The following is a 144,179-nucleotide window of genomic DNA, read 5'->3' on the forward strand; positions in this document are numbered from 1 at the left end:
GTTTGTGTGAGTGTGCACGTGCACTTGAAAGAGCTCAAGATCTCTTCTCCCCTCCTGCATCTTTTCATGGTATCAGAGCCTGGTTCATGCTAAGGGCTGAGTGGCAAGAGAAGCATAGGAAGCGGTACGAGGGTAAGAGATTCATCTACTCTTCCCCCTTTGTGTTGGCTACTACACCCTTGTCGTCGGGAGCTCTTCGGGGGAGGCATCGGCAAACGAACTCCAATTGAGGAGCTTTCTTCATGGGAGGAGAGCTACATGGCAACTATGCTGTTTGTTGGACTACATTTTTTGGGCTAAAAAATGCATTTTGGGCATGTCTAAACCTTCATTTTTCAGTTCGCAGGCGTTTATCGGCATTGCGGGTGTAGAACTCTGTTTTTGGAACTGTAGGAAGGACGATTTGTTATGCACACACTATGTGTACTGCAAAGAGGTCTCAAAGTTGCCATTAGGTATATGTATGCAAATTGAGGTCACTGGTTGTGACAATTTGGGTGCAATATAGTACCGCTGCTGTGCAGAAAATATAGCAATTTGTGCAGGTTAAGAGCAAGAGTGCTGTTGTTGGTAAATTTGTGTTGTAGAAAAGATATTAAACGATGGAATAAACCACATTATTGCAGAGAAGCTTGATAAGAACTTCCATGCTTGGAGGTATATATTGACAAATTTCTTGATGGGAAAAAGTTATTGGGACTACATTGAAGGTGAACATGAGGAGGCACCGAAGATACTGGAGATTAATCCAACTGCTGCAGATATAAAAGAGTTCAAGGATTGGAATCCAACTGCTGCAGATATAAAAGAGCTCAAGGATTGGAATCAAGGAGCAAGGAAAGTCATGCATTGGCTTTCTATCAACATACAAGACACTATGATTGGGCATATACAGGATGCCAAGTCACCTAAGGAGGCATGGGACACCTTGGTGAAGCTATATGACACCAACACTAAGGCACAAAAAATTCAGTTGAAGAATGAGCTTCATACCGTGGAAAAGAAGAATATGTCTGTGAATGACTATGCTTTGAAGATCAAGGGCATTGTGGAATCCCTTGCATCAATTGGTGTTTCTATTAATGATGATGGAAAGGTGGAAGTGTGTCTATGCGGTCTCGGGCCACAATACAAGGCGTTAAAAGACGTCTATTTAGACTCAGGAGAACATTTCCAGTTCAGAGGAGCAGGCCTTCTACAAAAGTGTAGGTAGAGAATGAGGTAGAGGTTGTGGACGTGGCCAAGGTGGTGGCCGAACAGGTAATCAGAATTATGGTCAGCCAAGCAGCAACAGTCCTAGGATTCACAACAACAATATACAGGTGGAAGAGGCCAGTTTAGAGGCAGGAGGAGTCAAAGAGGTCATGGTAATTGGTAAAGGCAGCATAATGATACAAGCGGGTGTTTTTATTGTGGTGGTAAGCCTGGACATGTGTAGGCAGATTGCTACTATAAGAAACAGAGTGACATGCGAAATGGAAAAGTGCAGCAAAACAACTATGCATCCTCTAGTAGAAATAATGAGGATAATGAGAGGTTGTTTGTTATACAACATGTTGTTTGTTATACAACATGTGGTTAATGATGTGTCTGTTAAATGATGTAGCAGCATGTAAGGATGACGTATGGTATGTTAATTCATGTGCTTCGAACCACATGACAAGTCATGGTGTGATTGGTTCAAGGTAATGAAGAGTCTTGAAAGACCAGGTTTTGTTGAAACAGGGGATGACACTGCTCATCCGATTGCCCATGTTGGAGATGTGTCATTGTCTACGTATGATGGTAAAGTGAAGTACCTTGCAGATGCACTTCATATTCCAAACATTACAAAGAGCCTTGATGAGGAGCTTGGGATTCCAGCAATGAGGACACTTGGTGTGAAGAAGGCTATAGAAGCTATGAATGCAAAGTTACGAAGATCTGAAAGAGTCAAAAATCCTGTGGAGAGGTTGACTTATGATGGTTATGTGGCACATCACTATGCATATATGGCAAAAGTTGTGCAGGTTGTAGAACCCACATGTTTTGATGAGGCTATTGGAAATGTATATTGGGAGAAAGCTATGGATGAGGAGATGGATGCATTGTATGGAAACGAGACTTGGGATTTGGTGCCATTGCCTAAAGGCAAGAAAGCTATTGGCTGTAAGTGGGTGTATAGGTGAAACATAATAGTGATGGTAGCATAAGCAGGTACAAGGCTAGATTGGTAGCCGAAGGATATGCACAGACACATGGGATTGATTATGAGGAGACATTTACCCCAGTTGCAAAGATGGCAACTGTGAGAGTTGGATTGCGGTGGCTGTACTTTCTCTTTGCCTTTATGTGATATACCAACTACATTTTCAGGACTAGTATTATGATGCAGCTTACCACTCAATGGTCTATCAACAGAACCGCTGGATGAGGACTCTCTTGGTCCACTCAATGACTGTGATTGCTGACTTGTATTCTGTGAACCACATTTCCACTTACATCAGCCCCAACAACATTCTTTTCAGTAGCATACCAGCTTGTGGTACTACACGGGTAAGAGCAGCATCATCTCTTTCCCCTTCTTGGTTTAGGTACAACACCCACTCAGTAGCTCTGGGCTATACATCTCTGATTGAGGAGCTATCTTCGCGCGGGAGCGAAGCTACAAGGCAAGTATATTATGTTTTTGGAGGCTGGTTTTTACATTAGATGGATGTCAAAAATGCATTCTTGCATGGTGACTTGCAAGAAGAGGTGTATATAGATTAGCCACCAGGTTTTGAGGATATAGGTCATCGAGAGTATGTGTGTAAGCTTTGTAAGGCCTTGTATGGGCTGAAGCAAGCTCCACGAGCATGGCATGACAAGATTGCTGAGTATCTTGTTACTATTGGTTTTCATACGGCAGATGCAGATCACTCTTTATATGTGCGCAAGAGTGATAAGGGTATTGTGATCATCACTATTTATGTAGACGATCTTATTGTTGGGGGTGACAACTTGGAAGAGATTGAGCATGTGAAAAGTCTTCTCAAAAGGAAGTTTGAGATGAAGGATTTGGGAGATCTACGCTACTTTTGGGAATTGAGGTCATTCGTACACGTGAGGGTATTTGGTTATCACAGAGACACTATGCATTGGACATGTTGTCTAAGTATGGGATGGCTGATTGTAAGCCAATCTCGGTGCCATTAGATCAAAATGGCAAGATTAACGGATGCAGGTTATGTGTTGGGAGGATCCCACTATGTATAGGAAGATTGTGGGGAGTTTGATCTATGTCACGATCAGTAGGCCATATTTGAGCTACACTATTGGCTTAGAGAGCTAGTTAATACAGGTTCCACGTGCAAAACACATCTTGACAGTGTGCGATGCACACTTTAGTATTTGAGGGCCACTGTTGACTATGCATTGTTTTATGCAGCAGGTGTACCATTGAAGCTATATAGGTACACAGATGTAGATTGGGCAGGTGTACCATTGGAGCTATATAGGTACACAGATGTAGATTGGGCATGTAGCATCTTAGACAGGAGATCTACCAGTGGATTTATGTTTTCATTGGGGAGTGCTGCTATGACATGGAGTAGAAAGAAGCAGCCACAATTGCCTTGTCGAGTACAGAGGCAGAGTACATAGGAGCTACGGTGGCAGCATGTGAGGTAGCTTGGTTACGTAAGCTACTTTGCTGATTTGGGGTTGCATGTGGAGAGAAAGGTTGTCATATATTTCGACAACCTTAGTAGTATACAATTGGCTAGGAACCCAATTTTCCATGCGTGGACGAAACACATTGAGGTACATTACCATTTCATCAGCAAGGGATTGAGTCTTGGCAGGTGACATCGACTTGGCCTACATCAGCACATAGGATTAGGTTGCTGACATCTTCACAAAGGCCTTGGGAGTTGAGAAGCTCTACAGATTTCAAGATATGCTTGGAGTTCATGAGCTGGAGTTGAGCTTGAGGGGGAGTGTTGATATGTCAAGCTCAACATGAGCTCACACTCACGAGGCGTCTGCATGAATGTTCGACATTTATATCACTGGCGGGTTTGGTAGAGCTGACACCAACATATCTTTGCCAGAGATTCGATAGCTGGACTACACTGACTAGTCCACATCTACACACTCCTCTTAGCGTGTTCACATTATGGACTGCTTGTATCTACTCTATTATCTGAGTCACTTTATCTTCTTTGTAGACCTCTTTTGTTGTGTGAAGAAGAAGAAGAATTTTCATCCTCTCACCTTGTGTGCTCTCTTCTAGGGTTTGTGTGAGTGTGTGTGTGCTTGCAAGAACTAAAGCTCTCTTCTCCCCTGCATCTTTTCATAGCCCTCCTGCTTGATAATGGAACCACCCTGGAGGACGACAATGGAGTCCACATTTTGTATCGTGGAGAGGTGGTGAGCAACAAACAGGGTGGTGTGTTGCTGCCTCAGCCTATCGAGTGCCTCTTGCACCAGCTTCTCGGATTCCACACCTAACATACTTCTGGCCTAAAATGATCGAGTTTTTCAACACAGCCCTTTTGTTGCGATGGCCACTCTCTGCTTTTGTCCGCTCGATAGCAGCGCATCCCTTGCTCGCCCACCTTCGTCTTGTAACCATCAGGCAGCCCACTAATGAAATTGTGTGCATTCGCAGCTTTGGTAGCCTCCACTATCTCTAACTCAGTCTCACCTTCTTTGCCAAACCGATGTTCTCATAAATTCTTGTATTACTGAAGAGATCAGGTTCCTGCTGCATTAGCCCCATAACGACTTGAGCTGTAGTTGCTTGATATTTTTGCCATCTATCATCACTTTCCCATTTTACGGATAATAAAACCTCACAATGAGGGCAATCACTTAGCTCTTTCTTGACCCACTAGCTCTTACTAGTACTAAGCTATGGCCACTCCTAAACCTTCACATTGAAGTCCTTGACTTGAAGAGGTACAAATGAAGAGGCACATCCCTGATGAAAGGGTGTAGCGCCCACGTGAATGAATAGTTAATGTCCCTTTGGGTGTAGAGATGTGTCCTTTGGTGTGACCCATGTGACAGGGTGATGATCCATGTGTCCTTTGGTGATGACCCATGTGACTGGGTGTGACCCTTCACTGGTGTCCCTTTAATGGTTAAGAGTAATTAAGGATAATTAAGAGTAATTAAGAGAGATTAAGTCACAATCGTGACATTCCCTCCCACTTAAAATAAGATCTAGGGTTATATAAGTGACTTCTAAAGATCTTTGTCATTTGGCCATTTATGCTTGTAGTAGTGAAGCTCACAATGAGAAATATTGAAAAAGTTTCCTCAAGTGTCTTGTTGTCGTGCCTTAAATGATGCTAAATCCCAATTGTAGCACCATTAATATCTTCTTCTTTGTCTGCTTCCAAATGTTGGGCTTGAAGTTAACTTGGCTATCTTGTGATGTAGAAGAATCTGAAGGTTCAACCATGAAGTCTCTCGATGATACTTGAATAGTATCTATTGAAGTGTTTCACTTCATAGTAGTAAAGTACTCATTCAAGTTATTAGAAGAATGCTTGTATAGTGTTGAAAACGTTTTTCTCTTGCTTGATGTCAACTATGTCATCCCATGTGGGTAAGGTTGAAACAACTATTATATCTGCTTTTGTAATCTCTGTGTCTTCAAAGAACTCTATCGTTGGTGACTCATCATCTTGAGATAAAGAATCCAAGAACTTTTCAATGTCATCTTGTTATTCTTTTGAAGTCATGCTGGAAGAATCCTTGATGTTGTCATCAACTGACTCAATAAAGTTTGCCATATATGTGTCAAGGTTAGGAGGACTAACATGAAGTGCATGAGCTACTACATGTTTTCTTTTGAATTATCAGAATAGTCTTCTGAAGTTGAAGATTCCACATTACATTTTTAAAGAGCATTGCGTCGTTTAGGGCATTCAAACCATCTATGGTTGCCATTACAAATTGTGCACAATCCTATCTTTTGTTGTTCATCATGAGAAGACGAAGCTATTGCAGATGATTGGTCATGTCCAGAGTCCTGTCCACGATTAGATACACATGGTTGATACACGTGGTTGAAGGAACTGCTCATCACGCTGAGAATGATTAAAAGATGATCCTTCTTGTCAGAAGCAGTGAGGTTACTGTGAATGTTGCCAAGGGGAGTTGGGTCAGAATTTAAAGCTGTCCAATGAGGATTGTTGATAACCTTCACGAGCCATACATGAACCATTGCTATAAAATCTTGAGAGGCTGGTGTTTGAGAATTCGGATTTAGATCCACTACATGCTCGGCATAATGAATGGCAGTAAGCAAGGTTGACAGGTTTGTACTTTTGCACATCGGTATGAAGTGTGGGGTTTAAGTCTTCAATGAAGGCATGTAGCTCATCCACTAGGGACAAATAATCAATCTATAGGTTTAGATTAGTGAATTGCAAGATATAAGAAGCCAAAGAACCAGTTTGTTCTAAGTGGCGTAAACGAGTTCGGGCTTGAAAATCTGCATTGGCATTAGGAATGAACTGCTTATGAATGACCCGCTCAATTTTTTTCCCACGTCATAACCATTTTTTTAACATGCTGTCGCCGTTTCCACCAAAGTAAGGCAGTATCCTTAAGTAAGGATACTGATGTGGCAAATGTAATCTTCTTGGCATCAGTATAAGGACTGTCAAGTCAATATAAGCGAAGTTTGTAAAGCCATTGTTTAAGTGTATGCTTATTGCATTGTCCTCCATAGGACTCAAGGGGTTTAACTTCTAATTCTGTTTTGCTAGCTTACAAAAAACTATGACATCCCTGAATAACGTAGGCCACCAGAGTCCAGCTTGGAGCACCTTCCAAGCTGTAATCTCTCCAGCAAAATGCCCACCTGCTATCCTAGAATTGTTGAAAGAACGATAGAGGGGGAGGAGACACACACACAGGAGCAAACCCTAATGTATATTGCAAACCCTAACCATAGAGGGAAGCCATCTCCACTCTCACACAAAGCATAATGCCATCATCCATAATCCACACAACACACTATGAGTTGTGTCCACACTCAACTAACCCTAGCTAATGTCCACACACTATGACCAGCTGGACACGCGGTCATTTATGTCTCACACATGTTCCTACCTAATCTGCCAGCACATAGCATAGCTGGCTCACACTGACATCGAGCTTGAATCTCAACAGCCCCTCTCAAGCTCATGATGTACTGCCCGATGAAGATGTAGATGAGCTTGGGATATCAAGACTCTCAACACTCCCCCTCAAGCTCATCCCATGTACTCCCAACATAGTACGGAAGTACTCAAACTTCTCCCTGCTAAGTGGCTTCGGGCGGATGTCTGCCACCTGCTCATCAGTCTTCACATAGTGAAGATCAACTGTACCATCCAGCACCTTTTCTCTGACAAAGTGATAATGGACCTCTATGTGTTTGGTCCTCGCATGAAACACTGGATTCTTTGCCAACTGTATACTGCTCATGTTGTCACAATGAATGACAACTTTGCTATCAATAGGCTCATACAAATCTGTCAAGAGACTCTTTAACCATATAGCCTCACAAGTAGCAATGGCTGTACCCCTGTACTCAGCCTCTGTACTGGATAAAGCAACTGTAGGTTGCTTCTTGCTACTCTAACTCACCACATCACTTCCAAGTGTAAAAGCATATCCACTAGTAGACCTCCTGTCGTAGGAGCTACATGCCCAATCAGTATCTGTGTAACCATGTATATCCAAGCTTTTACCACTCTCATAAAGTAGGCCATAATGTGTAGTAGTCTTCACATATCGCATGATGCGTCTCACTGCATCCAAATGTGGTTTCCTAGGGCTCTGCATAAACTGGCTTACTAGCCCCACAACATAACTCAAATCTGGGCGTGTGATAGTCATGTATATAAGACTACCAACCATCTTCCTGTACATAGAAGGATCATCCAATTCCTCGCCATAATCAGTCCGCAACTTCACATTTTGCTCCAAAGATGTACTCATAGGCTTACACCCTGTCATGCCATATTTTGCCAACATATCCAATGCATATTGGCGCTATACTAACCATGTACCTGCATGATCTTTGATCACTTCAATTCCAAGAAAGTATCTCAACTCACCAAGGTCTTTCATGTCAAATTGCCCACTCAAAGCTTTCTTGACATGCATCACATCTGCACTATGATCACCTGTGATAATCAAATCATCCACATAGATGACAAGTAAAACAATCCCATGCTCTGTCTTCTTCACATAGAGTGAAGAATCTGTTGTAGGAGTCTGAAAACCAAGTGAGATAAGATATCTGCTCATCTTATCACTCCAAGCACGAGGTGCTTGCTTCAAACCATATAATGCCTTTTTCAATTTGCATACATAAGTGGGATATCTTGGGTGTACATACACTTCTGGCTGTGCCATATACACTTCCTCTTGTAGATCTCCATTTAGAAATGCATTTTTGACATCCATCTTGGGTGTACATACCCTTCTGGCTGTGCCATTTTTGACATCCATCTTGGTGGGTGTACATACCCTTCTGGCTGTGCCATATACACTTCCTCTTGTAGATCTCCATTTAGAAATGCATTTTGACATCCATCTGATGCATTTCCCAGCCATAGCAATGACTGCTCTCACTGTGCCCATCTTAGCCACTGGACTAAACGTTTCATCATAGTCCAAACCTTGGGTTTGTACATAACCCTTTGCTACCAATCTTGCTTTATGTCTTTCAATAGAACCATCAGATTTGCACTTCACTTTGTAAACCCATTTACATCCAATAACATTCTTGTCCTTTGGTAATGCAACCAAATCCCATGTGTCATTATGGACCAATGTGTCCATCTCTACATCCATTGCTTTCTCCCATACATGCTCTCCAATAGCCTCTGTATAGCATGTAGGTTCCACATGCTTCACCATAGATGTCATATATGCATAGTGCATAGCAAAATCTCGATATGTCAATCTGTCACAACTGGATATCTGACTCTCTGGGATCTCCGCAATGCATGCGGGTCACTCTGTACACCTGTAACTCTAGCATGTGGTGGCACATATCTGTCCTGCCTAGCACCAGCAGGTGTGCGTAAAACAGGTATGCCAAGCTCCTCATCCAAACTCTCCGAACTAGATGACTCATAACCTGTGATTCCAATTCCTTCGACCTTCTTTTTGCCTTTATCCATAGCACTACTCCCAGTGCTCACACTCTCATGCCTCAAACGTCCTGACCATGGACGTACACTGCTACTCTCAGCTTCTGCTATCTGCTGGCCCAGACATAGTAGTAGAACTAGAACTTGCTTGTGGTGGCAAGTTCACATGCACATCAGCCTCAAGTGACTCAATGACACCCTCATCTTTTGCTTTGTACCAACTAGCAAGCTCATCAAACACCACATCTCGTGAGATGACCACTTGTCTAGTTTGTGGATTATAACATTTGTATGCCTTTCGATCCTGTGCATATCCAACAAATACACATTTCTCTGCCTTAGGATCCAACTTCCTTCTTCTTTCATCAGGCACATGTACATAAGCTATGCATCCAAAAACTTTGAGGTGTCCAATGTCTGGCTTGTAACCTGTAAGCCGCATCTCTGGCATGCTTCCATGAATGGCTATTGTAGGTGTTTTGTTCAGTATATACACTGTAGTAGCACATGCTTCTGCCCAATAGTAATCTGGCATGCTCTTTTCATTAAGCATTGCTCTTGCCACTTCACATATGACTCTATTCTTTCTCTCAGCCACACCATTCTGCTGAGGTGTATACCTGCAAGTCAACTGTCTTCTTATTCCATGCTTCCTCATCAAGAAATGCTCAAAAGCCTTTGAGGTGTATTCACCACCTCCATCTGTTCTCAAACATTTAATCCAACAGCCATATTGCTTTTCTGCAAAAGCTTTAAAATCCATAAACTTTTCCAATACTTCACTCTTCTCTCTGAGAAAGTATATCCATGTCATCCTGCTGAAATCATCTATGAATGTCACATAGTATAAACTGCCTTTGATAGATGGGTTTTGTGCAGGACCCCATACATCACTGTGTACTATTTCAAGTGGCCTGCAACTCATATTTCCTTCTCTAGGAAACCTCAACCTTGCCTGCTTCCCAAACTGACAGGCTTCACAAACATGCATATGTCCATCATATTTGAACCTAGGCAATCCACTGACAATGCCTCTTGTTTGCATGTTCTTTAATCTCTGTATATTGACATGTCCAATCCTCTTATGTCACATATTAATGTCCTGTACCACATTTTTACTTTTGGAGAACATGGCTCATTTTAGCTCAGGAATTCCAGCATCCAGCTTAAACAATCTGCCTTCTTTCTTGCCTTTAGCAATGACTCTACATCCATGTTTGAAGTCCTCAACGAAGCAACCATGCTCGTTGAAATGAACCTGTAATCCCTGTTCCACCATTTGACCAACTGAGGCCAAGCTCTTTGTGATAGAAGGCACGTACAATACATCAGACATAGACTTTGTTTGACCATCGTGCATGACCAATGGTACACTTCCAACATGTGTAATGACATGCTGGGTATCATCACCTGTTTCCACATAGCCTTTTACTTCCATAGGCTTCATATGCTCAAACCATTCACCATGACATGTCATATGGTTTGATGCTCCTGAGTCCATATACCAAGTATCATCATTCTCAGCATTTGTCATCATCGATCCAACAACATGCTTCATAGTGGCGAACAAATGATTTGCAGTGCCACTATTTGATGCATAATTTCCACCACCATGTTATGCATACTTTCCACCATAGTGACCACCACATTGTGCTCTACCCCCTCTCAAATCATTCTGTTTGCGGAAACAATCTCTCGCCATATGTCCAAATTTGCCACAATAATGGCATTCCACATCTTGCATAGAATTTTGTTGGCCTTGCCAACGTCCTCTACCACGGGGGTTACCTCTGCCCCTCGCTGAGGTGCATATCCATGACCACCTCTAGCACCATATGAAGGCTGAAAATTCTGTTGTGGTGACCTGTCCTGCCATCCACGACCATTACCACCACAACCACGTGATGAGAATCTCCCCCTGCCTCTAAAACCTCTCTGCGAGTAGAAAGCCTGATTTCTGCCATCATCATGGCTAGTAGATGCATCCAGAAATGAATCACTGAGTTTAATTTCCTCAACAAGCAAGAGGGAAACCAACTCATCAAAGTCCGGTAAACCTGTACTCCTCACTAAGATAGATGTATCAAAAGATTTATATTCCTTGCCAAGACCACACAAGGTAATATCCACCAAATCATCATCAGGCATGGGGGCATTTATTGTGACCAATGCATCTGCAAACTTCTTGATTTCTTGCACATAATCATGTATGCTCCTTTTATTCCTTTTCACATTGTGTATCTGCTGTAGCAACTGAGACTTGCGAGCACGCGTATCTGTATCAAACATCTTGACCAAAGTATCCCATGCATATTTGGGATTCTCAACATCCTGTATGTGTATGAGCATAGCATCAGAAATACATATGGACAGATAATGCAGCACTTTGAATGCTCTCTTTGACCATTGCTTATTATGAGCAATAAGTTGCTGCTGTGTAGGTCGTCGAGGTAGCTCAGGCTTTGGCTCAGCACCTGTAATGAGATTCCAAAATCCTTTTCCTTTCAAGAAACTTTTTATCCTGTACTTCCATGCCTGGAAGTTCTTCCTATCCAGCTTTTCACCAATAATCTGTACTGGATTATCCGACATGTTTACTCAATGCATACACCTTCCGCACACTTCCAAATCTGTAAATGAGCCTTCCTCAGCTCAACCACACTCCAATGAATGTTCCAGATACTCCAAGGTAGCCACAAATCTTCAAATTTGATGTAGAAAATCAACCTGTATGCATCCAAAATGAACTTGCGCTTTGATGCGCTTTCCAAGGCTCCAAATCACAATGTAGTGGTGCAATTAAGTATGGGAAACTTGAATTGACACCTAAACAACCTCAATGTAGAGTATCAACACCATCTGACATGTGTACATATCAATTTTTGAAAACCCCTTTCTCTGTTTTGGGAAAAACCAGAAAAACAGTAGTAATTTGGCTCTAATTTCTTCAATATTTGTCCAAATTGAGCAACCAGGCATTCATTAGCTTAGCAATAGTGTCCATCAACTCCATGTAAGAGGAATTTGTCCAATTGTATAAGACCAAAGATTAATTGCTCAATTAAAATTGCTCTGTTTCTCTGCAACCAGTGGACAGCCTGTTTAATCAGCTCATTCCTAGCTCAATTAAGCATCATTGATTAATCCAATCACATAGCCCTCTTCTCCAAAGTGTATAGCAACCAATTGCTAAGTCAACTGTGGAAATCATCAAGCAACCAAGTGAAATTTGGTCCTCCACTCAGTAAAAATATCAAAAACTTCTCTGTTTCTGCTGTCCAGCTAGCGCCGCCTGCTGTAGAGGGTTTCGGGAGTGGTTGTAATGCTAAATGATGAGGTAATCAAGTCCCCAACACTCCTAGGTATATGTGCAATCCATCAATGCTTGGATTTTTGCCAAAAATATGCTCCAAATGCATCAAATCTTCACCTCCTTTTCTTTGTTTTGTGAGAGCTCAAAAAACTAGTAATTTCACTCATTCAAATGCATTCAAATTGCTCCAAAATTTGTGTAAGGCTTGCATAGGAGTTGCCAATACATCTCTCATTGTCAAATACGTATGTCTTTTGCCAGATTTACATGTATTTCCACCATACATCAATGTTCCCAAGCTTTAATGGAAAGCTTCCAAAAACCAGAATTTTGCTTTGCTTTGAGTTGCTCTAAATTTCTTTGCTTTGAGTTGCTCTAAATTGCTTTGTTTTTACCTGTATCACCTGCAATTCACTCAAGGATGTTTAGAAGACCTTACCCGGTAGGCCAAGCTCTCAGATCTGATAAGAATCGATGTGCTCCAAGCTTCACAGCTTCAATGGCAAGCTTCACAGCTTCTCTTCACAGCTTCTTCTCCCTCTTCACTCACTCACTCATAAACCCTAATAAACAGTACAAGGCTCTGATACCATGTTGAAAGAACGGTAGAGGGGGAGGAGACACACACACAGGAGCAAACCCTAATGTATATTGCAAATCCTAACCATAGAGGGAAGCCATCTCCACTCTCACACAAAGCATAATGCCATCATCCATAATCCACACAACACACTATGAGTTGTGTCCACACTCAACTAACCCTAGCTAATGTCCACACACTATGACCAGTTGGACACGCGGTCATTTATGTCTCACACATGTTCCTACCTAATCTGCCAGCACATAGCATAGCTGGCTCACAGTGACATCGAGCTTGAATCTCAACAAGAATGAGACTCTTCTAGTATGGTCACGAATTCATCCTCTCTTACGCACCACCTAAGTACATACCTAAGTACATTGTCTTTGCCCAGTTTATACAATTCTCTGATAAATCAATTAATATGGTACTGCAAGCTTGATAAGCCTCTGCATCTTATCTTTGTTTAAGGGTACATCCTGCGGGAAGCCATAAGCCAAAGACTCTGAGATCTCATCACTCCACTTAGGTACCATATCCAATTTGAATATAGACAAGCATCAGGAAGGTCATCATCGATGCCAATTGTTTTGCTGGTTCTCCATTTGGAACTCTGGACAGGTGGTCGGCCAACACATGCTGTGTTCCCTTCATTACCATGATAGTAAAGTCAAATTCCAACAACAAGAGTAGCCAACGTGTGATTCTTCCTATGGTGCAAGGTTTATTCACTAGATATAGCAAAGCTTGATGGTCTACAAAAAATATGAACTTGTTAGCCAAGAGATAATGTTGATATTTCTTGACTGCGTAGACCATGGCCAATCCTTCTCTTTCGATAGTGGTGTAGCTCACCTCTCTATCATTGACGACTAGCAAAGCAAACTAGATAGTCCAATTTGAACTCACCAGGCTGGGCTAGCACGTAACCAATTGCAAAATTTGATGCATCGATGTGTACGTGGAATATGAGATCCCAATTGGGGGGTCGTAAAATGGGTGCGCTTACCAAGGCTTGCTTCAGACGATCGTAAGCCTCTTGACATTCTTTGGTCCACTCAAAGACAATGAGTAGTTTATACAAGGGTATGGCTATCTGTGCATAAAATACGATGAAGCGTTGATAAAACCCACATGACCCATAAACCTTTACACACCTTTGTAGTTGGTATAGGTGGTGGTAGTTCCAAGATCAACTTGACCTTGCTATCATCACTTGATATGCTATTTTTTGAGACTATATGTCCCAGTATCACACCATGCTTGACCCAGAACTGGCACTTTAGAGGGTTTAGTGATATTCGATATAATCGACAACGTTCAAACACCTTCCTTAAACAGTTCAAATGATCTTCTCATCAAGAATGTGCACATAGATCATCAATAAACACTTCCAACCACTTCTGCAAGTAGTCCTTAAAAGCTGTGCACATTAACCTTTGAAAGGTTGCCGGGGCATTTGTGAGACCAAATGGCATAACCTTGGAAGCGAATGTTCCCCACATGGTATTGAACGCAGTCTTATGTTGCTTTTGTGAGACCAAATGGCATAACCTTGTAAGCGAATGTTCCCCACATGGTATTGAACGCAGTCTTATGTTGGGCTTTTGGTGCTATGGACACCTGATTGTATCTTGAAAACCCAATGTTCCCCACATGGTATTGAACGCAGTCTTATGTTGGGCTTTTGGTGCTATGGACACCTGATTGTATCTTGAAAACCCATCCAAGAAGCTATACGCTTCCCTTCTAGCCACTCTGTCCAAGACATGTTCGGTATACGGTAATGGGTAATGGTCCTTTTTACAAGTGGCTGCATTCACTTTCTTAAGATCGACGCATACTCTCAGTTTCCCATTCTTTTTAGGTACTGTCACAATAGGTGACAACCAATCTGTATGTTCGATTTCATAGATAAAGTCAGCACAATGAGCTAATTTCCTCCTTTACAATCACTGTATACTTTGGATTCATCTGGTATGGTTTCTGCCTATAGCAAGTCGTGATCCTTCCATAATTGGAATCGTATATTGTACCACCTCGGGTGGTACCCCTTTCATTTCCTTATAGTTCCAGGCAAAACAATCCTTGTATTCCTTGAGGAGAGCAATGAGCTCTTCTTCCTCTGCAAAGATCAAATCTTTGGCAATATATATAGGCCTTGCTTCTTCCCCTGATCCTGCAATATCGACCTCCTTGACTTCTGTCGGCGCATGATGCCGACAGCCCTTCTTTTTTTTACCCTAGTGGCTATTAATAGGACCACTCTCCAATCATCAATTGTATAGTTCTTGAAATGGTTAGGCAGGGAGCAGCACTGAAAGTACATCCTCATTATCCTTTTTGGTTTTTTCCATGATTTTCTTGGCCTCACGTTCTGCCTCTGCCAAGGCTTTGTTGCATTCTCTGCATCGTGATTTTGTAATTTTGGGTGTATCGGTTTTCTTAAGAATGATTTTCTCTAGATCCCTTCCTTCCAACGATAATTTACTCAACTCTTCGCCCCAATCATTGGAGAATTCATCATGTACCCTTGTAGCCTCAAGGTATCTCAACCATTGGGCATCTGTAGGTCTGCTTCATAGCAGTAATGCGTTTCATCGGGCTAGGTACCATTTTTGTCTCCGCCACCATCGCCTGATGCATTGATTACTGGTACGGAATCACGCCACGATACCTTCTGTACTTGATGTCTCCTCCATTGACTTCCCATCCATGGTTTGCCAATCAACCATGCAGATAGACATCGTATCGGGATGTTTCCAGATTCCAAATACTGGGTTCCCTTAGGCTGCATCACATCAATTGTGGGGCCAACACATGCATCCAATTCTCAATGCATACATCTCAATATCCTCCTCATACTATCCTCCTCATACTTGGTCTCCCCCTCTCTATGGGCTGGCATATCTGTAGGGATGTGGTTTGCTCCGTTGTTGTGACCGAGTTGTTACCAAACAATTGCCCTTCCATGGGGGTGTGCCTTCCATGCTCTTAGATCAATCTTCAATATTTGTGAGTCCTTGCATACATATACATGATCCAAGGCCCAATCACCAACTTGGATTCCCTCATGAGTGATGAAGGGTCGTCCCAATATTATGTTATATGTATCAGGTTGGCGTAGGAAGTCCATGACCACAAATGTATGACGATAGTGGAACGTGAAGTCTGAACTTCACATTTTCCAAGAGCCCAATGGGTCTCCATCAGCCATATTGAGACGATTAGATCTGCTCTTTTTAGATTTAGCTTCCCCCAATTTTCCCAGCAATGTTTGGTACTAATGCTGACACCTGCCCCACCATCCAAGATTGCCAATGCCTTGTATCCATTATGATGAATCGAGATGGTACATTTCCTTTGTATGCCTCATGGGTCTTTCTGCCAAGGGTGGCAGAGCATCATCAATATTATCAGTTGGCCTTAGACCTCCTTCGGCCCATTCTTTTATATCTGTCCATAAGGTGGGTGAATTACATAACAATTGAACCAAGGGCATCTGAATAGGCATGGATAATATAGCAACTAGGCTTCCTATATCCCTAGGTTCCTTGGATATAGAGTGTTTTTCCCATCAAGGTGTCTTGTATTCTTCCATGGGAAAGGAGTGAATGGAACTCCCCAACTCATTCTCCTCAAACATTCTAGTCATTATGTTTGTTTGGGAGTCTTCTTCAGTTCCCTCCAGAATCGGGGTGGGTAGGTTCAAAGTCCTATTATACAGGGTGGTTCATCTTGTGGATAGATGGTATCCCTTACTCGGCTGGCTCTTGGCTTAGTTTCATGAATTCGTTGGGTACTTTACAACTAAAGCTTTGGCATCCTCTAATGTCCTTATTTCTTCGTCGGCATTCATTAGGGTATTCACCAAACCCCTTTGGAATTGCTGGTTGTTCTCCTTGCTTATCCAGATCTAATCCTTCTAGATTGATCCCTTGACCCCCCCTCTTCGTTTGATTGTGTGGATCCGGTGTGTCAATTGTATCTTCTTCAGATCCGTCTTGGATTGTAACCCGTGTGTCCCCCTTTCCTAATTTCTTCGCTCTTCTCCTACGACCCGATGTGGAAATAGTAGCATCCGCCCGGTTCCTTCCTTTGTCACCTAATTGAGCTCGTGTTAGGACATTGAGCGGTGTGATCTTCCCGAATCATACACTAATGGTACAAATGGTGGCCTGATTAGCAGTTGAAGCGAAACCACTTGCTCGGTAGGGACAATATTTGATCAGATGATCGATTCCACACTTAGTGCAAGTGAGCACTGGCATGTCATTGGGCATGGTCACCACTTTTTGTGGCCGGTGCGTATGAGTCAAATTCTTATTTAGGCATTCGACGACTCGATGTGGCCCATCGCAGCCATAGCATTGTAAAGGTTCTCTTCTCATATTTGAGTTGATTTCCTTTCCCTTCCACTTTATCATGGTTTGAAACATAGGTACTCGCATGTTATTTTGTAGGACATAATACTCTGGCGTGACCTCACCCATATCCTCATAGTATTCCCCACTAACTTCTAGTTCCCGCACACCAGTTCTACATCTTTTGATGGTTTTTCAATCACTACTTGATTGATCTTGGCCTGTGGTGGTTGTGGCGATAGAACTGGTGGTGGCAAGGGTGAAGCATCTTGGACCTTAAACATCCCCCTATAGGTAAGTAAGAAGCATTGGGTTGTATAGCAGTGGGGTAGTGATTTGCACAGGTGGTGCCGGCAAGGCCAATGGGGCTCTATTTGTTTGTAGTTATGCTATATTTTGAATTGGAAATCTACACGATGATGTGTCATGATTGCCCAATTTTACACAATGCACACAATACAGTAATGGTCTTGCCCTTAACTATGGACATTCATCTCAGTGGTGGTATGATTTAGTCTGCACATGGAACACCACACCAGTTCCCTGCGGGGGTAAAGGTGACCATGCCTATGGTCCAACATCTCTTCCTTCCCTTACCTTTAATTTCTCCAATATGGCATCGCTGAGCTCATCCATAGCCATATGTCCAATATGGCATCGCTGAGCTCATCCATAGCCATATGTCCAACTTGCTTGCTTCGAGGTCCAATTTCTTGATGACTCAAGACACGCAAAGTCATGGTTGATGCCGATGTTCTAACATCCTCAGGTTGTGGCAATTCTAACATGTTATCTTTGTATTAGATTGCCAATTTGCAGCATGCATCAAGGGTGCCTGGCCAGGCTAGTACCAAAGTAATCATGCATTTTATGGTTTCTAACCCCTCTCCTGAAACAAGGTAACAATTGATCATCTGTCAATCTTTCCCAAAGTTTACATCTTGAATTCAAGTGCTTAAGGCGAGAAACATAGTCTCTCACAGACTCATCTTCCTTCTATTTGATGTTATGTAGTTGGGCCACAAGGCTTCATCTGTCACCACACTACGTGCAAAACTGGGCACAAAAACATGTTTTAACTTGGTGAAGTTAACCTTGTCCTCAGGCTTAAGGGTTCTGAACAACTGATGAGCTTTTCCTTCTAAGGTCAGCAAAAAAATCATGTATCATGGTCACATCACTGACCAGCCTGCAGGTTTCACATGTAGATTCAAAAATCTCTACATATGCTGGATAGGATCTCCATCCCCATAGAATTTTTGGACAAGTTTTGAGATGATATGGGGTTTCATCTAGGAAGGTCGGGGTTCTAGAGTAGAACCTAACTCCCTAACCATCTCCCTACCCATCTCAGCTGCAATATTTAACAAGTCTGCCCTTGTGGCTCCATTAAGGTCCATGGCTGGATCGTTTCTAGGTCTCTGGGGAATCGCTCCCCCCCTTCCTAGGCCTTCTCCCCTTCCCATATTGGCTCTTCTTGGTATCTCAGGTTCGTGGACTTGTTCGGTTGTGGTACCCTGGTGGGATTCCCCAATAGTAGCCTCTGTGCATGTTTGTGTAAGTAAGAGCCCCATATCTTGTAAGAATGTAGGGTGATTGATCATTAGCTCTATGTCCTTCTTGGTATAGAGCCGGTCCTCAACTTCTACAGCCAAGTTAGCTATGTTACCCTCTTCTTCTCAGGTCGTAAACCCTTCCTCCATTCGGGATTCCTCATCACTGTGATAGGTTCCAGGTTCGAAATATCCCCATCGCCTCTACCGGTACAATTTTAGATTTGTTTCCTCGTGATTGGAGATGGTTAACATTATCTGTTGTCTCCTTTCTCTCAGCTCTAGTCCTATTTACGAGTATTAAGCTCTTGTTTCCTTAAGCTCAATTCTTGGAGTTGTCATTCCACCTCACTTCGTTGGAGGTCCAATTCCATTTCCTCGGTGGTGGGAAAGAATATTTGACCCGTCCTAACTGCACTTTTCATCACTGATGACAAGCAGACAAAAAGAGGCAAAATTACAAAGGTAAATGGCACCACGAAAGAACTGCTAATTACAAAAGACCTCATCAGAGAAGCTCTACAGCTCCCTGCGCAGCAGTGAAGGCCCACAGACACACAATAGATACAATGCCCATCAAGGAGATGTTAAAGAGAGAGACTTATAACTCTAATGGGGTAGAGTACGAGAACATCAAGGATGAAGCCACGGAGAAAGCTTGCAGAGCAATGTCATTAATGATGCAGATCAAACCAGTTGATTGGTATAATAGGGCCAACCTTAACAGGATAGCAAAAGCTCATGAAGAGAAGGAGGACAATTGGGCCTTTTTTATGAATAAAGAAATGGGAAATTGCCTCAAGGCACATCAGTCCAAGGTCAGCAACCCATACCAGTTAACACAAATATTTAACCATGTGGCACAAAGGCTAGTAAAAGATGAACCAGAGGAAAGCCTGCAACTAGCCCTAATCCCTAGTCAACCTAAAGAATCTACTAGAAGGGTGGAAGAAGGACAAGAAGTGTTAATGGAGACACAACAGTTCATAAAGTCAATCAAGAAGGATTGAAAAAAGAAGACTGAAAAAAGGATGAGAGGGATACTAGTGGATGTCACCACAGTCTTTGCAATTGGAAGCAACTGTGGCATCGGAGATCAAGACATACTAAGAGGCTCTCCAAGAAAAATTACAAAGCCCTACTATGTAGGAACAACACCAACAGCTCTCCCCTCCAATGAGCCCTGCACAACTAATATTCAAAGACCTCTCCCCGCTCAAGGATTCACACCTCGAGGGTGTACCAACAGAAAGAGTTGAAGAACAACTACAAAAGGGCCATACCTTGGAAGGACCAGAACACGAGGAAGCATTAGTTGCACCACTAGAATTGGAGAAGCCAGCAGAATCTAGTAAGAGGCCGCATTCACCAAATACATCCAATCCAAGCAAACGAAGCAGGTTGGATGATGATGTGCCACTACCGCATCTTGGCTTTGTCAAAGATGCGGATTCTCAAAACAATTCCTCTAGGATGCATTAGAGGGGCTCGACACACTACTCCATGATCCCCTCATAGAAATAGGTGCTGCCACTAGTACCAACTGGGAACAAGAACAGAAGTTATGGCATTACCATTTATTGACAACACACATGCTGCACGACTGGAATGCTAGCCTATGGAAGCAGCTGAAAAAAGCCAATGCGCAAGTACAAAGTGTAAAAGATAATTTGGTGGCAGCAGAAGAAACACATAGAGAAGTAATCATGAAAAGTTCAGAAGAACAAGACATAAGATACAACCATTGGAAAGCAATAACTTAGTTTTGAGTCAAACCATTGTACAAAAAATCAATGAGAATGCTAAACTGAATGCAAGGCTGGAGCAAGCAAAGGAATAACTACAAAAGGAGATAAATCACACATAGAACCTAACAACTAGGCATGCTAAGGAAATGTAAGAGTACCAGGAGGGCACAAAGCGTAATGAGGATATGCTTCGACAACAAATACAGCTCCTCACAACCAACCTCAAAGCAGAACAAGAAAGAGTACAAGGACTGCAACAACAGGAGAATGAGAGTAGGCTAACAAAGTGCATGATGTGGAGAAAATCAAGGCTCTTAATGAGATAATCATCACCAACCAAACAGAGGCGCAAAGAAGCTAAGAGACAATATCATAGCTACAAACACAATTATAGGAGACATTATCACAGCTACAAACATAATTATAGGATACACAAAGATTGGCAGCATAACAAGTAACTCAAATTACTAAGGCCCATCAAAGAGAAGTTACTCCCAGAAGAGCAGAGGAAGTGGCAACAAGAAGATTCAAAGAAATGCTTACCTGCGTTTCTGCTTGCTGTGTGTGATGGTGGGGAGAGAGAGAGAGAGAGACAGTTCTTCCCTTCAATTCTTCTTGGCTGCCTCCCTCCACCCACTCCATTGTGGAGATAAGGGTGAGAAGATGAATGGTTGAAAACCATCGAGTGGGCTCCGGTCCCCCGGTCACGCGCGGACTCTGACGATCCCATCAAACCACGCTCTGATACCAGTGTTAGATATCCGTAACGCCACTATGGGTGTTACCACGAGAGGGGACGGCCTTTGGCTCACCACCCAACCATAGAGGAAGAATGAGGATTGCCCCTCATCCCCCAGGCTATATAGTGTGTGGCCTGCCGTCCACACTAGCCTGGCCGCCCATGACTCCGCATGGACGTCCTCTCCCACTGAACCCCGGACATGGCCATCCGGTCTGCCATCGGTCACAGGCATTACAGCCTACGTGACACCGTCCTTAAAGCTAGAGTTTGATATGCCACAACAAGTAACAAAGGGCGCTCCTAGCCAACAAGCACTGATGGAGCAAAGTTGGAAGGGATGGTTACAAAAAACCTACAATACCTTCTGCCGCACAAAGGGCGCTCCTAGCCAACAAGCACTGATGGAGCAAAGTTGGAAGGGATGGTTACAAAAAACCTACAATACCTTCTGCCGCACAAAGTAAAGGTATGATAGGAAGCAGGAAGGGGAGACATGCTAATATCATCACTTTTACCCCACGTTCCATTCCCCGCGAGTGACGAATTTCATGTCCATATCAAGAGGGAACCTATTAGAAAAAGCAAACCCATGACAATACAGCTTGCACCAATATGTATAGCAATATAGTACCTATAAACATATTAAAAATCCAACTAACAATAATTTTTATAAAAAGATGATGAGAAAGAGCACATATCAAAATAAGAGAATGAAAGTGTGACTCTGTTGTTACTATAAGCCGTGAGCATGGACTTTTCGTGGATTGATATGAGTGACCCTATCCTGGACCCAGAATGTTTGGATTGGTAATAACAAGGGTAGCTAAGTGTTCCTTCTTTCCAAACCCACTCACGATATTTTTATGCACCACTAGGGGAGCGATGTTGTGGAGCCACCTTTGTTGATTTGTTCTACCTACAGTTTCATCCCCTTGCACCATGTCTTAGCTATGAGCATCACATGTTGTCCACCACTCTTACTTATGCTGGCATTATAGAAGTTATTTTAGGCACTATGGGACAAGACTCTTGCATTCTATGGTAGGAGAGACCCCACAGCGACATGATGACGTGGCTGTACTTTACCTAGTGAAAGGACCCTATCAAGTAAGGAATACACATGAAGAGCTTGTAGAGCAAGGGAGGAGGGCAAGAGCTTATGCACTTAGACCGTCATTTTATGAAATAATGTTACCAACTCCTATCCCTTATGGAGCACGGTGGATCATTTAACAACTTAACTAGCGGTAGCTACTTAGCTCACAGCCTCCTGTAGTACCCATGCCATATCACAGTAAGGATGCACTCAGCTTGTTGCCTCGTACACCATCGAAGGCATATATATTAGAATCAAACCATGAGGATGATGACCTTAGTGACACTGAATTTAACCCATCGTATAAGTTATGGCTATTTGTTGATGACCTATTGTTGCGATGATTTTTGATCATTTTTAAAGGTTCACAAGAAGCACAAGGGAAGTTCTCAACATTACAAGTATAATTCAACAAAATCGACTTCCCAACCATACAACCAACCAGGTGTATTCTAAACCCATTCTCAAATAATGCTATTTTTTTAAATTTCAATCTTTCTTATAATTCTCCATTCAATGTTTGTTTGAGTGCTTGCTTGCATTGTTCTGTGTGTCTGGTCTATCTTTATTCTAGTTATTACTTGGATAACCATTCAGGATTTGGTCCTAGTTCATCTTTACTAAGACCGACCTTAAACTATGTCAAAGGAGTATGCTAGGTACTCCACCTTCCTTAGTGTGCCCTCTTTAGTTAGAGTAGAGCCTTCTAGGTGAATTGTCAAGGGAAAGTAGTTTTTTTAAAATCTAAAAATAAATAACAAAAAAAGAAACAAAAAGAAGAGTCCAAGAAGACAACCATCGCCATGTGCGAGCTTGGTAGGACTGGTGGCTCTTAGTGAGAGAGCCTTGGGACCATAGCCTTGATCTTCATAGGATGGGACCTTGTGGCTACAAACAAAAATAAAGGGCTAAAAAAACCATCGTTGTCGATGTACTTAGCTGTTCTTAAATACTCTTGCATGGGGTCTCTAGGCCATTGCTTGGGTCTCTGCAAGGTGTTTCCCTACTCAAATATTTTTATCTTAGAATTTAAAGTTATAATTTCATACTTTAAAAAACCCAAAAAAAAAACAAGCGATAACTAATAAATCACTTAGTAATTTCATTTATGATGTTAGATAATAGCTAGAGATGGTTTCACAAGTGATAGTGTGTAGAGACTAGGATCATAACCGCATGTTCTTTGCTCCATCTTAGTTTCGATTAAATTTGGACCAACCTTAATATTACCCTTGTCTTAACTCATTCTTTTATGCATAAGCTAATAGAGTGCTCTTCTTCTCTACTCTCCTATACTATTACTTACTTGCCTTTTGCTTATTGGAGCTCGTATGTGTGCTTGCTTGCATGTGTTAGAGAATAAGTGTGTAAGATAGAGTGGTGAGAAGGGTCAAGCTTCCGTTGTTTGGAGTGTGGTAGCAGTGGCGGCGTGAGTGGAGCTTTCGGGTAGTTGTATGACAACTTCGTCTCCTACGACAATCCTAGGTAACCAGCTTTCAGGAGGTGAGTGACACAACCCGATTGTGTATTTGTGTGCTAGGCCACAGTAAACTGGTTTCTCGATTGAGCTGTTTATGCTCTTGAGTGTGGTTGGGCAAAGCCACATGACACTGGGTTGTTCCTTGTGTTCCTTGTTGGGAAGATGATTTCCTCCCAACATTCATCTCCTTAGTGATAAAGAAGGGTTATAAGGTTTCCTCCAAGTTTGGGAAGTTTTCACGAGTTCAAATAGATGTCTAAAACTAATCATACTCTTTGCAAAACCCATTTAATGTGATTGGCACCATGTCATCGCGTCATGAGCAGGAGCTCCAATAGAGGCGCGAGCATCTGTAATTTTAACGAGTTATCATTGATACTCATCATATTCCTCTGCATATTATGTAGCTATTATGTAACTGCTACATCTTTCTTGCCTCGGTACTTGTGAGATAGCTTAACCAAGGTATCCCGTGCATCCTTAGGTGTTGCTGCATCCTGTGTATGACCAATCATAGTATCCAACACACGCTAAACAGATAATCAATACATCACTTTGCTAGCTCTCTCATGCTATGACTTAAAGGTCTACACTTGTTGTGGAGTGACATTTTCTCCGGAAGCTTTGGCTCCTTCTCGTCACCTAAAACAATCTCCCAATATCCTTTTTCCGTGAAGAAGCTTCTCATCCTAAACTTGCATGCTTGTAAGTTGTTCTTTTCCACCTTCTCGCTCACATCTAGGATAGATTGTCATAAATGATTACCTACATTAACTCACTGAGCAATACTTGTAGAAACTTCTACACACAAACCTGTAATCTCTAGCACACTCTGCAGACATGATATATTGCAAACTATTTGTGAAGTAGCCATAGAAACATACATCCACCAACAACCTGCAAATGTTAGATTCTCTTCAAAGAGAGCACATTTTTGCCCACAACTATGCACCGAATCAGAAATTGGGCATACACAATCAAAATGACACTTCCATAGAGTACATTCTAGAAAACTTATAGAGCTAGACGCGAAAATGACCTCCAATCCAAAGTTTGAAATCATAAAGGACCTAAGGATCTTTCCCACATAATATAGTACCTCTCTATTTCATCTCGTGTGAGGGCGGCTCAAGATGTGATGGTGCACCTTACTGTCATGCCTACCTCTGCTGCTCTTGACTAGCAGCTACCTTTTCTAAATCAAAGAGAAAGCGATGGGAGTCACCCTTACCCGTGTATAGCTTCCTTTGCTTACCTCTTGAGCTCTGTACATGAACTACACTTTGATACCATAAAAAGAATGGGGGGGAGAGGGTGAACTTAAGCTCCTTGTAAGAAAACGCATATGCATGGATGACTGAATTTTCTTCTATTCGATTCTCTTCTCTTCTCTACAAGGGGAGAGGGTGAGCTTCCTCGTAAGCAAACACACACACACACATGGTTAAATTTTCTTCTATTCTATTCTATTCTCTTCTCTTCTCTAAATGGATGGCTGAATTTTCTTCTATTCTCTTCTCTACAGCCATAACATAAAGATAAGAGTACATAGTATAAGGGAAAGTACTCTCCTCTACTAAAACATATAAGGTTGGTCCTCCCATAGTGGTGTGAACCTGACTATATGAGTTGGCACTTTAACTATTCCATAACTCTAGTGAACCAAAGTGGCTGCCACATAGCCTATAAACCACTAGTGGCTTATTACCCATAATCTCACCATTGCCAATGGCATAAGTATGGAGATGCCATCTTGGAATGTCATCCATATCGGCACTAGTTGAGCTCGATATCTCAATAACACACATACATAAAGAGGAGAAGAGTTTTGTTATAGTGATTTGTAGCAAGCAACAACCCTCTATAATCTCTTTAGATGATAGAAGACGGAGTCATTTGACAAAAATCATGCCTACCAACAAGGCTATCTTTTATGGGCTCCTATAAGTAATTGAATCCATACAATTTGTTTTTTCATGAGATCTTATTCCATTCCTAGTCGCACACGTGAATTTCACCCGATTACACACACACACACACACACACACACACACACACTATACTACTTACTACACACACACCCGAGTACCACAAGGGGATACCAACCACTTTGTAGGCAGTGGTGTGGACAAGTTGCGGGATGAACCCCACAAGTTAGTCACTTAGTCGATTGGAATGAATATCCTACATAACTTTGGTAGAACTAGGTGTCGCAAGTTGAGTTGCGATGTTTGATATCCATGACAACCATCGTCCTTGATCCAGAGTGTGAGCTTGAAGGGAAGTGTGTCCCCACCTAAAGGATCTGAATCTAGGACCTCCCATAAGAAGTCCAAAGACTTATCCTCTAGGCTACTGCAAATTTCATAAGTAGTTTCACATTTTTAGGTGAAACTTGGCTAGGTTTCCTAACTGGGCCAAGAAGGACCTAGTTGGAAAACCCGTGCACATAGCTTTCGAAGCCGGAGCTCTACCGCTCAACTGAACTCCCCCCGCCCGATGGAAGGGAGCTTTGGGGTTGCAACTTGCTTGTTGGATGGTGACTAGTGTATTCAGGCTAGTGTTTGCATCATAAGAAGAGAGAGGCCGTGAAACTCAAGATCTCACCACCTCCCTCTTCCACACGTCAAAACCCAAAAAAAAAAACTTTTTAAAGTTTTAAGCTTACGCCTTCCCTCTTACCCTCCGAGTAATTAATTAATAACAAAGAAATATTTTGGTCCCGTGAGACAGCAAATGTTGGAGTCTTATTTTTCTCACCTGCCCCAAATTCAAACTGTTTGCATTTCATCGTCGCGTTCACAGCACGCTTATAGCTTCTGTTAACAACACGCTCAGCTAGCTAGCTTCACAACATATATATGGCTTCCAAGAGGATCTTGAAGGAGTTGAAGGATCTGCAGAAGGACCCTCCTACATCTTGCAGCGCAGGTAATAACAGTAACACCTCCTCTTGCTGCTTTTGCTTTCTTGTGCAAGCTCCGTGTTCACAACGCCATTGGGGATCCTCAAGTCGGGGATCGCTCATCCAGAGACTGTAGGACTTTCGCCTTAGTTTTCCTCTGTGCCAGCCAAATAAGTTGTAGTGTCATCCACAAACTCTGAGTCCAGGAGCTCCCTGAGCATCCACTAGGCAAGCATGGATTCCACCACTAAGGAGTAAGGGGGCAGCCCCCAGCACAAGCGCTTCCCTATCGCATCCTGAACGAGGACATGGCGGAGTAAGGGGGTAACCCTGGCGGCAGAAGCGCTTCCCTCACATCCTGAATGAGGACATGGCTGCGTACTGCTGAGTAGAGGGCACAATCTCCTTGAACCTAAGCGTCCGAGGAGCCATCACACAACATGGTGCCCTTGAGAAAAGCCCAATCCGCTTTTTAAATGCTTTTTCGAAGTCAAACAAGTGAACTGCTGAATCTTGACCAGAAGCCGCTGTGGCCTCCTTAAAAGATTGAGGATTCTTTTATCCCTAATCAAGCCTGTCTGGGTGCCAGGGATGATATCTCGGAGGAAACGTGTGTGTCAAAGACTTGATGGCTTTGGCCAAGATCTTGTAAGCAAAGCTTAGAAGGGTGATAGGCCACCAATGTCCAATCTCTTAATGGTCACTGCTGGTTTTCAATATCAAGTTGATGAAGACTCTCCAGCATGGTAGCCATCTGCATGATCTCATTGAAGGCAAACCAAAGATCATCCCCATGAGCTCCCAACAAGGTTGGAGAAAAGTCACAGACAGTCTATTCTTGTTGGGAGCACTTCCCCCTCTGAGTGCATGTGAGCTCCTTGATTGATATGCGGCCTCCAAAGAGTCATGGAATGCCTTGGGACAAGTGCTGGGTGTGCTGCCAAACCTGCTGCTGAGCACGTTCCTGTGCCTCCAAATTTGGATCAGTAATAAGAAGTGTCCTGTAGAAGTTGGTGGTATCCCGAACTCGGGGGGACTTGTTTCATTAAAGTCAGAGGCTCAGAGCACCCAGCATGTGCTAGGCTCTTAGTGAGGTGAAGAAATTCTGGGTGCCTCAATCTAGACAATTTTGATGAGGTATCAGTCAAGTCTCAATCGCCTTGAGGGTGGATGGGCAGTGTGCATCTGAGAGCTGATTCTAGGACTGTTGCTTGTCTCTACCTGCAGGTGCTAGGTTCCTGCGGAGGCTGTGTCCTTGGTCTCTGAAGGTTAGCTCTAGCAGCCTCGTGAATAAAGAGGATCTCTTCTGAGAGGGCTAGGTCCAGTCCTTGGATGGCCGGGCCTTTCTCAAAGGAGATCGACTGCCAGATCTCCTCAATTTATCTCTATATGTCAGGCTCCTATTGGAGGCTGTCATGTGCATGAATATGCCATGGACATTCTCAGAGATTATCCAGAAGAGGCAACCAGAAAAAAGAACATTAGAGCTAGGGATTGGAGTACAAGATACAGAAGTGGACAGTGTGGACTTGGAGCAAGGCCTGGAGGGCATGAAGAGGATATCCTGTCAGTGCGTTAGAAGACAAGGAAGGCTGTTGGCTGCTCACAGAGATGGTCGGCTGAACCAGAGGACAGGGCGGGCTGCAAGCGCATCATAGCAAGGGAAGAGGTCCAGTCGGGCAGCATTGAAGAGCATTTAATGCATTTTTGATTGGCCGACCAGCAGTCGGCCAGTATTCCAAGTGTCCAAGAACCATATAAATAGCAAAGTGTGCTCATTGTTTTATCCATTCAACTCTTTAGGAGTTAGGTCCTTAGGGTCCATATTAGGACTAGACTTTTGGGTGTCTATCACCTTTTGTATGAAGGCAGCCTAGGGCTGCAGATTTAGGTACCTTTTTGTACCATTAGAATATACTGAATTTCCAGCATATCTCTCTCTCTCTCTCTCTACTCTCTCTTCATGTCTGCGTTTTGCATCAGATTGTTTCCAGTGGTGTTTCGGGCTGAAAGAAGACCCCCAAAGCTTCTGCGTGCAGCGGCTATCAAGGATTCTGTGGGTCTACTGGTGAGGATACTCCCAGGGATCAACCAAAGTAAGGATGGGTTACCAAGCCAAGACCAAGGGCAGCAACAACTAAGGTGTCTGGATTAACAGTTATGCATCAGCAATACTCAGCAGCCCTCAAGTGGGTTAGAGCATGCTGAAGTGGGCCAGTAGTTGTAGCCATAGTTATCTATTCAATGAGTTGATTGTTTCATAGCTTCCATGCTTTGTGCAGCTTTCTGGCATAAAATAGACAGTATAACTATGCTTTTTTTGAAGTGGTATCCCCTCCCATGGCATTTCTAGGAAACTATTCAATGTTTTTTGTCTTGAAGCTGATTGTTTCATAGCTTCCATGCTTTGTAACATTGGTAGCATCCATATGCTTTTTTGACTTGGTACTCCCCTCTCATGTAGGAAACGTTTAGGAAACTTGTGGCATTTGTAGGAAACTATTCAATGTTTATTGTCTTGAAGCTGATTGTTTCGTAGCTTCCATGCTTTGTACATCATCTTTTTTGCATAAAATTGGTACCCTTGACCTACCTTTATATAGGGAAGTGATGGCAAGTCCGGTTTAGGTTGGCTTGTTTCACAAAATTCCTCACAGCTTCTATCTTTTACTATTCATGTGTGGCATATGGAACCTGACATGACATACATGTATGGCTGGTGGAGCTTGACATGGTGTGTCCATATGGCATATGGAGTTTGACATGACAGTACATGTGTGGCTCATGGAGCCTGACATGATAGTACACGTGGCTTGTGGGGCCTGACATGGTGTACATGTATGGCCCATGAGTGTAGGACGTCTCTTCAAGAAGTCCTTCTTCGCTTCCATGGAGGGGAAACGAATGATAAGTGCTCTCTCCTTAGAAGATTCGCCACTACCTTCTCTCTTCTTTCCCACTCTCCATGCCTTTGTGTGCGTGGCTTCAATGCCCATCATAGAGAATAGCTCCTTGGTTTCCCCTTCCGCATCATCACGGTCTTTTAGACCGGACACTCGTACATGTAAGGCCCGGGTCTTCCTCCTTTGCTCCTCTTCAAGGGTCATGTTGATGATGGTGGGAGTGGGGATGGGTGGCGGTTCTTTACCTTTCCCTTTCTTGACGACCTCGATCCATTTCTTCGCCTCGTCCATCTTCTTTTGTGTCTATGTGATCACCTCCACCCATGAAGATGTTGTCATGTGCATGGTCAATGCCATGGACAATCTTCAGACGCTGATCCAGAAAAGGCAGCCAGATAAAGACTTTGAAGAACCAGAAGTGGAGCAAGGAGTGTTGTTTGGTGGTATTGGAGCATGGCAAGGATGAGGCAGTCGGTTGTTGCAGGAGGTTGTCAGCTGAATCTGATCCAGAGGCGGCAGCTGTTGCTCAGGAGAGTAGTCGGCTATACAGGCACTCCAGAGGACAAGGCGGCGATTGACACCTAATAATCAAAGGAAAGGTCCTCCAGTTGGGCAGCGCTGAAAAGGGGCATTTAAAGCACTTAAAAGCACATACGACTGGCCGACCAGCAGTCAGCCAATAGACCAAAATGTCCAAGACTACTATAAAAGGAATAAGAAGCTCCTCTTTCAAGAAGCGATTCAACCCTCTAGGGGTTTGGGTCAGTAGGAGTCCCATAGGGGGACAGTTTTGGGTGTTATTCACCTTTTAGATGAAGGCAGCCTAGGGCTGTGTAAGAGAACCTTTTTGTACTATATGAATATACCTGAATTTCTAGCATTTCTCTCTCTCTCTCTCTCTCTCTCTCTCTCTCTCTCTCTCTCTATCTGCGTTTTGCATCAGCATGTTGCCAATAGTGTTTAGGGCTAAAAGAAGACTCCTAGAGCTTCCGCGTGTTACATTGGTATCAGAGCATCAGGCTCACCAAAGCTAAACACTGATTCAGTCCCAGATGATGGTGTACAGGTCCAAGGTACAGGAAAGTACACGGATACGAAGTCCAAGGCAAGGAACACAGAATCGGGAAGAGCTTCTAGGAGGTTTGTTGGTGGTGTTCCACAAAGCTAGAGGGGATGGCAGTCCTGTGAGCCAGATAGGTTCTCGGGCAACGGTCCCAAGGGAGGATTATCCTCCAAGGGGTGGTGTGAGTGCCAAACTCATTTCTCAGGAATGAAGACCAAGACAGTGTTCAGAGTCAGGGCAAGAATGGATTGTGGACTAGATGGAAACAGATGCATAGATCTTTGTCTGAAACAGAGTGGTTTGGAGAACAGGCCGGGCTTTCAGAGAAAAGGGTTGTCAGGGATGGATGGATGATACAGGGAATTCGGGAAAAGATTTGGGATGATGACAGTCGTCCAAGAGCAGGTTGGAATCCCGTCATCAAGTTTAGCAGAGGGGGATGTCATGTGCATGATAAATGCCATGTACCTTCTCTGATAAATGCCATGTACCTTCTCAAGGCTAATCTAGAGGAAGGCAACCAGAAAAAGAGCATGAGAACCAGAGTTGGGGCACAAGGAGCAGAAGGTTGGACATGAAGCAAAGCTTGAAGAAGACCCAGAAGGAGTTGTCGGCTGCAGGGAGGGCATCGTGGGTGTACCAAATCAGGTCGGCTGCAATAGGCACCTCAATCCATGGAGAAGCGCAGCCCGACCAACAATATGTGTGCTTCAGGCCCAGTCGGCCAGCTTCTACATTGCTCAAGAATACTATAAAAGGCAAAGTGTGCCCATAGTTGTTTTCATTCAATCCTCTAGGGATTGGGTCAGTATAGGAGTCCCATAGGGGGACAGAATTTTGGGTGTGTTCACCTTTTAGATGAAGGCAGCCTAGGGCTGTGTAAGAGTACCTTTTTGTACTATATGAACATACCTGAATTTCCAGCATTTCTCTCTCTCTACTCTCTCTCTATATTTGCGTTTTGCATCAGCATGTTGCCAGTAGTGTTTAGGGCTGAAAGAAGACTCCCAGAGCTTTCGCATGTTACAGATGTCTTCTCTTTATGTTGCTTCTCCTCCTCTCAAATGATCCTCATTTGTTCCTTGATGGTATTCAACTTTTCTCTTTATGTTGCTTCTCCTCCTCTCGAATGATCCTCATTTGTTCCTTGATGGTATTCAACTCTTCAATAAAGGAGGGCTGAAATTTTCCATCCTCAAGCTTGCCTTGTGAAGTGGCTTCCAACTCCTTTTTGAGGGCTGAGATTTCAGCCGCTTGACTCTTAGCAATGTAGAGACGGGCAGATATCTCTACATTGCTATATGCTATTTTGTTCCTAGTACATCGGTGTATGCATCACCTAGCGGGCAGTCTCCCTTTTCTATTTTGGATGATGACATTTGGGAGTTCTCCAGGGATGGTGACATCATTCTGCTGGGGACTTCAATGCCAGGACCGCCCATAAGCAGACAGTATTTTATGATACCTCAGAGGAGATGTTGAGGGAGCTTGATGTTAGGGATATGGGCCTATCTAGACTCTCACAGGATGAGGAACACATTGAGTATGGGTGGTTTTTGATAGACATGGGGACTGCACATGGATTGGCCATACTGAATGGCCTACAGAGATTCTCGACAGTGGGCGGTTTCACTAGCTTTCGACATCGGCATGGTGCTAGTACAGTGGACTATGTTATGGCTCAGCCCAGTCTCATTCCCTCTTTTCAGGATTTTGTGGTAGGCACTAGGCCGGTTGGAGTAGCAGTGGATCATGCTATCTTGTCCTTCACTCTCACATTTCAGTTCAGCACAGCTCCATTGGGACAGGTCTCCACACACACTCGTTATACCTTTACGAGGGAGACTGACATCGTGTACACGGATGAGATATACAGACGCTTATGTGCCGAGGAGCCGGGACGGCCATTAGATGAGCTCACTCAGATATTGATAGAGACGCTTCATGCTGCAGCATCAGAGGCATATCCCCGTAGTCAGCCTACACGGAGACGATCTGGGAACATGCCCCAGAACAGCTGGTATGATGAGGAGTGCAGAGAGATGAGGATCAGATTACAGAGAGAGGTGCTCATGGGTGTTACCACTCACAGACAGTCACGGATTACCTTCCGGCGCCTAGTGCAACGGAAGAAGAGGGCCTATCTTGCTCAATTAGAGAGGGGTTTGTATCAGTTATTTATGAGTCAGGACTCAGGCGAGGCATGGAGACTATTCCATGAGCATTCACCATCACCAGCTATTACCTCCACAAAGATTTGGGGTGAGTATGCAGCATCCCTGTACACAGCACCAAGACAGCCGCCCCTGCTAGACCCATCGGAGCCATGCCTAGAGACATGTGCTTTCTTTACTGTTGAGATGGTAAGGAAAGCTATTGACAGGATGAGGATTGGGAGAGCATATGATCATGATGGTTTGGTAGCAGAGCACTTTATTCATGCCAGAGATATGCTTGCAGAGCTTATTGCTATGATGTTTAACCGAGCCATGTGTGGGGGTTTTCTTGAGACTTGCAATATGTCCACGATTGTGCCTATCTTCAAGTCAGGGGATCCCATGCTTCCTGGGAATTATCGTACCATCATGATTGGTCACACATTGGCTAGATTATATGCATCTATTCTTGAGTAGGAGTTGAGTAGATGGGCAGAGAGAGAGGGCATACGTGCATCAGGGCAGGTAGGGTTTCTCCACTCTTGACCATATCTTGACACTCAGAGGTTCAGGAGAGGTTTCTCCACTCTTGACCATATCTTGACACTCAGAGCTATCATTGAGGAGGGCATATCATATGGCAAGAGGATTTATTGTTGCTTTGTGGATTTCCGCAAAGCTTTTGACACAGTACCGAGAGACAGACTGATGCGCAGACTACAAGAGATGGGAGTGTCCACAGAGCTGATTTGGGGAATCATGGCTTTATACAGGACAGTTGTGGGGCAGGTACGTACTACTCAGGGTATATCTGAGATGGTTCACTCCACTATTGGGGTGAAATGGGGCTGCCCCCTTTCTCCCACCTTATTTGGGATGTATGTGGATGAGGTTTCGGACTATGTAGAGCGGGAGGGTGACAGAGGAGCACTGCTAGCAGGGACATGGATTCCGCTGTTATTGTATGCTGATGATATTGTGTTGATCTCAGATTCTCCAGAGGGGATGCAGCTTCATTTGGATGCATTGCACACATTTGCACAAGATAGTGGATTGTCTGTTAACCTTCGTAAAACCAAGGTGATGGTGTTTAACACCACAGCACAGTGAGTTAGAGGGCACCCACCTTTACATATGGTCAGGAGACAGTGGAGTATACAGATGCATATACTTACCTTGGTGTGGTTTTTAGTGGCCACTATTTTCCTTGAGGAGAGCAGCGAGACCAGATTGACCAGAGCTTATGCAGCATTGGGAAGACTAGAGAGGATGTGTTCGCAGGTTCAGTTTCAGGAACCTCCGAACAAAGCTCTGGCTCTTTGACACATTGGTCACTTCAGCCATGCTGTATGGAGTGGAGATATGGGGAATCTCAGTGGATCACCACAGCCGAGCTGGTAGCACTGATGGATGGAGATGTATGGAGAGGCCCTTGGTTTCTATGATTTCCCGGATGATTAGGGCCAAGGCCTCCGTACCACATGATATTATCCGTGTAGAGATGGCTACCCCCGCATTGGTAGTAGAGGCACTCACTCGATCAGTCTCCTTTATACATAGCACTTGGGCTCTCCCTAGAGACAGATATGCTCGCTTAGCCCTGGAGTCTTCACGACAGTTGGCATCACAGGGAGACGGATCATGTTGGTATGCACAGATGACAGCTTGGTTCCAACTGCATGGCTTTAGTATGGACAAGCTACCTCCATTTCAGTACTCCCTGGATGCACCCTCCCTCTCTCTCACACGGGCAGAGATTACCAGACTTATGAGGCAGGACTTTGACTCAGCTGGACACTAGGAGGACATGGATACAGCCGACACACGAGCTTGGTACGAAGATGGCTTTCTATAGAGATCATCTTCTCCAGCTCACGGAGGATGGGTTTGTGATTAGACCCAGCTACATGGATACTCATCTTTCTCATGGGGTACGGTGTGCTATTGGTCAGATGTGCACATCCTCACACCAGCTAGAGATTGAGATTGGCAGATTCAGAGGAGTACCAGCTGAGGCCAGGATTTGTCAGTTGTGCCAGATGGAGCCAGAGACAGAGTTACATTACATATGTCACTGTCCAGTATATTATGAGATACGAGGCCGTTTTCACTGCCTATTCAGAGAGGGTTTCGGACCACTTTTCAGAGTCATGAGATACTAGGATCAGAGATGCCTCGGATTATACTTGCTGGAGCTACGTAGACATAGAGAGGGTCTCTTGAGAGGAAGGGGATCAGAGAGGGAGAGACACCTACAGAGGCAGATTACAGACTTCTTTCGACCAGAGATTGAGCAGTCAGGCCAACAGGCATTGCAGCTAGCCCCAGAGTATAGCTGCACCAGAGGTACACTGATTGATCGGGCTATAGAGCTGGGGCGGTCCAGGCGCCCCAAGATGAGAGGCCCATCTCGACACCGGCGGAGACTACAACAGAGGATCAGGACCATACTACCACGGCATGGGAGACGTCCAGTCAGAGTACTCACCATGGAGGACATTGAGGATATCCGTCATCGACCGATGAGAGACATCCTTGGATAGTGATGTATATGATGCTTACCTTTGTTGCTGGAGTTTTCCTTCCCAGATGCTATCCATTAGGAGCTCCTAGTACCTTACTTTTCCTCATAGTTGTTGTTTTAGTTTCAGTTAGTTGTTTAGTTGTTTTAGCTTTTCTTACACAGACATTGTATCAGATCCACCAATTGTTGTAACCTTTTTGGTCTCATAGGTCATTTTGGCCTTTTGAGGACATTAATATATCATTTCATTTCATCTCTCTCTCTCTCTCTCTCTCTCTCTCTCTCTCTCTCTCTCTCTACATCTCTTTAAAGTTTGAAGTCATTAAAGTGGATTGCTGAACTTGCAAAACTCAGGATATAGAAGACGGTGTGAGCATTTGTGTGACAGGATCCTCCAATAATACGAATACTCCCACTGCATGTTACATTGGTATCAGATTCAGCTTGTCCACACACACCATATCCTAGCGTGAGGGCATCCTTGGATGGTCAGATTATTGCGTTCTGGCACAACCACTGATTTCAACATCATGTCTACAGAGGAGAGTACCCATCAGCCGGAAGACGTCATTCCCGAAGGAGACCTTCCTCTTCGCAGACACCATAGCTCTTCTTAGAGCTCAGAACCAGTTGCCCATGGAGTGTCTCCAACTCTTGGAGGCAACAACAGCACGTCCTCCTCCGCCTCCAGAAGTTCTCGACTACATCTCCCTCTCCTTTCAGATGGAACAACAAAGAACAGAAGACGAGGCCAGACGGAGAGAAGAAAAAGCAGAAGCAGGAGCAAGAAAACAACAAGAAAAAGCAGAAAGACGGGACTATGAGGAAGCCCAACGTAGGATCGACGAAGATTGGCGTCAGGCTGAACTCGCCGCTCGGGAGCACCAACGAGAGCTCGATCAAGAACGTATGTTACTCGAGCACCAAAGAGAAAAGGAGGCCATTTATCTTAGATACCAGCACCTCTCTTTATCTTCCCCCGCCTCAGGTGCCACCAGCCAGCAGTGCGTAGCATCAACTACCGTCATTCGTAGTCAACCAAATTTCAGTAAGTATGATGGTAAGTGTGATCATTTAGCAGTTAATCAGTTCATTCATCAATTTACTGCTCATTTTCCATTAGTTAGGATCATAGATCCTTAGGATAGAGTCCATGTAGCGGCTTCCTCCATGTATTCTGCCTCCTTAAGGCTTAGTCCTGACTCTTGAGTCATGACTCATTTTGTATCTACTTAATTATTAATACAATCAACCGTGAACGCCTTCACTCTTTGATTGGTGTATTTTGTTAATATGACTCAAAAGCTTACCATTTTAGTGTAAATTCGTGCCGTTCCCTCCCCCGTCCCCGTGCCCTACTTATGGCCGTCCCCCGTCACCGTCCCCTGTCCCTTGTGATTATGATTCTGACACAGATAGCCCTAATTGCTGTGCTAAAGTAATAACCTTACCGGAAAACTAAAGCACTGGGCATCCGTTCTGTCTGAGTCCATAGAACTCATTTGCCAGACCGGTCATGTACTGGGACGGGAGGGAATCTGGTCTTCAGGTCATGGACAAATGTATCCCAGCTAAAAGCTGTGACACCTGTGGTCTGGTCTGTATAAAGATTAGACCAATGCTGCCACCAAGTGACTGCCTCACCTGTGAGATGTGGACTCAAATGAGTCAATGACAAAAAAGTGCTAAAGACTAGAGGCTAGAGGCTAGAGCTAAGTAGTAAATTGTAAGGCCCATGAATCATGATCCATGAATGATCATTCATGTGAAGTGCTCACCTCATGGTCATGGGTAGGTTGTGCCAAAGAAGCGTCAAGCTCATCCTCAGTCTCATCCTCAATGGCATGCTGCTCCTGCACCTCATCCTCTTGTTGCTCTTCTTGTTGATTCATCTCCGACTCAGTGAAGGAATCTGCCTTCTTGGTCATTCTTTTGCAAAGCATTCGCAAGTTCGTGCAGAAGACAAGGTCATTGGCACGCTCCACCCCGAGTCGGTTCCTCTTCCTAGAGGCAATGTGGCTGTAGGTACTCTAAAGTTGCTCCAAGAAGAGGAGTTGACGGCCTGGCTAAGTATGCGGATGGCAAGTTGCTGCAGCTCCGGTCCATCCGAACCAAAGTCCTCCCACCATAGAGCAGCACCAACTTTGGAGCGGTCAACCTGTGCATCATGACAGCCATAGGAGCCATGAAATGACCTGTACATCGAAAGCTGGTCCCTGATCTTGCGCCTAACCGATGCATCAGGCATAAGACGATCCAAGATTATCCTCCATCCAGCGTTGTCAAATCCCCATGGATCCCCTCGTGATCGATCTTGGTTCGAAACTCGAATCCTGCAAACAAACGAACAAACAAACAAGGAAGGGGGTGTAGGCCTGACTCACCTCCCAACCATGACAGCCGTGGGCAAGCCCACAGTCTTGGCTGTCCCCACCGAGCCACGAGCTGAGCTAACTAGGTTGACGTACCGACCCTCCTCGTGACGTCCCATACCGCCACGAAGCTGCCCTCGCGGGCCTCGAGATTGCTGTCGGCCTCGGCTGCATAAAGCAGGTGCACGTCTGCACTAGATCCAGGCTCCAAGACCATAGAGCTCTCACAAACTCGCGAGACTCTCTATAATACAATAACTAACCTTGGCCACCCTTTTATAGGCTCTTGGCCGGTCATCGGGCGTCCACACTTGGCCGCCCGCCCGTCCATACTTGGGTGCCCGCCCGTTAGTATATCCCTAACTCAGCTCATCAATCAGCCTGCCTAGTTCCAAGCTTCCCCAAGCCTCGAAACTAGTCTTGCATGTGTATAGCACACGGTAGATACACACTGTGCACATGACATACTCCCCTTTCTCTAAGAGCTCACTCCTGAGCTCACTAAAAAGCTAGGGTAATCTCTCTGAAGAGTAGTCAATGTCTCCCATGTAGCGTCCTCCTCAACACGATCCTTCCACTTGATCTTGTATTCCGTGATAAGCGTATTACGCAATCTTCTTTCACGAAATCCAAGAATCTTTTCAGGTTCGTGCAGAACAAATGTCATGTCCTAGGACATCTATGATTTGTTGAGGAGTAACTAACTGATCTGCTCCACCCAGTACTTCCTTAAGTCTACTGACATGAAATACAGGATGAACTTTCACATGAGAAGGGAAATCCAATTCATATGCAACTGAACCAATCCGTCATGTAACACGAAATGGTCCACAGTATCTAGGGGATAATTTCGGAGATCTACCTGTCCGTAAAGTCTCGGAATCTTTCGGAACTCGCAAATACACCATCGTTTCTTCAGAGAACTCTCTCGGTGAACGATGTCTATTAGAATAAAACCTGTCTCGGTCTTGAGCACTTCTAATAGATTCCTTTGCAACTTGTAACATTTCCTGCATATCTTTAGTACTGTTATATTCAAATTCTAACATAGAAAGATAATCCTCCCATGAACTCTGTCTTGGATACATATGCTCGAAGCATATCCTCCAAAATCTGATTCACTCTTTCAGTCTGGCCATCAGATTGAGGATGATCAGAGGAACTCAAATTCAAAGTTGTTTCCAACTTCTCAAAAACAAGTTTCCAAAAATCACTCGTAAACTTAGAGTCCCTATCATTGACTATGTCCTGCGGTAACCCGTACAGTCTAAACAATTGCTCGATAAACTGTCGATCTAATTGTGTAGCTGTAATAGTCTTCCGGGTCGGTAAAAATCTAGCCATTTTAGTCAAGCGATCTACCACAACCCAAATAGAATCGTGGCCTTTTTGTGTGTGTGGCCATGGAAATACTTTCCCATTTATTACCTGGGATTTGCAAAGGATGCAACAACCCAGCCTGTCTAAAGCGTTCAGCTTTATTTGCCTGACAAATTTGATACTTGAGAACATAATCTTCTACATACCCTTTCATCTTCGGCCAATAAAAAGTGTGTTTCACTAACGATACTAGATAGTGTCCTGTGTACCCCAGGGTGTCCAACAGAAGGGGCGTCGTGACACTCCTTAAGAATCTTGGACCTAATGTCCGGGATCTGTGGTATACAAATTTTGTCATTACGGAATAGCAAACCATTCCGAATCATCCACTGACCTCCTGTAGCCTGAATAGTAGACTGCTCAGTCATCGAGTCTTGGTCAATCAATGAGCTCCCGTCCTGGATCTTCTGCCAAAATGGACCAAAATAACTATCAGTCCTGCAAAGTCCTCTCAATGACTGAAATAAGTCGGTAGAAATCTCGGTGAACGACAAAGTATTCACCTCTCTAATCCGACTAAGCGCATCTGCAATAATATTCATGGACTCTTTTCGATAACGGATCTCAAAATCAAAATCTTGCATTAACTCTGCCCAACGAGCTTTCCTTCCTCTCAAATCATCCGCATCACACACATACTTGATTGACTGATGATCAGTCAATACCACAAACTTGGAGCCATATAAATAATGTCTCCAAACCTTGAGAGCATGAATCACAGCATAAAGCTCCTTCTCAAGGGTTGGTCAACGAGATTGAGTGTCGTCTAGCTTTTTACTTTCAAAAGCAACCGGTCTACCATCTTGAAATAAAGCAGCCCCGATAGCATAGTCACTGGCATCAGTTTCAAGAACATAAGGCCGACTAGGATCAGGCAATGCTAAGATAGGTGCTTCCTTGACTTTATCTTTCAAAAGTCTGAAGGCCATATCCAAATCGTTATTCCAAGTGATAGGCTGATTTGACTTACGTCCACGACCTTTCAATAAGTCGGTCCATCGGTAGTGTGAGCTGAGAGTACTCCTGTACAGATTTCCGAAGAAAAACTACAAAACCGAGAAAAGAACGAAGTTGTTTCACTGTTCGCGGTATAGGCCAGTCCAGAACCTTCTGAACTCGGTCATAGTCAATGCTCAACCCATCTCTAGTGATCTTGTGTTCCAAGTAAATGATTTCGGTCATAAAGAACTCACATTTACTTAACTTAGCATATAGTCGATTCTGTCTCAAAATAGATAAGACAATCGTGAGGTGTCTGACATGATCCTCAAGAGTACGACTACCACAAATTTTCCCAAATGTTCACGAAAAAGATCGTTCATCATTTGCTGGAAAGTGGCTGGAGCATTGGTTAACCCAAAAGGTAATACGAGAAACTCGTAATGGCCATACCTAGTCCGAAAGGCGGTTCTTTCGACATGCCTTTCATGAATACGTATCTGGTGATAGCCAGTACGTAAATCTATCTTCGTGAAATATTTCGCTCCTGCTAACCGGTCAATCAGGTCATCTGATCTAGGGAGAGTATAACGGTTCTTAATGGTCAGCTTGTTCAATCTCTTGTAATCTATACACATTCTCCAAGTATTGTCCTTCTTTCTCCTAAGTAACACAGGTGCATCCCATGGTGATTTACTTGGACGGATCTGGCCCATCCTCAAATAATCTTCGAGTTGTTTAGCCAACTCATCTTCCTCGACTTGGCTCATCCTGTAAGGTGGAATACTGACAGGATGAGCACCAGGGATCAAGTCAATACGATGATCTACTGCCCGTTCAGGTGGTTAACCCGATGGCAGTTCCTTAGGAAATACATCTTGAAATGAATCAAGTATCTTCTGTAATTCTTTGCTTTCAAACACACTTAATTCATTCACGTCCATGGAAGGGATGAGAAAAGAAGAAAGTGGAATCAATACACAATGGAAAGCGGTATACAAAGAAGAATTCATTATATTTCCAAAATCAATTGTATTTACAAGAGGTCCCTGAGAGGGATGGTTACAATCATCTGAAATACTATACTTGGTGTCCCTATGCTGAAAAGAAAAAATATGACTAGACCAATCTATCTGGACGTCAAGAGTCTTAAACCGCTCAATCCCTAATAAGAAGTCTACATTTTCTAGATGCATAACATAGCATTCCATAGTATCTTTGTAGTCCTGAATCTGGATTGGAAGCATCTCCACCTTGCGATCCCAAACTTGTCTTCCCGCATGTAGGCTTACCTCATAGGTATGGTCGCTGAGTGTCGTATCAAGACTCAATTTCTGCACAAGTTTGTAGTTAACAAAGTTATGCGAACTGCCAGGGTCTAAAAGAATGTGAATTTTATGGCCATTCACTTCCCCATAAACTTGGAGAAGATCATGCAAGCCAAATACTTTAGAGTGAACAGACAATCAGAACAAGTACTAGGGCGAGAAAGTACAGTAATTGACGTACGTGTCAAAGACAACTGTTTAGCTGCCTTTGGCTTGGGTCCTACGTTTGACTTGGTACCCTTTTGCTTCGGGCACTCATTACGCATGTGTCCTTTTTCTTCGCAGATAAAACAACGTCCTTCCTTCTTGAGCTTTAAAGCCCTAAGGAGTCGTTTCTTCTTCGCTGGTGTCGAACTTGAATTCTTCGAAGGTTGGTCCGAAGACTTGCCTTTAGTTGTGTTAGCCATAGGTGCGGAGAACTTTCTTTTATGCTTGTTCCCCTGCACGGTAAACGGGTTTTGACTTGGAAGAGACCATCGTATCATCATAGATACGAGCTGAATGAATGGCCTCGTCCAATGTTTTACATTTGTTATTTTTAACCTGGTAAACCAGCTACGAAAAACCCCAAAAGAGTAGTGGGATCCATCTTTGTAGCTTTCATCTGCAAGTCATGAAACTTCTGGAGGTAGACCTCATAAGTGAGGTGCTGCGAGGTCATTGTCAAAGCTGAAAACCGGGCAACAACATCGTAATCATCCTCTTTCTTGAGGAATTCTTTCTTGAAAACGTCTTCAAATTGTGCCCAAGTCGTTGGCTTAGGGTTGAGTTTCTTCCACCAAAGCAAAGCTTTGCCGGACAGGAAACCTGTTGCTAACTGAATCCTCTTTCCATCATCATATGGATGAAACTGAAAGTGAACTTGCCACTTATGTAGCCACGTGTCCACGATCTCCTTGGTTCGTTGCTTTTGCTCGCCCCCGAACGGTTCCGGAGTAATATTGGGACCTAAAGCTGAAGCCAAGGTATCCATACCTGAGAAAGTAGAGAGGGTAGTGGTCAATAGAGCAATGGAGTTCTGCAAAGCTTGCATCTGGGCTGCGATTTGTGCCTGACGTTCCGACAAAGAAGCTTCAAGAGCTACTTTGAACTCTTGGAAATTTGATTTTGACACAAAATCGTCAAAAAGATCGGCATCGGTACCTTCCGTAGCCGGCAAGTCTTCGCGTTCCACAAGGGGCTCCAACTCTGATTCTTGGGTCGACATCGTGAAGAGGGTACGTGGAGAGAAAATTCGATCTTTGCACAACAAAAGTGCGAGCGAACTTGAGAGCTTGAGAGCTTGAAAACTTGAGAACTTGAGAGATGTGTGGCAAGAAGCCCACTTGAGGGGTTTATAAAGGTTTCCCAAAAGCCAAAAAATCTCCAAAAGCTAGGCTTAGCTTTTGCTTAGCTTTTGTGTTTTTTTTTCTCTTGAATATATATATATATATATATATATATATATATATATATATATATATATATATATATATATATTGTTGGAAGAGAATGACTCAAACACAAGAGCTTGCAGCCAAGGAAGTGCAGAGGAGATAGAGAAGAGTGAGAGAGAGAGAGAACTCACACAATGCTCAAGAATATCTTGATGTCTTGATGAGGCTCAAGGGAGACCTCGTATTTATAGTGATACAAGGGTAAAGTTAGGGTTAGGTCTAATATGGGCGGGCGCCCAACTTATGGGGCGCTCGGCGGACCAAATACAAAGAATGCCGTTACAAGGCCCAAATGGGGGCCAAATGTACAAGTAAATATATGGCCACGAAGCTCTCGAGAAGAGCTACGTGATGATCAAGGTCCGGAGGCGAAACTGGGACTTTATACCCAACAACCTCCCACTTAAAGGGCCAGTGAAGCTCCTCTAAGTGAAGCTATGTAACTCCCACCCGCTGTAGACACATATCAAGCTGTGCTTTTGGCAAACTTTTGGTGAGAGCATCTGCAGGGTTCTCATGAGTGCCAATCTTGACCAAACTGACCAAACCATCATCTAGCACCTGTCTGATGAAGTGGTACCGTACATCAATGTGTTTGGTACGAGCATGAAACATGGCATTCTTAGCCAGGTATATGGCACTCCGGCTATCACAACCAAGGACCGGAGCCCTCTCTGGCAATCCAAACTCTGTGACAAGGCGTGCTAACCAAATGGCCTCCTTAGAAGCCTCTGTGACGGAGATGTACTGGCCTCAGTAGTAGAAAGTGCTACTATCCTCTGGAGTCTAGAGCACCAAGAAACAGCACCACCTGCAAGAGTATAGATGTACCCACTAGTAGACTTGCGGGTATCAGAATCACCTGCCATGTCTGAATCACAATAACCCTGCACCTCAAGTGGACCTTTACCATACATAAGGCATTTCTTCTGTGTCCCCTTCAAGTACCTCAAAATAGACTTTATAGCATCCCAATGTGCTTTGCCCGGGTTGGACATAAAACGACTGACTACTCCCACTGAATGAGCAATGTCTGGCCGTGTAGCAACCATAGCATACATAAGAGATCCACAAGCAGAAGCATAAGGGATCCCACGCATAGTACTGGCTGCATCATCATCTTTTGGGCAATCATCCTTGGATAGTTTAACATAGGGCTGCAATGGAGCACCCAAAGGCTTAGAATCAGCCATGTTAAATCTATCAAGGACTTTCTGGATATACTTCTCCTGCGAGAGGAAAAGCAACTTCTGTGCTCTGTCCCGTCTAATCCGAAGACCCAAAATATGTTCAGCTGAACCCAAGTCCTTCATAGCAAAAGCTGACTTCAGCTGGTCCTTAAGAGCTTCCAAAACGCTCTTATTCTTCCCGGCAAGAAGCATGTCATCAACATACAGCACAAGTATCACTGGGCTGCCATCTGCATCAGTTTTAGTATACAAGCAATGATCTGCATGGCTACGATTAAACTTCTGGTTAAGCATGAAAGCATCAAACTTTTTGTACCACTGCCTCGGGGCTTGTTTCAGCCCATAGAGACTACGCTTCAGCTTACAAACCAGATGTTCTTTGCCAGGAATGACAAAGCCTTCAGGCTGCTTCATATACAGCTCTTCATCTAAATCACCATGTAAGAAAGCTGTCTTTACATCCATCTGATACAGTTCTAAATCCAAAACAGCAGTGAGAGCAAACAAAACACGAAGGGTGGTCATTTTGACCACAGGAGAGAAGACCTCCTGAAAATCAATCCCTTCCTTCTGAGCATAGCCCTTAGCAACAAGGCGGGCTTTATACTTAGGCTGGCCGTCAACTGTCTTGACTTTGTACACCCACTTGTTAGGAATAGCCTTCCTTCCTTTGGGCAACTCAACCAAGTCCCAAGTGTCATTTGCATGTAGAGACTTAATCTCCTCCTGCATAGCATGCTCCCACTTGTTTCGGAGTTCACAAGACTTAGCCTCTTTGAAAGTAAGAGGCTCACCCTCATCTGTAAGCAAAACATGTTGCAAAGAGGGATCAAAACGCTGAGGTTCCCTCCGAAAGCGAGTAGACCTCCGTACCCAATGATCATTGGCTGGTTGGGGGTCAATATCGGGAGGAGTCATAATTTCAGCATCAAAAGGCTGCGGGTTTTCACGAACAGCCTGATTTTCAGCATATAGGGGTTGCTGCCCTACACCTCCAGGAGCATGAAGCGGCTGTCCAACCTCTTCTGGCTCAAATATCACGGACTCATTATGTTCAGCCCTTTGTGAAGCATCCTGGGGCTCATTTTCAGCATCAATGGGTGGCTGCCCTTGCTGAAATTTGACCTTTTTCTGATCACCATGAGAGGCACAAACATTACGGAGCAGCTTTGCCTCATAAAATACAACATCCCGGCTGCGAACCACTTTGTTGGTTGATGGCAACCACACACGGTAGCCCATCTCACCTTCATCACCGTAGCCAACGAAGGTGCCCTTCTCGGACTTAGCATCAAGCTTGTTCCGGTCTTCCTTGCGGATATGCACATATGCATCACAACCAAAGATGCGTAAGTGGTCATATGAGGACGGTTTGCCAGACCAAACCTCCTCAGGGATTCCACCTTTCAAAGCTGTGTGTGGAGATCGATTGCAAACATGAACTGCAGTTTTCAAGGCTTCTCCCCAAAAATCCTGAGAGAGATTAGCTGTGGACAGCATGCATCGAATTCTTTCACACAGTGTACGATTATACCTTTCAGCCACACCATTTGAAGAGGGGCTATAAGGGGGTGTAAGTTCCCTCTTAATGCCATTATCATGACAAAATTTCTGAAATTTAGTACTAACAAACTCACCCCCATTGTCAGTGCGTAAGCATTTAATCTTCACTCCAGTTTGAGTATGAACAAATGCATAAAACTTTTGAAATGCAGCAAAAGCATCATCCTTAGATTTCAACAAAGTGATCCATACTTTTCGTGAGTGATCATCCACAAAAGACACAAAGTACTTTGAACCACCTTTAGATTTAATGGGCATGCTGCATACGTCAGAGTGGACCAAGTCCAACTTTTCAGCCGTGCGAGAGGCACGAGAGGAGTAAGAACTCCTATTCTGTTTCCCATACAAGCAATCATTACAAAAATCAAGCTTGCTTCCTTTTGCATCAAACTTGTTCAAGGAGGACAAAATGGAGAGACCCTTTTGGCTCATGTGGCCAAGTCTCTTATGCCAAAGCTCCATGTGGGAGCGTACCTCTGCAAAAGCAATAAACTTACCAGACAAAGCCTGACCATGAAGGCTATATAATGTTCCTTTCTTGCATCCTTTTGTAATCAGCCTTGTGCCTTTGGTCAATTTCCATGTGCCATTTCCAAATATGGCCGTGTATCCCAAGGCATCAAGCTGGCCCACAGACAGGAGACTGGTTTTCAAACCAGGCACATACCTCACATTTGGCAGCACAAACTCACTACCATCCTGCAAAGTCAAATTCACGGTGCCCATGCCTTCAATATTGCAAGCATGATCATTCCCCAAGAACACCTTTCCTCGGGAGCCTGCAGTGAAAGTTGCAAAACACTCCTTGATAGGAGTTACATGAAAAGAGGCACCCGTGTCAATAATCCAAGTCTGTGAAAGCACATCAGATTCATACATCAAGGCATGAATAACATCTGGTTCTGAGACATGCAAGTTATGAACATCAAGAGCATTAGCAGAAAAAACACATAGCACATCATCTGAGTCAGACAGTTCCTCTATGACAACACCAGAGGCCACATTGGCCTTGCTCTTGTCCTTTTCGAACTCTTCTGCTTTGCTGGAATTACTCTCTTTTTCCTTCTTTTTGTCATTTGAATGACTGGATTTCTTCTTCCGGTCTTGCTCCATCTTGTAAAACTTGCAATCTGGCTTCTTGTGGCCTTTACGACCACACTGGTAGCATGTAACATCAGACTGCTGGCCCTTGCTCTTGCTTCTACCCTTTGAATTGGTAGTAGTATTTCCCCGCTTGGTCGTCCTCCCTCGTGAGACATTTGCAGAACCGCTAGTCTCTGAGGTCTTCCTCCGGATATCTTCATTGAGAATAGCACCCCTGACTCCATCAAAAGTTAGGTTGGGATTTGTCCCAAGTGACACCACAAGTGTCTCCCAAGAGTCAGGCAAAGTAGTGAGCAAAAAGATAGCTTTCAACTTATCATCAAAAGCAGGCAATCCAGAATCCTGCATCTGATTAAGCACCCCTGTGAAAGCAGTAATATGCTCTACATTCTTAGAATCATCAAGTTGCATATTCATGAGTTTCCTGATGAGATGTACCTGGTTCACTGGCGTGGTGATCTCATAGGTGCTTCTCAGCTTCTCCTAGACGGCATAGGCTGTTGTCAGCCCTTTGAGGTCAACAAGAACCTCATCAGCAACAGCCATCTGGAGATAGGCAACGGCCTTTCTGTTCAGGACTCCCCATTCATCATCTGTCATAGCAGCGGGTTTGAACTGCTCAAGTGCAGTATCACATTCCCGCAGATAGAGGATATTCTGAATCCTCACCTTCCAAAGATCAAACCCAGTGCCAGATACGGGTTGACAGTAGGATGCTCGTAGATTGATGAAACAACTTCAAGTGAAGAAGACGGCGAAGAGAATCACCGGATGTCGATGTAAACCGGAGGGGCAGCCGAAGATACTGCAAAAGAGGACCGAGGCAGCTCTATTTTTGATGCTGAAGTGAATCCGGGGGAGTATGTTGCTGTCTTTGGGGCTGCTCGTAGTTCCTGGCTGCTGGAGGCAGCGGTGGCTGCTGCTAGTGGCCGTGGGGCTGCTGGCTGCAGTCCGGGCTGCTTGCTGGTGGCCGTGGGGCTGGTGGCTGCAGCCCTGGATTCTGCTGGTGGCTGTGGGGCTGCTGGCAGCAGCGTTGGCTGCTGCTGATGGCAGCCGTACAGGAGGCAGCCGTACAGCAGGAGAAAAGACAGCAAACGCTGATTGCAGTAGCACAGCAGCAGAAACGCAGCAAAGGGGGCAGCAGGGTAGAGGAAAACGCAGCAGAAGGGCAGCGTAGAGTGGAGCAGAAAACGCAGGAGAGGGGAAGAGCAAGAAAAACGCAAAACATGCTCCTGCGTTTAAAACAGAGCAGCACTCTAAAAAAAAACGCACCAGATTGATGATAGAAGGGAGGTGTTTGACGCGAAAAACGCAGACAATCCCGTAGTCAAGTGGTGGAAGACACCTCTAACTCCATAGCTTCTGCATACAGCTTCCCTCCATAGCTCTGATACCAGTTGTTGGAAGAGAATGACTCAAACACAAGAGCTTGCAGCCAAGGAAGTGCAGAGGAGATAGAGAAGAGTGAGAGAGAGAAAGAAAGAAAGAAAGAAAGATATATTAACGTCTACGAGAGGCCAAAGTCGGCCTATGAGAGTGAGAGAGAGAGAACTCACACAATGCTCAAGAATATCTTGATGTCTTGATGAGGCTCAAGGGAGACCTCGTATTTATAGTGATACAAGGGTAAAGTTAGGGTTAGGTCTAATATGGGCGGGCGCCCAACTTATGGGGCGCCCGGCGGACCAAATACAAAGAATGCCGTTACAAGGCCCAAATGGGGGCCAAATGTACAAGTAAATATATGGCCATGAAGCTCTCGAGAAGAGCTACGTGATGATCAAGGTCCGGAGGCGAAACAGGGACTTTATACCCAACATATATATGGATATATATATTCTATTTTCTTAAAAAAACAAACGCCTTGGAAACCTTAGAGAGGGGTCTTTTAAAACTTAGAAAATTTTAAACTCCAAAAAAAACGAAAGCTAAAACAAACGTGCTTTTCTTGTTTTTTTTTTCTCTCCTCCTGGAATAACCCGCTGGTGTGCTGCTGTTGACGTCACCTGCATAGCTGCTTTCGCTAGCTCACCACGCCAGCCTGCCGTCGGCTGCGCTTCCGCTAGTGTGTTCTCACCAACCATCGCCTGCGAGGCGCTGCCTGGGTTGGCTGCGCAGGCCTGGCCTGGGCGTTGCCTGGCTGGCTACGCTACCTGGCTGGTTACGCAGGCGTGGCCTGGGCTGCCTGGCTGGCTACGCACCTGCCTAAACGGCCTTAGGCGCCTGCCAACAGGGCCCCTTTCGACCAGTACGCACACTCGCCAGCAACGCGTCGACCAGCAATACTCTCGCTCTCTCTCTCTTGTTCAACGAAAAAGCAAACTTGCTTTTTTTTTTTCTATTTCTCCCTGCAGTTTATGCGTATGCACAACAAACATGCCTCTTCTTTGCAAAGCAATCAACCCTACTTAGACTACCACCTCCCATCAACATGGGTGTCTTTGATGAAGAAAAACACATACTATTTCTGAAAACTGCAGTATGCACAGAAAAAACAGCAAGCTTTTTAACACATACCGTTCTTCGACTTCTTCTTCTCTACCTACCGACTTGCTTGTTCACAAGGTATGCTCTGATACCACTGTCAAATCCCCACGGATCCCCTCGTGATCGATCTTGGTTCGAAACTCGAATCCTGCAAACAAACGAACAAACAAACAAGCAAGGGGGTGCAGGCGTGACTCACCTCCCAACCATGACAGCCATGGGCAAGCCCACAGTCTTGGTTGTCCCCACCGAGCCACGAGCTGAGCTAACTAGGTTGATGTACCGACCAATCTCCTCGCGACGTCCCATACCGCCACGAAGCTGCCCTCGCGGGCCTTGAGATTGCTGCCGGCCTCGGCTGCATAAAGCAGGTGCATGTCTGCACTAGATCCAGGCTCCAAGACCATAGAGCTCTCACAAACTCGCGAGACTCTCTATAATACAATAACTAACCTTGGCCACCCTTTTATAGGCTCTTGGCCGGTCATCGGGCGTCCACACTTGGCCGCCGCCCGTCCATACTTGGGTGCCCGCCCCCTAACTCAGCTCGTCAATCAGCCTGCCTAGTTCCAAGCTTCCCCAAGCCTCGAAACTAGTCTTGCATGGCACACGGTAGATACACACTGTGCACATGACAAGCATGTAGGCATATGCTCACTTATGGTAGTGCTATGTGTGAACAGGGCTTAACCAAGGGCACTTTTTTCCATGTGGTTTTTCCCCTTGGACATCAAGTGTGAAAGGACACTCATATAATATTTTGTACTTCTATATTATATGGATGTGGCACACATGCAAGGGTTGACTTGCATTTTGTGGATACCACACTTTTGGCTCTCTCTCTCTCTCTCTCTCTCTCTCTCATTTTTGTGTGTGAGCTTTTCTACCCTGCACCTAACCCTAATATGCAGGCTTGTGTGTGTGAGTGTGTGAGTCCAACATCCAACATTTGGTATCAGAGCTGGGAGCTGGCCCTGACATTCTGCTGCTGGAAAATTTCTTGCGAAATTTCGTCGCCGCTGTGTTTTTCCGTCGCCGCTGTGTTTCCGTCCGTCGGAGCTCAGCCGTCCGGCCACCAGAGACGGGCGGCACTAGTGGGGAGCCCACCACCTCCGCCCAGTCTCTCGGGTGGCACCTCCTCTGCAGCCGGCAACCCAGCAGCAGCGCCGCCCAGCTCCGTCTCACGCATCCGGGCACCCTCGCCGTCAGCCCTTCATCCGGTCGACCAGAGGCACGTGCTCCCGTCCGACCTTCGTCGCCGCCGCCGCCCAGCGCTCGCCGTTCCGACCGACCAGCGACTCGCTCGCTCACCGTTCCTGCTCCGTCTCGACCGGCACCGCTCCAGGCACTCGCGCTGGTCCAAGGCCCGCCGGTCGTCTCTGCTCCGTCTCGACCTCCGCCGTTGACTCCAGGCGCCCGCACTGGTCCAAGGCCGTCGGCGCACCTTTCCGACTATTCAACAGCGCCGTACTCGCTTGTGTCTCCCGCTTTTGGCTCGCCCGACACCAACGCCCAGCGACTCCGTCTTCAACGCCCGCCCGACTCCAGCGACTAGCTCGTTAACTGCCTGGTGCAGCTAGCCTTCGCCTGTGCCATCAGCTCCGTAAGCTTCAGCCCCAGCTCCCCATCGGCTGCCCACAGCCATCCGCCGTCCAGCTGCCTCCGTGTGCCTAGCAGGCCACTCGACTGTGTGCTCCCAGCCTACACTCTACAAGTATGAGGTATTTCTAATACACATTTTTTATCGAACCCAAATACAAAATTTGCAGCCATTCTAGTGCAGGCCATATGCAGATTTTGCAGACACTACTGTGCAAGTCAGATTGAAAGGAAAATTGCAGATGAAATTTGGGGGTTTTTGAAATTGAGGTCAAAATCAGCAAATTGAACCTCTCTTATTTGCAAAAATTTGGGGGTTTTCAAAATTGAGGTCAAAATTGGCAAATTGAAGCTCTTACATTTGCAGAAATTTGGGGCTTTTGTCGAAATTGGCCAATTAGATGCACATTGAAGTGATTGGAGTGCATAAAAATTGGGGATTTTCAGATTGGAGAATGTAATTGGGCATTACAGCTGCGATTTGTCGCGTATGTATACACATTGTGTGTAATTGGACAATTTGGTGCAGGTTTACACTTGCTTTGGTTTGCAGGCATACATTTGCACAGGACATTTGGTTGCCTGCCAGTGCACATTGGTGCTTGGTTTGCTTGCAGATATATTTTTTTGACATGGCACAGAATGCTACAGATGTATTTAGTGTGCTCACCCAGGAGGACAAGCTGGATGGATCTAACTACTCCCTCTGGAGTTTCATGATCCGTAATTTGCTGGTAGCCAAAGGGCTTTGGGGCATCGTGTGTGGTGATGACACACGCCCACTTACCATACAGCCAGCCATGCCTCAAAGGGGAGGTGCTCAAAGAGCTCCTGATGTAGATCCTGCTCCCACACAAGAGCAGAAGAGATGGGACTCTAGAGATGCATAGGCCATGTCATTGATAGCCCTTTCAGTGAAAAGGACTATTATTCCGCACATTCGTTCATGCAAGACATCGAAGCTTGCATGGGACACAGTGGAAGCAATGTATCAGGTACGCAACGAGGCAAGAGTTGCCTACTTGAAGAGGCAATTGGATCTTCTTTCTATGGATGAGAGTGACTCCATGGCAGATCATCTCACCAAAGTGAAAGATTTGCAGGAACAATTGCTAAACATTGATGAGGTTATCCCAGACAGACAGATGGTCACCAACACTCTTCATTCTTTACCGCCTTCCTACTTGGGCTTTCACACCTCTCTCAACCTCTCAATGAGAGGAGGTGGTGATCCGGTCACCTTTGAAGAGCTCGTGGGTTTACTCTTGCAGGAAGAGCAAACAAGAGCAAACTTATCGAGCAACCGTGGTGGAGAAAAGGCATTTACAGCCAAGGATAAGGGTAAAGCAAAGAGCTTTAAGCATGGGGGACAACAGTCTAGCAAGGCTGGTCATGGACAGCCCTCTTCTAGTGGTGAAAAGTCTGACAAAGGGGATGCAAACAAGCCCAAAAAGAAGGGCAAATGTCACTACTGCCATAAGCCTGGACACTACATCAGTGAATGTAGGAAGCAGATTGCAAAAGAGAAAAAGAAAGAAGCAGGCAATGCAGTAGCAGACTCTTCGGATGACAAAGCACAGCAATCAGCTAATGTAATCCAGGAAGAGTATACTTTTTTGGTCACATGCACTAGTGAGACACCAAGTGCTTCAGACACTGATATGTCTTGCATTGCATATGACAGACAGAATGCATCATGGTATTTTGATAGTGGTGCTTCGAGCCACATCACTTCATGCAAAGATGTATTTCAGCACTTGGTTTATGCTTCAAATGGCCGCACTGTATCATGTGCAGATCATACCACATATCCAGTAAAGGGAATTGGTAATGTCATACTTATTGCAGCCAATGGTGCCAATATTTGTATGAAAAATGTATTGTATGTTCCAGGAATAAAGAAAAATCTGCTCTCTGTCTCAGCCATAAACGACCAAGGTTTAAAGGTTGAATTTGAAGATGGGAAGTGTTTGGTAAAAGACCCATCAAAGGGTTATGAAATAGTCACTTCTGGAACACGATACAAAGGCTTGTATAAGCTGGACAGCTATGACAAGCGCACTTATGATGCAAATACAGTGGCTGCCCACACTCCTGCTATGCATGATGCAGAGCTATGGCATGCTCGTTTTGGGCATGTAAATTTTCAGAGTTTGATGCTTTTGCAAAAGCATCATATGGTTGATAATATGCCTTCTCTTGAGTCTCCGCCAAGACATGTATGTGAGGGGTGTATTTTGGGAAAGATGCAACGGAAACCATTCCCCAAAGATGGAGCTGTTAGAGCTGAAAGTAAATTACAGCTCATACATAGTGATGTATGTGGTCCAATGCGGACACCATCAATAGGGGGGCATCTTTACTTTGTCACATTCATTGATGACTACTCCAGGTTTGCTTGGGCTTACCCTTTGAAAGCGAAAGCAGATGTGTTTACATGCTTTCGACACTTTGTAGCAATGGCTGAAAATATGTGTGCATGTAAAGTCCAAACACTCCGCTCAGATAGAGGTGGAGAATACATGTCAAATGCATTCAAGGATTATATGCTTCAAAAGGGCATCAAACACCAATGTACTGTGCCTTATACACCGCAGCAGAATGGTGTAGTTGAAAGGAAAAATAGATCTCTCATGGAGATGGCAAGATGCATGGTGAGAGCACAAAAGTTGCCTCACAAATTTTGGATGGAAGCTATAATGTGTGCAACTCATGTGTTGAACAGGTGTCCAACAAAAGCTTTGAAAACCATAACACCATTTGAGGCTTGGTATAGCCGAAAGCCAACAGTGGATTATATGCGTACATTTGGGTGTTTGGCATATGCACATGTGCCAGAACAACTCCGAACAAAGCTTGATGACAAAGCAATTAAATGCATTTTTGTGGGCTACAGCAATGAAAGCAAAGGATACCGTCTTTATAATCCAACTACACGAAGGATTTTTGTCAGTAGAGATGTGGTATTTGCTGAAAATTCAGAACAGCCCATAAACAGCTTGTATAAAAGCAATGATACAGGCTTACAGGACATGTTTGATGGACTTTTACCCATTGCAATTAGGGGGGATTCATATCAGCCAGCCCCTACACAAGAAAATCCTCATGTAGAACATGTGGAACAGCCAGCCATTCAATCCCCTTCTATGGAAGAAGTGGAAGATCTTGTCAGGGAAGAGCAAACAGCCATAGACACAGCCAAGTCAGTGCCAAGATGGTTGCTGAAAACTTTGCAAGAAAGCAAACTTGCAGCTCCACTCACAGGTAGAACAAGGGCTAGTTCCAGCCATGCTTTGAATGTACATCGTGGGGAGTCTGCATTCGCAATGGGTGGTCTCTTTGATTCAGAAGAGCCTTCTTCTTATGAAGAAGCATGTCATGGCCCTGTGAAAATGGAGCAGGACAAGTGTGGGCATGGTGGTTGCAGAGTCAGAATATTTCATGATTCACATGGGGGGTGCCCGGACAGAGTTTAAGATGTGTGGACATCCCTAGGTGTGAAGGGGGGAACTAGAAACATTAAGTTTTAATGTTTATTGGAGTTTGCCCCTAGGCCTTAGTGGCCCTAGGAACTTATTAAAGTTGGGGCCCTAGGGATTAATTTGGGGAGGAGTTTTCTCTCTCTTCTCTCTCTCTCTCTTCCCTTTTTGGGAGTCGTGGAGTAAAAGAGGAGTTTCCTTCATGCGCATGAGGAGAAGCGTGGAAAAGCTCAAGAGGAGGAAGGCGGCTGTTTTTCTGTGTGCTGCTGCTGATTTTCTGAGTGTAGATCAGCCGTACAGCACTGTACGGCCAGATCTGTGTAAGCACTCTCTTTCTCTCTCTAGTACAGGCGGCGGGTCTTCTTCTCTCTGCTGGATTCTCTGCGCACAGGGTCTGGACAGACTGTACCAGCAGGTACAACAGCCAGTACAACACTGTACGGCTGCCGTACAGTGTACGGACAGCCAGGTACAGCAGGTACACTTGCTGCAGGCTGCTGCAGGTGGTGCAAACAGGTGCTGGACAGACTGTTTACTCTGATTCAGACAGGTACAAGAGTGGACAGCCGGCTGTTTGTGCAAGTACAATTCCTGGCACGTATCCCGAGGCGGTATAGACGGGTACTGTGCTGATTTTCAGATCTGTACTTTCAAGGACAGCATAGGAGTGAGCATCAGGAGGAGGATACAGGCAAGTGCAAGCACACGTGTGAAGCAGGGTTGTGGATTCAAGTGCCTGCAAGCACAGATTGGTGCTGTTGCTTCCTCCAGTGTTGTTTCACGAGCTGAACTTGGTAAGCTCTGTTTCTGTTCATCTATCTCTCTTTCTATTGCTTGATGTCTGTTGCAGATATGTGTTATCTGGCCCCTTGTGAGAGGAGGGGTATGGCAGATTGACAAGGGATTAAGACAGAGACTGGACAGCACATGTATGTTTGAGCTGAGAAGATGTATCATGCACTTGAGTTATGCCAGATGTATGCCCATGGCTGGCCTGCTTAGTGATCTTGGTTGATCAGAGGGAGGCACAGTGTGTTGTTTGAAGACACAGATCTGTGTGCATAGATCCTCTGTGCTAAGAAGGATTTGTGGGCCGTCAGATTGGACTTACAGGTGTAAACTCTTGGCTGGTCTTTGTGTTGTACTCAGCCATACATATTATTTTAATTGAATAAAGAAATACCGCAAGGGGCGCCAAGCTTTGGGGCCAACAGGTGTCGCTGTGTTTTCAGATTTGGACACTCTAGCTCCAATCTGTGTTTTGTTTCTCATCTAGACTACAAGTGGACGGGTGATTGCTCCTACCGCACTCTGGTTTTCTATCAGAGGCCGGTTTCAAGGTTCCGTCGCCGGGACCAATCATCAACTTTCTGAAGGGGGTGAGCTCGTGGTTGCTTTGAAGAAAGCCATCGCTGAAAATTCAGCAAACATGTCTGATACAGAGGAAGAGTACTTCTATCATGAAGAAGAAGAGCAAGAGACTTCTCCTGAAAGAGATGTATCTGAGGATATTTTTGCAGGAGAACAGGCTGCAGATGTTGAGCCTTATGAGGATGTAACACAGCCAGAAGATGTGCATGGTAAAGAGGATGATGATGCTCGGTTCAAAGATCGCTTGGCTAGTGTTATGGATACTTTTATGCAGCTCACACAAAGCGAGAGATTTGCTGAATTTTTGAGATCTCGCACAGAGCCCCGCACAGAGCCCCAGAAAAAGAAGAAGAAGGTTCGTTCGAAGAATCTTCCTCAGGGTCATAGTGGTGCCATCCCACAGGAACCATCTTTTGGCCAGTTTCCGAATATGCAGCATGCTTATGGAGCAAACTCTCAGAGTTCCTTCTATGGACAACCACCTATTCCTCAGCAGAATATGCATCCAGGTTATTTTGGTGGTGGCTCGGTGTTTCAATCCATGACTGGGGGTTATCCTCAGGGAGGCATGGGTATGTATGGGCCTTTTGGAGCCAATTTTCAGCCTGGCATGCAAGGGAATATGTATGGTGGTATGCAGTCCGGTATGGCTGGAAATATGTTTGCAGGCATGCAACCTGGGATGCAAGGCAATATGTTTGGTGGTATGCAGCCAGGTATGCATAATGGAATGTATGGAAACATGGCTGGAATGTATGGTATGCCTGGCATGGGAATGGGAAATGTTGACCCAATGATGGGTATGAATGTTGGGGGCAGCAATCTTACGAAACCACTTCCATATGACAATCTAACGCCTATGGGAAAGGCGAAGGATTACAAGGAAGGGGGAGCTGCAGTGAAGTTTGACACTTTCAGTGGGGCCAAGGATAAATTGAAGGCACTTACCTTTTTACAGCAGTTTGATGCTGCTTTTTCTGGTGGGAATTATACAGAGTCCTCTAAGGTGAGGAAAGCTGCCACTTTTCTCAAGGGCAATGCTTTGCAGTGGTGGTCTACTCTTCTTTTGCAGGGCATAGCACCCACCACATGGGTTCAATTCAAACAGGTTTTCTCTTCCGTATGGCTCACATCTACATTTGAGGTGGATGTTATGACCGCATGGCACAAGCTGGATGCTTCAAAGTGTGATAGTTTGGAGGATTATAACAAGAAGTTTTGGGAAGCTCTACTCCCCGTGACTTCTTATCGTGCCGTGCCATTATCTGAGCAGGTTGAGAAATATTGTTGTGGGCTGCCCAAGGAGGTACGAGATTACTGTATAAAGACAAAGAGTAACGAACATGTCACAGATGTTTGAAAATGCTATGACAGCTAATGCGTTACTCACAGGTGGTTCTTCTGGGTTTAAAGGCAGTAAGAAATTGGGCAAGAAAGCTGAAAAATTTGGGCATGCTTCTCGTGATACTAAAGGGTCTTCAGAGACAAAGTATAAGAAGTTGCCAATGCCCAAAAGGACTTCTGAGGAAAGACAGGCTTTGAGAGATGCTCAAAAGTGTTTTTACTGTACTGAAGAGGGGCATATGTCATTCAATTGTCCCAAGAGAACGTCCAAAAAGGACCCTGACAATAAAGGAGAGCCCAAGCCAAAGAAACCAAAGCCTTCTGCAGGCTTAGTTCCTGATCTTGTGGGGGAGCAGCTAGGTGGTGAAGCTACAGAGTTGTGCAGGGCATGGGGCAAAGTGAGAGATCAGAATGCTTTGATCTTCTTTGACACAGGTGCTAGAGCCAACTTCATTTCACCAGATTTGGCTGGCCGATTGGGAATTCGCGCAGAGGAGATGGGGCCGTTACATGAGGCTAATATGGCTTGTCCAGGGTATGCAGAACCCGTTACTCCTATCATTGGGAAGCTTCGGCTTCATTTGCAGGGTTATGTGGACAGCGAGGAGTTCTTCATCATGCCTTTGGATGGCTGTGATGTTTTGTTGGGGATGCCATGGTGCCACAGGGTACATGCGGTGGTGGATACTTACAATAGGAAAATTACTCTGACTCATAGAGGGAAAGAGCATGTATTGGATGTAAAACTCAAAGGGGAATCTGTTCCTATTGTATCCGCTTCGGCGATTTCATCAGTAATGAAAAAGCATCTTTCCGCGTACTTGATTTATGTAAAGGATGCACAGGATGATGAGTCTAAGTCTAATTTGTCAATGTTAGATAAGGACAGGGCTGATTTCTTAAGTGAGTTTCAAGACTGTTTTTCCGAGTCATTGCCAGGAGAATTACCTCCTGAGAGGCCAGAAGATCATGCCATAGATCTGATTCCTGGTAGTACTCCACCGAATAGACCGCCGTATCGTGTAAGTGCAGCCCAACAGGAAGAGATTATGAGTCAGGTGCAGGAGCTATTGAATAAGGGGTTGATTCAGCCTAGCTCATCACCCTTTTGCTCACCTGTGCTCTTAGTGCAGAAGAAGGATGGTTCTTGGCGCATGTGTATTGATTACAGGGCGCTGAACAAGAATACCATCAAGAATCGATTCCCCATACCGAGGATCGATGACATCTTGGACCGCTTACAGGGCTCCACAGTTTTTAGTCGTATTGACTTGAAAAGCAGGTATCACCAGATACGCATTAGACCCGAGGATGTGCATAAGACAGCATTCCGAACCACATTTGGGTTGTATGAGTTCTTGGTTATGCCCTTTGGTTTGACGAATGCGCCTGCCACATTTAACAGAATGATGGACAGGATTTTCAAGCCTCATAGAGAGTTTGTGGGCACATTCTTTGATGATATGATTGTGCATTCACGAACTGAGGAAGAGCATAGAAGGCATTTGGCCATTGTGTTTGCAGAACTCAGAAGCCATAGATTGGTGGTTAATGGCAAGAAGAGTGAGTTTTTCTTGCAGGAGATACATTTCTTGGGGCATATTGTGTCTGGTCATGGAGTCCGTATGGATCTAGCAAAGGTGGAAGCAATACTTAATTGGCCAGCTTTGAGGACCGTGCATGATGTACGCAGCTTTCTAGGATTGTGTTCCTATTACAGGTGTTACATACGGCACTTTGCTGAAATTGCTTCGCCTCTTCATGCTTTGACGAAGAAAGCAACTCCGTTTAGATGGGCTGATCGGGAAATTACAGCATTCAAAAAGCTCAAAGAAAAGCTTACTTCGGACCCAGTATTGGTGTTACCGGACCTCCGAAAGGCTTTTGTTGTCCAGTGTGATGCATGTGGAAGTAGCATTGGTGCAGTTCTCATGCAAGAGGGACATGTGATAGCCTATGAGAGTAGAGTTTTGCAAGATGCCGAGAAGCATTTACAGGTGTATGAGAAAGAGATGTTGGCTGTAATTCACGCTCTTTCTACTTGGAAACACTACTTGCTTGGGGCTGATTTTACTGTATAGACAGATCATCAGACCTTGCGATATTTCCTCACGCAGACTAAGCTTTCAGAGAAGCATATGCGTTGGGCAAACTTTTTGTCAATGTTTCACTTCCAGATTGTGCATGTGGAAGGCAAAAAGAATGTAGTGGCAGATGCTTTGTCACGCAAGCCAGAGGTCTCTGCAGTTTCACTTGCTTATCATCATGAGCTTGATGAAATGAAAGAGCAGTATGCCCATGATGAGGATTTTGAAAGGTTGTATGATCAGATGTCTGAGGGTCAGCGGCATGAGCATTACACTCTCAGAGATGGGTTTTTATTGATGCATGGCAGACTGTGTGTTACCAGGCCATTGCGACTCAAGGTTATGATTGAAAGTCATGCTCCACCGTATGCAGGTCATAGAGGGATTGACGCCACGGTCAAAGCAGTGGAGACTTTCTTTTATTGGCCAACCTTGAGAAGAGATGTTGATGCCTTTGTGAGGCAATGCATCGTATGTCAGAAGGTAAAGTTTGACCGTCAGAAGACACCAGGGTTATTACAGTCTTTACCTATTCCGGATAGACCTTGGGAGAGCATTGCCATGGATTTTGTGTTTGATCTTCCACGGACACAAACGGGAAATGATGGCATCTGGACTATCATATGCAGGTTCAGTAAGCAGGCTCATTTTATTCCCGTGCGGAAGACAATTAAAGTGGATCATATGGTGAAGTTGTTCATGGCGAACATCTTCAAGTATCATGGCTTGCCTACGTCTATCATTAGTGATCGTGATCCACGGATGACGAGTTTGTTTTGGAGTGGGTTGTTTGACAACATGGGTACAACTCTCAAGTTTTCATCGTCATTTCATCCACAGACAGATGGTCAGTCAGAAGAGGCTAACTCTACAGTGTTGGATCTTCTCAAGTGTTATGTGTCAGAGCACAAGCAACAATGGGAAAAGTATCTTCCTTTGGTGGAGTTTGCATATAACAACACTGTACATAGCTCGACAGGCAAGGCGCCTTTTGAGATTGTAGAAGGAGGGAAGAAGGTTCCGCCCATTTTGCATACAAAGGATAAGATCTTTGAGGCTGATCAGTATGTGGAGAGCTTGGATGAAGCTTATCGGAGAGTTAAGTTGGCCCTCCAGAAAACTCAGCAGAAGCAAAAGAAAGCCGCAGACCGTCACAGACGTGATTTACAGTTTGCATTGGGTGATTGGGTTCTTTTGCGTTTTGAAAAGGCTAGACTCAAGAAGATGAAGGGTAAAGAGCGCTTATTCCCTAAATTGAGCATGCGATATTATGGGCCTTTTCAGGTTTTGGAAAAGATTGGTGAGGTAACCTATCGATTGAAGTTACCAGATCACTGGAGGATTCACAATGCTTTTCACGTGAGTCTTCTTAGACCTTTCCGTGGGGATGTGCCTGAGGATGTATTAGATGAGGCTCAGCCGGAAGTTGAGGAACTTGATGAGGTTCTGATTCCAGAGCAGATACTGGCACATAAAGAAAGGAAGGTACGAGGTAAAGTTTCCCGTCGCTATCTTGTGAAGTTCAAGAACTATTCACCGATGGATGCGAAGTGGATGGAGGAAGGTGACTTAACAGATTCACCTCAGGTTTTGCAGCTTTATCTCGATGCCTTTGAGTTAGAGCCGACTCTTATTGTGGCTCATTCAGGTTCAGCAGAGCATGGGTCTGGAGCATTACCTGATGCTCAAGAGGGGGGTAGCACCTCCACTCCCTTGATACAGACAGGCTCAGATGACATCTAGAGGTCGCTTGGTGCAGATTTTATCTCATCCGAAGGTACTGAGGCTGACAGTACATCTGTTTATGGGACTTCTATGATATATGTGTACTAGTCACATGAGATTTTTGTGGATATGTATGGTTCACAGTGGTATACAACTTGGACTATTACTATGCCATTGGTTTGCAGTGAATATTGATACATGTGTATGGCTCAGAGAGATTGGGACGCTGATCTTGCCATATTGTATATTTCACTTTGGATATTTTGATGCATCACCAGAATGCAATCGAGGACGCTTGCCATTTTTCAAGAGGGGGGTATGTCATGGCCCTGTGAAAATGGAGCAGGACGAGTGTGGGCATGGTGGTTGCAGAGTCAGAATATTTCATGATTCACATGGGGGGTGCCCGGACAGAGTTTAAGATGTGTGGACATCCCTAGGTGTGAAGAGGGGAACTAGAAACATTAAGTTTTAATGTTTATTGGAGTTTGCCCCTAGGCCTTAGTGGCCCTAGGAACTTATTAAAGTTGGGGCCCTAGGGATTAATTTGGGGAGGAGTTTTCTCTCTCTTCTCTCTCTCTCTTCCCTTTTTGGGAGTCGTGGAGTAAAAGAGGAGTTTCCTTCATGCGCATGAGGAGAAGCGTGGAAAAGCTCAAGAGGAGGAAGGCGGCTGTTTTTCTGTGTGCTGCTGCTGATTTTCTGAGTGTAGATCAGCCGTACAGCACTGTACGGCCAGATCTGTGTAAGCACTCTCTTTCTCTCTCTAGTACAGGCGGCGGGTCTTCTTCTCTCTGCTGGATTCTCTGCGCACAGGGTCTGGACAGACTGTACCAGCAGGTACAACAGCCAGTACAACACTGTACGGCTGCTGTACAGTGTACGGACAGCCAGGTACAGCAGGTACACTTGCTGCAGGCTGCTGCAGGTGGTGCAAACAGGTGCTGGACAGACTGTTTACTCTGATTCAGACAGGTACAAGAGTGGACAGCTGGCTGTTTGTGCAAGTACAATTCTTGGCACGTATCCCGAGGCGGTACAGACGGGTACTGTGCTGATTTTCAGATCTGTACTTTCAAGGACAGCATAGGAGTGAGCATCAGGAGGAGGATACAGGCAAGTGCAAGCACACGTGTGAAGCAGGGTTGTGGATTCAAGTGCCTGCAAGCACAGATTGGTGCTGTTGCTTCCTCCAGTGTTGTTTCACGAGCTGAACTTGGTAAGCTCTGTTTCTGTTCATCTATCTCTCTTTCTATTGCTTGATGTCTGTTGCAGATATGTGTTATCTGGCCCCTTGTGAGAGGAGGGGTATGGCAGATTGACAAGGGATTAAGACAAGACTGGACAGCACATGTATGTTTGAGCTGAGAAGATGTATCATGCACTTGAGTTATGTCAGATGTATGCCCATGGCTGGCCTGCTTAGTGATCTTGGCTGATCAGAGGGAGGCACAGTGTGTTGTTTGAAGACACAGATCTGTGTGCATAGATCCTCTGTGCTAAGAAGGATTTGTGGGCCGTCAGATTGGACTTACAGGTGTAAACTCTTGGCTGGTCTTTGTGTTGTACTCAGCCATACATATTATTTTAATTGAATAAAGAAATACCGCAAGGGGCGCCAAGCTTTGGGGCCAACAGGTGTTGCTGTGTTTTCAGATTTGGGCACTCTAGCTCCAATCTGTGTTTTGTTTCTCATCTAGACTACAAGTGGACGGGTGATTGCTCCTACCGCACTCTGGTTTTCTATCAGAGGCCGGTTTCAAAGCACATGAGAATGAGCATTGGTTGCAAGCTATGCAAGCTGAAATTTCTTCTATCATGAAGAACAATACATGGGATTTTGTGGAATTGCCTAAAGGCAAACATGTAATTGGAACAAAGTGGGTGTACAAAGTCAAAAGAAAGTCTGATGGTACTATTGACAGGTACAAAGCAAGACTTGTGGCTAAAGGCTACTCCCAGAAAAAGGGAATAGATTATGAAGAGACTTTTGCTCCTACTTCGAGAATGACCACAATAAGATCAGTGATTGCATTGGCTGCCCATAAAGGATGGAAAGTGCATCAATTGGACATCAAAATTGCATTCTTAAATGGGGATTTACAGGAGGAAGTATATGTAAATCAGCCCATTGGTTTTGTAGTTCCTGGTGAGGAACATAAAGTATGCAGGTTGCACAAAGCATTGTATGGGTTAAAGCAAGCTCCAAGAGCTTGGTATGATAAGATACATGCTCATCTAACCAGCCAAGGTTATGAGAATAGTCCAGTTGAAAGCACATTGTATGTGAAGAAAACCGATGCCGATATTCTCATAGTTATCTTGTATGTAGATGACATGCTCATTACAGGTACAAGCAAAGCACAAATTTCAGATTTGAAAGCTGATTTGAAAGCTGAATTTGATATGTCAGATTTGGGGCCTTTACACTACTATCTCGGCATACAGTTTATGCATACAGATGATGGCATTGTTATGCAGCAAACTAAGTACATAAAAAGTTTGCTAAAAAGGTTTCACATGGATGAATGTAAGCCCATTTCTACTCCGGTAGAACCAGGTGTACGGCTTACTATGCATGATATTGGAGAGCCTTTTGAGGCCGGCATTTACAGCCAGGCAGTGGGATGCCTCATTTACTTGTGTAACACGAGGCCAGACATATCTTGTTGAGCAAATTCATGCACAGTCCAAGCACAAAGCATTGGCAAGCAGTCAAATGCATTTTTCGATATCTCAAGGGTACCCTGGATCTTGGTTTGTTCTATCCCAGGGGAGGCAGCTTGCAGCTTTATGCATACAGTGATTCAGATTGGGCTGGTGATTATGAGACCAGGCAATCCACCAGTGGGAATTGTTTTTTTCTTGGCAGCTCATGCATATCTTGGTTGAGTAAAAAGCAACCCACTGTTGCTACATCTACTTGTGAGGCTGAGTACAGGGCAGTCTTTACAGCTACAGTAGATTGTGTATGGTTGAGGAGACTATTGGCTGATCTTCGTGAGTGTCAGCAGACACCCACCACCATTCTCACTGATAGTCAGAGTGCTATGGCCGTGGCACGAAATCCAGTATTTCATGCACGAACCAAGCACATAGAGATTCATTATCACTATGTCAGAGAGAGGCTACATGCAGGGGAGATCAGTTTATCTTATTGCCCTACATAGGATAATGTTGGAGATCTATTCACAAAGGCTTTACCTCGAGAAAAGTTTGAAGCTTTCCGCAAAGCTTTGGGCTTACTCTCATACAGAGAGTGATCTGCTACCCTTGTACAGGTTCACACTTTCACTACAGGGGGGATTTGTAGGCATATGCTCACTTATGGTAGTGCTATGTGTGAACAGGGCTTAACCAAGGGCACTTTTTCCCATGTGGTTTTTCCCCTTGGACATCAAGTGTGAAAGGACACTCTAACATATAATATTTTGTACTTCTATATTATATGGATGTGGCACACATGCAAGGGTTGACTTGCATTTTGTGGATACCACACTTTTGGCTCTCTCTCTCTCTCTCTCTCTCTCTCTCTCTCTCATTTCTGTGTTTGAGCTTTTCTAAAATGCATCTAACCCTAATTTGCAGGTTTGTGTGTGTGAGTGTGTGAGTCCAACACCCAACAAAGCGCTCACCTCCCGGTCGCTCTCCTGCTTGTTGCCTTGGAATTCTGGATCCACTACATAAGTTGCTGCATGCAATGGAGAGTAGTAAGAATTCCACCTTCCTAGACACAAGGCATGGATCTCCCCGTATCTGTCGGTTGCAGGCACGAAGTCTTTCAACTTCTCTATCATGCGATCCATGGCCTCATAGACCTTGCCTATGCATGGTTGCATAGCGTCTACAATCCTCAATAGGTGGACTATGGGCCTCACCATAGCATCTGTGGTCTTCACACGCTCCCACCAAGAGGCGTCATCCGCCCGTAGCCTACACTCTTGGGCCAGTGTTTGTATGGGACTCTTGCATGGCGACAAACTCGTCGCTAAGGAAAAGCCCCCTCAAAGCACCGCTACAATCCTTCAACCGACCCAACATGAGAAAGTTGTAGGCAAACCGGGTGTCGGAATATTTGAGGAGAGAGAGACAGGACCTCTTGTTGAACTCATGCCGAAGTCTTTGGTGGTTGAGGACAAAGGAGTCTTGGCCTCCTCAATGAGCGGGTTGATTCATGGCAATGCCCCGATGTCCTTGAGGAGGTTGTTTAGGCAATGAGCCATACAAAAGGACACCGTGACATGTCCATACATACCTTGGAGAATAGCTCCCGCCGCCCTATTGGAAGGCCCCCCATCCGCAACAAAGCCCACTACATGCTCGGGGCCAATGATCTCCATGGTGGTAGCCCACTCCGCCGCAAGCACATCCGCGCTCTTCCCGGTGCCGGATGCATCATGAGATGAGATGAAGTACATCTCTCCGCGGGAATATGCAACCACGCCGTGAATACTCCTCTTGTGGGTGTCACTCCATCCATCCACAATGAGGGAGACTTTGTTCCTCTCCCATTGCCGCTTTGTGTTGTCGGCCGCTTGCTCTAGCTTCTCCTTCTCGAGCAATGTAGTGTGCAAGCTCTCGGATGAGGGGGGCGTATAGGTTGAGCCATACTTCCCAATCTTCTTATCCATGACCTTGAAGTATTCCGACCTATTCAAGAAAGTAATTTACTAATGAGAAGGGGACTAGGATGATGAAAACATGAATGATGAATTGGCAATGATCGATTGCACTTACCTAGCCGCTTGAAAGGCAATGTGGTCGTGGAAGAAGAAGCGGACCACCGCCATATCCACCTCCTTCAACTTGGGGTTCCAATTCTCCCCAAGTGTAGATTGTCGTCGTGGGCCACGTAATGGTTGAGAGGCCGTGGAGATGGAGGGTGCCGGCATTGTGGATGGAGTAACATTCTGACTTGATGGTGAACCGTGAAGGTGATGGTGTGCATGATCTCGATCCACCACATGACTCCATTGTAGAGGCTTGAGTTCCTCTCCCCATCGTTAAAGGATCCACGGCCACTCGTGGTGTCCTTCTTGCCGCTTTGACTGCCTCGTAGACGCTAAGCTTGTCAAGAAGTTCCCGTCTCTTCTCTCGGGCATGACATTCGTGCAAAACCTAACCTCATGCCCACTCTCATGCAAGAGGTGGGCTCGCACTTTGTCGGTGCCACCCGTTTGCCGGTACGGGCAAAGCTTGCATGTCCATGGCGGAGAACCGCCTCCATGAGCGCATGGGGTGTAGTTAACCTCCTGCCACCATGTCCATCCCGTTGTCCTTCCACTATGGGAAACCCCGGCACGTGAGGAGGATGCCATGGTTGAAGATGGCTTGACTCTTGAGCCTTGAGGAATGAGAGAGAGAGAGAGAGAGAGAGAGAGAGAGAGAGAGAGGCCTGGAGCCTAGAGGCTTGGAAGTTGGAAGGCTCAAGAGGCTTGAGGGAGAGGTGAGAGAGAAATGAAATGAAATGATAGTAGACTCTAGAGAGTAGGGCGGCGGCCCGCGGGCCTTGTGTGAGAGGCTTGGAACCTGGAAGTTGGAAGTAGAAGATTCAAGAAGCTTGAAAGTTGTGTGTGCTTGTAGCCTTGTAGAGGCTTGTTCTTATATAGATAGGCAAGAGAGAGAGGCAAGCCTCAAGGGCAAGAGAGAGAGAGAGGGCCAAGGCCCAAGGCCCAAGGCCCAAGCCATCCCCAAACGGCCAAGCCGACAGCCAATGGTATACATCAATGAAGGGGGTGTCCACAGCTCCCTGAAGAACATGCCTGGGTCTGCTCTGAAGCGAGCCAGTCGCTCTGCACCCTCTTTGTGAAACTGAGCTCTGATCTCTGTCATCTCTCTCTGGTATAGGCGTGGTGTCCGAAAGCCAGGTGTCCTCTGTCTCTTGCGGGCTTTGAGTGTCTCTGCTCTCTGGAGAGTAATTCCCTGCAGTGTAGGGGCTGGGAGTGGGGTGGATCTCTGAAAAAATGTAGTAATTTGTGTCTGTCGTCTCCCCTCTGGAGCTGTCTGAGCCTGTAATGATGTCTCTCTATGACGCTGTATGTCTAGAATGAATCTCCCCAATATGCGTTGGTCTACTGCCTCAGAGCTGGCGTAGGGAATGTGGCTCTCTGAATAAAATGGGATATCTCTCTCTGATGGCTTTGTTTTCTCTTATGTCTCAAAGTTTTGGCGGATTCTTCTCAAGGTCACACCTTTCATGACACGATTAGTGAGGAGGAGAAGAAAAGAAAGATTGAGTCAGGGTTGCAAAGAATCATTCCGAAGAGCCTTGCAGTGTATCTCCACAACATTCTATAGGAGCTCATATATTCAGCTACTATTTTTGAGGAGCTACATGGCAAGGGAGTATCAAAAAGACAAGAATTCAGCTCATACAAGGGGAAATTTAGAGCTAGAAATGAGCAGAAAAAGGGTGGATAGCCATCTAAGTTTATGTCCAATGAGTCCAAGGATGCAAAAGGGGGCTTGGAAAAGAAGCCGAGGGGTAAAAAGGATGATTGTAAGCTGTCCAGACAGCTTATTTTTGATTGCATGAGAGAGGGAAAGTGCTTCTTATGTGGGAGCAAGGATCATATGAAATCTCAATGTCCCCAGAATCCCAAAAGGAATAATGTGCAAGATGCAAAATCTAGTGTGAATGTTATACTCGATGTTCAGGGTAATACTCCACATAAGCCAAAGAGTAGGATTTTATGCAAAGCTTGGGACAAGTTAAAGGATTAAACAGCTTTATTTCTTTTTGATAATGCCTCTACAGATAACTTTATTTTCATTCAGATTGCTACTACTCTTGGGCTAAAGCCCGAGAAATTGGGCATGGATTTTCATGCAGATGTTGCCTTTGAGGGCAAGGAAGTCAAGGTCACTCCCATCATCAGGAAGCTTCGCAAACAAATACAATGATATTTAGATCATGAAGACTTCCTCATAGCACTACTTACAGGATGTGATGTGATACTTGGGATGCCATGGCATTATCGGTTGGATCCCAAGATTTTCCACAAAGAGAAGAAAGTTATGTTTACTCATAGGGATAGGGAAGTTTATATTGATGCGGGTACTATTGGGAGTACCATACCTGTTGTAAGCCACATTTCTATTTTCAAGGCAATAAAGAAATTAGCTTGTTCTTACTTAGTCTCTGTACGTGATAATGTTGAGCATGATGTTGTAAATTCCGTAGATCAAGATAAATCATAAGATTGATTTCTTAAGTGATTATGTTGATTATTTTGCTAATTCTCTACCTGGACAGTTACCCCTAGAGAGGCGAGATCATTGTATTGATATAATCCTTGGTAGCTCTCCTCCTAACCGACCTCCTTTTTCTTCGCCTTATTGTTCTCCAGTTTTGCTTGTGGAGAAAAAGGATGGGACATACAGAATTTGTGTTGATTACAGGGTCCTTAACAAGATTACCATCAAGAATAGGTTTTTGATTCCTCGAATTGATGATATTCTAGTTAAACTTGAGGGAGTTGCTTGTTTCAATCGCATTGATCTTAAGAGTGGCTACCATCAGATTAGAGTGGTATCTCAAGATGTGCACAAAACGGCTTTTAGAACATCATTTGGACTGTATGAGTATTTGGTGGTGCCATTTGGTCTTACAAATGCTCTAGTCACTTTCAATAGAGCTAGCACACTTCCTCTCTCTCTCTCTCTCTCGGTTTGGGGCCTATGGGACACAGACCAGGCCACTGACAGAGATACACATAGCAGTATGGAACTGTAATGGTTCACTATGGGTGCAGCCTGGACGACTGGAGCATGTTATGGTGGGGAGAGACATCATACTTCTGACAGAGACACATCAGAGTCCAGAGAGAGGGCTACCTCGAGTAGAGGGATTCCAGTGGGATTCAGCATACAGGAGGACCACACGCCAGGGTACCTCGAGAGGGTCGGGGGGAGTAGCAGTCCTATTCAGACGGGAGCTACAGGGGAGACTGAGAGTGGTAGCACAGGATCCAGAGGCCAGATACATGTGGATCAGCTTACAGCTCTCACAGGACAGGGTTATATACATAGCTCTATGTTACTTTTCTCCATCAGGATCCTTCTATGTCATTACAGAGGACATGCCACAGGAGGAGGAGATAGGAGCCTCGCCATACACTTGTCTGTCAGAGGAGATTATGCATTATTCTACACTAGGGGAAGTATTTCTTACGGGCGACTTCAATGCCCACACACAGAGCATACAGTGTGAGGTGTATGACTATGATGACATGGAGATCCTCCACCCTGTGGATCCAGAGGAGATAGGGGCTAGTCGGGCATCAGAGGACATTGGACCAGACAGAGGACATTATGGGGACCACTTACTAGAGTTGGGAGCCAGGCATCGTCTCGTTATTTATAACGGGATGCTACAGTGGCCGGGATCAGGAGGGCTGACATGCTTCCCACATGGGGGTCATACACGGACCGGAGGCACGGTGGTAGACTACATTATGGGGTCTTTGGAGGCATCACAGCTTGTCACCTCATTCTCCATTCCACCTCGTCCTATTGGGGCAGATCATACATACTTGGCATTTTCACTAGCCGGATCACCAGTATCACCAGTCCCCCACATACCGACGCCATACACTACCATCTACTTCACACATGACATGGCAGACATATACACTGGCAGAGTAGAGGATGGGCTCCTACTCATGGATCCCCTGGCATCTATGGATACCATTACAACCCAGCTCGCATCACTCCTACACACGGCTGCATTACAGAGCTTCCCACATCGTGTACACTCAGGAGAGCTTGCGAGACCTGGGACTATGCCCCAGAACAGATGGTATGATGACGAGTGCAGAGCCCTATACTCACGACTCCGCATACAGAGAGCCTTGGGAGCCATCACAGAGCAGGAGTCGAGGAGAGAGATGAGGAGACTTACTCGCTGCAAAAGGCGGGCCTTCGCAGAGATACAGGAGCTAGAGATCTTTCATTTCTTCATGAGTAGAGATAGCCCTGTCTCATGGCGGCACTTCAGAGAGCCCCGGACCCCGACACCTATTGCAGACCCACAGACATGGCACACATATGCAGAGGGTCTATACCATGCCCCACAGTAGCCACCTATACCTCAGTCACAGGAGCCTCGACCTACCACAGCTAGCTTCTTTATCCACTCGATGGTACAGGAAGCTATCTGCCGCCTACAGCATGGACGGGCCGCCGACCATATGGGCCTGCAGGGTGAGCATCTCATATATGCAGTAGATTCTTTAGCTCCTTTTCTTGCACACCTGTTTAACAGGGCACTAGCAGAGGGTTTGCCTGCGGAGTGGACGATGCACACCATTGTGCCGATTCACAAAACAGGGGATATGCTCGATCCGAGCAACTACAGGACGGTTATGGTTGGCCACGTGCTGGCCAAACTCTATGGTGCAGTGCTGGAGCAGGAGCTTAGCTTATATGCTGAGCGAGCAGGTTTACGCTCATCAGGGCAAGCAGGCTTCAGGAGAGCTTTCTCTACCACTGACCATGTATTCACTTTGAGATGTATGATTGATCAGGCCAGAGTGAGGAAGAGAAAGCTCTATTGCTGCTTTGTGGATTTCCGCAAGCCATTTGACACAGTACCACGAGAGAGGCTCTTTCAACGCCTGCAGTCTCTTGGCATACCAGCAGATATGACATGGGGCATCTATGCATTATATGAGCAGGTTTTTGGGCGAGTCAGATGTCCAGGAGGTATGTCCGAGACTATTGCTAGCACCATTGGTGTGAAGCAAGGATGCCCACTTTCCCCCATGCTATTTGGGTTATACATTGATGAGGTGGCTGACTTCATTACACGGGGAGGCGGAGATGGAGTTGATTTAGCAGGTACCTTAGTACATATTATGCTCTATGCTCATGATATTGTATTAGTGTCTGAGTCCCCAGGTGGTCTACAGCAGCATCTACATGCCCTCCATGATTTCTGCACACAGAGGGGTCTTACTGTGAACCTTGGGAAAACCAAGGTTATGGTCTTTCATACATCGAGACAGGGCAGGAGTCAGCTGATATTCACTCTCGCAGGATGCCAGGTGGAGGTGGTGACATCTTACGTGTACCTAGGGGTTACCTTCTCTGCAGCAGCCACACGCTTTACCATGGGTTCAGCAGCCAGAGTTAGATTGACACGGGGATATGCAGCATTGGCTATGCTAGAGAGACAGTGCCACCAGGCGCATTTTCAGGAGCCCCGGACGAAGGGGTGGCTATTTGACACATTAGTCACACCGGCATTGATGTATGGAGCAGCAGTATGGGCGCCAGGCCTTGCTACCCATTGGTGGACACAGATAGAGAGACCACAGGCCCTCATGATGGCACGCATGATACGCAACAAACCGTCAGTACCTCATGACATTATCCGAGCAGAGTTTGCTGCGCCTCCTATGATGGTAGAGGCCATATTTCAGACTATATGCCTGCTAGACAGATTCAGAGAGATGCCACAGGACAGATTATCATACAGAGCTTTTCAGGCATCTAGACAGTTGGTTGAGGCAGGAGACAGAGGATCATGGTATGCACAGGTCACACATTGGTTCTTACTGCATGGCCTAGACATGGATCATCTACCACCATTCTAGTATGATAGGGATGCACCACATATCCGTCTCTCTCATAGTGAGAGGAACAGAGTATTGAGACAGGATCTATGGCAGCTCTATACACGAGAGACATGGATATCGCCTACACAGCCTCTTCCACCGAAGATGCTATACTACAGAGATCACTTCATGGAGATACATGGAGGGCTTTTTACCACACGGCTCCCGAGTGGCTATTGGTCAGCTCAGAGTTTCATCACACCGATTGGAGATTGAGACTGGCAGAGCAGCACGGATCCCCCGAGAGGAGAGGGTATGCAGATTGTGCAGAGAGGAGGTGGAGAGTGAGGAGCATTATGTATGCAGATGCAGAGCATATACAGCCATCAGAGAGAGATATCCCATTTTATTCAGAGAGCCACATTCCCTACGCCAGATCATTGAGACAGCAGACCAGCGCATACTGGGGAGATACATTCTAGACATACAGCGCCACAGAGAGACATTATTACAGGCTCAGACAGCTCCAGAGGGGGGGCGACAGACACAAATTACTACATTTTTTCAGAGATCCATACCCCTCCCAGCCCCTACACGGCAAGGAATTACTCTTGAGAGAGCAGAGACACTTAAGAGCCCGCAGGAGACAGAGGACACCTGGCTTTCGGACACCACGCCTATACCAGAGAGAGATGACAGAGATCAGAGCTCAGTTTCACAGAGAGGGTGCGGAGCGACTGGCTCGCTTCAGAGCACACCCAGGCATGTTCTTCAGGGAGCTGTGGACACCCCCTTCACTGATGTATACCATTTTATACCCCCAGTATGGTACAGGATGGAGCTAGCTAGGTTGCATATCATGATTGTATACTCCATGCATATAGCTTTGCATTCTCCTAGTAATAGAGCTCCATCCCCTGCACACCCAGATTCAGCTTTTTTATTCAGTACTTTTTCATTTTGTTGGGATGACAGAGGATACCCCATACAGGTACTCCGATTTGTCTCATAGGCCAAGTTCGGTCTTTTGGAAGACGTTAATAAAATCTTTCTTTCTTTCTTTCTTTCTCTCGCTTGCTTTTTGGAAGGAGCTGCTGGTGGGCTGCACTGGATTATACACTGCGTGAATATCACACACACGCATGCTTTTTGGGGAGAGAAGACCGGCGGGCTGCTGCGCTACAGAAAACACAGGCGCAGACTGAACCTCTTTCTCTCTCGTGGCTTTTGGAAGGAGGCTGTCTGGCTGCTGCGCAACAGTACATACAGGCGCCTATTGAATCTCTCTCCTTCTCCTGTGCTTTTGGCAAGAGGCTGGCTGGCTGCGCTGCTGTCCATACAGGCAGAGCTGGACACACAGGCATGGACTGTAGGAGGGAGTGCAGGGTTGGACAGCAGGTTCACCCATAAGTTTTCTCTCTCTCTCTCTCTCTCTCTCTCTCATGTTGAATCAGGTGCTGGACTTTAGGCGGCTGCAAGACAAGAGGGCAGGACAATACAGGGCTTTTCTCACGCCTCCTCTCTCTTGTGAAAAGCGACACAAGGACTGTAAGTTTCTCTCTCTCTTTGTGAGCAGGTGGGACTGTAGGAAGTGTCAAACTAAGTCTCTCTTTTCAGTGGCTCGTGACTGTTTTGGAGATGTTTCTTTGGCCCTTTGTGAGAGGAAGGGTTTGGTAGTCTGGAGGGTGGAAACATGGCAAGTTTTTGGACTGATTTGGAAGAGTTTGTGGACTGTTTTCATGGCTGAGTTTGTGGCTATGTGCATGGGCCAGTTAGATGCATATTCAAGGCCTCATGGATGCACTGTCTTTGCAGATTAGAGGAGATAACAGTGTGGTGTTTTTGGGACACAAAGCTGCGTGTAACCTCTATGCTAAGAGGTCCAGAGGATTGGCAGATTGGACATGCAGGCATACAAGCCATGAATGGCCATGTTGTACTCATTTAAACTTTTCCATTTGAATTTGAATAAAGAAATACCAAAAGGGGCGCCAAGCTTTGGGGCCAACAGGTGTCGTTCTTCTTTTCGTGTTGGAGCACTCTAGCTCCAACAGGTGTCGTTCTTCTTTTCGTGTTGGAGCACTCTAGCTCCCATTTATTTGTTTTATCTGTTGGACTACAATTGGTTTGGGTGACTGCTAGTCTACTGCACTTTGGTTTCTACCAGAGGCCGGTTTCAGTCTTCTTTCAGCTCTAAGGAATTGAATAGGAACCTTGATGCAAATCACCAACAAAGACAGAGAAGAGAGAGAGAGAGAGAGAGAGAGAGAGAGAGAGAGAGAGAGAGCTGTATTTTCAGTATAAGATATAGTACACGACACTGTCCATAGGGCTATACAAGATTGTGGCCTTTGGCCTTTGGCCTTCCAAAAGAGGAAATATAAAGACCCTTGACTAGACTCTTGACCTTCCCCAATTATGAGGGTCATATGAACTACAATGAACACAAGGCTTGTCTTTTATAGGCGTTTTGAAGCTTTATTCAACTGGACGACTGTTGGTCGGCTAGTTCTATGGACCCATAAATCTAGATGTGTTGCCAACATGAAGGATGACACCTCTAGTACTTGGCTGACTGGATCTTGGTCCACAGACAAGCCTTCACATGCTTGTAGAAGTTGCTAATGCTCAAATCCTAATGTTTATCTGTTGCCAAATCAGGGATTAGCATTGAAAATCAGCCATGTCCATGTGTGCATATGATATCCCTCTTGCTAAACTTGATGACGGGATTCCAACCTTTGACCTTGGATGATTGTCATCATCCTTTTGTCTCCTCATGGACTCCCAAATCTGTCATCCTTCCTTCTTGGCAACCTTTTCATTGAAAACCTTGCCATGGCTGTGACTCCACTTCAGATCTAATGTTGAGATCTCTTCAGATCTAGTGTTGAGATTTGTGCATTTATTCCACTTTGTCTCCTTGCCTTCATGCCTTGTCCCTGAACACTTCAATGATCTCCTTCGCGAGGTTGATCATGGCATCCTTGCTCCACCCCCCTTGGAACAATTTTCCCGAAAGCCTTACTTGGTATGCCCCAAATGGCATCCGACCCTTAGGCTGCCATTCCCTTGGGTTTTGCTGACACTGACCAGCCCCATGGGATTTCTACCTTGGCTGTGTTACTCTCCTTGGACCTGTGCACCTTTCTACACTTTCAGCCCTAAGCAACTGAATAGGAACCTTGACCAACAAAGAGAGAGAGAGAGAGAGAGAGAGAGAGAGAGAGAGAGTTGTATTTTCAGTATATTATATACTGTCCTTCTGCTACCAACTGAAACCCCCACTGGTTTCATCGGGCCGGGCCCATAGGACTGTCCAAGAGTGTGGCCTTTAGCCTTCCAAAAGAGGAAATATATAGACCCCTAACTAGACTCTTGACCTACCTCAACTATGAGGTTTAGATGAACTACAATGAACACAAGCCTTGTCTTTTATAGGCTTTTTGAAGCTTTATTCAGCTGGCCAACTCCTGGTCAGCCAGTTCCATGGATCCATAAATCTAGATGTGCTGCCAACATGAAGGATGACACCTCCAATACTTGGCCGATTGGTTCTTGGTCCATAGACAAGCCTTCACATGTCTGTTAAAGTTGCTAACGCTCAAATCCTAATGTCTATATGTTGCCTAATCAGGGATTAGCATTGGAAATCAGCGATGGCCATGTGTGCACATGACAAATAGGTCAAGTTTAGATAGGCAGTAATGGCATATGTTCTTGCGAAGCTTGACTTGATCTTGTTTGATTTGGTGCCAAATTGACAACTGCCAGGGTGGATAGTTTATTAGGGGTTAAAACTCAACAAGAGCTAGGTTCCAAGAATGCTAGAGTGCTTCCAATACCCGAAGTGGGATAGGAGACTGTCCTTGCGAGTAAGGAGTGTAGATTGGTGGCGAAGATAAGTGTTGAATGGCATGTACCAGCCTAAGGTTGAGAAGCTGAAAGAAAGTGAAGCAAATATGAAACATAGATGTAGGCCCAGATAGAAGACCTGTACCTGGAAACTGATGTTTATTGTTGAAATCTGAGCACGAGTAAACCCCGTAGGTGTTGTACAATGGTGAGAACGCTGCTAATGACCTCAACTGAATGCTGAAAAATGAGATGAACTGGGGGAAAGGGAGCCAGCCCTTATATACGGATGTTGGTCGGCCAGCTGTAGCAGGCCGACAGCATGGTAGTAGCAAAAATGCTACAAAAAATGCCTAAATACCAAAAAATGGCAGAAAAATGCTGAATAATCTCTGCTAAGATATGCCAATGCAGGGCCTCATAAATGGCCAATACAAGCATGAAAAAAGGTGATGTAGACCCTCTGGAGATGATATAATCCAATAGAAGCAACCCAAGATCGAGAGTGTTGATCCAAGTGAGGGAGAGCTTTCAAGGCAAGAGGAGCTCTTGGGTGACGCTATCACAGATGGGGAGATTCCAAATGAGGTTTCTTTGCCTTTATATAGGGAAGTGATAGCAAGTTGGATTCAGGTCGGCTAGGGCTTAGTTGGAAACCTTTTAGGAAGCCCAAAGCCCAATGGTTCGGCCTTCAAGTCTTCAAAAGGTCTTCAAGAAGCTATCCAAAGCTTCTACAAGTCTTGAAAGAGAATTGAAAAGCAATGCTTTCTCTTGTTCAAGCATTGTTTCAACTTTCGAACTCTTAGAAGACTTCCGTATTATGAAAATCTGTCTTGTGAGGAAACCCTTTTCTATTGAGTTCTAATCCCTAGTGAAAAAAGATGCTTGGTGGTCTCTCCCGTTCTTCTGTTTCTTCATTTGTGTTTATTGTCTTCTTTGGATTTTGGCCAAAGTCCCTTACTTGTATTGATGTCTAGCTGCTAGCATCAACCTCCAGTCAGCCTTTCTTTTTCTGCTAGTAGGGGGGTCGGTTTCACTTGTCAGATTTTGCTTCATGTTCTTTGTGTGTGGCTTTCATGTGCTGCATCAGAAACCGGTGTTCCGCTTCCCGTCCTTGCATTCTTCTTCCATACGTTGATTCATTTGCTTCATCTATTGCATCGTGTAAAGGAAATTTGTTCCTTGTTGATGGTGCTTGAGGGAGGGTTGGATATATAGCTTGGTGTTGGATAATTGTAGAGCAAGGGTTTCCTTTGACTAACTGCCCTCAAGGCTTGTTCATCACAAGGCAAGAACTTCACATTATATGGGTGAGCGCTTTAACAACTTGATTACTAATAAATTGTTTTTCGTGACAGGATTTGCTCCTTTGTTCTCAAAAGGGGCTTTTGGAAGTTTTATGAGATTTGCCTTTTCCAACTTTGCAACATCCACACTCATGATATATATATTTTGTGCTGTTTTATTTCAGTTTTCTTGAATGCTTCAAATATTCTCAACCTTTTCAACCCCAATTTACCCAATGACTCTTTTTGTATCATTCTTTTGTCTCAATGTGCGTGGCAGGGCCTGTTGCTGAGGACATGTTCCATTGGCAAGCTACAATCATGGGCCCGTCTGATAGTCCATATGCAGGCGGGGTGTTCTTAGTCAACATTCACTTTCCCCCAGATTACCCCTTTAAGCCCCCAAAGGTAGTATATGTTTAATCTTCAGGTGGCAAGCAAAGCTGCACATCATAGAGCATCTGACCCAACTATCACCAGCAGTTAGAATAGAAGTCTTTACTTTCACAGATTTTTCGACTGTTTCGTTTTTGAAGGTTGCCTTTCGTACCAAGGTTTTTCATCCAAACATCAACAGCAATGGAAGCATTTGCTTGGACATTTTAAAGGAGCAATGGAGTCCTGCTTTGACAATCTCAAAAGTAAACCTTACTCCCTATCCACGTTGGCAGCAGTTTTGACTACACTTGCATTTACATATTTGTGCCACATGGGGCGATTGATAGTGTGTTCCATGCCTTACACATGAATACAAGTGTTTTTATAGAACAGATTTGGTGCATTCTAAGTTGAAGTATATTTAAATGATTTGTTGAACTTTCCAGGTTCTCCTTTCGATATGCTCACTTCTTACGGACCCGAACCCAGATGATCCACTTGTTCCTGAAATAGCTCATATGTACAAGACTGACAGAGCCAAATATGAGGCAACGGCACGGAGCTGGTCACAGAAGTATGCAATGGCTTGATTCAGGTGAAATGGATCTTAACAGTTATATAGTTAGTTAAAATAAGTAACAGCCAAGTAACGACAGCATGGTAATACCTGTTGTTTACCCCTGTTATTAAGTATTTCTTCCTTATAGAATGTGCTCAAAGATGATTTTGGAAACAACTGTTTAACCATGATTTAAAAAAAAAGATCGTCAGTTATATTAATTACTGATCAGTGGACAAGTCTTTACTTCAGAGTCCCTGAGTTTGCAACACCTGGTCAAACTTGCCACTTGAAGGTAATGATGCCTTTCAGCATTTGAAAGTTGTGTAGGAGTATGAATTCTGGGGAAATAGTCTTCTTATTTTCTTTCTTTCAAATCTCATTTCCTCAGACCATATGCTCTTTATGAGGGCTGTTATTTGGTTGCATCGTCCTCAGTCCGTAATAGCTTTCAAGGTTGTCATGAGTATCATAATGATTGACCTTACAACAATGTGGGATTGCACTGGTCTAAATAGAAGTAGGAGGGTCAAACTTGTGCCTTCATGACCTGAGGGGAGGTTTCATATGAGCTAGAACCAAAATGGGAGCTTTTTACAGTTTGCATTCAAAAGAACTTGAAACAATGTCAGCATTGCTTGACAATGCAGCATTGTACTTTCCCCAAGAAGAGATCCTGCTGATCAGTTGGCGATGTTGCTCCCCTGATGAGAGAAGGGGTCTTCTCCCTCGTGTTTCTGAGGAGAGGTTTGCCTGCTGAGCTTGATGGCGACTTTTTGACCTCTGAAGTGTATGTCCTTTCAAGATTGTCCATCTTTTTTACTTTTTGCCCAGGCTAGACAAAAAGGAGGGTCAAATTGGCAATGGGGGTACAGCCTGGGGGTGTGGTGGTTTCCCAAGTTTAAACCCCGGCAAGTGGCCACAAGTTTTAATCCCTTCAGGTGGGAAGACCGAGCTGCCTTGGGGCGGGTGCCAAATTGCAACTACAGAAGGATCTACTCAAGGAGAAAAGAGGCGCATCTACTCAAGGAGGAAAAAGGTGTGTCAAATTTAAGAGTCAGTGCAACCTCGGTGAATTGATCCTCAAGTGAGGTTCGATCAGGAAGGAGCAGATCCTTGTGATGTGGGCAGGATTGCGTGGCAGAGATGTGGCTTCTACCCATGGGAGCCTCTGGCTTTATTGAGCATCTGTAGGGTGGACAGTGAGGAGAGGGCTGGAGGTGGAGGAGTGCAGGAGGGCTACTAGTTGAGATATGGTGGCCGGGGTTGGATTGGGCGGAAGAGCCCATCAGAGGGTGAGTTGTGTTTCAAAAAGTGAGTACCAGGGTCACATGGTAGGGATGCCCATGGAGTAGCCTCGAATATTTTCCAAGGTCCAACCTTATGGTGTAGTAGATTAATTAATTGGCCTGATTGGTAAGGTGATTTTAATAGCAATGGAGCACTAAAGTAAAGATTAGAACTATAGAAGTTCATAGAATTTTCTGCTTGATTTTTGCTTATTTTTGCTTTAGTGTTATGTTTTCTTTTCTTTCAGTTTTCCATGGATGGGTATATCCATGGTACCATTACATTACTTTTGGTCTCATAGACCCTTGGGATCTTTCGTATATGTTAATATTGCCTACTTTGTTTCTATCTCAAGTTTGAGAAGCATGTAAAGAAGGCAAATAGGCCGCTATTTGTGATGGAAAAGCTTTCAATCCAAAATTTTGTTACTCGAAACTAGCAGCTTCTGAAGTGGCACTTGTTTTCACTGTAGCCACACCACCATCTGATGACATCCTATCTCACAGAGTTGTAAATGTTGCATCTCCTAGGACCTAGGGGGATAGTAGGACTTCTTTTAGGTTGATTAATGTTCCGTTTTCCGGATAACAGATTTGGCATAAGACTTCTTCGTTCTTCATTTATGTGTGGTCCCATAGGTCATCTTGGCTTTCACAAATGTTAATATAATTTCTCTCTTTCTTCCTTCCTCCTTCCCAACTATGTCCTGAAACTTTCAAGGAAGAGATGAAGCCCCTACAAGAGAACAAAAGAGAGGTGGCCAATGTGCTGAGTAGGTCAATAAGAATATGGGTAGCATATATATGAGTAGCAATGGGATAGTACAATTTATAGCCTTCAAAGCATCCTCTCCACCCTTAAATAACAACCTATCTCCTATGATTTGTCCTTCTCCAAAGCTTTCAAAATACTAGTCAACCTAAGCTTTTGTTCTATAGACTTGGTCCTCATTGTGATCGCCCTATGCACAAATGAGAAACAAGAAGTTAAGTTGTTCCTCTTATGCTTTTTGCTAACCTCGTTTAGCCCACACCTAGTCGAGTGAAGTGCACGTGTTTGCCACCTAATCTTGCTTGGTACAATTGCTATGGTTGTGGCTTTTGCCATGATAATATGGTGTGCATCTATATAACAATATTTGGATTCATATACCATGCAAATCTCGGTTACATAATTGCATGCACACTAGATCCCACCCCCAAGTCATGACTCATACTACACACATGGGCAATACAATATATTGCCATGAACAGCATTGTCCCGCCCTAGATGCAATATCAAAAAAATACTATGGTTTGAATGCTATTGTATTCTATGGAGAGTTTTGTGTAGCTCCAATAGGGAGTCGAGCAACCACCATAAATTTGCATGCACTCCTTGAATCTCCTCCATCAATTTAGAATCTTGAACCGTTCGGGAATAGTCCCTCAATGGCTATGATCATGTTGTTGTAATGGAAGGAGGCACTACCATTCATTAGTTCATAACCCATGTAGGGAAGCTAACGTTTGTGCAAGAATGGCACAAGAGCTACAAGAGATGTGTGGAATGCACTTGCAAAAAAGGAAATGATAGAAATGCATGTAGTAGGATAGGATGATTACATGTGGTTCAAAAGTGATGTAGATTCACATGTAAAAGAAAGAAACCACAAAGGGCTGCAATGTAATTAGCTGAAAAAGGTAGATGAACAAGCCAAGAAGGCGTCTATTTGGATGGACATTGTGGCAAGTTGTTGGAATAAGGTGTTCCACTTATCAAGATAGTAGAGAGAACGCAAAAGATACACATATAGAAGATGAAAAGCATGACAAAATATACTTTTCATTCATGTAATAAACTTTTGGAATGTTTCCCATTTTGCCATTCTAATGACACTTGCCCTTTGTAGAATGTCACATATATATGCATGATCACGATCAAAATAATTTTTGAGTAAATTGCTAAGTAATGCAACTTGTGTATCTTTGAACTATATCAAGTTGTTGAATCAAAGACTTCAGCTAGTTAAGCAACATGGCTATAGATTCATTGTCTTGTATCCTTAAACAAAAAACTTTAGACTATTGTAAGTTAGTTAAGCAACATGGCTATAGATTGACCATCTTGCATCTTAAACAAGAAACTTTTGACCAGAAACACCTTAAGGATTTCTCATAGTGACTCTGATTATTGCTTTAAGATTTTGCCAATTCTCAAAGCAAAATGAGAAAAATCAATATGATCAAAGCAATGAGTTTTTGTACCTTTTGTTATGATTGGGAAGGCCTTCTTGTTCTTCAAATGCCACTTACTTTTCTTTTAGTTCTTAGTCTTCCAAGTGTGGAAATTTTGATCTATCAAAGTTGTTGAGATTCTTAAACTATGAAATTTATCTCATGTTAGATTATCCATGATTTGTCAACAAAAGAGGGCGAGAAGAAGCCTTTTATGAAAAGTTGGTGCAAAAACAACTTAAAGAACTTTTTTGCATGAGAACATATGCTTGAACATTGTTGTGTGTAAATAGCGCCTTTGATGTCAACCTTAGAAACTAAAGGTTTAATAGGTCCAATGAAAAACTTTTGAGAAAAGCACAGTTTAGTAATTAACACTAGTTTGGTACTCGCACATTCTAGTGCCCAAATAAACTTTTATGTCCTCAAAACTTCTTAGATTGATTCTAGTATGTCTCATGAAACTTTTCTTATTAGAGTTTCATATATAGTAAGAGGTTTAGGATAAGTTATTTGTTGTCAAATTGGACATTTCCATGCCACTCAAATGGCTCTATAAAGTGACCTAGATACCAATCAAAACACGCCACTTTTGTTTATTGATTGGATTTTTTTTCTAATGAAGAGGTTTTTCCTACATCAAGAAGTGACTTCAATGATTATCTATCACATCAAAGAAATTTAGTGCACTTACAATGCCATCTTTTTCTTCAAGTTTTGTTGAATTCATTGGAAAAATGTGTACTTAGTGAGCCTTTTAGAGACCTAGATAAATCCAGATATATCACTTGCTCTCAATATTTCAATGCGCTATAGATCAAGCTATCACGACATAGATTTTAAATTGAGGATCGAAGAGCGGTGGCACTCATGCAAAAGAGTATTTAGAGCTCTACATATATGTATTGAAAAGATTTAAATTGAGGATGGAAGAGAGGTGGCACCAAGGTGAGAGCATTTAGAGCTCTACATATACGTAGGATATGTGGCACGAATGAGATCAAGATCGAGGAGTACACTATCCTTTGTTGTCTAGCATATAACAAAGACAAGAGGCCACTTCCTTTATTAATTTAGAGAGGGGGTTTGGTCCCTTTCGTAGTGTCATGGAGTATTAGACCAAGCACTTTCCTTGCATGAGATATAGAGATGCTCCTTGCATGAGATATATAGATGCAAGAGCAAATTCATGAGGAAGTAAAGAAGGTACAAGACTCATGACCAAATACTATACATGTATTTTTTTTTCTAAAATGTCAGGCAATGCCAAGCTCAATAGATTGATTATAAGAAGACACACATACATAGCATGTTTTGAGAGGGTCTCCATTGTCAACACAGGGACTTGTCTTAGGACATCTCAAAGACCCACAACATCCCACAGACCAATGATCCAAGAATTTGCATCTATTATCTAGAGGAGACCAATAGTGTAGAGGAGTATGATTCTTTTCTACAATGTTTTAAATTGTTTATCCAAAAAATGGATGATTAAGAACCTTAGGTGAGGTGATTTTTTGATGTTTTAAATCATCGATCTTGAAAAATAGACGACTAAGTACATAGGACTTAAATATCACTTTTGTCTTTTAGTTTTAAAAAACTTAACTAAGGTATATTGTTAGAAATTTATTTTCTAATCCCACTAATTAATTGGTGCCATATAAAAATACATAAGGTTATTATTATGATATTAGGAGCCATTAGGATTATATACAACTCTTCACCCAAAAAAAAGCTATAGCTATTGATTGTTTCTTCAACAAAGTTCTTCTTTAGAACATGATTAAAAATTATGATAAGTTTCATCTACTTAAGATATCTACTTCATCATGTTGAGTTATTAAGAAATACATACAGAAAATATTATGAAGCCATTCTTCATCAATGAGTCGTTTGCATTAAGTGTTTGGATACTATTGATAGTCATAAGGTGTAGATAATAAAAGTGTAACAATAGTACATTTAGTCCTTCAAGCATTTGTTCATTAATAAGTTGTTTGCATATTGAGTGTTTGGATGCTCTTGACAATCATAAGGTATATGAAAAGTGGTACATTTAGTCCCTCAAGCATTCTCTTTTGTTGTAAGTGCTACATCTCTGCAAAGAAAAAGCTTCTATGCATATCTAGATTTCATTAAGTTTCATACAAGGATTGTCTTGAACATGTCCTTTGATTATTTTTCACAACCCTTGTCAATCTTACTTAATGTGTATCTTATTTACTTCATTATCAATGTTATATTAAAATTCCAAATTCCTTTTTTTCATCTTGTCGTTATAAGAAAAAATTATCACCTTACTACATGCAAACTTCATCTTTTAGCACAATCTTGTAAAGGACTCAAGGGAACATAAAACACACAAGAGAACTCTCTCTCTCTCTCTCTCTCTCTCTCTCTCTCTCTCTCACACACACACACACACACACACACACACACACACACACACACACACACACACACACACACACACACACACACACACACACACACACACACACACACGTCAAGAAATAAGTAGCATTTAAGTTAGTTATTTGTGACATAAAATTGAAGGAAGGGTTATTGCAATTATAAGGGAAAAAGAGAAGATTCCCTAACTCTAAATATGAGAGTAGGAGGATTAACTAATGGGTAATTTATGTAGGACCTTTTTTTAAACTAGATTGAGAATTCTCATGGTCTAGTGGTATTTCATCCTATCGTAACTCACATAGGTCGTATTTGGCATTGGTAATATACATGAAAAAATCTTTGAGCATGTGCATGCATGTGCTCTTAATCTCAAATTCAATCTCAAGATGATGGCAATGCTAGGCTCCCAATGAGCTAATGGTTATCTAGGTTTCTATTTTTTTTACATGAGCAAATTGACTTTACACTTTTTATGCAAACTCATAGATTGTATTTGGTGTCAACAATAGATGTTAAACTCTTTCTCGCTCAATAGATGTTCAACTCTCTCTCTCTCTCTCTCTCTCTCTCTCTCTCTCTCTCTGTCTTTGTCTCTCTCTCTCTCTCTCTCTCTCTCTCTCTCTCTCACACACACACACACGCACACACACACACACACACGCACACACACGCGCGTGCACGCACGCGCGCGCACGTGCGCACACACACACAAACACACACACACATTGAGAACATCAAGAAATAAGTAGCATTTCAAGTTAGTTATTTGTGACAAAAAATTGAAGAAAGAGTTATTGCAATTATAAGGGAAAAAGAGAAAGATTCCCTAACTCTAAATATGAGAGTAGGAGGATTAACTAATGGGTAGTTTATGTAAGACCTTTTTTAAAACTAGATTGAGACTTCTCATGGTCTAATGGTATTTGGTCCTATTATAACTCACATAGGTCATATTTGCCATTGGCAATATACATGAAAAAATCTTTGAGCAAGTGCATGTACATGTCCTCAATCTCAAATTCAATCTCAAGATGATGACAATGCCAGAGTCCCAATGAGCTACTGGTTATCTAGGTTTCTAATTTCTTTATATGAGCAAATTGAATTTACACTTTGTATGCAATCTCATAGATTGTATTTAGTGTCAACAATAGATGTTAAAGTCTTTCTCTCTCAATAGATGTTCAACTCTCTCTCTCTCTCTCTCCACCATAACACTTTATTTGGTATGATTTGATGGTTGAGGGGTGGACCATCCCCATAGGGAATCTCTGGATGTATTAGATACTCTAGAGGCATATGAATGCTCCTAGTGGATGTGAATGTCTTATATGATGTCATAGATTTTGAGAATACATATGGAGAACACTCCTTGACTCTATAAACTAAAAAACCTTGTATCGTATTTATTTTCCTACCACACTACATCTTATTTATTATAAGACCACCTTGTAACATTGGCACCACATGGTCTTTGACGATGGCTTTTGTTTAAAAAAAAAAAAATCTCTCTCTCTCTCACACATGCACACGCGTATGCGTGCGCCCGCACGTGCACGCGCGCACGCGCGCGCGCACACACACACACACACACACACACACACACACACACACACATGCTTCTCATCTATTACAAAACTCACATTAAAATGGATACTTTTTATCTCTATCTCTCTCTCCCACACACACACACACACACACGCATGCACGCACACGCACATGCACACGCACGCACACGCACATGCACATGCACATGCACATGCATGCACACGCACACACACATGCACATGCACACGCACACGCACACGCACGCACACACACACACACACGCACACACACACACACACATACACACACACAAACATACATATACATAAACATACACACTCACATGAACATTTTAATTTTGGAGCATCCCCTATTAGTGGTGTGAAACGTTGGGTGGTTGATTCACATAACTACCACCTATTTTGGGTCCATTCACATAAGACGTCTTTCTAATAATAAACTATACTCAATATAATGCATGCGGAGTTACTCGCCTTTTGATATGGCTTTCATTTCTACTCAACTAGCTTTGGTTGCCTGACATGGCTTTCATTTCTGCTAAGCCGGCTTTGCCTGGCTATGGTTTATGACCCTGCATATGCGCTAGTGAGGAGCCAGTGAAGGTTGGTTATGGTTTATGATTTTGCAAACGCGTTGGTGAGGAGCTTTAATGACGATTGGTAGCTTCATACGGCTCTACCTATATAAACGGAGCAAGGTGAGTGCTTATACACTCACTCAGCCATCTCTCTTCTGCTAGCATCAGTCGAGAGTTCCTCCTCTTAGGTAACTCATATGGATTTACCTCACATATACTAGTTATGATTATTGAGTCTCTTGATGACTGTTGGTTTGAAACTTTGTGCTTTGTATAAAGTTATGGGTTAATGACCTTATGGAAACCCATATTGTGCTTTGTCCATATTGCATACGCTTCAGACTATTTGTGGAAATTTTTGACTTGTATTGCATGAATGGATGATGACCTTTGGCGGAATCCTACATGTGATGGAACATCCGAATTTGGATAATATATATATATTTTTTGTTTTTTGGGAAAAGTTTTCTCAATTTTTATGCCATAGTCGAGTCTAAGTATCATGTTTTTTTGGAAAGTTTTCCCAGTCTTTATGCTACAATCAAGTCTGAGTATTTGAATCTAATATACATACATCATCGAGGTTTACAAAGCTATGCATAACTTTTTCCTTTGAAGATCAGGTTATGATGCCCGTTGGTGTTGTTAAACGTTTTGAATTTTGTAGAAATTTTAACTATGGTTTTGCATGGCTTATGATGCAGATTCAATATCAGTTATGATATATTTTTGGTTTTTCTCTATGGTAATGATCTCGTAATCTTTTATAATTGCACCAACAGTTTAGCATGTGATGCTGATTGATCTAAGCATATGGAAATCTATCCTTAGCTAATTATGCTCCAATCTCTCATGCACAAAGGATTGACAGAACACCAATAAGATAAGTTTGCGCACTACTTTTTCTTTAATCTACGATGCCCAGTATGTTTTTAATAGGCTTATATGTAAAGAATATCATTTCTTTACACCCGGTCATGCGGCGTGGCTGGTGGTACTTAATGTTGATTCAATAATTAGATATATCATAGCTCACATAACGGTGACTTTGGAAATTTTATTGTTTAGGACTCATCTACATTTGATATAGGTCGAAGAATTAACAAATTCAAACTTCATAACTACTTTAGTTGTGTCTCCTTGTTGCTGAATACGATCAGCCGATTATAACAGTAGAAGGAACTTCATAAAAACAGCCTTCAAAGCCTAAGATGATGCAAAAGGCTGCTTCCTTGGATAGAACTCAGTCTACTATCCTTCCTTGAATTCCCTTTCACTGAGCTTTCACCTGAACTCATTGACTGTTCATGGAGCAAACAATGATGTTGTTGATGAAGCCTCTGGACTACGTGATTATTCCATGTCACTGTGGGCAGAACTAAGTGCAGCAAATGACCAGTACTGTCCAATTCTCATAATGCCAATGAAGCCAATGTCTCTTCCTCTCTTGTCACCTTGAATGAAACCAAAGCTCTGATACCAGTTGAGAGAGCAACGAAAGCAGGATGCAAGAGAGAGAGAGAGACTCAGACACACAGAATGTGGTGGGTGCAAAATCACCCTTATCTTTTTTTAAGTCGTCTTATATTATATGTTTGAGTATACATGTGTATATAATCGGGATTAGGCGCACAGGGGCCTTTAACCTCACAAAAGATGCCCACACTTGACCCTCTTCCCCACACTCACACACCTCTTGATGAAAAAAAACATTTGGACATGCCTTAAGAAATTTCAGATTGTAACAAGTGTTTAATAACCTCTTCCCCACAATCACTCCCTCTTTATGAAAGAAGACATTTGGGCAAGCCTTAAGAAAATGTCAGATTGTAGCAAATGTTTAATTAAATGGACAGGGAAGATGACTGCTGTTTGTGACATGTTAAATACAACCTTTGGTAACTTTGAAAATCCCACATAGTTATTCATTCTCATTTATTTGTCAATACCTTAGCTTAGGGTTAGTTTATCAATTAAATATGAATAGGCATGCTAAACATTCTCATTTATTCATCAATACCTTTGCTTAGGGGTAGCTTATCAAATTAAATATGAATAGGCATGCCAAACAGAGGTGACTCTTTGTTACTTGATTTGGAAGTAGTTGTACCATTGTGTGCTAAGCACTTATGCTCATGTGTGATGATTATCTAGATTGTTATATGTACCATTGTGTGCTAAGCACTTATGCTCATGTGTGATGATTATCTAGATTGTTAATGATTACATCTATGGCCTTTCACTTAGATATGTAAGTGCAATAAATTTTGCTGATTGAATGCTTATTAATTGTTTCATAGAATAAAAGGTTTACTATTTAATTTGTAATTTTGGTGTTGGGTTATATGCCAATACTTTTGGGTGGCGATCTTGCTCGCGACGATCGGTTACTAAACATGCTCAGATTTGTGTTATGAGAGAATCATGCCATTACTTGCATAGATTTGGCTTGGGTGGATTCTCTTCCGTTGTGCCACTCTTTTTCACTATTTACTAGGTTGTCCTTCCTCTCATCTATGTTTTCACACCCAATCTAATGGCACTTATTTCTTTGTCTTGCATGTTGATGCGTATGCCTTGTACATCAATGCTTGTACATCGATGTGGTCTTCCCTATTCCACGTATCACGATTGTTAGCCTATTTCTGGCATTTAGTGGATCATGTCAAGGTTGTCATGTTTCTTGTGTCATCCTCTTTGGGTCTTGTTGACAGCCTTCCCATTGTTTAAGCCTTTTTGGATCGTGTCAAGGTTGTCACGTTTCATGTGTCGTCCTCTTTGGGTCTTGTTGACAACCTTTCCTTCCCATTTTTAAAGCCTTTTTTGTCCCTCTTGTGTAGCTTTCTCGTGTCCTTTCCAGTCCATGGCCCTTCTAACATGGTGGATTTTCTCCTTCTAGTAGTAGAGGAGTGCAACAATGACTTCTACTCAGATTTTGTCAGCTCTTTTACAACTCTTTTATGTGATAGACCGAGAGCACCATTATGATGCTCAATAGGAGGGCTTGAGTTTTTGCACTAGAAGTAGACCTAGGGTGAGAGGTGGGTCTGAGAAACTTCTAAGATGGCGAGTCTCAGGTAGAGGTAGAGAATGACGTCAGCTAGCATATAGATGATGGTAGTTGACAAATAGAACTAGGTCCATATGAGCATGTTGCGGTGTGGAACCTTGTGATTTTTGGGTTTCTTTTTGCTGGCTTGGGTGTGTATCTTGGGTTGCCATGTCATCCTGTTCCTCCGAGTCCTAGTGTTGGTCTTGCAAGACCATCCTTACCTAATTTTTCACCATCCATACCTCATATTTCACCATTCATAACATAGTGTGTGTCCATGCTAAAACTACGAAGGGTCCACCATCCATAACAACCCTTAAGTACCCAAAGTTCCATGGTAAAAAGAAGGAGGATCCACACACAACTTGAAAATTTTAAAAACATAATATGGCTGGCCAAAGACATGCAGCTCACTATTCCATAGTGCAAAAGTGGAATGCTTTTAGTGGTACCTTTGATGGGTATACCGATAAATTGTCATGCACATCTAGACTATTCCTAAAGTCAAGAAACGATACACTTTAAGTGGTACCTTTAATGGGCATGCAACCAATTCACATGTGCATCTAGACTGTTCCCACCATAGTATAGATGTGGTACGCTTTTAGTGGCATCTTTGATGGGCATGCCACCAATTATCATGTGCTTCTAGATTATCCGCATAGTCCAAAGTTAGTGGTACATTTGATGGGCATGCCACCAATTGTGCATGCCACTAGTTGGCATGCACAATATGGCCCAAATCACTTTCATATTTAAATGTCCTTTTGTGATGCCTTATGCTTTTTTGAACCAATTGCAAAAAGGCATCACATATTTATGTGGCCTTATGTGATGCCTTAAGCATTTTTGCACCAATTGCTGAAGGACAAGACATCCTCATAGTACCAAAAAAGTTATATCGTGGAGCATAAAAGTTTATTGATGGAAGACTATACGACCAAATTTCGTACCTTACGGAGTTGTGTGGATCTTACAAATTGGCCAATTGAGGCCTTGATGGGCGAATGGCTCTGGGGACTATGGAAATTATTGTAGTCTACAATAGCATTGGTCGATCTCACAATCAATGGTTTTGATGGTGTGGTGGAGGCTACCCGGACATGATAGAGAGTAGTTTAGTAGAAACCTCAGCCTCCAACAAGAAAGGAAAGAAAAAGTGATGTAGATTCCTCAAATGATTTTGAACAAGAAGACGAGGATACTTTTGATGATGACTTGGATGCGGAGGAACTCAGAATCCAAGCACAAAAATCAAAAGAAGAAAATCCAAAAGCTCGACGGTTGTCAATATAACAACTAGTGGTATCTTGGGAGGAGCTAGATCTGTTTAGTGCACGAAGTGCTCAAATCAAGGTCATACCAAGGAGGAATGCAAGCTTGTTACTCCCTATTGTGTGTTGTATCTCAAACCATCACTCATGCCACGAAGGATTACATTGAGATATCGAGCTTAACTAGTGTAGATATTGGTGACACGCCAAGATGAAAGCTCTGCACTATTGAAATTGTTGTAGGCTCATGTTGCAATAAGGGGGGTGTGTGTGTGTAGCAAACCATCTCATGTTGAGATAAGGTTTGTGTGTATCAAACCCTAGCCTAGAAGCTATAAAGGGATCAACTCTCTCTTGTTGAAAATACAAGTGAATAGGGTGTGTGCGGGAACAAGCACTTGGTTAGAGGCTGTAAAAGAGAATGAGTAAATGTGAAAGAACCTGTGAAAAGGTGAGAAGAATCTACTGGGACAGAATAAAGGGTAGCATGAGAAGATTTAGGAAGTGTGGAGATATTCTGGGAAGTGTGGAGATATTCTGGGAGATATTCTGGGAAAAGTGAAGAGGTGGAGAGAATCAGGGAAAAGAGGTGGAGTGAATCATGGAGAAATCAGTGGGATCAGATGCTTGATGTAAACTCTATAAATTGAGGCATTGCCCTAATGAGAATTTGCTGGTTTTTGAGTATCCATGCCTACATTAATCTATTTGCTAATTACCCACTAATTACGTCTTAATTATTTGCTAATTACCCACTAATTATATCTTAATTATTTGCTAATCACTTTGTTAATGATGTTGATTCTAGTGTTTGATCCACCATAGCTCATCACAATGCCCAAATTTCAACATGGTATCAGAGCCATGCCTAGAATCCATCAGATTTATGAGCCCATTATCTAATTAATTAGGATTAGTAAATAATTAAAAAATAATCAAATTTTTAGTTAGTTTTCACTTCACCTCTGTACCCCTAGCCAATGGAGGATCTCATTCACCTTGCACACATAAAATTAGGGCAAACCCTTCTAGCACATGGTAGCCGCTTCAATGCTCTTCAAGCCTATCCAAACAAAAGTGCAAACCGTCAAGCGATGAGGGAGAAATCGTAGATTTACTGGGCGTCATTTTTCTAAGCTGATTTGGTGATTTCTACTTCCACAGATCAAAGGTCTCTAATTCCTCTTAGCCCAAGGTGTATTCAAGCATGCTCTACAAGCTGGTGAAGATAGAATTCAGTTTCATCAAGTCTACAGTGAGATCCAAGCTCTTCATCAAATTTGCAGGTGACTTTGGTAAAACAGAGATTAAGCTTTCAATATTTGGTCAAATCTTGTGTTTCTTGGATTAATCCTCTACTAGACTCATTGCTATTGATGCGTTTGAAAGCATTTGAGCTCATTTGAAGTCTAAGGCACCAGATCTGGACTCCTCGCATACTCTGTTTTTTGCACATAAAATAGTGGATTAATTTGCTAATCAGTGATTAATCAATGCTAATCATCATTGTATTTTGGTGCAATTGAGGGTTCAAATTAACCATTAGGTATCTGATACAGATCCCTATAACTTCAGATTACAATTCGGAGTTGGTTTGATACTCCAACCATCCCGTACGAATTGGTTACCCTTGATTTAATGTAATTTCTGGTAAAATTATGTGGATAAAATTGTGATAATCATCATTTTGCATTTAACCCTTGGTTAATGCTTGTAAATCTCACTCAAATTTAAGATTATTCACAGCCAGAGTTGCATTTGGGAATGTGCATGAGAATGAATGCTATTGCATCAGTGTAAAAATGGGAACAGACACTGCCCTTGTCCAGAATAAGGCAAGAGGTAAGACCTCCCGCATAAATTTGGGTTTGCATTGCATAATGACACAAGATAAACATCAAAAACCCAAAGGAATTGTCAGCAAAACATTTAAACATGCTGCTCACATGGAGCAAAAAGACCTGATGGACAAGCTCATGGCCCTAGCCATGAAAGAAGAAGAATATCTCTTTCCAAGAAGAGGATCCACACCGAGAAGAAGATCTAAAGGAAGAATTGAAGGAAGACATGGACACGAGAAGAGAAGCTGTCCATAAGAAGAGAAGCTGCCCCAAGAAGACTGAAAGAAGAGACGGACGCGTGGAGAGAAGCTGCCACGACAAGAAGAGTGAAGACAAGAGAAGATGTGAGGCTCCACAACCCAATGTAACCTGCCCCAACAAAGTAAAACCACCTCTGAGCCATCGATGATGTAGGCCACGTGGTAGATGTATGTGTGAGCACTTTAGTCAAGGTCGCGGGCACTTATAGTAGCCTTGGACACATAGAGAGAGAGAGAGACTATGGAGTTTAGGGACTTGAGGCACTGGTCGCGGACTGTCAAGTAAGAAAGAAACTTGATACAGGGTCTAGGTGTGCTAAGATAACTTGAGGGGAGGTGTAGGCACTAGTCGCGGACTATCAAGTAAGGGGAGGCAAACTTGGTATAGGGTCTAGGTGTACTAGGAGTATTCACTTGAGGGGAGGTGTTGAAAATACAAGTGAATAGGGTGTGCGCGGGAACAAGCCCTTGGTTAGAGGCTGTAAAAGAGAATGAGTAAATGTGAAAGAACCTGTGAAAAGGTGAGAAGAATCTACTGGGAGAGAATAAAGGGTAGCATGAGAAGATTTAGGAAGTGTGGAGATATTCTGGGAAGTGTGGAGATATTTCGGGAGATATTCTGGGAAAAGTGAAGAGGTGGAGAGAATCAGGGAAAAGAGGTGGAGTGAATCATGGAGAAATCAGTGGGATTAGATGCTTGATGTAAACTCTATAAATTGAGGCATTGCCCTAATGAGAATTTGCTGGTTTTTGAGTATCCATGCCTACATTAATCTATTTGCTAATTACCCACTAATTACATCTTAATTATTTACTAATCACTTTGTTAATGATGTTGATTCTAGTGTTTGATCCACCATAGCTCATCACAATGCCCAAATTTCAACATCTCTCATATTGTGTGAGAGGAGAAAGGCACTTTGTAAGTCTTATTTTAGCTTAAGCAATTCATAAGCTTTTTGCTACATGTCTCTCTCTCTCTCTCTCCACGTAACCTTATCTTATTTTTCCTTTCCATTGTGCTCATCCATTTCTTCCAACTTGGTATCATAGCCAATCGTATCAAGGCGTCTCTTCTCCAAGCGCTTGCATCAAGCATGGCCAAGTTGGTCAATATGCAAGCCCTGTTGTGCGGCTAGGTGTTGGCCTTTAAGTCGTGGCATGAGAAAGCCAACAAATTGATGTATTAGTTATCTGTAAGTGTGTCACATGATATGATTAGTCATATACAGGATGCATACACCTACTAAGGATGCATGCGATACCTTGGTTAACTTGCATAGCACAAGTACCAAGGCAAGAAAGATACAGTTGAAGCAAAAGATGCATAATGTGTAGAGGATTAAGATGAGTATAAGTGATTACTCAATAAAATTAAAAGGGCTTATAGATGCCCTCAAGCTTATTGGAGATCTTGTGGATGACAAATGACCTGTTGAGAAACATGGATCATGGCGAGGCTAGGCTAAGGTGGATTAAAGCAAATGCTAAACATGATTAAAAGAGATTCAAATACGAGCTATATGCATACATAGAGGGCCATATATATTTTTGTAGAGGGCTCATTACGAGCTCTTTGCATGCATAGAGGGCTCTATCTATTTTCTAGAGTGCTCTAGGTATTTTCATAAAGGGCTCTATGCATTTACATAGAGCTCTCTATGATCTCTATGCATGCATAGAGGGATCTACCAAATGCATGAGAGCTCTATGAATTTGTATAAGGGTTTTTACCTTATGTATCGAGATCTCTTTGAGCTCTATGCATAAGGTATATCCCTTATGAAATGCATAGAGGGATCCACCAAATGCATGCTATCTCTATGCATAGAGGGCTCCACCAACAAGTGCATGTTATCTCTATGCATTTGCATAAGGGATCTTACCTTATGCTAGAGCTCTCTTTAAACTCTGTGCATAAGGTAGATACATAATAAATATCTATATCTCTACCAAATGCATGAGCTTCTAATGAATTTCTATAAGGGCTCTCACCTTATGCATGGAGCCTTTTAGGCATGTGTAGGGCTCTCTATGAGCTCTTATACATGAATATAGTGCTCTATACTATGGATGGATCTCTCTATGAATACTCTCTATGATCTCTTATGCTCCAATAATTCCCCTAGTTTTAATGTGTCACATGCTTTCAAAGCTTTCAAACATCATGATTAATGTGTCACATGCTTTCAAAGCTTGAAAAGCTTTCAATTGAGGAACAGAAGGACTGCCAAGACTGGGTGTGTATCATGTGACATTCCCCTCTGCTAAACTGTTGATACATGGTACACCTGTCAACACTTCGACTCTTCTTTTGATCCTCCTCTCGTGAAACCACTACACCACTTTGTCTTTCTTCTATCAAGACTGAGGTCAAATACAAGAGTTGAATCCTTTGAGCCAAAGTCTTCTCCATTGTGGGAATTGCATGGCAAATGCAATTCCCACAATGGAGAAGACTGAGGTCAAATACAAGAGTTGAATCCTTTGAGCCAAAGTCTTCTCCATTGTGGGAATTGCATGGCAAATGCTGATGAGTCCGCCTTGGAAAACTTGAAACACCACTAACCTGCTTGTGGAATCCTTTCACACACCATCTCTATCGTTCATGGAACTATGTACCTGCTAAGGTGATGTTAGAGCCACTCCTATCTTCTTATGTGGAAGATAACCCCGCTAATGCCAGTTGAAGCCCAAAACTCCATTTTCGCCCCTTTGATGATGGATGTCATTCTTCCCTAGAAAACTCATACCTAGTTAAAACAAATAGTTATTAGATGTTGAAATAACTAGTATAACATACAAAACATACTTCGACAAATGAGGCCTCTGTTGAGGCTCCTAGGTTTGACATAACCAAGCCCATGTGTACCTCTCCTTTGTGTCTTGAACAATTGACCATATATTAGTATTATAGCAATTTTTAAACAAATGATAGCTCAAAAGAGACAAATTATATAAATTATACACTCATCTGGTTGCGTGGCACCACGTCCCGCTCCTTATCCTAATCCTTTGGTGCCACATCCAATACCTGATCCTGATCCTCCAAGGACAGCTCCAGCTCCTGACCCTAACCCTCCTCCTAAACCTCCTACTCTGGATCCTCCTCCTCCTCCGACGGACATTGAGGTGCCCTTGCGAGGGAGACTACAAGTCGCAAGGAGCAAGAGAGTTGGGTGAGGGTAGCCTCCAACTTGTCAATGCTAAACACATAATACTCTCCCTTGTCCTCCTCTATCTCCTCTCTACTCAAACCTAGACTCTGCAATACTCTCTTGATGGCTATCAAGAGACATGACTTCCCGAAGTGTCACGTAGGCTGTAATGCCTGTGACCGACGGCAGACCGGATGGCCATGTCCGGGGTTCAGTGGGAGAGGACGCCCATGCGGAGTCATGGGCGGCCAGGCTAGTGTGGACGGCACGCCACACACTATATAGCCTGGGGGATGAGGGGCAATCCTCATTCTTCCTCTATGGCTGGGTGGTGAGCCAGAGGCCGTCCCCTCTCGTGGTAACGCCCGTAGCGGCGTTACGGATATCTAACACTGGTATCAGAGCATGGTTCGAAGGGATCGTGAGAGTCCGCGCGCGAACGGGGGACCGGAGCCCACTCGATGGTTTTCATCCACAATCTCCTCACCCTTATCTCCACAAGGGAGTGTGTGGAGGAAGGGGGGCCAAGATTTTTTGAAGGGAAGAACTCTTTCTCTCTCTCTCTTACTCTCTCTCCCCGTCACACACAAGGAGCAGCATCGCAGGTAAGCAAATTCTTGTTTTTTTTGTTTTCTGCGTTGAATCGCTTCGAAAAAAGAAAAAAAAAACTCTGCGTTGAAGGTTTCAAGTATTGAAACCTGTGTCAAGGTGGGGGGGCGCAGACCAACCCCCCACGAAATAAGCGTGGGATGAACGAGGGCGAAACCAGCCCGTCCAGTCCCACTTATCCCTTGTTGAAGTGGGGGGGCGCAGACCACCCCCACGACCAACCCTGTGTGTGTGATGGGGCGGCGAAACACATATCTAGTCGAAGCTGCAATTCCGTGTGTGTGGGGCGAAGCAAGGCCGTCGAAGCACCGCATTGAGTGTGAGGCACAGGAGACTTTTCGCCGCTATGCGGGGAGGAGGAGGTGGCCAGGGCCACAACCAGCTCCGAAGTGCAAACCACTTGCAGCACAGCAAAGGAATGGGCACTACGAGAGCGGCAGCGTCGGCTGGTGAAGGTTTTGTCCACGTTAGATGTACTAAGAGCGTCGTCGTTTAACATGACTAAGGCAGCCAGGCCGGTGGCCAGGCCGGCCAGCGGCGGCGGCGGCCAGCCAGCCAGGCCAGCCATGGGCAGCCAGCATTGGCGGCGCCGGCCAGCCAACGACGGCGGCTACCACACAGCCGGCGACAAACGGCCAGCAAACAGCAGCCGGCCACCATCGGTCTGAGAAAAAAAAGAAACAAAAAAACACAACTATTTTTTTTAAATTTAATTTCATTATTCATTTATTGGAAATTAAAAATCAGAAATTCAAAGACCCTTTCTCTCTCGACTAGGGAGGAGAATCATCCCCGAAAGAAATAATTCCGGCAAGGCACCTCTCGATCATTTCAATTTTTGTTATGGGTTGCAGGCATTTTCTCGTGGATCAGAGCATCCCGGAAGCGTCCTTGTAGGGGCTCGCAACGCAACAAATCGATAGGCGACCGTAAAGGGGGGTGACTATTAATCTCTCCCCACCATTGCTCATTTTTATTAGCGTTTTTTTTAGTAATTTCTGAGTTCTCGCATTATTTTTTGCAAGAATTAAAAATGTCTGCTAGGCGTAGTGTGTCTCCACCGCCTTCTACTTCTCTAGGTTTTTCCAGTCTCTTGTCCTCGGTCGCGGGTTTGACCCCGACCGAATTGTCAGGCCGTACACGCCCGACCGTTGTTCGGTCCGGAGTGCACTTATCGATCACTCGTGATCCGCCAGCGCCCTCCTCGTCTATTGACCCCGTCTTAGGACCCAGCGAGCCCGCACAGCGGCCGCATTGGCTGATGACCCCTTTCTGGCCGATGAGCCAGAGGACATGAACACTGACGTCGCCGAGGGGACCAAGGAGGACCTCTTGGATTATGACGACGATGACTATGATCTACTGGACCCTGCTGATGTCCTGACAGAGACGGAGCTCTCTAGTGGACTGTTTAAATATCTTAATGCCAAATTGAACACTATGGGTAAAGTCCAGGCTGACTTAGTCACGATGCTACAAAGCATCTCCACACGATTAGATGCACTGACAGCCGCCTCGGCTAATACTCCGACTCCTCGTGGTAGCCGAGCTCCTGCGGCAAGGGTGAGCGTAGTCTTGCCAGTGGCGACAGCTTCGTCATTGTTAAAAGACTTAAAGCCGCCTAGTTTTGGTGGCGAGGAAAAGGAGAGAAACAAGGACTCAGTCAATATGTTTCTAGCGAAGTGGTCAGATTTGCACGCGCTGCGACAGCAGCCTAGCCGTATACAGCCCGTAGAGGCTAGCCTCTCATTAGCCGGCAAAGCGTACAAGTGGTGGATGAGTTTGACAACTCGCCCTGCCACTTGGACGGAATTTGAAACAATGTTTCGAAAAGAATTTTTGCCTGTTAATGAGGCAGAGAGAAGCTGGGAGTTATGGGACAAGTGCTCGATGGAGAACAAATCCCTAACTCAGTACATCTCAAACTACAGGGAGATAGTACTCAAGTTAAAAGGAATCGATGCATTCCAAACATTGCGGGGCTTTAAGAGAGGCCTCAAAGATGATTACCTTGAGTACGTAGAACCCCTACAGCCTAAAGACTTAGCAGAGGCAATTCAATATGCACAGATATTCGATGATATCAAGCGCCGTAGTGCGCGGGGTGGTTCTAGCAGGGCCGAGGGTAGTGAAAAGAGGAGGTCAAGCCTCAAAAGAAAAGGGTTCCGCAGTGACAAACAAGGGGATAGGACGGACCAGGAAGGACAGGGTGGTCATTGGTCTAAAAACCGCGACCATCCAGAAAAAAAAGAGACACCGAAAACCAAAAGAAAGAGCAATATATTAAAGCGCGAAAGGAAAATCGCTGCTTTAATTGCAATGAAGTAGGACACACGAAGGCTGAGTGTCCAAAGCCTAAAGCCAGCACGAGTGGCAACGAGCCCAAAAAAGATGGTAAATCTTCTAGGCAGTTGCATACAGTGCAGAGACTCCCTCTCAGTTCCGCAGAGTTCAGAGAGGTGACAGTGTGTCATTGTGATGAGCATCACGCTTGTTCAGTGACACCAGCGATGTGGCAGCCTACTGTAGGTCGGCATGACATGGTGCGCATGTATGGCACCATAGGTGGCCGTAGAGTCACAGTTTTTATTGATGATGGAGCTAGTCACAACTTCTTGAACTACTCGTTAGTCAAGAAGTTGGGATTGACTGAGACCCAGAGTGATCATGAGTATACTGTTGGCCTAGCCAACGGATATGACAAAACGGTATGGAATACCATAGTATTGGGGGTCCCATTATCTATGCAGGACTACGAGGCTCCGCTTGACTTTCAGGTCATGCACTTAGCCAGAGCAGACGTGTATCTAGGCAGGGAGTGGCTGTATGGCTTGGGCCCTAGTCTAGCTCGGAATTACTTACATAATACGCTATGTTTTGAGCATGGAGGTAGAGTCATCACCCTGCAGGGCGACCGTACTGTCCCTGCCACACCACTTATTTCCTCCATGGAGCTGTGTACAGCGGTCCGCAGAGACCAGATAGCAGAGGTATATGCTTGTTACCCTCTTTTGAATTCTGTTTCCGTAGATGAAACGATAAATGATGTTTGCATAGACAAACAAGAAAAACAAAATAACCTTGGACGAGACCCACTGTTTGAAAACCCTGTTTGGCATGCATGTGATTCAAACAAGAAAAAATCCAAGGTGAATGAGACATTAAAGAAAAAGTACGTAGATACTTTAACGAATTTATTAGAGGAATTTCAGGATGTTTTTCCTGATGATTTACCAGATGGTTTACCACCATCTAGGGAAGTAGACCATGGCATCGAAGTTATGCCAGGATCAAAACCTATAAGCAAACCTGCTTATAGATTAAGCCACTCCGAGGCACAGGAGGTGGAAAAACAATTAACGGAATATTTGAACAAAGGCTTTATTCGGCCTAGTTCAAGTCTGTGGGCATCGCCTATTCTTCTGGTAAAGAAGAAAGATGGATCTATGCGGATGTGCATAGACTATAGGGCTCTTAATCAGATAACGATTAAGAACAAGTATCCGATGCCACGCATGGATGAGTTGTTTGATCAACTCTATGGATCGAGATACTTCACGAAAACAGACCTGAGATCTGGGTATCATCAGGGTAGAATTAAACAAGAAGATGTTTTGAAGACAGCATTTAGGACCCGTTTCGAGCATTTTGAGTTTTTGGTTATGCCATTTGGGCTAACCAATGCTCCAGCGACGTTTATGACGCTAATGGACAGTATTTTACGTCCATATCTGGGAAAATTCGTAGTAGTTTTCCTAGATGATATTCTTGTGTACAGTAAGACACAGAAAGAACACATAGAGCATTTGCGTCTAGTGTTCAAGTTGTTGTTGCGAGAGCACAAATTATTTGCAAAGAAAAGCAAATGTGAATTTTTTGAAACAAAAATTCACTACCTTGGCCATATTATATCCGCCGATGGTACGCGGATGGAGCCAGAAAAAGTAGAGGCTATTCTTAAATGGCCAGCGCCGAAGAATCTCGAGGAACTGCAGATTTTTCTTGGCATGTCGGGGTTCTACCGACAGTATGTGAAGGACTACGCGAAGATCGCAGTCCCGTTGTGACTGACCAGTTACGGTCAAAAACAAAAAACATTAGTTGGGGGGACGCCCAACAGAAGAGCTTTGACAAGCTCAAGGTGACCGTAGAGCAGCTATACCTGTTTTGACAATTGTCGATCCAAATGAGCCGTTTGTTTTGGAAACAGACGCTAGTAATGAGGCCATTGGGGCCGTACTAATGCAAAGGGGACGCCCAATTGCATTTGAAAGTAAAAAGTTAGATCGTGCGCAGCGTAACTACTCGGCTTACGAGCGAGAGTTACTAGCGATAGTTCATGCACTGAAAAAGTGGAGACACTATTTATATGGTGCCACTTTTGAGGTCCGGACGGACCATGAAAGTCTGAAATGGCTTTCAAGTCAAAATGAACTGAAGGGTAGAAAAGCTCGGTGGGCGGAGATTCTACAGGAGTTTGACCTTCAGATACGTTACCAGAAAGGTAAGTATAACGTGGTGGCAGATGCACTTAGTCGCATGCCACAGATTAATGAACTTAGTTTCACAGTCTTCAAGAATGATTTCTTGAAGTCCCTACGTGGTTTATGTGAGCACGATCCATCTTTTACAGAGGTCTGGCGCGCTGTACGCGTACGCACTTCTTCACAGATGCGACCACCTCCCTCGTTGGCACGTATTGCTAGTCCGGAGAGACTGGCCGAAGGTGCAACGGGAAGGGAAGCGAGAGTTAGTCCGGAGAGACTAGCCGTGTCTTCTGGGTATAGTTTGGAACCGGAGAGTTCTGACGTAGGCCCTTCATCACCTTTGACTGCCACGGCTTCAAAGGGGAGTGATAAACTTCGTTGGGGGAAAAAATATGCTAATTACTCCATTGACGACGGGTACTTACTCTACAAGGGTAGAATATGTGTACCAACTATTGGTGACTTTCGGGTCCAAATTCTTACAGAAAGTCATGATAGTCCAAGTGCGGGTCATCCCGGGATTCAGAAGACCTATGCACTAGTAAAAAGACAGTTTTATTGGCCTAGTTTGTTTAAGGATGTCCAGACTTATGTGCTGAAATGCAATAAGTGCCACGTCAATAAACATGAACGTCTTAAGGTTGGAGGACTACTCCAACCTTAAGGTTGGAGGACTACTCCATCCGCTGGAGATTCCTCAAGGGAAATGGAAAAGCATTTCCATGGATTTCATTACCGGTTTACCCAAGACGAGTCGAGGGAATGACTAGGTGTGGGTGGTAGTGGACAGGTTAACTAAAATGGCAAAGTTTATTGCCACAAAGAAAACTGTTAAAACGCCAGAGTTGGCAAAACTCTTTATTGAACATCTCTACAAGCTATATGGCCTGCCCGCAGATATAGTGTCGGACAGAGATAGAAAGTTCAACAGTCATTTTTGGAGGGAAGTCTTCAAAAAGCTGGATACTACTCTGAGTATGAGTACGGCAGATCATCCGGAGTCTGATGGTCAAACTGAAAGAGTTAACCAAATTCTATTGGATATGTTGCGTTCTTATGTTAGTAAGAAGCAATCTAATTGGGAAGAGTACTTACCCTTACTGGAGTTTGCCTATAACAGCTCCAAACACTCAGCAACTGGATTTACACCATTCATGTTAATGTATGGATTCCAGCCGAGATCTCCAATGGCTGTAGGCCTAGAAAAGGAGAAGATTCAATCTGTCAAGGATTTTCTTGAAGATATGAATGATATGCTCAGAGCCGCACGTGAGAGCATTCGTAGCGCTCAGGATCGCGCTAAAACTTATGCGGATAAAGGACGAAGAAAGGTGACCTTTGCAGAAGGTGACTTTGTATTCCTCAAGGTTCCTGCGCAGTCAGAAACCATGAAAACGGGAAAGTGTGATAAACTTTCTCCAAGATATTGTGGTCCTTTTAAAATCCTTAAAAAGATTGGGGACGTAGCATATAAACTTGAGTTACCAGAGAGTTCTCAAGTCCATCCTGTCTTCCATGTCAGTAAACTGAAGAAATCAGTTCACGGGTTAGAGAACGCAGTTTCTCCAGAGATTTTGGTGGACTTGATAGAGCCACCAAAGATACCACATGAACCTGAAAAGATTCTACAGTATCGTGATAGACAGACCCGACATAAAGTGTACCAGGAGGTACTTGTTAAATGGACAGATAGGGATGAGGAGGTAGCTACCTGGGAACGCCGTAGTGCAATTTCCAAAAGGTTTCCCCAGTTTGTTTTCGAGGACGAAAACTCTTCTTAAGGGGGGGGTAATGTCACGTAGGCTGTAATGCCTGTGACCGACGGCAGACCGGATGGCCATGTCCGGGGTTCAGTGGGAGAGGACGCCCATGCGGAGTCATGGGCGGCCAGGCTAGTGTGGACGGCAGGCCACACACTATATAGCCTGGGGGATGAGGGGCAATCCTCATTCTTCCTCTATGGCTGGGTGGTGAGCCAGAGGCCGTCCCCTCTCGTGGTAACGCCCGTAGCGGCGTTACGGATATCTAACACGAAGTCACCATGGATTTCTATACACATGCAAGAAGGATATCATATCTAAACCTATAAGCATACACTCACAATCCACTAGTACATATACGCAAGATAACAGATGCACACAATCACCATCATCACATTCTAAGTAAAATATAACATACTCAAATACAACTTCAAATGCCACCACAACAGCAACAACAATAACATAATGTATCTCTAAATGCCACCAATGGCAACAACAACATAATATCAGAATATCATGGATATAAAGCCAATAGTTCCATTAAACTATAGAAACAATATATTATAAAAGAGTACGATAGTTCCTAAACATTCTGCTGAGCCCACTGCACTATATCAACGAGCTTAGCACACGAGCTCTTGTTTCCTACGTGGAATCGATTAGCTAATTTTATTTCCACTCAGTGATGGCCTCTAAAAGCTTTGTCTATGCTTTATTCACGTCAGCTAGAGTTGTCCCGCCACGCGCTAGTGTGCCTTGAACAAGGTCCGCAACATATTGTTTTCTGAGAAGTGTTGTGCGGTAAGCATTGTTATTGTCTTCATATGTGCACACCAACAGCATATCATTGACAATCTTTATCATTGTCTCGGGTCTGGCCATTGAATATAAACATGTGCAGATTAATTACTTTGATTAAGCATTGATGGATTTTCCCACATAATAAACTATTGCCAGTAAGTTGCACTACTTTTGCACCTTATTGCTCACACTGTGATCTCTCTCTCTCTCTCTCTCTCTCTCTCTCTCTCTCTCTCTCTCTCTCACACACACACACACACACACACACACACACACACACACACACACACACACATATTCAAGTAAGTTTCCATGTGTCCACGGTGCCATGATGATCTACTCCAATGGTGATGTAAGCCCTGATTCTTATGCTAGCTATGCTCTATGGAGGAGTGATTCTCTAAATAAAATGATGGGTTTAGCTTATATGCAAGCAAGAGTATTTGCTATGCCACAAAGACAGCTCATGGGGAGGCTGTAATACTTGCCGACAATAGCTAATGGACATGTGTAGGGCAGCCCACTAGCTACTCAAGCTCTCCTATGGCCTGGAAGCTGTCCTTTATGGCTGGCCAGCCCAAGGCTTACCTAGATGCTCCTAATTCAAACCTATTAATAAGGCTAACACTACATGAACCATCTAATAAATTCTCCAGTGGGTTAAGAGGACTAAGACTTGACTGATGGTGCACTGATGTAGAGCCAAAATCATGGTTACTACTTGTAGCCTTCCCTGCTGCCACCTAGACAATGGTTGTAGACAGGTCTGCACTCCTATTCTGGTTGTGTGGACCTAGTGAAAATGACAACATTGTGTGTCTTGCCATGTTGCTCACTATTTTGACCTATCCCATTGGGACTCACATGTCCAAACTCATTAAAACTTTATGTCTCACATGTATACATATTGGGTATACTCATCCGAGTATCAAAAACCATGTTGATGTAGTTTGTAACATCAAAAACATCAAAAATAGAGTTGTTGTAAACTACAGACCCATGTCTCTGTTGCCACCTAGACCATGGCTGTAGATGGGCCTAGACACCTTGGGATTACCTAGGGTTCATCTTGGTGATATTCCAATATATCTGCTACATAATCTTGATGTCAGCTTACCAATTACACTCCTATTTTGGTTGTGCAGACTTGGTAAAAATGACAACTTTGTGTGTTGCACACTACTTGCAGCGTGCCCTACTGCTTAATGTTTTGGCATGTCCTAGTGGGACCCACATGTCCAAAATCTTTATGGCTCACATGTATACACCTTGGGTATACTCATCTAAGTATCAAAACCCATGTCGATGTCATCTATAACATCAAAAACATCGAAAACAAGGTTGCTATAAACTGCACCCCATGCCTCTACTGCCACCTAGACCATGGTTTCAGACAGGTCTAGGCACCTTGGTTTTGCCTAGGGTTTGTCGTGGTGATAGTCCAATATATTTACTAGATGCTCATGATGTCATCTTACCAATTACATTCATATTTTGGTTGTGCGGACCTTGTGAAAATGACAACTTTGCATGTTGTACACTACTTGTAGCTTGCCCTGTTGTTCATTGTCCGACAATATATTTACTTATAAAAATCAAAATGGAATCTCCGTTGAAGATCAGCAAGATCAACCAACAGATCCCGCCATGGACTCATCCGTTGAGGACCAGCAAGGGCAATCAACCAGATCCATGCCGTCGAATTCAGAAAACAACTCTTACTTCTTATTCCAATATCTTCCACGACGCACGTGTGGGTATCTTCGGTGACCCAGAGCCCGAGCACCGTATGGTCAGCACCCTCTAGGATCCTTCACAGGTCACCTAGCGCTTCACTCATAGGCCGCTTCCTTGGTCCCTCCACCATCACCGTACCGGAAGCTCACCATTTAAATTGAACTGAGGCTGGTCAAGACCTCAGCCGCCCTGACCTTGCTACGCAAGACGTTCTCCGTTGACTCTCCATCAGCTGTTGCAACTTTATCAGTTAGGTCTCCACGACCTCATTCACAAGACGGTCAAAATGCTTCCCCAGCATTTTTGACATAAAACAGTCATTTAAAAACAGGTCAAAAATATAGTTTCTATAACGAACTCTCGTCTTTTCACATTGTTCCACATCAATCCACATTACTTAATCCACATCCAATTCATATGTATTCCCATTCTCATCACATCATTTTCCATCTCATCACATCTTTCCTCATTTATCCTCATCAGATCTCATCCACTCACATCTACCCATTCTCATCACATCATTTTCTATCTCATCACATCTTTCCTCATTTATCCGCATCAGATCTCATCCACTCACATCTACCCATATCCACATCTCATCACATCATATTCATTCACATCACATATCACATCTATCCCAATTTACATCACATCTCATTCACTCACATCTCGATTCACATGACATCACATCTCATTCATTCACATCACATCACATCTATTCACGTCTATCACATTCATTTACATCACATCCATTTATATCCATCACATCACATTCATTCATTTCTATCATATTCATTCATTCATATCCATCACATTCATTCTCATAACCATCCCATCACATGCATTCTATCCACATTATATCACATCACTTCAATCCACATCATATCTCATTCATACACATCTCATCTCATTCATCCACATCCATCCAATCGTTCACATGTAGGACTACTCACATCTATCCATACATTCATATCTATCACTTCACATCCACATATATTCATGTCACATCACATCTCTTTACATCACATCACATTCTTTCACATACACATCTCATCTCATTCATCCATATCCATCCAATCGTTCACATGTACGACTACTCACATCTATCCATACATTCATATCTATCACTTCACATCCACATATATTCATGTCACATCACATCTCTTTACATCACATCACATTCTTTCACATACACATCCACATCCATTCTTTCACATACATCCACATCCATTCTTTCACATACTCATCCACATCCATTCTTCACATACACATTCACATCCATTCTTTACATACACATTCACATCAATTTTTATCACATACACATCCACATCCATCCATTCATTCACATCTATCTGATTCACATCACATCACATCACATCACATCTCATCACATCTATTCACATCACATTACATCCATCCATTCATTCACATCTATCTGATTCACATTGCATCTCATCACATCTATCTGATTCACATTACATCCATCCATTCATTCACATCTATCTGATTCACATTACATCCATCCATTCATTCACATCTATCTGATTCACATTGCATCTCATCACATCTATTCACATCACATCTCATTTCTATGTAAGTTTTCAATTTTTGATTTTCTTTTGAATACAAGGAGTATTTCTTGAATCAGTACCCCCAAAACTTCTTGATTGGAATTCTGAATTTCATACCAGAATTTCTCGAATTCTATAATCTTGATCCACAGATCAATTCGAAGGGTCTCAAACTTAGTTTCAGATTTGGCAAAAGTTTTGAGTGTATTTTTCTAAACTGGTCACTTTCCTCAAAACTGACGAAAGAGTTTGGTCTTGGTCATAGTCTGATTCAAGGTTCGAGTCGAGTAAGATTTTTCCTGATCTATCTTTCTCGAAAAGGTTTGATAATTTAGTTACTATTTTACTGAATTTCTTTCTTTGAATATTCACTTAACTGATTTCTAAATTAGTTAAGTGTTACGAATTCCAATGAGGAATAGATTAACCATTTATCTGAATATTTCGATCTCGATAGATTTCCTGAATTCTCTTTTTACAATCCGTGTGAATATAAAACGATAGAAATTTCTCTCTTAGAGTATTTGATTATTCATTTATCAAATGCTCATAGAATTTAAACATAGAATTTAAGAGAATTCTAATTTTGATATAAAAATTCTTTATGCATCTATTTATGCATAAAAATCAACTTCAGTGGGAATAACACTTTTATAAAAAATCCTATTATGCATCTATTTATACATAAAAATCAACTTCAAATGGGAATAACACTTTTAAAATAAAAAGGAATTTCTTTATGTATCTATTTATGCATAAAAATAATTTTTTTATAAGAATAACGCTTTTATGATAAAAATTTTCTTTATGCATCTTTCTATGCATAAAAATCAAATTTAATGAGAATAACACTTTTGTAATAAAAAAATTTCTTTATGCATCTTTCTATGCATAAAAATCAATTTAATGAGAATAACACTTTTGCAATAAAAAAAGTCCTTTATATATCTTTCTATGCATAAAAATCAATTTTAATGAGAATAACACTTTTGTAATAAAAAAATCCTTTATTCATCTTTCTATGCATAAAAATCAAATGTAATGAGAATAATACTTTTGTAATAAAAAAATTCTTTTATGTATCTTTCTATACATAAAAATCAATTTTAGTGATAATAAAAATTTTTCAATAAAAAAAAGTCCTTTATGCATCTTTCTATGCATAAAAATCAATTTTAATGAGAATAACACTTTTGCAATAAACAAAATTTCTTTATGCATCTTTCTATGCATAAAAATCAATTTTAATGAGAATAACACTTTTGTAAAAAAAAATTTCTTTTATGCACCTTTATATGCATAAAAATCAATTTTAATGAGAATAACACTTTTGCAATAAAAAATTTCCTTTATGCATCTTTCTATGCATAAAAATCAATTTTAATGAGAATAACACTTTTGTAATAAAAAAATTCCTTTATGCATCTTTCTATGAATAAAATAAATTTTAATGAGAATAACACTTTTGCAATAAAAAAATTCCTTTATGCATCTTTCTATGGATAAAAATCAATTTTAATGAGAATAACACTTTTGTAATCAAAAAATTCCTTTATGCATCTTTCTATGCATAAAAATTAATTTTGATGAGAATAACACTTTTGAAATAAAAAATTTTTCTTTTGAATCTTTCTATGCATAAAAATCAATTTTAATCAGAATAACACTTTAGCAATAAAAAATTCCTTTATGCATCTTTCTATGCATAAAAATCAATTTTAATGAGAATAACACTTTTGCAATAAAACAATTTCCTTTATGCATCCTTCTATGCATGAAAATCAATTTTAATGAGTAACACTTTTGCAATAAAAAAAATTCCTTTATGCATATTTCTATGCATAAAAATGAATTTTAATGAGAATAACACTTTTCTAATAAAAAAATTCCTTTATGCATCTTTCTATGCATAAAAGTCAATTTTAATGAGAATAACATTTTTGCAATAAACAAATTTCCTTTATGCATCTTTCTATGCATAAAAATCAAATGTAATGAGAATAACACTTTTGCAATAAAATTTTTTTCTTTATGCATCTTTCTATGCATAAAAATCAAATTTAATAATTAATATCAGTGATATCCATGCATATTCATAGGTGAATATGTACATGGAGTAATTAGAATATTTCTTTTAGATTCAAAAGTGGTGGGAATTACTCTTTTGGAATAACATAAAAATAAACTTTCTTTTCCACAAAATTCTTGAAAATTTTACCATAATCTCCTTTGTATGGCTGACCATTTCTCATTTTTATCATTCTATTTTTAACTTAAATTAACCCAAATTAGATTCATAGAACTCCTATCTATACAATTTTCTAAATTCAAGAGAGTAAACAATAAGAAGAGTTTAGTTAATCCTTTAGTTAATCTTTCTAGGATTGAGAAAGGTTGGAATGTAAAGAAGAGAAGGGGGGTGGCCTTTTCCTCAAAGACATAGCATTTGAATTTAATTCAATCAGCTACAAAACATAAAAATCAGCTGATTGAATTTAATTCAATCAGCTACAAAACATAAAAATCAAGAAAACCATAGATTTAAAATTCATAAATAAGTAAGAAAATTAGCTTACATGGAGCTTGTAAGCTCTCCTTTGGCTTGAGGGATTGAGGGTTCTACTCTTGTTTGAAGCAAGAGTGGCCACCGATTCACTTTGGAGAGGATTAGGCCAAAAACAATTGAATTATTAAAAAATTCAATGTAGATGGCTCAGGACACGAGGAAAGTAACAGTGCATAAACACCATTAAGCTTTTACAAAGGGGGAGGCTTCTATTTATAGGAAAAAGGGAGCCTCTAACCAAGCAAACTGATTCTAGAATTTTCTAGATCAGTTTGGTCAGTTCAGCTTACGTTTTAGATCTAGTTTTGAAATAGGAGAGAGGAGAGATGAAATATCTCATTTTATTGATTAAAAATTGGGAGTAATGATGAGAAAAATGCGCCTCATTAAGGGAGTCAACTCTTCATCTTATGTGAGCATTTACTCATTTTTGAGAGATTTTCTTTTATTCTTCAATTTATCTCCTCCCTACATTTGGATTAATCTTATTGGTCCATAGGAACCTTAATTGGAGTATAATTTAAAAATTTCTGAAAATCTGTACCCTTAGGCTAAGGTCCTTTATACCTATTTTTAATTAAGTCCAATTGCACATTGGAAAGTTCTCTTTGAATTTTTGTTTCAGGGGAAACCATTTTAGACACTAGGAGGATTTTTATATCCAAAAATATCTCAATTTTGAATTACCTCCCTCTAGACATTTTCTCTCTCTAGGCCAAAACAAGGTAAAACATGATCTTTCTTTTATTTCAGAGAGGGGAATAATTATAAGATCAGAAGGGGAGGTTCTTACACCTGCACACCTCAAAAACCGGAGGAAGGAATCTTACATCCTACCCCACTTAAAAAACACGAGATGTTCTCATCTCACAAAATTAGAGGAGAACTCTTTCCCTTAAGATCCAAGTGATTCTGGGGTTTCTTATAGTCTGGTGAACCCAATAGAATCCTGGGATAAAGATCCCTTATATAGAACTCATCATCAGATAACAATTCACTCAGATCATAACATTCAAATCCTTATCACAATAATGGTCCATTAGACGAAATTTCTATCTGAACAGTCCTCCATGGGAATTTTCAATTATACAGATTTTTAATTTGACATCCCTTAAATTGGGTCAAGTGTTAACAGCAACAATCTGTCAGCACAATCCACTAATCTCATAGTGATTTGCTGAAGTCATTATAACGTCATTCCAGTTATTATGAACATCATCACAGGGACTCGTCCCATTAATCCTCATTGTGGTTTTGCTTAGCTTATTACATTTCAACCAAAATTCAGGAATCATTATTTTTCAATCAAAATCCAAATCAACTCATCAGTTCTCAACTAGAACTTAAAAATCATATCAACCATATTCGAATTCATCATCTGGATAGTATTTATGCTTATAACTTTAAGTCTTAGATTTACTCGTATATACTGCCAGTTATACCCTCGGTATATACGGGTGGTCACGGTCCTTGGAACTATAAGGTAAATACCATCATGTCTAGGTCTCAAGCAAGTCAGGGATTCCATGCAATTACGGTACTTCCATCTGAAGACCCAATTACCAAATTATGAATTTCAGTCTAAATAACAATTTGTATGAATTTTATCACACAATTATAACCTTTTACTGCTACTTCATAAAATTTTGACATTTTTGGCTTCTCAGTTGATCCACATTAGCCAATTTGCTCTGATACCAGTTATAAGATCCCTATCCCCACTGCGCAACGAACTCAGGGGTGCTAGCAATGGAAGTAACACTTCTTGCACGCGGGGCAGGGTCCCTCACTCGGGGCCTCGCCCACGGATATCCGGACAAGAGACTAATCCATCATTTCTTCCAAAATCGAACCCCGAAAAACTTCCCTTGCCTAGAAAGCACGAGCGATTCCTCTAGGATAATTTTTCTCTAACGTAGTCAAAAGACTTAACTAACTGAACTGATTTGACCGACCGTAAGTCCCATAGTCAGATCATGGAAAAGATTGCACTTGGATCATAGCGACCAACACTTTTTTCCTCATTAAGAGGCACAGCCGTTGATTCTTTTCCATAGAACAATTTTTGTCCGGGATTTACTTCATCTATCATACCATAACAGAATTAAGTCTCAATTTAGGGATCCATCAGTCCAGCCTAACCCCATCCATAGTCTCGTGGGTTAGCCAACCGCCCAACCACTGTAGTGATGGGATCCAATTAAGATTTTGGTTAGGTTTTGTCTCGGGTACGAGGGAAAAGAGTTCCTAGGCCCCCTAGCTGGGTATTCATGCAAACTTAAAATGAGTCACACCACTTACACACCCAATATGAAATTGCCTTTTTCACAGAATCGACTGTCTTTAAAACAATCATTTAATGAAATCATAGAGTCACTGATCATAATCCTCAAAATCTCCGGTTGAATCCTTAATTCCAATCATTCCTTCATCCGTGTACCTATGGCATCATTGATAACCAGAACGCTTACCACCTGTCCACTCAATCAGGGGGCCTTTTCGATGGATCCTAGCTCATAGTAACCGGCAATATATTCACATATCAAAATGGAATCTCCGTTGAAGATCAGTAAGGTCAACCAATAGATCCATATAAAAGAGCCATGGACTCATCCGTGAGGACCAGCAAGGTCAATCAACCAGATCCATTCCCGAATTCAGAAAACAACTCTTACTCCTTGTTCCAATATCTTCCTCCATGCACGCGTGGGTATCGTCAGGGCGACCCAGAGCCCGAGCACCATATGGTCAACATCCTCTAGGATCCTTTGTAGGTGACCTAGCGCTTCACTCGTAGGCCGCTTCCTTGTTCCCTCATCCACCGTATTGAAAGCTCACCATTTTAATTGAACTGAGGCTGGTCAAGACCTCAGCCAACCTTGTTATGCAAGACGTCCTCCATTGACTCTCCATCAGCTCTTGCAACTTTATCAGACTAGGTCTCCACAACCTCATTCACAAGACGGTCAAAATGCTTCCCCAGCATTCTTGACATAAAATAGGCATTTAAAAACAGGTCATAAATGCAGTTTCTATAACGAACTCTCATCTTTCCACATTATTCCACATCAATTCTCATTTATTTCATGTGTATTCCCATTCTCATCACATCATTTTCCATTTCATCACATCTTTTCTCATTTATCCGCATCAGATCTCATCCACTCGCATCTATCCATATCAACATCTCATCACATCACATTCATTCACATCTCATCCATTCAGACCACATCACATTCACTCACATCACATCTCATTCATTTTACCTCACATCTCATTCATTGACATCTATCCCGATTCACATCCCATTCACATCCGATTCACATCCCATTCACATCTCATCCATTCAGACCACATCACATTCACTCACATCACATCTCATTCATTTTACCTCATATCTCATTCATTGACATCTATCCCGATTCACATCCCATCACATCACATTCATTCATATCCATCATATTCACATTCATTCATATCAATCACATTCACATTCATCCATGTCCATCACAATTACATCCATATATAATTATGACACATCACATCTCTTTCCATCACATCACATTCTTTCACATACACATCTATATCCATTCTTTCACGTACTCATTTACAGCAATTCTTTCACATGCTCATTCACATCAATTCTTTCACATATACATTCACATCCATTCTTCACTTATACATTTACATCCATTTTATCACATATCATCCACTCATATCTCATATCCCATATCATTCATTTACATCTTGATTCACATGACATCACATCTCATCCATTCATTCACATCACATCTTATCACATCTACTCACCTCTATTCACATCACCTCTATTCACATCACAACCACCCATCCATTCATTCACACTTATCTGATTCTCATCACATCTCGTTACATCTATTCACCTCACATCTCATCCCCACCTCTATTCACATCACATCACATCCATCCATTCATTCACATCTATTTAATTCACATCACTTGCATCCATTGATTCACACTTATCTAATTCTTATCACATCTCGTTACATCTATTTACCTCACATCCTACCCCACCTCTATTCACATCACATCCAACCATTCATTCACATCTATCTGATTCACATCTTATCTATTCACCTCACATCTCATCACCTCTATTCACATCACATCCTTCCATCCATTCACATCTATCTAATTCACATCACATCTCATCACATCTATTCACCTCACATCTCATCACATCTATTCACCTCACATCTCATCACCTCTATTCACATCACATCCATCCATCCATCCAATCTCATCACATCTATTCACCTCACATCTCATCACCTCTATTCACATCACATCCATCCATCCATTCACATCTATCTGATTCACATCACATCTCATCACATCTATTCACCTCACCTCTCATCACCTCTATGCACATCAAATCCTTCCTGATTCACATCACATCTCATCACATCTATTCACCTCACATCTCATCACATCTATTCACCTCACATCTCATCACCTCTATTCACAACACATTCATCCATCCATTCACATATATCTGATTCACATTACATCTCATCACTTCTATTCACCTCACATCTCATCACCTCTATTCACATCACATTCATCCATCCATTCACATTTATCTGATTCACATCACATCTCATCACATCTATTCACATCACATCTCATCACATCTATTCACATCACATCTATTCACCTCATATCTCATCACCACACACATCCATCCATCCATTCACATCTATCTGATTCACATCACCTCACATCTCATCACCTCTATTCACATCACATCCATCCATCCATTCACATCTATCTGATTCACATCACATCTATTCACCTCACATCTCATCACATCTATGCATAAAATCAATTCTAATGAGAATAATACTTTTGAAATAAAAATAAATCTTTTATGCATCTTTCTATGCATAAAATCAATTTTAATGAGAATAACACCTTTTAAAATAAAAATAAATCCTTTATGCATCTTTCTATGCATAAAATCAATTCTAATAAGAATAACACTTTTGAAATAAGACTAAATCTTTTATGCATTTTTAATGCATAAAATCAATTTTAATGAGAATAATACTTTTGAAGGAAAAATAAATCCTTTATGCATCTTTCTATGCATAAAATCAATTTTAATGAAAATAATAAATTTATAATAAATATTTCCATTATGCATCTTTCTATGCATAGAAATTAAATTCAATGTAAACAACACTTTTATAATAAAAATTCCTATTATACATCTTTCTATGCATAGAAATTAAATGCAATAAAAATAACACTTTTATAATAAAAAGATTTCCAATATGCATCTTTCTATGCATAGAAACTAATTTCAATAATTAATATCAATGATATCCATGCACATAGGTGAATATGTACATGGAGTAAATAAAAATATTTCTTTTAGAATGCACAAACGGTGGGAATTACTCTTTTAGAATAACATAAAAATAAACTTTATTTTCCACAAAACTTAAGAAAATTTCGCCATAATCTCCATTGTATGGTTGACCATTTATCAAATTTTAACATTCTATTTTCAATTTAAAATTAACGCCAATTTGAAGTAAACTACGTTGATCTACTTAATTTTCACTTTCTAGAGTGTAAACAATAAGAAAAGTTTAATCAATTTATTTGTTACTCATTTTAGGATAAAGAAAGGTTGAATTCTTAAGGAAGAGAAGGGAGTAGCCTTTTCATCAAGGCATAACATCAGGATCACTTTAATCAACTATAAAAAAAAAACAAGGAAATCAGAAAACCATAGATGTAGAAATTTTAGCTTACATGGAGTTTTGTAAGCTTATCTTTGGCTTGAGGGATTGAGGGTTCTACTCTTGTTTGGATCAGAGTGGCCACCAATTTCTTTGGAGAGGATTTAGTCAAAAACAATTGAATTATCAAGTGAATTCAATGTAATTGGCTCTGGGTAGGAGTAGAGTAACAGTGCATATACACTATTAACCTTTTACAAAGGGGGAGGCTTCTATTTATAGGAAAAAATGAGCCTCTAACCAAGCAAACTGATTCTAGACTTTTCCAGATTAGTTTGGTCAATTTTGACCATTTTTGGGACAGTTTAGCTTACTTTTTAGATCTAGTTGAAACAAGAGAGAAGAGAGATGAAAATATCTCATTATTTATGAGTTTAAAACTCCTCCATACATGTGAAATAGGTGCCTCCTTCATGAGGGGAGATCCCCACACTGAGGTGTCCAAAATACATGATTTTCTCTAAATATCTCTTCTTTTTTAACTAATAAACCTTGTCCTTAGTCAACTCTTCATCTTATGTGAGTATTTACTCATTTTTGGGGGTCTTTTATTCTTCAATTTATCTCCTCCCTACATTTGGATTAATCTTATTGGTTCATAAGAACCTTAATTGGAGCATAATTCAAAAATTTCTGAAAATCTGGACCCTTAGGCTAAGGTCCTTTATACCTATTTTTAATTAAGTCCAATTGCACATTGGAAAGTTCTTCTGAATTTCTATTTCAGGGGAAACCATTTTAGAAACTAGGAGGATTTTTTAATCCAAAAATATCTCAATTTTGAATTATCTCTCTCTAGATATTTTCTCTCTCTAAGCCAAAACAAGGTAAAATAGGATCTTTCTTTTATTTCAGAGAGGGGAATAATTATAAGATCAGAAGGGGAGGTTCTTACACCTGCACACCTCAAAAGTCGGAGGGAGGAATCTTACAAAACCACTCAGCATGATTGGTCATGTGGTTAGAGGCACGATAATCCACATACCATATATCTTGAGATCCTGACACATCCCCTGTTTACAGAACTAAGCATGTGCTGCATCGCAAACAGTTGCTCACTTGTGTCATCACCTCCATGTTTGCTAGATGATGCATAGTTGCCTTGCTGCAACTTCCCACTTTTAATGTCATTCTGCTTTTTGTAGCAGTCCTTTGCCATGTGTCTTAGTTTGCCACAGTAATAGCACTTTATGCGATTTGCATTTTGATTTCTTTGCCAACCACCTCGGTCTCTTTGGCTCCCCCTGCCTCTAGAATAGCCTCTTCCACCTGTGTATGATTGCTGCTGCTATGAATCATTAGACTGTTGTTGTCCAGAATTCTAATTTCCTTGTCGGCCACCACCTTGGCCTCGACCACGGCCTCTACCTCTGCCTCTACTACCTGAATCAGAGTAGAAGGCCTCTTCCGATGTGTTCTTGCTTTATGAAGAAGAATCCTCACCTTAAGCCTTTTCTTCTATGATCAACATAGATATCAATTCCCAAAAGTTGGCAATATTCTCCCTAACTGCAATGGAGGTCTTGAATAGCTTGTACTCTTTGCCCTGGCCCATTCAGACAGACACTCACCATATGATCATCCTCCACTGATACATTGATAGACCCAAGGGATTCAACAATGCCCTTGATCTTTAAGGCATATTCATTGATGGACATGCTTTTCTTTTCCATAGTATGCAACTCTTGTTTAACTAGAACTTCCTTGCCTTTGTGTTAGTCTAGAACATCTGAACTAGATTATGACATGTAACTGCTGGAGTGTTTGCATCCTGTATGTGTCCTATCATAGTGTCTGTGACACTAATTGAAAGCCAGTACATGAATTTTCTTGCACCCTGATTCCAATCCTTGAATGCCTTTATATTTATAGGAGTGGCCTTCTCCTTAGATAACTCTGGAGGCTCCTCATTGTCTCCTTCTACATAATCCCAAAATCCTTTACCCATTAGGAAATTGGTCATTCTTAACTTCTAGGCATGGAAGTTATTCTTATCCAGCTTCTCACTAACAATTTGATCAATTCCGTCAGACATATTTTCCTACAGTAATCAAATAACCTGCACATAGACAACTTATGTATGCAACCTGTAATACAGCAGTATCTCTTGCTCTGCTATATAGCAGCGGTACTTCAGCATAGCTTGTGTGTCACCAAATGTGACCAGAGTACATGTACATACACCCAATATATCAACAATACATGTGCAAACCCTGTCTACACTTCCAAAATGCACTGCTGCACTACCATAACTAGATTTCGAGAAGAAACAGTTCTCTTCTAGAACTTCCAAAAAATTACCCCCAAAAATACCCTGCAATGACAAAATGGGGCCCATAACATGTGCCCGAAACGCGAATCTGGCTGAAAAACACTATCCAATAGGATAAAATACATTCCCTATAGCTTCGCTCCCGTGAAGACATCTTCTCAATCAGAGATGTGTAGCTCCCAGAGCTACCGAGGGAGTGTTGTACCTAAACCAAGAAGGGGAAAGAGATGATGGTGCTCTTACCTGTGTAGTATCGCTTCCTTCCTTGCTTATTCTTACCTCTTGCATGCCTCCTTATCTCTCATAAGAACCAGGCTCTGATACCATAAAGAGAATGTGGGGGAGAGGGAGAGCTTCAAATCCTAGCAACAAGCAAATACACACACACAAGAGAGATCAAGACACAAGAGAGAGATGGATAGCTAAATTTTCTTCTATCTTCTTCTTCTCTAATCAACCAACATAACTTAAAGATAAGAGTACACACTATATGGGTTAGTACTCAACTACTACAACATGCAAGGTTTGGTCCATAATGTGAACCCGACTAAATGAGCTGGCACTATAACTATGCTTGTCTAGTAATCCAAAATGGTTGTCACACAGCCTGTCATCCCACTAGCTGCATATCACACATAATCTCACACAACCATGCCAGTGGTGTAGATGCGAAAGCTATCACACCCAGACGGGTCATCAATGTCCACCATAGCACTAGTTGAGCTCGATATCTCAATAGGCATTTCATAGAGGGCCCTTTTTAAGACCAAAATTTGCCTAATGTTTCTTCCACTCCACCATTTTTCACACCACGGATCTTGTTCTTCATGGTGATAGCAATGCTTGAATGCATGTAATTGTTGTGGCTTGCAACTTCTCCTCTCTTTTTGCAAGGAGGAATTTCTTCTTGCATTCTTTCTCTCTCTTGTTAGAGTTATTGAAAGATCATTTAACAAGTATCAATTTAACTTTTTAAACTGCATCCATTAAGCTATAAAAATCATCAAAGATCAATGTTTTAAGACCACCACCATGTAGTAGCCTAGAGCAATGTTAATCAAATACTTCTATATTTTAACAAAAGTGGAGAAAGTTATGGAGCATGACCCCAACAAATGTGTCCAAGCAAATATAACACAACATTGCACACCCAGTAGACCAGAGAAAATGTCCTAAATTTTTTCTCTCCTTTGATTTTCTCATTAAGTGCACTAGTTAATAAACACTTGAATGTATATATGCATGGTTTAAAATTTTGACATTTTTTATATGCATACAATTTAAGGTACATGGTTCACTAGGAAAATATAATGATAAAATAGCATGGAAGTCTGTATATGCATAGTGAGACTAGATAATGGAACGGGCCTAGAGCCCTAAAGGACAATATAATTGATAAAAGAGCATGGAGGTTTGTACATGCATAGTGAGACTGGATAATGGAATGTGCCTAGATCCCCAAGGACATACACACATTCCCTACCCATTTGCAAGAGTTGGAGTGTTGCACTCTCCTATGCCCAACTTATGCCACCATTTGCACATGTTTTCCTCTCTTATTCAAGGGAGACCATGCCATTCACAAATTTCCTCACATAGAAGGGGAGAAGTGTTGTTTTGTTTACCTTTATTATCGACATACTTTGATGACTTTGATGGGCACTCGGTCCCTATTCCTCTCTCTTTTTTCTCATGCATGGAGGCATTTTTTTGTATCTACACAACATGGGATTGCATAGCCTTATTCCACCATGGACGATGAATCTCTCTCTCTCTCTCTCTCTCTCTCTCTCTCTCTCTCTCTCTCTCTCAGCTTGTTGTTGTTGCTACTAGGTCTTGCGCACGACCGGTATATTTGCTACAATTAGGTTTGTGTGTTTTTGGCTACTTGGTGGGAAGAGCATGAGGATGAAATTTGGGATTTGGAGTGTGTGTATGTGCAAGCCATAAGGGTTGCTACCTCTGAGGACAAGGATGAGATTTGAAATTTGGAGGGAAAAGGGTTGCTAGGAGAGGATTAACCTAATATGTAACATAAGGTTTTAATCACTTATATATGGAGCACCTGATTAATAAAAGCAAGTATATATGTTGTACTTGAACAAGTAAGCAAGTATATGTGTTGTACCTAAATAAGTAAGTAATAAATCAATATGATGTATAGTGAACATGATCTCACCAAATTTATGAGTATGATCAAGATGATCACAAACCATAGTAGATCCTAGAAGAAAGAGAAAGGTGATTGAAAATTTAAACTCTTCATGAATGCCTAGTAATGCAAAGGACATCTCTTATCAAATGCAACTTTGAAAACAAAGTATCACTTTAGAGAAAGTGTTATCTTGAGTTTGTTATCAAGGATGATGATTTTTAGAAGGGGATGAGAATGTTACAACCCTAGTAACAACTCGAGCATTGGAAAAACCATGAAATCCATGGGGCATAGGACAAAAATCATTGCTTATTAAAAGTTAGCACATGTGCTTAATACTCATTCAACATGATGGAATCCTTGAGTTACGACCAATCGTGGACATAGGGGATGTGTGAGTACTGTGTGGTGGGTGCACTCGATGCTTGGAGGTCATTGGTATATATATGGTTTGGTGGATAAACAATCTATGCAATGCTAGGGTTTCATCTTTATGGATAGCTCTCATCTTCTTTATCATGTTTTAGTGCTTGCAAACTAGGGTTAGGGTTTTCTATTGAGTTTGGGTCCCTACAGCAATAGGTTGTCTATGGGGTCACTACTTTGACTGGGTGTGGTTTATAGTGGTGACCATTACAAAGTCCACCTTGACTTGCAAACATAATCCCATGAACCTTATCACAGAAAGAGATTTCTTTGTTAAGTGACATATTCCACATTGTCTTTTGAGTGAGTGTAGTCGCTCTATGAAGTCACCTCTAGGGTAACATATAATTTTAAAAAGATAGAAATACTACCCTCCCATGAGTTTCTTTTAAGCAATGTTGTTTGTTAGTTTTTTGACCCCGATTGACATGCACCTTTTTTATCACGATCATTTAGGAAAATGTAAGAAAAATCTCTCTCTCACACACACACACACACACACACACACACACACACACACACACACACACACACACACATGTACACACCGCACATACACTAATGAAAACACACGCTATGTCCTCCCACACAAACTATCTCCTACAGAGAAATTCTCAGCCTCTCTCTCTCTCTCTCTCTCATGCACACACACATACACACACACACACACACACTCTCTCTCTCTCTCTTCACGCACACTCTCTCACATAGAAACTCTCTCTCTCTCTCTCTCTCACACACACACACACACACACACACACACTTAAATAGATTTACACACATATATATAATTTTAATTAATTAAAATTTAGATTAAATTTTAATGGTAGGGATGAGTGGTGAGGTGTGCTCACTCTCAAATAAATGCATCTTACATGTAATCTCTCTCTCTCTCTCTCTCTCTCTCACACACACACACACACACACACACACACACACACACACACACACACACACATGCACATGCACACTATTTATATATACATGCTTACATAGCTATAGATACACATACATACATAATATATATGTGTGTGTATCTATAGGTATGTAAGCATGTATACACAGATTTCATTGAAAGATGTGAGATGAGATCTTCTTAGATTCAAATTCAAAATTGCATTGGAAGATGTGAGATTTGGCTCCTCCTCAAGGAGGAGTGGTTATTTTGAAATAGCCCCACCTCCTTTGCCCACGTGGAGGGAGGTGGGGTTGTGGTTAATCCTGTATAGATGTTTAAACCTCATTTTAATTTTTTTTGTCACAATGTAATGTGGCGGAAGAAATTACTAGGGACGGGAGCAAGATGCATTGTATGGAACTGGAGATTTAAAGAATAAAGTCTCTCTGTCTCGACGAATGTATTTGACCGAGCATATGTGTACATGGATAACTACATTCCTAATAGGCTTGGGTCAACATTAGAGTCAACACTTTTGTGCATGCTGTGCACGAGGAAGAACTACCCATCTGCCCAGTGGTGGCCGATCCCTAAAACTAGAAATAGGATGGACTAAAAAAGAGCAACATGGAAAGTGATGTAGATACCGCATCTCACTTAACCGATTGATTTTCATCAAATTTTCTTTTTGGATTATCCTCTTTACAACAAGTATTATCCGGATGTGGATGCTGGCCAATGAAGCAAATGAAGAAGATGATGGGAAGCCCGATTTGAGAAGCAACCCCATCAATCTTGAAAGTGACGAAGATGTGTTCTTTTGTGCAGAGGGTAGTTCCTTGTCTGAAGAAAGGAATCATGGATCTTTTCTAGATGGCTCCGACTATGTGCCTTTGTTCCATGCTTGCAAGACAACCAAACATGTTGTTTTCATGTGACTTTCAAGAAAGAAACTGTTTGATGTGAATATCAGTTTTCAGAATGCAATGTAAATAGTACTTCAGCCGTGTACATACACGAAGCAATAAAGTCTTCCTCTCCCTAAAACATATTTTTTTTAGTTAAAACAGAGGAATATATTAAAAAAAGTGTGGTTACAAGACCCCATGCGGAAGGTCCATGGGGAGACACTACGAGCTGTTAAACCCTACAGAAAAAAGGGAATAACTCTGAAAATTCTAAGACATATGCAGCAAGACTGAAACTTTGATAAACCAGATCATGAGACAAATCATGATGAACAGCTCGGCAGAGGCCAGCCAGCACCAGTAACTGTTAAAACCTTCAGAAAAAAGGAACAACTCTGAAACTTCTACAGCAACACTGTAGCAGTAAAACTTTGATGAACCGGTTCATGAGACAAATCATGATGAACAGCCTGAAGAACTCGGCAGTGGCCAGCCAGCACCAGTTGGAGCTTGACTGTCTTCTATTCCGGGAGAGAGGATGGGAAAACATCATGTGCAAAAGATTGAGACCGTGTGGGTTTAAGGGACCCCACAGAAACTTTCCGATGCCTGGACGTAGTACTCGGAGTGCTGAAGCCTTCTTTGACATTCCAAATTCAGTCCTTGTATCATGGATTCCTTTGTTTTGCAATGCGACGAGGAGCCATGGAATTTCTTCCATTTCCTCCAAGGTAGGTCTTGCCAACGGTCCACCTCCATAGGAACACCACTCGTCGGCTGAAGCTGGTGGATTAGCTTGAGTACACTGTCAAGAAATAGATAAAAGTGGTGATTAGTTTTGATTTCATACAACGCTTCATTACGTTGCTTCCATACATGCCAAAGAAACAGAATTCTGACGGACTGCCACGTTAAGGGGTCCAGAGAGTGGCATTCTCCTAGGAGGACTTCTTTCCAACTTAGAGGGGTGTTCCTAATTTTCTTAAAGGCCTTGTTCAGAACATTCAAGAATTGTCTAGTGTCTGGGCAAGAGAAGAAGAGATGGGGGGACAGTTTCTAGCTTGGTATTACAGCGGGGACAAAGACCGTTCCCATGCCCAAACTTCAAAGCCTTCTCAAGGGTCCAAGTCGCTTTGTGCATGACCAGCCAGGCCAAAATGGCGTGTTTTCTTTCTTGAGCGAAGGCCCAAATAAGCTTGAAGCGGAAGGCCCATTGATGTTTGTTCCAGGACAAGGACCATCTCTTGTTAAGGTTAAGAATCAGGTTTCCTGCATGAAAAGTGTTAGGTAACTTGACAAGGTTACTGGAGCAGCCCCACCGGATGGCTTTAGAAAAGGTTATATAGTCACAAATCAGCCCGGGGGAATGGAAACCTTGAGAGCATTACACCTTTGCATTACAAACTCAACTCCACCATGGGACAAGATGAATTTATTCCCTGTTTAACATGCCAGATGAGTCACATAAGTCACCCCAAACCTTTATACCAGCTTTGAAACAAGAAAGACTGATCTGGACCTGTTCATTGGAAATCGGAAACACGAGGTGCCCAAACCACACAGAGTCTGCAGCATAAGCATACCTACCTCTCTTAGTATAGGTTTGGAAACAGAAGAGATTTTTGTATTTCATCCAAGACTCCCACATCCTACAACACAGTTTGCTGCCTATGGGGGAGAGATAGGCCTTTGAGAACAACACTTCATTGAGAGAGAAACCCTTCCAAGATCTTTTACCTTTGAGCCAAAATTTACTAACATCCCTTTTGAGCAAGTCTGCCCAAACATCATTAGACAAGATGGCTCTTTGCACCCATTTAGCTGTGCAAGCTTCTCATCAAGCAAACCAATATTGATGATGCCAAGACCCCCTTGCTCTTTTTCCAAGCAACATACCTGAAAAGCCACTTTGCTGATCCTCTTACTTTCCAGAGACCCCCCCTCCCACAGATAATTACCCATGATAGAGTTAAGGGATTGGAGTTGGGTCTCGGAGGGTCTCCAACAGGCCAGGAAGTAAACAACAGAGGGGATGATGAAGTGATTGAGGACAAAGGCTCTTGATGCCATCCCGGTGTTAATGTGACTCCATTTCTTGACCTGATTCTTGAGTTTATTAAGCACATAGTCCCACCTTTGTTTGGAAGAGATGTTAAAGCCCATGGGGATTCCTAGAAGCCTGAACACAACACCATCTGGGATAATCTTACAACCAGCGGATAGGATCGAGGGAGTGGGCACACCTTCGAACACTCTGAAGCTGGTCTTGGAGTGGTTTATTTGCGAACCACTGGCAAGGCAGAAGGTTTCAAGGCAGGTCATGAAGTGGGCAGCAGTATGCACTTCATTCCGAAGCAGCACATTTGTGTCATCAGCAAAAAGCTGCAGGCATAAAGGATCAGCCCTGTTGGGGATCTCAATACCCTTGATATTATTGTTGGTTGTTAACAAGCCACCCCAGGGCATCCGCAACAATAGCAAAAAGAAGGGGGGAAAGGGGACAACCTTGCCTTATAGATTTCCTAAGAGGAAAGACATCAGTGAGAGACCCATGAACTGCCACCTTGGAAGAAGCATTCCCCAGCAAGGTTTGGACATACTTTATGAATTTCCTATTGAGGCCAATATCTTGAAGGGATTGGAAGAGGAAAGACCAGTCTATTCTATCATAGGCTTTATCAAAGTCTATTTTGAGGAAGATGTAGTTCTGGCCAGAGTTTTCAGCATGCTCCATACCCTCCCAAAGACTAATGATAGCATCAAGAATATACCTTCCCTTAATAAAGCCCTTTTGCTCCTTGAGGATCCACTCATCCATATAGGGGTTGATTCTGCTAGTCAGGATATGAGCAAAAACTTTGTAAAGGGATAGCCCTTCCTCCCTCTCAGGAAGTTTTTGCTGCTAGGGCCAAAATTGCCCGCATTAGGAGAAAAGTTGTTAACCCCTCTTTAGCTCTTAAGCTTGACTCCCCCTTCACTGAAAAGGAGGTCAAGGAGGCTATCTCTCATCTCAAAAAGTGTAAATCTCCGGGTGAAGATGGGATTCCAAATGAATTCTTTCTTGTTTTCAAAGACGAACTGACCCCTCACATCCTTAACATCTGGAGAGAAGCCATGAAGAAGGGAGGTTTAGCTGAAAGGACCAATATGGGGGTTATCAAGCTGATTCACAAAAAGGATGAGAAACATATTTTTGATGAATATATGCAATAACTTTCTGAAAAATGTCAATCTTTTCAAATTTTATGCAAGAGAGATTTATTTATTACAAACCATTAAATTTAAAATATTTATTGCAAACCAAGGTCTAAACCTATCGAAAAGAATACAAAGGTAAGAACCTTACTAAAACAAGGCGAATTTTTTTTTCGTGAAATAGGCATGCGAAATTTTGGGGTGCGCGTGAGGAGTGAGCGACGAGCGTGCAAAGTGTGAAAGGGCGAATAGGTCAAAATGCTCCTTCTCATATAAAATAGAAAGCTTAAATTAATAGTTTTAGGAGGGTTAAGATTTTGGAAGGGGAAGTCCAGGATGGGCGATCGGTGGGGAGCAACACGCGTGCACCGTGACCGACACCAGCTAATATTGAGGCGGGAAATAAGTATTTTTTTAAACGAGGATGAAAATATAAAAAAATTGTTAAAAATGGGGGCCGTGCACGAAAGGGTCAAAACGCTTGACTTGCTTGCTAATCGAGGCGGGGCCAGCTCGCTGACTCAATAACTTATTTAATAATATTTAGCCAATTATTAAAAGCTTTGTAAAATCGGGAAAGCGGCGATTCAATGCGCTTGTGCAGAAAATTGTACGGCAGTGACAGGTGTCAGTGCCATGGAAGCGGAGGGTCGGATGCGTAAAAGTGCTAAAAACAGAAAAAAACCATGAAATATTTTCTCTGCAATATTTATTTGATTTCATAATATATGCCAAGCCGCCAAGAGGTGGATCTAATTTGGTGAGGTGGATTGATTTGTATGGTCCACGTCTGCAGCGGTGGCTGTGGCCCCATAAACCGCTGAGGTTTCTGATTAAATATAGTTAATATATATTGCCGAATGGCCCCTGCGATTAAATATAGGTAATTTATTGTTAATTTATATCGTCGTTGCGATAAAAGGCAAGTCTTGTACTGTTCGCCATCTTCTTCTGTGCGTCATGCTCCTCTTGCAACTCTCAATCTCTTTTCCTCCGAGTGTGTGTGCTGCACTGTCGAGCTCATCCTTAGCTTGCCCCCCCTCTGCTGGTCTCCGTTTGCCTGTCTGTGAAGGCACGCAGAGGGCCTTCTTCAGTTTCTCAGACAGTTAACAGGAAAGCACATCACAGAGGATGCCTGGACCTTCCAAGCCTCCTGGCAATAAAACCACTGTGTCATTGAAGCCTCCCAGGAAGCCCAAATCTCCAAAGTTTTCAAGGTATGTGGGGGGAGCTGCAGCAGAAGAAGAGGAGAAGCCTAGGCCCCCTCCGCCCGCTACCAGCATGAAGAAAGTAAGAATTATTTGCACCGACCCTGATGCCACGGAATCCTCCAGTGACGACGAAGAGGCCAAACCACTGCGCTCTACTGCAATGAAGCGAATGGTGAGAGAGGTCATGGTTCCGGCTTCCTCCTCTTTTCTGCTGCCTCCCAGAATTGAAGAGGAAGACAAGAAACCTACCTTCGAGGATTCTTCGATGAAAGCTTGTTCATGGTATGCCTCCAAGAGGAGAAACGGCGCTTCCACGAACAGTAGTATCAAGAAATGGAGAGACTTTAAGGCCGCCAAGCAGGAGGTGGAGCCACCGTTGTATCGCCGGAGAGTGGCGGCGGCGTCTGCGAGTAAGTCTGGGAGGTACATGGGAGTGAGGCAGAGGCGGTGGGGCAAATGGGCGGCGGAGATTAGGGACACTTCTCGAGGTGTCCGGCTATGGCTGGGCACGTTCGGCACTCCTGAGGAAGCGGCCCGAGCCTACGACGATGCCGCCATGCAAATCAAAGGAGCCGAAGCCGTGACTAATTTCGTCTCCTCGTCGGCCTTCGTAACCAACGCCCCGGCCTTGGACGACAAGCCGCAGTTTGATTCCATGGAGGATTGCTCTCTGGGTGACTCGCCTTCCTCCGTTTTGGAACGTTTTGACTCCTCCGATAGCTGCTTTCTGGTTAATTCTCCCTCATCAGTTTTGGAGACTGCTGTTTCAGACGACTGTGGCTCTCCATCATCGCCAAGCACCCTATACATGCCTTCCTGTGAGGTTCCTCTATGGATTCTCTACTCCTCTGCATTGCTTTATAAACTTGTCTTGCTGCCCATCAAGAGCTTGTAGTCCTCTCTATTTATGAAATGTTTACATGCTCCCCTCCCTCTCTTTATGTGCAGACATTGACTCTCTGGACATTTTTCGCGGCATTGACTCTGCTTCCATTATGGAGGATAATGATGTTGAAATCAGTTTTCTACTGGATGGTGACTGCACCAAGCAACCCATGGTGCATCCTGTCAACAAGCATGAAGTTGGGAATGAAGATATCAAGCTTGAAGTGATTACAGAAGCTAGCATGCTGCCCTCTCCTTTCATGGAGGGCATTTCCTGCTTTGAAGAGTTTGGGATGATATTTGAAAGTGAAGTTGGAGGTTTGGATGATGTTCCCACCGACATGATGGTTCATTTTGATGACTCGCTTGCAGAGAAAGGGGACCTCAATGACATGAAGTTTGAACTTGACCCAGAGGCTCTCGCATGGATCAACACTACAGATGCCTGGCAAAGTATGTTGTGACGCATATTGGGAATGCTAACAGCAGATTTCCACCCATGGGGGCATGATGCATGTGATGACATAGCATCCGCGCTCACAAGAGAGTTAGTACATAGACTAAGGGAATCCTTAGTCTCGGCAGTAGCAGCCTCCACTTAACATGAGTGTTAGGAATTGCTCTTAGATTACAGTAGAAATATTATGGAGCACATAGACATAGCTTAGATCACCCAGGTTCTTGGATTTTTCAGTGCTTTTGAGCCTTCCAAGTAACTGGTAGTTTTGTTGTACTGAGAGTATGCCAAAGCTCTGTCAAAGTTTTACTAATTGATTCTGCATTTACCTTGTACGAAAGGTAAGGCCACTCTCTTCTCTGGGTTCACCTTTGGCACTGTAAGTGATCAAACAATTTTGTAAAGGCATGTCATGTACTCCTAATGTGAGTCTTGAGTTTGTGAAAATCGGAAATTGAAACTCTCTAGTACAATATAAAGTACAGTTTAGTTCTCCACTAAAATATTGTGAAGGAAGTCTTGTATACATTGTGGTGAGTTTTTGCAAACCCTAGCAATAGCCTTTAGTCTTGGAAGCCATTGATAAAGGCTTTTACTTCCTTGATGCACATATACCCTAATTTTGTAAGGAATGAACTAATGGTGGGATTAGTAGAAGATTCCATGCATCTTGATTAAAAATCCAAGCTATGGAGTGCCATTGACATCATTACATGCCTTCACCATGATTGCTTGAAACTTCCATACTCTTTTTGAAGCTTCTTGATTTGTGCATTCTTTAGCATGAAATAGGAAATGCTATGCATAAGGGAATGCCATCATGAAACTTGAACCACATAAAAGTTGCCATTAATGAAGTTGATGCATCATTTTGGCATTGTTACTAATGGTTTTCCTATACCATTTCATGTGTAATGGATGCCATTCAGTAAGAAATGATTGGATGCTATGGAGTGCATGTGGCTATTAATGCATGCCTATTGGTAAGAGAGGCACTGATGGTAAGAAGCAGCTTGGAACAAGGAGGAACCTATCCATATCTTTTTTCTTATACATCTCTATTTTTGCAATGTTAAGATGTGTGAGGGCACCCTTGGCGCATTGTTGGAGAAGCCAAGGGTAGAGTGGTTTTGAACTCTCATGAGCTTTATGCCATCCAGGGTCATGGTGCGTTAGATAAAACTTTTAAGAAAGAAGTGAAACGTGTGCACCTAAGACTCTAGAGGAGGTGATTAAGTTCACCCAAATCTATGAGGACCACATACGCTTGGGTGTGATACTACTAACCCCACTGAGATGGACCCTAAAACTAGAGATGCTAGTACCTCTAAATAATTCTTTAAGAGTAAAAGAAAATTGCCATTTAACAAAGAAAGAAAACAACCTTTCAAGAAGAAATTTGTTAAAGGCCCTAGACTTAGTCAAGAGGACCTCGAAAAGGCCAAAAAAGAAAATTTATGTTTCACATGTCTCTCACACCCAATCATTTTGCATGGAATTTCCCTAAGAAAAAGAAAAAGGGGGAAGATAATAAGGATAAGGGAAACAAAGAAAAGCAAATCCATGCTGTGCAAACCCTTTCAATTATGGGAAATGAAAAGTATAAATCTATTGAGGTGTTTAGTGAGGACATCACACATCAGTGTTTTGTGTCATCTGCCATGTGTGGAAATCTACCTTTGGTCCGCCAATGAATTAGTTAAGATGCATGGGTTTGTTAAAGGTGAAAGGGCTAGGGTCATGATAGATGACTCATCCACTTACAATTTTGTCAGTGGAGCTTTCCCAACTTTCTAGTGCTCATCAATATGTCATCTCCACGATGCAAGGAGAGGACAAGAAAATATGGACATTATGGTATCCATTTTGGAAATTGAAATTCAAGACTATAAGGATAATCTTGATTTCCAAATCATGAATATGGATCGAGAAGATATAGTCCTAGTAGAGGTAGAGAGTGGTTATGGAGTTTGGGACCATCCCTCAAAAGAAGCTACTAGCAAAACTCACTGGAATTTGAAAAGGAGGGAAAAAATTATGTTATTCAAGGTGAACACAATGTGACAAATACTCCTTTGATATGTTCTTGAAAGACAATCTTGTGATGTATATATGGTTTGGTGTCAGTCTCTTGTAAATAAGTACTCTATTTTTTAAATGGAAAAAAAAGACTTCTTTTCGTGTGTGAGTAATGATGATAAAAGTAAACATGAATTAAGTGAATTTCTCTGAGTTTAAAGATGTTTTTCTTGCTAATTTACCTAGTGGTTCACCACCTATGAGAGATGAAATTGATCATGCAATTGAAATGGCTAAAGATGCTAGACCTGTTTGTAAACCACCTTATAGATTAATTGAAGCACATCACATAGAGGTAGAGAGGCAGTTGAAAGACTATATATATAAATGTTTCATTAAACCTAGCAATTCACCATGGGCTTTGCTAATTTTATTGGTGAAGAAAAAAGACGGTTCTATGAGACTTACCAATGCTCCAGCTACATTCATGAAACTCATGAATAGTGTTTTATGACCCTATCTAGGAAAGTTTGTAGTCATATTTCTTGATGATATCCTCATCTATAGTAAGACTAAACAAGAACATTTGGAACATTTGAGAAAGGTGTTTCATTGTTATACGAGAGAATTCCCTTTATGCCAAAGAATCTAAGTGTGATTTTTTTACAAAGGAAGTTAAATATCTTGGCCATATCATCTCTAGAGATGGTATTAGTATGGATCCAAAAAAGGTTAAGGCTATTTTGGAGTGGTATGAACCTAGGAATTTAGAAGAGCTGTAGATCTTCTTAGGGATGTCTGGATTTTATCATAAATTTATTTGTTACTATGCTAAGATATAAGTTCCCAGCATGACTGATTAGCTTAAAGGGAAAGGGAAAACATTTGAATGGGGAACTAAACAAAGGCAAAGCATGGAAAAGCTAAAAGTAGCAATAGCTATGGTTCCAATTTTATATATTGGGGATCCCAACAAACCCTTTGTGGTTGAGGCTGATGTTAGATGTTAGCAATTTTGCTGGTTTTAACTCAAGAAGGTCACCCAGTAGCATTTGAAAGTAAGAAACTAGACTGTGCACAACAAAATTACTCAGTCTATGAGAGGGAGTTGTATGCTATAGAGGCACAACTAAAGTTATTGTAGGATTACCTAAAACACAGAGAGGGCATGACTCTATCTTGACAATTGTGGATAGGTTAACCAAAATGGTTAGGTTTATTCCAACTAAATCTGATGTAAAAACTCTTGAATTGGTTAGATTGTTTGTTGAGAGCCTATACCAATTGTATGGTCTACCAGCACAACAAACATAGTATCTAATTGGGATAGGAAATTCAATAGTCATTTTTGGAGAGTTGTCTTTACAAGATTAGATACTAAACTTAGCATGAGCATTACTGAGCATCCACAGACAGATGGGAAAATTGAGAGGGTTAACCAAATCCTAGAAGACATGTTACGAGCATATGTTACTAAACGGCAAACTAATTGAGAAGAGTATTTACCTATAGTAGAGTTTGCATATACCAATGCCAAACACTCTTCCATGGGATATAGTCCTTTTATGTTGATGTATGGGTTTCAATCTAGAGCTCCCTATGCAGTAGGACTGCAAAAGGGGAAGGTACAAGTAGCTAAAGATTTTCTACAGGATATGAATGAAATGCTAAGTCTTGCTAAAAGTAGTATTAGGAAAGCTTAAGATTAAGCTAGAGCGTATACTGATCCTCATAGGAGACCTCTTACATTTGAGGAAGGAGAGCAAGTCTATTTAAGAGTGCCTGCACAATCTAAGACCATGAAGATTGGACCATGTCCAAAGTTATCACCTAGGTATTGCGGACCTTTCACAGTACTTAAGAGAGCAGGAGATATGGCTTACAATCTCCAATTACTAGAAACAAGTGGAGTACATCCAATATTCCATGTAAGTAGGCTCAAAAAGAGATTGGGTGAATCTGATAACATTGTACAAGATGATCAGATAGTAGAACTCATTGACACACAATCACTTCCACATGAGCTAGAGAAGATACTAGACACTCGTGAAAAGAGAACTAGACATACCATCTATAAAGAATGTTTAGTTAAGTGGAAAGATTATTCAGAAGAGAGTTCTAAATGGGAGAGAGTAAGCACCATTAAGAACTCATTGACACACAATCACTTCCACATGAGCTAGAGAAGATACTAGACACTCGTGAAAAGAGAACTAGACATAGCATCTATAAAGAATGTTTAGTTAAGTGGAAAGATTATTCAGAAGAGAGTTCTAAATGGGAGAGAGTAAGCACGATTAAGAAATGGCTTCCCAATTTTTCTTTAGAACCTTCCAATGATGTTTTCGTGGACAAAAACATTTCTGAAGTTGGAGGAACTGTGACGTCACTCATAGTTTAAGCGAGGAAACACCTGGATGGGGGGGCACGGCATTAGCACGCATTAGTAATTGTGTGAACTAGGTCTAACGATAATTCACTTGAATTATGTAGAAGCAATCACAAGGGGAAAGTCGTGTGAAGTGAGTGGAGTTGATCCAAAATGTTCTCTCTTGCTTCTCTCTGAGCTCGCCATAGCGAAGTTGTCAAGCTTGTCCATGTAATATTCCCTCAAGATGAACAAAATCTTTGAACCTTTGTTAGACAGCTATTTACAAACTAATTCAATCAGCTAATTCAATTAGCTGGCTCAAAAGAAATGTGATTCAGTTAGTTGATTTAGAAGACTGACTCTAACAAACTCTGCAGGTTGGAAGATGACTCCGACATCTTCTTTAATTATCTGATTTAGCTACTTGACTCTCATTTGATAGTTGATTCTGATAGCTGACTTAGATATGAAAAATGAAAATTTTAAAAAAATCTAAAACATGTTTATTTTGTGGAAGACTATTGAGCCTTCCCTTGTTCCATGTATGGAGCAACTATGGAGCCTTCCCTTGTTCCATGTATGGAGCAACTATGGAGCCTTCCCTTACTCTTCAAACACCTTCCCTTAAGGGAAGCTCCATCATGATAAGGCCTACTCTATGCTTGAAAAAGAGCTCTTTGCCTAGGGCTTTAGTGAAGATGTCTGCAACATTCTCTTTGGTATTGCAATGATGTAGCACTATGTCACCTAAGTGTATCTTCTCCCGAATGAAATGTTATGTGACTTTAATATGCTTGGTCCTTTGATGCATGACTAGATTTTTGGCTAAGGCTTCAGTTGATATGTTATCACAAAGAATAGGAGTTGACCATCAACTCCATAAAGACCAAGGCCTTGTAAGTATTGTTTTAGCCAGATAGCTTCATAGGCTAAGGTGGTTAAAGCCTTGTATTCAGCCTTTGTAGAGGAAAGGCTGACTGTATTCTACTTCTTAGAACACTATGAAATGGCTCCTCCACCAAGAAAGAATGCATTTCCACTGATTCTTCTTTTGTCCATCAGACAAGTTGCATGGTCAAAATCACTAAACCCATGTAGACTTAGTGTGTCACCTGCATATAAGATACCCCAATGCTGAGTGTCTTTCAAGTATCTAAGGATTTTTTTTTGGCTATATTCCAATGAGATAATTTGGGGTTTTGCACTAAACTGAGCAAGACTACTTACTGCAAAACAGAGGTAAGGCCTAGTGATAGCCAAATAAATGAGAGAACCAATGAGTTTCCTATACAAAGTAGTATCATAAGGATGTCATGTTACATCCTGGATTCCATTGCTGTAGAAACTAGCTTACAGGTCTCCATGCCAAACTTCTTGAGAATAGTCTATAGGTACTTTTGCTAAGAGATGAATATACCACCTAATGTGGTCCTAGCTACTGCAATCCCAAGGATATAGTTCATGTAAGATTCCTCCCTCTAGCTTTTGAGGTGTAAAGGTGTAAGAAACTCCCCTTGTGTTCTTGAGAATAGTCTATAGGTACTTTTGCTAAGAGATGAAGATACCACCTAATGTGGTCCTAGCTATTGCAATCCCAAGGATATAGTTCATGTAAGATTCCTCCCTCTAGCTTTTGAGGTCCAATCTCTCCAAAATATATTTCTTCATCTTATGTGAGCATTTACTCATTTTTGGGTATTTTCTTTTATTCTTTGGATTTATCTCATCCCAACACTTGGATTAATCCTATAGGTCCATAGGAAAATATATTTTGGAGAGATCGGACCTTCTCTCTCTCTTCAACCATCCTTGGAGCTTTCCTCTCAACACACTAACCAATTGATTGATTGGGGCCTTCTTCTAAGATAGAGAAGAAAGCAAAATCAAGAGGTAAGGTATAATTTCATGGTTTTTCTCTACTATTCTCAATGCTTTCACTTCTCAACCCCTCTCAAGCTTGAGAAGTTTCTAAATTAAGTGTTTATAATGCAAATCAAGCTTTTCTAAATTAAGTGTTTATAATGCAAATCAAGCTTTTCTTAAGAGTTGTAATGAATAATTAAGAAACATTTACATTTATGCTTAATTAGGATGCTTTTTATGTTTATCTCTCTCTCCCCAATAGAATGGTCATTCCTATGACCAATTCTCTATTCAAATGATGCTTCTCATTGATAAATTCTCAATTCACAAATCAAACTCTAGGCTTGTGAAGCTAGAGGTTAAGAGAGTGGCTTTTTATACTTTTATGCTTCTAAAATTATGATAATCTTACATAATTCATTCTTATGCATAACATGAAAAGAGGACTTCCTACCGTATTCTAGGATTGGTCATCCTATGCTAAAAGAATGATTTTCATCACATTCAATGGAAAACTAATTTTTTAGGTTTATGCATAATTAAATAATTAAGAAAAGAGAAAATTATGGTAATTTTATTTAAATGATAAAAGAGAAATTCCCATGAAATTTGGAATTCAATCATTTAAATGGGAAAAGTGGAATTCTTAGCATATTGAATTAATGGATATTTTTATTAAAATTCAACGAGGAATTTTAGATAAATTTATTTTATGCATGAGAAATATTTAAATGATAAAAGAGGAATTCCCATGACATTTGGGATTCAATCATTTAAATAGTAAAAGTGAAATTCTTGGCATAATGAATTAATGGATATTTTTATTAAAGAAAAGATAAATTTTAGATAAATTTATTTGATGATAAAAGAGGAATTTCCATGACATTTAGAATTCAATCAATTAAATATAAAAAAAGGAATTACCATGATATTTGAGATCCAAGAAATTAAATGGAAAAAAGAGAAATTTCTAGCATCATTCAAATTATGAGTATTTATCAAAAGTGAAATTTTGAGCATTATTGGGAAATATGGGTAGAATTGATTTTTGTAAATCCCATGAATCTTTTACTCAAAAAGAAGAATATTGAATATATTTCACTTGAGAAAATTAAGAAAGAATATGAAAATATTCGTTGAGAAAAAGAACCTTTACCTAGGACAAGCAATTGGCAGAAATATTAGAAAGGTCCCATCGGTATCAAAAATAGAAAATGTTACTAAATGTGAAATGGATGTGGATGTGAAAGAAGAGATGAGAATGAGATGTGAGGATATGTGAAAGGATGTGATATAAATGAATGTGGATGTGAATGAAGAGATGAGAATGAGATGTGAGGATATGCGAATGGATGTGATATAAATGGATGTGGATATGAATGAAGAGATGAGAATGAGATGTGAGAATATGTGAAAGGATGTGATGTAAATGAATGTGGATGTGGATGTGATAGGATGTGATGTGATGTAAATGAATGTGGATGTGGATGTGGTAGGAAGTGATGTGATGTAAATGGATGTGGATGTGAATGTGGATGTGAAAGGATGTGTGATGTAAATGGATGTGGATGTGGATGTGAAAGGATGTGATGTGATGTAAATGAATGTGGATGTGGATGTGAAAGGATGTGATGTGATGTAAATGGATGTTGATGTGGATGTGGATGTGATGTAAATAGATGCGGATGTGGACGTGGATGAGATGTGATGTAAAGGGATGTGGATGTGAATGTGAATGTGATGAGATGTAAAGGGATGTGGATGTGATGTAAAGGGATGTGGATGTGAATGTGATGAGATGTCGATGAAATGTGATGTGATGTGAATATATGTGGATATGAATGTGAATGAATGGATGGATGCAGATAGACGTGCATGTGAATGACTGAATGGATGTGGATGGAATGAATGAGATATGATGTGGATAGATGTGGATGTGATGTAATGTGGATAGAATGTATGTGATGGGATGGTGATGAGAATGAATGTGATGGATATGAATGGATGTGATGTGATGGATGTGATGTGAATGAATGAGATGTGAATGAATGAATGAGATGTGAATTGGGATAGATGTGAAGGAATGAGATGTGATGTGAATCGGGATAGATGTGAATAAATGAGATGTGATGTGAATCGGGATAGATGTGAATAAATGAGATGTGATGTGAAATGAATGTAATGTGATGTGATGTGAATTGGGATAGATGTAAATAGATGAGATGTGATGTGAATGGATGAGATGTGATGTGATGTGAATCGGGATAAATGTGAATAGATGAGATGTGATGTGAATGGATGAGATGTGATGTGATGTGAATCGGGATAGATGTGAATGAATGAGATGTGATTGAAATGGATGTGATGTGATGGGATGTGATGTGGATCGGGGTAGATATGAATGGATGACATGTGAATGAATGTAATGTGATGAGATGTGGATACGGGTATGGTGGATGAGGGACCAAGGAAGCGGCCTATAAGTGAAGCACTAGGTGACTAGTGAAGGATCCTAGAGGGTGCTGACCATACGGTGCTCGGGCTCTGGGTCGCCAAAGATACCCACGTGTGCGTTGAGGAAGAAAATGGAACAAGCTGTTAGAGTTGTTTTCTGAACTTGGGCATGGATCTGGTTGATTGACCTTGCTGGTCCCCTCAACGGATGAGTCCATGGCTCTTTTATATGGATCTGTTGGTTGATCTTGCTGATCTTCAACAGAAAGTCCATCTGAATTTTTATAAGTGAATATATTTCCGGGTACTATGAGCTAGGAACTATTGAAAAGACCCCTGAGTGGACAGGTGGTGAGCGTTCTGGTTGCCAATGATGCCATAGGTACACCGAGAAAAGAATGATTAGAAATTAGATTTCAATCAGATATTTTGGAGGATTATGATCACTGATACTATGGTTTCATTAAAAGATTATTTTAAACAGTTGAATCTGTGAAACATGCAATTTCATATTGGGTGTGTAAGTGGTGTGACTATCTTGAAGTTTGCATGAAAAGGGGGCCTGGGAACTCTTTTCCCGAGTACCCAGGACAAAACATAACCAAATTCCTAAATGGATCCTATCACTACAGTGGTTGGGCGGTTGGTAACCCATGGGACTGGATGGGGTTAGGATGGACTGATGGATCCCTAAAATGAGACTCAATTTTGTTATGGTACAATAGATGAAGTAAATCCTGAATAGTCTTGTTCCACGGAAAAGAATCAATGGGCTGTGCCTCTCGATGAGGAAAAAAGCGTTGGTCTCTATGATCCAAGTGCAAGTTTCTTCCTTGATCTGACCATGTGACTTACGGGTTCGATCAGATCAGTTTGGTTAGTTAAGGCTCTTGACTACGTTAGAATAAAAATATCCTAGAGGAATGGCCCGTGCTTTCTGGGCAAGGGATGTTTTTTCGGGTTTGGTTTTTAATGAACCGAGGGATTAGTCCCTTGTCTGAATTCGAATGCTGGTTGATATGATTTTAGAATTGTGGTTGAGAATTGATGAGTTGATTTGGATTCTGATTGAAAGATAATGATTTTTGAATTCTAGTTGAAAGAAGATAAGATGAACAAAGCCACAATGAGAATGAATGGGACGAATCCCAGTGATGATGATAGTAACTAGAATGACGATTGTGACTTCAGCAAATCACTATGAGATTAGTGGATTGTGTTGGTAGATTAGTGCAGTGATGATGATAGTAACTAGAATGACGATTGTGACTTCAGCAAATCACTATGAGATTAGTGGATTGTGTTGGTAGATTAGTGCTGTTTGACCCTTGACCCAGTGGATCTAATTAAGGGAGGACAAATTGAAAACCTGTATAATTGAAATTCTCGTGGAGAAATGATCAGATGGAATTTTCGGTCTGATGGACAATTACTGTGTTAAAAATATGAATGAATTATTCTTTGATAAATGAGTTCTGTATGTTCTTCTGTTTAGAAGGGATCTTTATCCCATGATTCTGTGGGGGGCTGACCAATCTAATGAACCCCAGAATAAATTGGATTTAAAGTCAAATTTGAATTATAAATAAAGGGACTTAACAAGAACTTTCGTATTGATTGGATCATGGATCGAGGTCGTCGTGGTAGGAATGATAACCCCCAACTCGATGAGGAAGAACTTGACTTGGATGTTCGTAAAACTCTTCATAGATCACAGCCTCAACCTTTCAAGGGTGAAGGGGAAAACTTGGGTGAGGCTTGGAGAAGTGGGTCGAAGCAATGGAAGAATTCTTCGATGTCACCGAGTACAACGAGAAAAGTAAAATGGGTCTTGCAAGGCTAAAGATAGTAGAAACAGCCAGAGTGGTGTGGAGAAACCACTATGAGACAAACTGTCTGGATCGTGTAAGATTCCTCCCCAGCCCCTCAAGATGTCCAGTTTCTTCCCCTGTAATCAATCCCCTTTTCAAAATAATAAAAGATCTTGTTTCTACCTGTTTTGGCCTAGAGAGAGAAAATATTCTAGAGAGAGGTAATTTAGTTTTTAGATATCTTTGGATGGAAAAGTATCCTTTCTTATGAAAATAAATTCCCCCAAAACAAAAGTTTAAAAAGAAATTCCTAAGGTGCATTAGAAATAAATTATAATCTGCACAAAAGATAGCCTAAGGGTCCAAATTTTTTGAAAATTTTGGATTAAGGTTCTGATGGACCAATAAGATTAATCCAAATGTAGGGAGGAGATAAATTGAAGAATAAAGAAAAGACCCCCCAAAAATGAGTAAATGCTCACATAAGATGAAGAGTGGACTAAGGACCAAAGAAAACATTTAAAAAATTAAATTTTGACACCTCAGAGTGGGGATTCCCCCTCATGAAGGAGGAGCCTTTTTTCTCATCATTATCCCCAATTTTAAATCAATTAAATGAGATATTTCATCTCTCCTCTCTCCTATTTCAAGTCTAGTTCCAAAAAGTAAGTTGAACTGACCAAAAAATGGTCAAAAATAGACCAAACTGATCTAGAAAACTCTAGAATCAGTTTGCTTGGTTTGAGGCTCACTTTTTTCTATAAATAGAAGCCTCCCTCTTTGTAAAAGCTTAATGGTGTTTATGCACTGTTACTCTACTCCTACCCAGAGCCATTTACATTGAATTTTCTTGATAATTCAATTATTTTTGGCTTAATCCTCTCCAAAGTAATTGGTGGCCACTCTTGCTTCTAACAAGAGTAGAACCTTCAATCCCTCAAGCCAAAGTAAAGCTTACAACTCCATGTAAGCTAAATTTTCTTACTTTTTAAATTTAAATCTATGGTTTTCTTGTTTTTCTTATTTTATAGTTGATTGAAGTAAATTCTAATGCTATGTCTTGATGAAAAGGCCACACCCTTCCCTTCTTTACATTCCAGCCCTTCTTAATCCTAGAAAGATTAGTTAATTGATTAAATTAAAATTTTCTTATTGTTTACTCTCTTGATTTCTGAATATTAAGTAGATTAGAAATCTATATACCTAGATTGGGTTAATTTAAATGAAAGAAGAATGATAAAAATGAGAAATGGTCAGCCATACAAAGGAGGTTATGGCAAAATTTTCCAGAATTTTGTGAAAAAGTTAGAATAAGAATATCCTAGAGGAATCGCCCGTGCTTTCTGGGCAAGGGATGTTTTTTCGGGTTCGGAATCAGTTAAGTGAATATCCAAAGAATAAAATTTAATAAATTAGTAACTGAATTATCAAACCTTTTCGAGAAAGATAGTTCAGGAAAAATCTTATCAGACTCGAACCTTGAATAAGACTATGACCAAGACCAAACTCCTTTGTCAGATTCGAGGAAACAAGATGTGACTAGTTTAGAAAAATACACTTAAACCTCTCGCCAAATCTGAAACTAAGTTTGCGAATTGATCTGTGGATCAAGGATACAGAATTCAAGGAATTATGTTCTAAAATTTAGAATTACGATCAAGAAGTTTTGGGGATACTGATTTAAGATATACTCATTGTATTCAAAAGAAAATCAAATTGAAAACTTGCATAGAAACCTTATTTTTTTAAAGGACTGTCTTACGCCAGAATGATAGAGGGAGCATCTGGTATGTGTTTTTCTAAGGGAAGTTCTGTTGCAATAGCTAGCGGGGAGTGTTCAAAGGACCAGCCTCGGTACGGTTAAAATGGTGCGCTTCCAGTAGTACGATGGATGAGGGCCGACGACGCGGTCCCTGAGTGAAGTGCCAGGACACCTAAGGAGGATCCTAGAGGGTTCTGACCAGGCGATGCACGGGCTCGCGGTGCTTAGGACACCCATGCGTGTCGTGGAAGATTGTATGATGGACAAATGATTATTGTAATCTGCTTATTTACTGAATCTCATTGCTGATGACCAGCTGGTCTCAACAGAGAAAAGAGAAAATTGTGGTAATTTTATTTAAATGATAAAAGACATGAAACTTGAAATTCAATCGTTTAAATGGAAAAAGTAGAATTCTTAGCATATTGAATTAATGAATATTTTTATTAAAATTCAAAGAGAAATTTTAGATAAATTTATTTTATGCATGAGAACTATTTAAATGATAAAAGAGGAATTCCCATGACATTTGAAATTCAATCATTTAAATAGTAAAAGTGGAATTCTTGGCATATTGAATTAATGGATATTTTTATTAAAGAAAAGAGAAATTTTAGATAAATTTATTTGATGATAAAAGAGGAATTCCCATGACATTTAGAATTCAATCAATTAAATGTAAAAAAGAGATTACCATGATATTTGAGATCCAAGAAATTAAATGGAAAAAAGAGAAATTTTTAGCATCATTCAAATTATGAGTATTTATCAAAAGTGAAATTTTGAGCATTATTGGAAAATATGGGTAGAATTGATTTTTGTAAATCCCATGAATCTTTTACTCAAAAAGAAGAATATTGAATATATTTCACTTGAGAAAATTAAGAAAGAATATGAAAATATCCGTTGAGAAAAATAACCTTTACCTAGGCCAAGCAATTGGCAAAAATATTAGAAAGGTCCCATCGATATCAAAAATAGAAAATGTTACTAAATGTGAAATGGATGTGGATTTGAAAGAAGAGATGAGAATGAGATATGAGGATATGTGAAAGGATGTGATATAAATGAATGTGGATGTGAATGAAGAGATGAGAATGAGATGTGAGGATATGCAAAAGGACGTGATATAAATGGATGTGGATATGAATGAAGAGCTGAGAATGAGATCTGTGAGAATATGTGAAAGGATGTGATGTAAATGAATGTGGATGTGGATGTGATAGGATGTGATGTGATGTAAATGAATGTGAATGTGGATGTGGTAAGAAGTGATGTGATGTAAATGGATGTGGATGTGGTAGGAAGTGATGTGATGTAAATGGATGTGGATGTGGATGTGAAAGGATGTGATGGGATGTAAATGGATGTGGATGTGGATGAGATGTTATGTGATGTAAATAGATGTGAATGTGGATGTGGATGAGATGTGATGTAAAGGGATGTGGATGTGAATGTGATGAAATGTGGATGAAATGTGATGTGATGTGAATATATGTGGATATGAAAGTGAACGAATGGATGGATGCGGATAGACGTGCGTGTGAATGACTGAATGGATGTGGATGGAATGAATGAGATATGATATGGACGTGATGTAATGTGGATAGAATGTATGTGATGGGATGGTGATGAGAATGAATGTGATGGATATGAATGGATGTGATGTGAATCGGGATAGATGTGAATGAATGAGATGTGATGTGAAATGAATGTGATGTGAATCGGGATAGATGTGAATGAATGAGATGTAATGTGAAATGAATGTGATGTGAATCGGGATAGATGTGAATAAATGAGATGTGATGTGGATCGGGATAGATGTGAATAAATGAGATGTGATGTGAAATGAATGTGATGTGAATCGGGATAGATGTGAATAAATGAGATGTGATGTAAAATGAATGTAATGAGAAGATGGAATATGATGGGATGAGAATGGGTGAAGGACAATTGAATATGATGTGATTGGATGAGAATGGATGAAGGACGATGGGAATACATATGATTGGAAGTGGATTAAGTAATGTGGATTGATGTGAAACAATGTGGAAAGACAAGAGTTCGTTATAGAAACTATATTTATGACTTGTTTTTAAATGACTGTTTTATGTCAAGAATGCTGGGGAAGCATTTTGACCGTCTTGTAAATGAGGTCGTGGAGACCTAAGTGATAAAGTTGCAACAACTGACCGAGAGTCAATGGAGGACGTCTCGCGTAGCAAGGTCGATTGAGGTCTTGACCAGCCTCGGTTCGATTTAAATGGTGAGCTTCCGGTACGGTGGATGAGGGACCAAGGAAGTGGCCTATAAGTGAAGCACTAGGTGACTTGCGAAGGATCCTAGAGGGTGCTGACTATACTATACGCTCGGGCTCTGGGTCGCCGAAGATACCCACGTGTACGTTGAGGAAGAAAATGGAACAAGCTGTTAGAGTTGTTTTCTGAACTCGGGCATGGATCTGGTTGATTGACCTTGCTGATCCTCAACGGATGAGTCCATGGCAAAGAACCCTAGAATCAATTGGATCTAAAGTGATGATAAAGTTAAGTCGACAAAAATCTTGTTTTGTCAGAATCATGAGACGCGCGGCCCGTGGTAGGCAGCCGGATCCTCTTACCAACGATGAAGAGTTAGATCCAGATGTTCGTAAAGCACTCCACCGATTCCAACCTGGTCCATTCAAGGGTGAAGGGGAATAGTTAGGAGAAACAGTGGAAAAATGGATTGAGGCAATGGAAGAATATTTTGATGTAACCAATTATAATGAGAGGAGCAAGATGGCTCTTGCCAAATTGAAAATTGTGGAAACGGCTAGGGTTGCATGGAGGAACCATTGTGAGACAAATCGTCTGGACCAAAATACCCAGACCTGGTCAGATCTTAAAGCTTACCTCAGGAAGAGGTTCTGTCCTCCGGGCTTCCTGGAAACCAAAATGAATGAGTTCTTGAAACTGAAGCAAGATAGCCGGACAATTGAAGAATACCATCAGGCATTGGCCCTTCTCCTCAAATATTCTCCACCTTTGGATGAAGAGCAGCTGATGGCTAGATTCATTCGAGGGGGATGAACGAGCCATTGGACACTTTAGTGAAAATGCCAAACCAGTCTCAATGGCATAAGCTGTCAGAATGGCAAAGGACTTTGCCAAAGCATTTGTTGTCAAGGTCCCGCCAAAGCCTGCACCCTCCAACTTTAAAAGGTTCCAAACCCCGGGAAGTGCTTCAAACTTTCCACCCCCAAAGAGGCAGCAAGGCCCAAATCAAAATCAAGATGTTGGGAGATTCAAAAGTGAAGGAAGACCCTTCCCTCTCAGAACACTTTCTCAGGAGCCCCACCTTTTTCAAGGACTCAGAGAGATGAGCTTAGAAGTGAGAACAGGTGTTTTGGTTGTCAGGGTTTTGGTCACCAGCTTAAAGACTGCCCAACTCCTACCTTGTCAAGAGGACAGGGAAGTCAAGGACCGAGAGTGTAGAGACCAGCCCCTTTGTATCAGTCAAATCAGTGCATCTCATCAAAATCAGGGCACTCCCAGGAGGAATCCAGCTGAGCCATCTGCCTCTGTTCAGAGTAATCTTAGAACTCCCTCCCAGAACTGGGGTAACCAAAGAGAAAGAGTTCCACCCCAATTTGCAGCCAAAGCAGTTACGATAGCAGAAGTAGTGGAAGAGGAAAGAGGTCAGATTTATGCCGCAATTGAGAACCAAGGGCCAAACCGTTAATTCTCTATCATCCATGCTCCAGCTGAGTATAAGGGTAAGCCATTTAAGCTTTTGATTGATTCACGCAGTACTCATTCATTTATCTCCCTAGGATGCTTGCGTAAGCTAGTCTTAGAATAGAAATCAGGGAAACCTATGCAAGTTGAATTTTCACTCACCACCATGAGACAGATCGTATTCAGTTTAATCTAGATGGGAATGTAACTAACTACCAGTTCAGAGTCTTACCTTTGGGAGTTTTTGACGGAATGCTTGGAATGGATTGGCTCCACTCAAATCAAGCTGACATTCACTGTCATAATGGGACCATTTTCTTTCGTGACCTTCATGGGAACAAAGTTCAAAGAACTGGAATTTCTGGATCCCCAGATCTGCAATTAGTAAAAGCTTCTAAGTTACTGAAAGGACTTAGAAAGAAGCAGCTCATTTATGTTGTCAAAATGAATTTGATAGACACAAAGTTAAAGGCTAAAGAACCAGAATGGTTAAGTGAGTATGATGATTTATTTCCAGTAGAGGTAATTGAGATGCCTCCGATTCAGGAAGTAGATCATGTGATAGAATTGATCCTCGGAGCTCAGCCAGTAGCCCACCGCACGTACAAAATGCCAGTCCCTGAAGCCATTGAACTCAAGGAACAGCATAGGCAACTATTAGAACAAGGGTTTGTAAGACCTAGTGTTTCACCTTGGGCAGCGCCAGTTCTCTTTCAGAAAAAGAAGGATGGAACGCTAAGACTGTGTGGATTACAGAGGTCTCAATCAGTTGAACAGTTAAGAATAAGTATCCTATCCCAGAATTGATGAGCTTTTAGACAGGCCCAGATCTTCACAAAGATAGATTTCAAATTAAGGTATTACCAGATCAGGATTAATGATCAAGATATCCTCGAAGACAGCCATCAATACTCGCTATGGGCACTATGAATTTACAATCATGCCGTTTGGATTGACAAATGTCCCAACTACATTCAATCGCCTAATGCATGACATTCTCAGAGAATACTTGGATGATTTTGTTCTTGTTTTCTTTGAAGATACTCTGATTTACTCAAGGAATGTAGCTGATCATGAAGCTCACGTCCATAAAGTTCTTGAGATTCTAAGGAAGCACCAACTCTTTGCTCAAGGAATGTAGCTGATCATGAAGCTCATGTCCATAAAGTTCTTGAGATTCTAAGGAAGCACCAACTCTTTGCAAA

At 42.3% G+C, this 144,179-nt stretch overlaps 3 protein-coding genes across 4 annotated transcripts; all 3 read left to right on the forward strand.

Moving 5' to 3' along the window:
* Positions 1-26,735: 26,735 nt before the first annotated feature.
* On the forward strand, positions 26,736-77,943 carry LOC147611760 (ubiquitin-conjugating enzyme E2-17 kDa-like). Its single transcript, XM_086784807.1, has 4 exons — positions 26,736-26,935; positions 76,937-77,064; positions 77,193-77,297; positions 77,481-77,943. The coding sequence occupies exons 1-4, from the start codon at positions 26,866-26,868 to the stop codon at positions 77,622-77,624; spliced, it is 447 nt and encodes a 148-aa protein (XP_086640933.1). The 5' UTR covers positions 26,736-26,865; the 3' UTR covers positions 77,625-77,943.
* Positions 32,262-33,636, forward strand: LOC147611761 (uncharacterized). Its single transcript, XM_086784806.1, has one exon. The coding sequence runs from the start codon at positions 32,351-32,353 to the stop codon at positions 33,506-33,508; it is 1,158 nt and encodes a 385-aa protein (XP_086640932.1). The 5' UTR covers positions 32,262-32,350; the 3' UTR covers positions 33,509-33,636.
* Positions 77,944-125,403: 47,460 nt separating the features above from the next.
* Positions 125,404-127,478, forward strand: LOC147611762 (uncharacterized). Of its 2 annotated transcripts, none has more exons than XM_086785031.1 (2): positions 125,404-126,451; positions 126,582-127,478. In XM_086785031.1, exons 1-2 carry the CDS (start codon positions 125,554-125,556, stop codon positions 126,980-126,982), a joined length of 1,299 nt encoding a protein of 432 aa, XP_086641157.1. In that variant the 5' UTR covers positions 125,404-125,553; the 3' UTR covers positions 126,983-127,478. The 2 variants fall into 2 exon arrangements, with proteins under 2 accessions (XP_086641157.1, XP_086641158.1); XM_086785032.1 differs by having other exon boundaries at positions 125,404-126,456; positions 126,582-126,869.
* Positions 127,479-144,179: the final 16,701 nt, after the last annotated feature.

This window comes from Cibotium barometz, chromosome 47 (assembly GCF_041138505.1).
Source record: "Cibotium barometz isolate CiBa-2024 chromosome 47, ASM4113850v1, whole genome shotgun sequence".
NCBI lineage: Eukaryota > Viridiplantae > Streptophyta > Polypodiopsida > Cyatheales > Cibotiaceae > Cibotium > Cibotium barometz.

Excerpts from the sequence above, each read along its gene's own strand:
- LOC147611760 (XM_086784807.1), top strand. The coding sequence starts at position 26,866 with ATGGCTTCCAAGAGGATCTTGAAGGAGTTGAAGGATCTGCAGAAGGAC. Across the intron at positions 26,936-76,936 it reads TCCTACATCTTGCAGCGCAG|GGCCTGTTGCTGAGGACATG; the intron begins GTAATAACAGTA and ends TGTGCGTGGCAG. Across the intron at positions 77,065-77,192 it reads ACCCCTTTAAGCCCCCAAAG|GTTGCCTTTCGTACCAAGGT; the intron begins GTAGTATATGTT and ends TCGTTTTTGAAG.
- LOC147611761 (XM_086784806.1), top strand. The coding sequence starts at position 32,351 with ATGTTGAGGGAGCTTGATGTTAGGGATATGGGCCTATCTAGACTCTCA.
- LOC147611762 (XM_086785031.1), top strand. The coding sequence starts at position 125,554 with ATGCCTGGACCTTCCAAGCCTCCTGGCAATAAAACCACTGTGTCATTG. Across the intron at positions 126,452-126,581 it reads CACCCTATACATGCCTTCCT|ACATTGACTCTCTGGACATT; the intron begins GTGAGGTTCCTC and ends CTTTATGTGCAG.